The sequence below is a fragment of the Citrus sinensis genome, chromosome 7 (assembly GCF_022201045.2).
Source record: "Citrus sinensis cultivar Valencia sweet orange chromosome 7, DVS_A1.0, whole genome shotgun sequence".
Taxonomy (NCBI): Eukaryota; Viridiplantae; Streptophyta; class Magnoliopsida; order Sapindales; family Rutaceae; genus Citrus; species Citrus sinensis.
The window spans coordinates 133,788-255,683 of record NC_068562.1 but is presented as its reverse complement, the minus strand read 5'-3'; the positions used below and the strand labels follow the sequence as shown (position 1 = coordinate 255,683).

The 121,896-nt window shown below is 37.3% G+C and overlaps 10 protein-coding genes, 1 non-coding gene and 1 pseudogene across 33 annotated transcripts; 3 read left to right on the top strand and 9 right to left on the bottom strand.

Annotated features, from left to right (window-relative positions):
• Positions 1–3,124: 3,124 nt before the first annotated feature.
• LOC102610636 (uncharacterized) lies at positions 3,125–8,719 on the top strand (annotated as a pseudogene).
• A 319-nt stretch (positions 8,720–9,038) lies between these two features.
• Positions 9,039–12,507, bottom strand: LOC102615755 (AT-hook motif nuclear-localized protein 10-like). The gene is made up of 6 exons (XM_006467051.4): positions 12,338–12,507; positions 11,781–12,249; positions 11,196–11,248; positions 10,520–10,651; positions 9,789–9,950; positions 9,039–9,678 (listed from the first exon to the last, which is right to left on the bottom strand). Exons 2-6 carry the CDS (start codon positions 12,208–12,210, stop codon positions 9,442–9,444), a joined length of 1,014 nt encoding a protein of 337 aa, XP_006467114.1. The 5' UTR covers positions 12,211–12,249; positions 12,338–12,507; the 3' UTR covers positions 9,039–9,441.
• Positions 12,508–13,217: 710 nt separating this feature from the next.
• LOC102616057 (uncharacterized) lies at positions 13,218–19,973 on the bottom strand. 15 transcript variants are annotated; one of them, XM_006467053.4, is made up of 17 exons: positions 19,783–19,970; positions 19,502–19,599; positions 19,331–19,403; positions 19,072–19,174; positions 18,755–18,905; positions 18,266–18,404; positions 17,659–18,040; positions 17,298–17,481; positions 16,510–16,611; positions 16,061–16,390; positions 15,901–15,984; positions 15,642–15,800; positions 15,180–15,263; positions 14,747–14,884; positions 13,985–14,097; positions 13,573–13,724; positions 13,218–13,456 (listed from the first exon to the last, which is right to left on the bottom strand). In XM_006467053.4, the coding sequence occupies exons 3-17, from the start codon at positions 19,371–19,373 to the stop codon at positions 13,356–13,358; spliced, it is 2,265 nt and encodes a 754-aa protein (XP_006467116.1). In that variant the 5' UTR covers positions 19,374–19,403; positions 19,502–19,599; positions 19,783–19,970; the 3' UTR covers positions 13,218–13,355. The 15 variants fall into 15 exon arrangements, with proteins under 15 accessions (XP_006467116.1, XP_015381234.1, XP_024953857.1 ...); XM_015525748.3 differs by having other exon boundaries at positions 15,195–15,263; positions 19,506–19,599; XM_025098089.2 differs by having other exon boundaries at positions 19,502–19,586.
• Positions 19,974–20,996: 1,023 nt separating this feature from the next.
• LOC102618464 (uncharacterized) lies at positions 20,997–26,496 on the bottom strand. 2 transcript variants are annotated; one of them, XM_025092151.2, is made up of 7 exons: positions 25,788–26,496; positions 25,527–25,656; positions 25,335–25,415; positions 24,878–25,219; positions 24,086–24,231; positions 23,153–23,988; positions 20,997–22,553 (listed from the first exon to the last, which is right to left on the bottom strand). In XM_025092151.2, exons 1-7 carry the CDS (start codon positions 26,327–26,329, stop codon positions 21,070–21,072), a joined length of 3,561 nt encoding a protein of 1,186 aa, XP_024947919.1. In that variant the 5' UTR covers positions 26,330–26,496; the 3' UTR covers positions 20,997–21,069. The 2 variants fall into 2 exon arrangements, with proteins under 2 accessions (XP_024947919.1, XP_006467127.1); XM_006467064.4 differs by having other exon boundaries at positions 24,086–24,252; positions 25,788–26,495.
• Positions 26,497–26,779: 283 nt separating this feature from the next.
• Positions 26,780–30,410, bottom strand: LOC102618742 (uncharacterized). 2 transcript variants are annotated; one of them, XM_006467066.4, is made up of 8 exons: positions 29,546–30,410; positions 29,281–29,407; positions 28,700–28,805; positions 28,437–28,473; positions 28,096–28,333; positions 27,576–27,699; positions 27,405–27,490; positions 26,780–27,040 (listed from the first exon to the last, which is right to left on the bottom strand). In XM_006467066.4, the coding sequence occupies exons 1-6, from the start codon at positions 29,720–29,722 to the stop codon at positions 27,635–27,637; spliced, it is 750 nt and encodes a 249-aa protein (XP_006467129.1). In that variant the 5' UTR covers positions 29,723–30,410; the 3' UTR covers positions 26,780–27,040; positions 27,405–27,490; positions 27,576–27,634. The 2 variants fall into 2 exon arrangements, with proteins under 2 accessions (XP_006467129.1, XP_006467128.1); XM_006467065.4 differs by having other exon boundaries at positions 27,405–27,699; positions 29,546–30,406.
• A 2,536-nt stretch (positions 30,411–32,946) lies between these two features.
• Positions 32,947–35,578, bottom strand: LOC102619252 (thioredoxin reductase NTRB-like). Its single transcript, XM_006467067.3, has 2 exons — positions 34,393–35,578; positions 32,947–33,336 (listed from the first exon to the last, which is right to left on the bottom strand). Exons 1-2 carry the CDS (start codon positions 35,459–35,461, stop codon positions 33,257–33,259), a joined length of 1,149 nt encoding a protein of 382 aa, XP_006467130.1. The 5' UTR covers positions 35,462–35,578; the 3' UTR covers positions 32,947–33,256.
• An 8,693-nt stretch (positions 35,579–44,271) lies between these two features.
• On the bottom strand, positions 44,272–54,861 carry LOC102619547 (kinesin-like protein KIN-14E). Of its 2 annotated transcripts, XM_006467068.4 has the most exons (24): positions 54,623–54,861; positions 53,930–54,145; positions 53,581–53,653; positions 53,280–53,411; positions 52,963–53,201; positions 52,528–52,855; positions 51,964–52,063; positions 51,697–51,878; positions 51,454–51,569; positions 51,143–51,245; positions 49,850–50,002; positions 49,498–49,644; positions 49,193–49,393; positions 48,647–48,811; positions 48,457–48,561; positions 48,219–48,356; positions 47,934–48,128; positions 47,681–47,807; positions 47,357–47,559; positions 47,083–47,265; positions 46,720–46,815; positions 46,080–46,277; positions 45,569–45,840; positions 44,272–45,107 (listed from the first exon to the last, which is right to left on the bottom strand). In XM_006467068.4, exons 1-24 carry the CDS (start codon positions 54,844–54,846, stop codon positions 44,915–44,917), a joined length of 4,089 nt encoding a protein of 1,362 aa, XP_006467131.2. In that variant the 5' UTR covers positions 54,847–54,861; the 3' UTR covers positions 44,272–44,914. The 2 variants fall into 2 exon arrangements, with proteins under 2 accessions (XP_006467131.2, XP_015381330.1); XM_015525844.3 differs by lacking the exons at positions 53,930–54,145; positions 54,623–54,861 and having other exon boundaries at positions 53,544–53,653.
• Positions 54,862–60,073: 5,212 nt separating this feature from the next.
• On the top strand, positions 60,074–61,581 carry LOC102619834 (hypothetical protein). 5 transcript variants are annotated; one of them, XM_006467069.4, is made up of 2 exons: positions 60,074–60,241; positions 60,852–61,581. In XM_006467069.4, exon 2 carries the CDS (start codon positions 60,867–60,869, stop codon positions 61,323–61,325), a length of 459 nt encoding a protein of 152 aa, XP_006467132.1. In that variant the 5' UTR covers positions 60,074–60,241; positions 60,852–60,866; the 3' UTR covers positions 61,326–61,581. The 5 variants fall into 5 exon arrangements, with proteins under 5 accessions (XP_006467132.1, XP_006467135.1, XP_006467134.1 ...); XM_006467072.4 differs by having other exon boundaries at positions 60,076–60,241; positions 60,856–61,581; XM_006467071.4 differs by having other exon boundaries at positions 60,078–60,241; positions 60,861–61,581.
• Positions 61,582–61,942: 361 nt separating this feature from the next.
• LOC102620857 (subtilisin-like serine-protease S) lies at positions 61,943–66,460 on the bottom strand. The gene is made up of 11 exons (XM_006467074.4): positions 66,033–66,460; positions 65,851–65,945; positions 65,665–65,762; positions 65,406–65,564; positions 64,717–64,828; positions 64,089–64,617; positions 63,919–64,013; positions 63,587–63,829; positions 63,396–63,510; positions 62,948–63,134; positions 61,943–62,812 (listed from the first exon to the last, which is right to left on the bottom strand). Exons 1-11 carry the CDS (start codon positions 66,141–66,143, stop codon positions 62,250–62,252), a joined length of 2,307 nt encoding a protein of 768 aa, XP_006467137.1. The 5' UTR covers positions 66,144–66,460; the 3' UTR covers positions 61,943–62,249.
• A 7,336-nt stretch (positions 66,461–73,796) lies between these two features.
• Positions 73,797–73,900, bottom strand: LOC112496369 (small nucleolar RNA R71). The gene has a single exon (XR_003062908.1). It is a non-coding gene; the product is annotated as a small nucleolar RNA R71 (small nucleolar RNA).
• A 17,801-nt stretch (positions 73,901–91,701) lies between these two features.
• LOC102621323 (AT-rich interactive domain-containing protein 6) lies at positions 91,702–98,903 on the top strand. Of its 2 annotated transcripts, none has more exons than XM_015525558.3 (13): positions 91,702–91,936; positions 92,493–93,298; positions 93,400–93,439; positions 94,476–94,528; positions 94,821–94,866; positions 95,537–95,629; positions 96,213–96,320; positions 96,417–96,468; positions 96,552–96,627; positions 96,770–96,836; positions 96,922–96,972; positions 97,580–97,672; positions 98,604–98,903. In XM_015525558.3, exons 2-13 carry the CDS (start codon positions 92,496–92,498, stop codon positions 98,703–98,705), a joined length of 1,584 nt encoding a protein of 527 aa, XP_015381044.1. In that variant the 5' UTR covers positions 91,702–91,936; positions 92,493–92,495; the 3' UTR covers positions 98,706–98,903. The 2 variants fall into 2 exon arrangements, with proteins under 2 accessions (XP_015381044.1, XP_006467139.1); XM_006467076.4 differs by having other exon boundaries at positions 92,488–93,298.
• Positions 98,904–100,575: 1,672 nt separating this feature from the next.
• LOC102621607 (serine/threonine-protein phosphatase 7) lies at positions 100,576–103,784 on the bottom strand. The gene is made up of 6 exons (XM_006467077.3): positions 103,601–103,784; positions 102,700–103,237; positions 102,105–102,608; positions 101,815–101,961; positions 100,899–101,006; positions 100,576–100,820 (listed from the first exon to the last, which is right to left on the bottom strand). Exons 2-6 carry the CDS (start codon positions 103,210–103,212, stop codon positions 100,740–100,742), a joined length of 1,353 nt encoding a protein of 450 aa, XP_006467140.1. The 5' UTR covers positions 103,213–103,237; positions 103,601–103,784; the 3' UTR covers positions 100,576–100,739.
• Positions 103,785–121,896: the final 18,112 nt, after the last annotated feature.

Here is a 121,896-nt window from a genome sequence, read left to right as displayed (position 1 = left end):
TTTGGTTGGAATGTAAGTTACAACAAATGTAACTTAGCAGGACCCATTTCTCAAAGATATTATTAGAGATGGATTCTGTTAAATTTGGTATTGCTTTTGCGGCACAAGACGAGAGCGAGTGAGACGAGACAGAATTAATACCATATTCCATACTAGTCTATTATGTTCATCTTTCAGGTGTATGTGTTAATTATTAATAAAACCTAGTGGGAATATTTAATACTTATTAAATTTGTGTACATTAATTATTGCGGCTTATTATTGTCATTGAATTAATTGATTGGGTCTTCTTTTTTATTTTTATTTGTTTTAGATACCAAATTACTTATTTATATGTGTGGGTATGACGAGAACAATGACTTATCTATTTGTTGGATCGAAATAGCTAATCAGGCTTTGCCGTTTTAGTGTGCGCTGCCAATTGCCGAATGCATTAAAACAATATTTAATGCAATGAGAATCAATCTCTCATTTCTTCAATTTTTTGTTTTAACTTCATCAATTTTTATAATTTCTAAATTGCCCTCAATCAACTTTTGTCATTTTTACATTTTGGTCTCTATAAAATTTATGAAAATACTCAAAAGTTTTGTGTTATTTGCACATAGGTCCTTTAGTTTTTAATAATAATAATAATTATTATTTAATGTCATTATTATTATATTAATATTATTTAAAATATGTTATTTTTATTATTAGCATTAATTTCATTATTATTATTAAATTTTATTATTTATTATTTTAATTGTTATTATTACTGTCATTAATATCATTATTAAAATATACTTTGTTATTTAATTATTTCAATTATTGTTATAACAACAACAACAACAACAACAACATTATTTAAATAATACTAAATAATAGATAAAATAATAATGAAATTATTATTATTATTATATTAAATTTATTATTTTAAGTAATATTATCATTATTAAATTTTATTATTATTAAAATTATTAATTTTATTGTTTTAATTAATATTATTGTTATTATTATTAAGGACTCTTTTAGTAATTTGTAACAATTTAATTTATTTTGTTTTCGATTCCACGACAAAGTAATCATTAATGGCAATCCAACTCATTCTGATTTTGATTCCTACAGTTCAAGTAAATAATTTATTTTGATTTTCATTTTCCATGCCCATTCTTACCCATTTCGATTCTAGGTCATTTTGATTCCAATTTAGTAAATGCAACATAAAAATTTATCAGAAATTAGAAAGGATCGACACTCCACGTACGAACTGGGAAAAGGGTAATTCCTAGTTTTAAGTGATTTCTTCAATTCCTGGTACAAAATGCAAAAGTGATCTATGACAATCAAAATAAAGTGACCCGTAGTAGACTAGCAGGTGTTGGAAAAAACAAAAGATGAACTCGTTTATAAACGATAGCATGTTACACTAGATATGGGCTCATAGTACTGCTGATAAAAAATAATTTATGTGAATTAATTAAATAATGAATAGGGGGATACCTTTAATCATAGTTATTGAAGTTTTTTTTTATCCTCAACAATCAGTAGTACTTATTTTTTATCAGCAGTTTTTTTAATCCAATTAATCATGTTGCCCAATTTTTTTTTTTTTTTGTCTTTTAACTTATTCTTGACTTTGATATAGTTAGTGTTCCCTAATTAAAAGCTCACTGATATGATAAAGAGTAAGTTGAAAAAATATAAATTTCAATACACTAGAAGACAAAATATAATAAAATATTATAAAAAAATTATGATTGCATTAATTAGGAGTAGAATAATCTAATTAATTATTTATCCTATATCTTGTTATAAATTGGATTAGAGTTCACACACCCATCATTTCATCATCTAGTATGTCTATAGAGAGTGAATCAATAGTTTATGTCGTATGTATTGATTTCACATTTGTCTTTACTGTGAAGGAATATAAGGACTTTTGTTCATAATTCCATGCAAGTTTGCAATAAATTGTTCAATTGTTGCATCTTTCTTGAAACAAAATGCTATAACTTTTCAGTTTTCGTACTTATACAACCATCCTTCAAAGTCTCCAATACTTTATCAAAATGCATCTTAAGCACAATCGACTCCGTTAACCTGATGCAAAATAACAATACTTTATTAATAAAACTCCAAACAATAATAATATTATATTAATTAAACAATTAATTATCAATAAACTCAAGTGATATGGGTAACACCACCTATCGCACGGGTTACAAAAATAGTCCCTTAAATTACATGTGATTGTATGTTGGGCAACATGAACACCAATCACCCAACATACAACATATTGTCGCCAGGGCAACAGATCATTCTAATTTTGGGCAATTGTTTTGCCGCTAGGGCAATAGGTACTTGTCGCCTAAATTGTAGGTTTCATTTTCAACATCGTTTAAAAACTCATTTTCGTCGGATTTCATCGGAATTTTACTAATTTATAAATCTATGGACTCACATTAATCTTTAATGTATGCACGTTGTAATAAAATGAACAAAAGTATTCTTTTGAATGAAGTCCACCTAAAAAAATAAAAATAAAGAAATATTAACCTTAACCTCTTGTTACTCTTTATATTACTGCTTGATTTTTTCTTCAATACTTAGATAATATTCTAGTTTGATGAATGTGGGCTGAGTGATACTTGGATAAATAATTTTGTTTTATGAATATGAGATAGGTGAAATAAGGGCTATTTTGGTGGTGTGTGAAGATGGGGTCAGTTATTGTTTCGGGGTGGGGTTTTTTTGTCTATTTAGTTTAAGGCGTATTTTAGTTTAAGAGAGTTGTAAATGGTTGATATTATATGCAAAATTGAAGTATGGTCTTTATATATATTGAAAGCTGAAAAGTTGTCAAATAACTAAATTTTCCATGTTGTGTAGGCACATTTGCCATATATTTGTCTAAGACAAAATTGAATTGATTCAAAGTACTTGACATATGCTGTAAACATGTGCTGACAACTATTACGCTTCACAGCATTATTATTAATTTTAATATAAATACTTCCATCATGATTGCAATAATAAAGTTGATGTAAAATATTAAACTCGGAATAAGAAGTAATGGTTGGAAACTTTGAGTGGTTTAAAATAGATAACAGAGACTTATGTGCCCTAAGATGCAAATACGAGAAATGGAGTGATAGGTATAAAAGGGCACCCGCTCGAGGTGAGCAAAAATTCTTCTCCCGTTCCTAGCCGACGGGAAGAAGAAAGGTCCCTTGACATACAGAGCCTTAGGGGAAAGAAAGAAAAACGCCGCCGCCGTTGAATCCCTGTTGCCTTCTACAATTCGTGATAGGACTCGACTGAGACCCGCACATCCTCCGATAGAGTTAGCTCTACCTCTAGCTCTATCTCAGACTTGTGAAATATTTTATTTGTTTAATATCTGATTTTGCTTCGATTATATCATGGTGCTTACAGTATGCCGTGTTTTCTGCAGTTTCTTATCACTTAATAATCCTTTGTTTGTTTGCTACATGCTATTTCCTTTTCTTTTTTTTTTCTTTTTTTTGCTTTTCTCTGTTAAATAAATGAAGAAAATTGTTGAATTATCTAATATTTAACTTGATGATTAGGTTTTAGAATTTTAGATTCGTTTATGTTAAATGATTGCGTTATTCAATATCTCTTAGTGAGTTTAATGGTCAGATACATAATGTTGTAGACTACGTGGGGAACATGGGAAGGGAATTACCAAAAGATAGTGCCGAATCTCATGAGATGGAGGATGTTAATATTAGTGACTTAGAGTTAGTCTACCATGTAAGGGAAGCCCTCACATCTGTCCAATCAGTAAGTGTTTCCCCACCTTGCAAACTCAGATCAACTAATTATTATTATTTTATTTTATTTTTTTAGAGGAACAACTAATTAGTTACCTGTTCTAATCCTCATATAATACTCCATTGTTACCCAAAAAAAAATAAAAAATTCTTTGAATAGGGTGATAATGACAATTATAACCAACTAGTTGCGGTTATGCACCTTTCGGGATGTCTTGATCCTGACAATAGGGCTTTGCTCGAGGTAGGTTCTTCACTTAGTTTTGTGCATGTCGTTGTTATCAAATGACATTCATATATATTTTGTTTTAAGCTTTAGTTCCCTCTTTATATCAACTTGGCAGACAAGTTTGAAGGCCCTATCTGGAGCAGTTTCTTATATAGACATTTCTCACCACGAGTCTCTTCTTGTTTCTGTAAGTTGTTTTTATATGAATTTGTGTGTTTGTTTCTGCTTGTTATGTATTACCAGATTGTTATTATCATTTTCATGATCAAGTGTTTTTCAGATTTTTGGAATGAGCATGTGGAACTCTGACCCAGATATTATGGATGCAATGAAAGGCCTGATTATATCCTTGGTATGTCAGTTGAGACCCTATCAGAAATTAAATTCTTAAAACTGCTCTGGGAATCCTTTACAACTTTTTCATTCATTTCGTTCATAATATTTCAGGCTGCGTCTGATGGAAAATATGTAGATTCATGTTTAACTATGCTCGTCAGCAACTTCACACCGCCAAGTTATTTCCTAGATAAATTGAAAGAGCCTCATGGTATTGAAAGAAAGCACCAAGTTCTTTCCCGGGTGCATGCGGCTTTGAAAAGTATTTCTGACTTGGTGCCTCTTGCCCCGATGAGATTATTGCCCATAGTTTTGCAGAGAATGCCGACTGTTCATAATAAGCATGAGCGAGTAAGTCGAATATGAGCCCTTAAAGTTTGAAATTGGATTTTTCAAACAAATTGGGTTGCCTATTTGTTATTATTTGCTGATTTTGTTGTCTAAATTAGTCACAATGGATGCATGCATGTATATTTACTGTTGTATGTGTTCCTTGTCCCATTATGGTCTAATATCTTTAGGAATTTTGCCAACTTGAATATATATGATTATTATATCACGTCGGGATTATATATGACTATTATATTGATATTAATTGTACTAATCAATCTTTCAAATACCGGGGAAAATGTGAAATGTGGATTCTGAAATTAGATCTTTGTTACTGTGAGCCTAGCTAATATGTGATTCTGTTCTTGCCTCCTCAGTTTGCCTTGTAGACGCACCAAATGCAATTTGAGTTCTCTTTTGTGGGGTGTTCGTATAAGTTGCTCCACTCTTCCTCACAGAGTCCATCAATAAATTGGTAGTGTGCTCATATAACATGCTTTTTATACTTATGTTCTCCTACGGTCATTCCCACATTATTTATTGTGGTGAAATAGTTTATGTGCTACTTTCATACACATGATGGTGATGACTTTTGGATTTCTCTGTTTGTGAAAGAACTGCCATTTTGAATGTTATCCCTGAATCCGTTATTTATTTATTTTATTTGAATGCTGTCTGTAATAAGAAACTGTTGTCTACATGATTAAGTGTGACTTTTGAGATTTATGATTTATCCATCTATTTCTGTAGTTGAAGATGATTGTTGTTTACACGGAGAACATGCTAAAGCTGGAGAGTAGTACAATGGGAGAATTTGTTAGGAGCACAATGCTTATGGCAGTGGTGGATAGGCTAATAGATTTGGATGTAAGTCAATGGAACTGCCATGTAACGTGGTGCTCGAAAATAATTTGTGTTTGTATGAATAATCTTATGTGGTGACATTTCTTATAGATGGAGATTGGATGGGATGACATTTTACATGATGATTTTAGTAAAGGCATATTTGAGATGGAGTTAGAAGACGTGGAAGAGGCTGCTGATGATGCTGAGCAAGTTGGTGATGAGGTAGAATCGATAAATTTTCATGTTTGGTGAATCACCTGATTTTCATATCAACAACTATAACAGAAAACGTTAGAATCAGTGCCGAGTATGGAATTAGTTCAGTATATGCTGCTGAAATTTGTACAGAAATTATGAAAGTGGAAGTTCCTTTTGTGAAGAAAAGAAATAAAGCCATACAAAATGAACTGTAGAAAATTGGTGGATCTTTTTTTTTTTGATTTGTTTTTACTTGTGGGAAATAATGTAACCTGATAGCTTCCAAGTGGTTTTTTAAGTCGGAAGAGTTTAAGTGGAAACCTAATTGCTGAACTACTAGATAGCTTGATGGTGCTAACTTTTGAGCATCTTGAATCATGTGAAGGCACAGGCTGTTTGATTGAGGTATTTTCTAAATTCTTATTCCTTTTACTTGCTCTTTGGGTCCTCTTTCTGGCTTGTTTTAAAGAGATTAATTGTTGTGGTTAGGTATTTGAAATTCTTCTCCAGTCATTCCAGATAACTGTTCTAAACACGTACAAGTCAAAGTTCGCTCAGGTAATGCACAATTTTTCTTTATTTTTCATTGTTTTGGTGAACTTATAAAGACACTCAGACACACATCTCTATGTTTCCATGTGTGCATTCTTTCCTTAGTTTTTAGTTTTTTCTAATTAGTATTTTTTTAAATTGGTACAATCCACTGATATATCACAAGATGACGTCTTCTAGGATTGTAGATATATAATTTATAGTATAGCCTAGAAATCTATTGAGACTCGGAAATCTACTCCTACTACTACTGGGGAGATATATCTATCCTTGTTACACATTTTGTGGAAATGGGTTAAGCAGGGGCTCAGACTGATTGTTGAGGGCACAACGCCCAGTGGCATAGTTTTTCAGTTTCTTATTATTTCATTTGATGGATTTTTCTTCTTTTTTTTTGGGTTGGGGGGGGGGGGGGGGTGGGGGGTAATGAAATATGTGTTTTCCTTTGTTTACGAAGGTATTTATCATCTTTTGAATGCAGTTTGTGGTGTTTTATGCCTGTGCATTGGATCCCGAAAACTGTGGCCTCAGATTTGCCACAATGCTTGCGGATGTCTTTGTTAGTGGTCTCTATCCTCCACTCACAAGGTAATTTGGATTCTTATCTGAATGAGCAAAATCATTTTTGGCTGCTGGTTCTAGCTGGTGTGGGTTCGTGGATAGTTAACTGCAAACTAGGCTGCTTGATCCATCAAATTTTGTCTTTTAAGTTACATGCCACCATGTCAAAACATATTTTTTCTGATACTTCTAATTTGCTTTTACTGGGATGGTAGTGTATTCCTGACCTTAATAATGTTAAATGAATAAATGACTTTTCTACCAAATTATTTTGTTTATTCTCTATTTTATCGGAAGGCATGTTTATAGACAGCAATGATATCATTCTGCTTATGTTGGTCTATCGTGGACAAGTTTGTTTTGATCTATGGGAAAACTGTTGATTAGGTAAAATCAATTATTAAACTGGAGTATTGATGGTTAATTCTTCTCCACAGGCCATTATGTATGTGCTATGCTTTCGTATGAGATCAATAATGGATATACCAAGGCTCAAGTCTCGGCTTCTCCTCATGCCTCTAGAAACAGTTTTGAAACATGATTTGAACCCATTAAAGGTGAGCATCTTTTCTTTTGATACCTTCTTTAAAATTAATATGAAATATCAAGCTTGTTATGTCAACAAATTTTTATTCCCTACCATCTTAAATTACTATCTTCAAGACAATTTCTTTCTCCCAAGGACATTGTACATTGTTTTAGTCGTTTCATTATTTCCTTTTGTACATATTTTTAGTCTTTTCATTATTTCCTTTTGAATCGCTGCTTTAGCTGGGTGAATACGTCTTAATTTTCGTCTCATCCTGCGACCTAATGCTTCAGTTTTCTCTTGTAAACAGGTATGCCTACCGTCTGTGGTTTCAGAGTTTCTCCAACAGTCAAAAGCTGCTCATCTGTTCACCGTGTCTGAATCCTTTATTTTTAGTGATATGCTGGAGTCGGAACTTTCCAGGGATTTTGGTGGGTTGGAAAGGCTGGACATGTTCTTTCCGTTCGATCCTTGTTTGCTGAAGAAATCTGACAGGTTTGCAAATGCTACTCTGCTCTGAATTGTTTTTAGATGAACGTCAAACATTCTTAAAATTCACATTTTACATGAAAACAAGTATTCAATCTTCAGCTTTTACTATTAAGTTGAAATGAGGTAGAGGGATAATTACTAGTATGTTGGGCTGAACTTGTGAGTTTCCAGAAGTCTCACTTGAGCTAAAGATGACTAGTAAACTGATGCGTCTGTTTCTGAAGTTTCATACGGCCGAAGTTCATTTACTGGGCAATGGTTAAAACTGCTTATCATGGAGACAAAGAAGACAACAGCGATGAAGATGTTGATGAGGATAATGGAGATCATCTCATGGTTGATGGGATGGGAAGGAGTCCTGATGAGCAGATGAAGATGTTGATGAGGATAATGGAGATCATCTTATGGTTGATGGGATGGGAAGGAGTCCTGATGAGCAGGATCTTGATCTCGATGAGTTTGACTATGCATTAAATAAAATGTCCATCACACCTAAGAATTCCTTCAGTTGTCGGCTGGATGGTCAATCGCGACAACCCATGGAAATGCCCTCAAGAATTAGGCCCTCGACAAGTTTGGAATCTTTGTGATACAGAATCTATTTCCTCTTTGTACCAGCAGATTAGAGAGGGAGAGATTGCAGTGTTCCTGCAAACAGGGAAGATAACTCGTGCATTTTTGGCGGAGCGACCACAACTGAGGATAGACAGCAAATATTGAGTTTGTTGTTAAACGGCATAGTTCCGCTAATAGTGTTATGAGATAGTGTTGTATTGAAAGTTTCATGAACACTCTTGTAAAATTAAGTGTTGATAAAAACCGTGATCAACATCGTTTATCGTCGGGTCGGAAGACCCTTTGGCCGTTTGCTGTGTGTCAGATGATTGCACAAACGTAGTATAAAACCCTTTTGCAGTTTTGGAATGGAATTCACAACTGCAAAAGCAACCGAATCGATTAAGGGTGTTTTAAGAAGACGCGTCAGGCATGTAACTTCGGTACCAATTAAGAGTTTTTATGTAAAATTAATCAACACTGTTCTCTTCGAACTTGAATATTATTTGGAAATTGGAAAACTAACTGAAAAATGCAGTCATTCAGTAGACGCAAAACTAACTAAAAAATTCAGTAGATGCAAAGACGTGAAGTGAATTTAATCTGGAAGGATAAGTGTGTGCAATAATAATTAGAAACCGAAATACGAAATACACTAATGATGATGACTGAAAAATGTAGAAACAAACGTCAACGGGAAAAACATGTCTGAAGCAAGCACTCAAAATGAATTCCTAGCATCAATCCTAGAATAACCTAACCTAAGGTTCTAGACAAAACCTAGTATCTGATCTCTATTATATGTTGTAATAATCCAAGACCACTTTAAAGGATAGGAAAGGGCCTCAGATTCTACCTAGTTTCAGTTTCAATTTCAGTTTTAGTTTAAGACACACTGAAATGGTATCTTCTACTGTACTAGTAAGCAACTAGAGCTCTAACGAGTTGGAAGCAGAAATCATAAATTACATATGTAACCCACATCTGAATCTGATTCCAAATAAAAACTGATACTGAATCACACAACACCAACTCTATTTCCACATATTCGGTATGCTTGGTGGATTGTTGTTACTGCAGCCTCCTCCGGTGCTGTGGTTTAGAGGGCTTCCAGGTCCACCAGATGATTCACTTAAGTTTCCACGTGATGGTGGGCTTCCAACTGCTGATGCTCCCGGGATGAACTTTGGCATAGAAGAAGACAATGGTTCTGGTTGCATCCCTGATCTCGACTCCTTCCAGCCTTCAGCCAAAAAACTACCAATGATAACCTGTAATACAATGGTGTCATAAGACGCTACCACGTCAAAACTTCTTACTCTAGATGGGGATATAAGAACATCAGAGTTCTTAGGCAGTGGAACAAAGACCAAAAGAAAACCTGAACAGGAGAGGCTGCAGTTAGGAGCCCTGCCACACCACCACCCAGGACACGACCATCTGGCCCAGCTAATGACACACTCAAACCACCTGTTCTGCTTCGCTGACCACCACTCTCAGAGAGAAGAATTGAACCAGAAAGAGACAAGATCTCAAATCGGCCCTGCACAATCAGCTACAGTGAATTCAAGTGCTTCATATGATGCAAAAATAACATTTTCGATGAGTGAAATTTGTCTCACTTGTGTATTGACAATTTTCCACCAGCTTTCTGGACTCAAACTTAAGAATTGCCCAAGTTATAATCTAAAAGTCATTTATCACGATTATTTCTCCAGTTTCAATCAATCATTATTTTGCAGATTTGTAACAATTCATTCAAGGAAAATAGGAAAGTGCTGTCTAGAGCTCATCATGATACTGAAGAAATTTTTTTTTTAAATTATCCATATAGTTTGTTCTCCGTGAACTACAATGTCCAAATAAATGAAGTCATATTGGTTAATATAAAATCCTCCACATATTCACGATTAACAATATGGTTAATTTATCAAGATATGTCTTACAATGATGTGGCATTTTATCTATTTTATTCCTCTCCTTATTTTCCCTTCTCCAAATTGACAACCTCTGGACACAAGTCCTTACCCCACTCCTTCCCTACCTTGCCATTGGGCTAAAGTTCAAGGGACATCAACAAAAAACTTATAGCAATTATAGTTTTTAACAAACCTCATAAGTTACAGTTCCACCAGATGTCATAGCTTGACGAAGTGTTACATTGGATATAGCACCATTAGCTGACAATATGCAGACAGCTCGTGGGCCATTTTGAGAAAATGACATTATTTTCGCCAATACATCCTGAGAAGTAAAAGTCATATGAAATAAATATAATGTCCCTGGACAAACAAAAGGATGAAGAAAGACATTTAAATTGGGAGACACTAAAACTTCGAAAGAGAAGAATATAAGTGAAATGGCAACTAAATCATCATCAAGATTGACTAAGTATATATATGAACTAAACGAAGATAGTTATTCACCATCTGCAAGCCACCTTAATTATTCATTTTCTTTTTCAAAATAATTGTGGCAGGACATACATGCACCGTTACATTATTGACTAGGTGTTAAATTGAATCACCAACTGGTGAAACCATATAATAGTTTAAACCAGACAGCTAACTGCCTCAGGCATAAATAAGCATGTTCTGAAAGAAAATTTGCTCAACAACAGTCTGCCCCCACAAGCAAAGTATGTCATACATGAATTTCAATGTGAATCGTTCTAAGGCACAAGAATAATATCACTCGGAATTACAGATGACCCAAATCCAATCACATCCAAATCAAATCAATGTATATAGGAAATAACAAATAGGATAGTGAAAAATTAGAAGAATACCTCTCCTGCTTGCACTGTGATAACATGAGGTGTAAAACCAACCCCAGCTGATCCTGAGATGTAAGAAACAACAACAATAATAATAATGACACAATGAACAACAGAAACCCCACATTTGTGCCTGCGCACATTTTTATAAGACTGAGAATTAATAATCTAAAGAAAACAAAGTACCACTCCAGTAGTCAATTAATGGTAATAACTATTTATGTTGTGAGCTTCTACTTCCTCCTTGTTCCGGTAGAAGAGAGACAGATCAAAATATATAAAACAATTTTTTTAAAAAAAAACTGCAATTTAAAAATTCACAATTAAAAAAAAAAAAAAACCTTTTCTGGCAGTAAGAAGCATAAAATGGAGAAAAAAAGGGATGGAAGAAGCATAAAATGGAGAAAAAAAGGATGGAAATCAAAAGCAAATCAGCAATGGAGCAGTTAAAATAAACAAGAATAACTAACAAGGGCATATACGTCATTGACAGTGCAGTCCAATAAAAAATACATGAACAACATTTATTTAAATTAAAGAAACAGCATTAGTTAATTATATATTAAAAAAATATATAATAGTATAAATAGACAGTACCAAAAGCAGCAGTGTGTTTGCGTGTAGTAGAGCCGGGAGGCCTTCCTCTAGCTTTCTTGTACGAGTTCGACGAGGAAGAAACCGCTGCCACAGCCGCCGCAGATGGCGGGGGAGACGCTAAGTTAACACTCATGTTACTACCGTTACTGCCGTCAGGAGCATACTTCCTGGGCCGGCCACGCTTCCGCTTGGCAGGCTCCACGAGTCCACTGACACTAACACTGCTCACTTGATGTTGCTGATTTCCGCGTTCTTGTTGCTGGTGCTGGTGGTGAAATAAGGAGACATCTGGTTGGTAAGTATCTGCTGTCGGCGGCGGTGGCTGTGTCGGTGTCGGCATCACTGGCTTGTAAACAGCGGCGCCATCGGCGTTGAATGCTAACCGCATGTTCGACATGTTCATCTTCTCGGCTTCTTCCCTATCTGACATTTTTTTAATTTTTTATTTCCAGCTCACAAAACCCTACTTCTGCAGAATTAAAGAAAACAAAATACTCAAAAATTATAGAAACTACAATTTGAAAAATAAATAAATTGTTCGAAAAATTCGAACTTACCGGAATTACTATGTAAAGGAACTAGGGTTTGTCGATGAAGACGACGGCCGCTTCGAAAATAAGTTATTTTGCAGAGAATTTCGCTATTTTTTTAAAAAAAATTTGTCCTATTGATATTTGTTTTTTTTAATTTTTTTTTTCTTGCGCCCCGTAATTTCTTTATTTGAGAGACTTTATTAAAAAGCAGACCAATATTGGAAAATACTGTTGTTTCTCACACGCGCTCTTAGGCCACGCTCCTATTTTCTATTTCAATTCTAAAGATCTTATTCATGTAACTTTTACATTTAATTATGTCACTTGAACTCAAATTGAAATTAAAATATTAATATTTTTAGCAGTATTTAAAAAGAAAAATTCATGTAATTTACTTTTTTTTAACAGTATTTTAGAATGCCTTTAATTGATTTTTTAAGAATTGTTACTCGAAGAACGAAACTGCCAAAAATTGTATTTACAAACTTAAATGACATGAATATTCATATTGAAGAGTGAAAATAATATGTAAATTGAGTTGAAAGCTTATAATAGATTGATTGAAAAGTGAAATAAAATATTTTAATGATTGACAGAAACTCAGCAAATATCGTTAGTTAGGTCTATTTCTAAAAGAAATAGCTATTACATTTTTAATTAAGTTAATCATCGTCATTAATTTTTTTTTTTTTTCTGGTACTCTTTCTCTTAGGAAAATTAATAACTATGATTTAGTGTAAAGAACACTAATGAACAACTTAGAGGGTTCCAAATATCAAATTTCTTTAATTAGAGGCGTTAAAACCAAAGCTCAAACATGATAGAGAACTTTGCATTGGAATTTCAGAACGTTGATGATTCAAGAATTGCAAATTGGAAGCAAGTGAATCTTCGAATCCAGATATTTAATAACACATCATCAATCAAACATTATATTGCGACAAGGATTCTATTGTTAAGATGTACAAAACAGGTCAGCGCAGAATCGGTATCTGACAACAATAGAGAAGAGTGAACCTACTTAATACATACATCATTATCATTAAACCTTCTTACAGGCCCTAGGAAGTCCCCTTCTGATCCTCTTCAGTGGACTGGAATCCTCAGCCATTCGACTCAAACCAATACTGTCGCTGCTCATGTCTACAAGTTTAAAAAACAGGCGGTTATGTACAACCTTTGAAATTCCTTTTTTTTTTTGTCTAGCAGAAAACCCAGCAACATTCTAGCAAATGCAAGAGAACCATGAAGACTTATACCTTCCACTTTGATGGTGGCTATGCCTTCGAACGGAAGAGAATTCTCTCTGGAATCGTATCCGGTCCGCTTTGCAGAGACTGTAACCACTCCCGCATCAACCTTTTGCTCAGGAAGATCACACAGCCCCTCAAAAGGCTTCATATAACAGAACCTATCATGGTTGAAAATCAAACAATACCCCTGATGCATTTTAGAATCATAATATACATACTACCACATATATGGGAAAGTAGAAAAATATTTCGATTTCTAGTATTCAAGACACAGCATGCATTCGTTGAAATGATACTTTCACTAACTGGTTATTGATAAAATTTTGTTCATAAAACACATTGCATTAACCAAGAATGCTCAAGGAGGAGAAGACTGATATAACGCTCAATAAACTGAATATGATATAAGTGTGAATACCATTCAACTGGTAAGCTCTTGGTGTCGAAACCAGGATCCAACATTCTCCACTTCCTACACTTATTACACTGTACCCATTCTTGATCAGGTTTGTAAAGGGCACCATCCTTAACCTAGCGAGGAAAAGTAAGTATTTTATTAATTAAAGTTAAAAAAATGAACAAAAGAAAAAAATTTACTTGCCCTTCAGGACACATTTGTTAAACCAACAACAGGTAAATTATATTAGGAGTAAAGTTAAACGTAGTAATGACAGGAAGGGAAAAACCATGTACATGGTTTTTTTTTTCCTTTTCAATCAAAATAAGATTTCAGTATCCAAAAACCAATATCTGAAATGCTAAGTTGGTAAGAGATACTAACGATTGATTTCCCTTCTTTTATCTTGGTAAGTATTTAGCTAATTCATAATGTATTTGCTAGTGTTTTACATGCTCACATTTAAATGATGATACATGTTAGGCCAGAAACATAGCATTAAATCCCAGTCCAACAGAAGGGTTAGCTTCAATAATGAGGTCACAACTGCTAGGTAGGAGAGGTGATAGAATGACCGGTTAGGAAGTGATTATTTCTTTTAATAGGATTCCTCATCTTTTCTCAGGCAACTACTAACAGCAGTTGAAATGAACGCCCAGTCAGCTGCACAAAATATTTCGTTTTTGACCAAAAGAATTACATTCTGAAAGGAAAGCGTACAATGCAGAAACTGAAAATTGATAAAAACATACATGCCTAGTAATTAGTTAAAGAAGTACTTACCACATTCAGTGAATCAAATTTATTGTCCCAATATTCATCAGCTACTTTCCCTAGCCATTCCTCCAATCGAGCATATGGTTCACAATCCAGGAATCCCTGCTTGTTATTGTGAACCCATACAAGACCATTCCCTTCATCCTGTGCCAAGAAGTGGGAAAGGCTTTCAGAACTAAAAATGAAACTTAGAAGTTCCATAACACTTTTAGGAAATAAAGGACTGAAAGCAAAACCCATGGGCAAACAAGAGAAAGACACCAAAAGCAACCTAGTTCAGAAACTAATCAAAACATCATACTGTTGCTGCCTGGAACATATCGCTAGAAAGATAGGTCCAACTCTCTCACAGCCAGTAACATTTATAAGACCAAATTTTTACAATAAAATAACATAAGTAATAAAAACGAACAGATAAAAGTTTAGAGAGATTGCAAACCATTAGATCACTAACATCTATGACCCCAATCACACCTCGACCCGTATCTCCATTATGAATCATGCCACCAACTCTCTTGTAAGCCTAAAAAGGGTAACAAAAGAATGTTTAAGAACAAAGGCTAATGTTCATAAACAGAAATTCGATTCAAATAAAGATAAGATTTAAGATGGTTCATTTGCAATAAGGAACTCCTGCAGCAGTTGATTAATTATTTAATACTCAAGATTCGAAAACCAGACTTACTGTTTAAAAAAAATAAGAAATGAGAAAAAAAAACCGAACTAGTCAGCATGAATGGTTATTTCCAAACATATCGTATTCAGAACAAAATACATAAATGAACAACCACAATGTGACTAAAGAGGATTTACAAAAATAGGAAAAAACTTTGAAGTCAAATGGTATGAGGTGGTAGCAAACACTTTAGGGGTGATATCATATCACGAATTGAAAACTCACCTCAATTAAACGACCATGCCAATACAAGAAAATCCCACAATTCATCTGCTCCCACTCTAATTGACAGCGACCCAGAGTTAAATGGGCAGATTTTCCCATGATAGTACCAGTTTCTACACAAGTCTTATTAAGAGACTTAGCCAATGGTCGACTTCTAACCTGTTAAAGTTGAAAAGTTTGCAAAAGAAATTGATTAGGCAAGCAGATACTGCAGAATAATACCTAGCTACACAGAGAGATCTCGATGGCATGGCATTACCAAGGAACCTTGAACATATATCTTCATTCGTGGAACTAAGAAGATGACTTCTAGATAAGATCGAAGTGAATAGTCCAATGGCACCTTAGACCAAAGAAAAGAAAATATAAGCTACAAATTTTTTTTAAAAAAACTGTAAAATTAGTAAGAGGGTGTCAACCTTTTGACTAATCTGACCAGGACGAGATCTAATCCTCCTAGAACGGATGAGTATGTCACCTTGGTGAAAAGAGCTACCACCATTCAATCCATTATCCCACTCCAGACAATAATTCGAACCCCACTGATCTAAATTCCAAATATATATCTGAGTTCCAGTGCATTTATCCTGGAACAAACCAGCTTTTTCACCAATCAAATACTTGTTAAATGGTGAAAATTCTTTGATAGATTTCAAATTGTACTTTGCAGTAGCTTCAGATTGGACAACTGTATCAAGTTCCATAAACTGTCCTTTCCTGTAGTAGCTTACAATGGGAATCTCAAGATTCTGCAACAGCAAAAGCTTCAGTTAAGCTATTATAAAGCAGACAAGTTCATAGCCATAAACCAAGCAAAGAGAAATATATGAATGAAAACCAAGCAGATATCTGGTGATGATTTCCATACATCTTTCCCTTGATTTAAAGATTGCGAAAGAAAAGCTATTGATCTGGAATCAGCAGTCTGTGTAAGAACAAGAGCATCCTTGCCAAGCCTCATTGCTCCAGTCTAAAAAGGAAATATCCAGATAACCGTTAGGCATCATGCAAATATCCAAGTTATGTCAGAAGAGCCTGGTATTTATTTATGCATTTGAAAAGAAGAGGTCAAAAGATGGGCACAGAGGGTTGTTTTTCAATGAAGACTTTTGGTCCACATTTCATTAAGCAAGACCTCAAGGAAAGGTGAGAGCAACACTCCAAGTTTTTGACTAGACATATGAAGGAAATCAACTATAACTCATGAAAGCTAGTGTATTTTTTAACTTCTAATTCCATTCTGGCAAACTCAAATGCAAAAGGTAGTATATACCTGAATTTTCTCTCTCATCGTCCTATACTATTAACCAATATTAAATGAGGTAAACAAAAATGAATTCCATCTTTTATCTTGACACCCAATTATAGGCATTGAACCATGCATTAAAAGACTAACTAATTGTCAGAAACACTCAACAACAGGTAAAAGTACCAATCCCGTATTGGGTACTTTAACCAGTGGAAAGCCCTTGTCCATAGACTTTGCAACAATTAACAGAAAATAAAGCACTCCAAAGTCCATCCAATAAATGCAACAAACTGGGCCGAGGGGCCTCCACAAAGCTGAAACTGAAATACAAAGAATATCAGATGTTATGATGTAACATCGAGCAAAATTTGAATGGCAATCTGAGATGGAATATTAAGCAAGCGAACCTTAAATCCAACACCAAATCTTCCGATACGATTTGGATCATCAGCATCAGGTTGCTTGTGCCCAAAGTATGTCATTCTCACAACATCTTGATGAGTCATCCCGTGGCCGTCGTCAATAATTGACAGCATAGGAATATCTTTGCCAGCTTTCTTGAAGTAGATGCTCTCAATAGAAATCTCAAGTCTGCCAAAATAGATGGAAAGAAGCAGCCTATCTAATGAGGAAAAATAAAATAAAATAAAGCCATTATACATATAATTCAATCGAAAAAAAAAAAGGAAAAAGACCTAGGTGAATTTAGTATAAATAGAAAAACTTAACTAACAAATACGAGAGTAGACATGTGAGCAATTGACCTACTTAGTTGCTTTAGCATCCCTTGAATTATCAACAAGCTCAGCTATTGCACCAAAAATCCATCCAGAATGTGCCTGACCAAGAGTTTGAAGATAACTTGGGTCCGCTCTAACAAAGTTTTTTTCCAAGGGTCCAGCCTGTTTCACAGCACGGGGCTCAGGTCTACTACAAGTTTCAATTGTTGACTCAGAAGAGAGACGATCTCCAACCACAGGTGAGAACTTGAGAACAGGAGAGAAATTATCTTCACTAGTATCTGAAACTCTTGCCTGTATGCATGCATTTCCTCTGCTAACAGTCTCTTTGACGATGTTAACAGGTAAAGTTGGACTATCATTAATGTTAGCTTTTGTTGCAGTTGGTCGTACAACTTGGCATGACCGACCTGTATCCACAATTTTGAAACACATATCAGCATATTATGAGGTGGTATTGGCATAGCAATCACTAAGCAGGAAGCCAGGAAGTACATAAAAACACCTCCAAACTCAGAACATAGACTTATCTAGCAATCTAACAAATAATTTGATAACAACAACTGACCCTAAAAGCAACATAAAAAGACATGAGCTGCAATTCAAAATCAAATGTTAATAAAATAAACAGTCACCTGATTCACCATGTCCTCGACCATTAGAGGCATTCCGAGTTTTCTCCATCTTATATGCAACTCTAATATTGGTAAAATTTGAGGTTTGATCGGGAGGTAGTATGTAGAATTCCCAGAACTTAAATTTCGCAATCGCAACCTTTGCAATATACAATTTCATAACTCAAACAATATATATTCTCCATGGAACAAAGCAAAAAAAGATAAAGCATATGGATATCTGCTTCTATCAGTCACCAACAAGAAGAAAAACTTTGTTTTGAAGAGAAAAATCCTTCTGCTTCAAAATACTGCCAGTCAAAAAAGCTAAAAAAAGAAATTGTATTGGAAAATAAATAAATGGTAGTAACGCAGAAGAATGTAATGCAAAGAGTGCAGCAGCACAAGCTTAGACTTGAGAACTAAGAAGACAACTAGTATGCTGGAGAAATAGATAAAGGTTATAAGATCAGTACAACCAAAAGAAAAAAGGAAGCAATAGCACTTTACCATGTCCCGGCCTTGCAGATAAATCAAAAATCTCCTCCACTCATTGTGATCACGAGAGCACTCAGGCGCAGGGCTCAGGAAACAATGAGACATACCATCAAGGATTATTTTACTTGTTGGAACAATATCATTTACATTCCAGTGGTGCGGCCTGTCAATAATAAATAAGTCCAGTTCATAGATTCGTGTTATGTATATATCTAATCGCAATCAAAGGAAAAATAAAATAAAACAATATTACAATGGGGGAGGAAACATAAACAGACCAAGAAAAAGCACAGGTAAATAATATTTAGAAAAAGAAGAAGTAAGCATACAAATGTTCAGGAGGGTTTAGGCACCGTGTCCGGCATATCGGTTTCTTATCCTTGGTAAGCAAAATATAATACTCAGAGTCAGAAGCATCTGCATACCGTAATCCTAAAGTACAGTGTGATAATGATTATAGTCTATAGAAAAGAAACAAAATTGCGCATTAAATAATTCCTCTTAATTATATTGAGATCATAAGTTAAGCTTAAGCTTAAGCCCCAGACGCGATACTTAGAAAGTAGATAAGTAAGAAATGAAATTAACCTTGTGTTGGAATCTTGTTATCAACGTCTGCGTCTGACAACATTTCTAATCCTTCTTAGTTGTTCTTACTCCTCTGAAAAAAAAAAAAAAAAGATGATCAGGTAACCATTCAGCAAACAAAAGAGGAAAGAAGAGAAAGTGAAAAAAAAAATAACAAAACAAAGCAGAAACTTGCTGCCGAAGGCTGAAAGTTGGATTTGTTAGTTGAAAGAGCAGTGGAGCATTTTTAGACTGATCGCGCACCAAGTATAAAACCCTAAAAAAGCAACCTGAAAGCATAAATGATACGTCTCTCATGTAACGGGAAAGGAAGTACTCCCTCTCTCTTTCCAATAGAAACACAAAAGAATGAAAATGAGTTATGGAGTAGTACGCATGATGAGTAAGTAGTATTGAGTTTAACAGGATCCTCCTAATGTCTAAACAAATAGAGTAGAAGTAGAGAAGAGAACCGTTCACGTTCACTTTTCGCTTGGCAGGCAAGGAGGCGACCGGGACACGCGGCTGGAAGCCGGACACGCTGGACGGTCGGGTCTTCGTACTTCTCTCTCTCACAGTCACACACACTCGAGGCGCTCCTCTCTTTCTAAATTTTAATTTGACGGGGGACGGGAGTAGTGAAGACTGAAGACCTTTCCTCAAATCTACTTTTATAATACAATATTCTATTATTTATTTTTCTCTCTCTTTTGGAATCAAAGTTTCGAACTGAAGGAAGTCTGAAAGCTTTATTTATTTATTTATTTTTCCTTTTGTTTTGGATAAAAAGCGATTAAGTTCCATTTCTTCACTTCTATTTAATTTTAATACAATAAATAATAATAATAATAATAAGAAATTAGCCATTTTATGTTGAAGTAGAACTAAATATATAAATAAATAAATCACGAGAAATGGTTAGGATAGGAAGTGCGTTGATCGTTTGCTCATTTAAAAAGATCGGTCCACGTTAAAATTGTGATGGAATTGTATTGGTTTCCCAAAGACAAATATATCAGAATACAATGATTTTTTTTTTTTTAATTCTTCCACACAACAACAAACCCGCCCCCCCCCTCCCCCCGGGCGGGCTGGGCGATTGAAAGGAGAATAGGAATACATTGATTTGATTTCGGTGTCATCTCTACCTTTGCTTTGGTTTATTTCATGTATATTATAATTTACCGGGATAATTTAGATTAAATCTACTGAGGCACAACCTATAAACCTACCCTAAGAAATCTACTCCAGTCATCCACGTTGACAGCACTTTGTTTCCACCATTGTACTTTTACAACAAGATGATTTGTCTATTATTTGCTGATACAAATAACAAATCCATATAACCATAGTATAAATAATTCTCATTAAATTAACCTCATCCTGACAAACCAAACCAACCCAAAATCGACGAGAACCGAGATGCACTACCATTTCCTCAATTAAATGCAAGCAACTATACAATACAACCCAGATCCAGATCCAGATCCAACCTGAAATGGATCAGTGAGTGTGTCTATTTGGTTGGATAGCTTCAGTGTCAGACGACTCAGACCGATCTCAGACTTTCTGAATGAATGAATCTCCTCCCCAGTACATCGTTGCTTTAGTCACCAACATATCCCCTACCCCATACATTCACACCAGCCAGCAGCAATAAACCAGCCACACCAATTCAAAGCCGATATTAATAATAGCAAAAAGTAAATCATTAATAATTTTTTATTTTAAAAAAAATGTATATAATACAAGGACAGTATTTATTCACTTGCAATAGATTCCATCTCTCTCTTTCCAACATCCGCCGCCACCTTAAAATCAGGCTTCGAAGGAAAAACAAACACAGTAGATGCAGTATTAGATGCTTGAAACTCGGCTGAATACCTAACCGAGATCACAGTAACTTTGGGTAGCTGCAGCAAACCTGAACCAAGTGGCACAACTTTGTAACAGAGGATGTGCTTGGATTTTGGAAGAACAAACACTGTGTCATTGTGAACCCCAGACAACACAAAACTTTGTGCATCTGCCACACAGAACTTGACCTCTTGAAGCAACTTAGTCTGATTCCAAATTTTAATCGTGTATGTGAAGGGTTCTCCAAGGACAGCATAAGGAGGACATTCCAAGCTCACAACTAAAGGTGATAACTCCACTTCAACATCAGGTAGTTTATGTTTACTCACAACCCAAGCTTCTGTTTCGCAAGAACCAGAATGGTCATCAATCCCACAGTCCCTCCTCCATCTCAGACACACTGTTCCCAGCCCGAGCTTCGAAGATTCAACTTTGGGAACAATTGTGAATACCTTCTTGAACTCTTCACCTGGCATGAGAAGGGAAGGGCCTGAAAGATTTTCGCCTCCATGTTGCACAGAACATACCCTTTCACTGTCGCCATCCTCATTGTCAATAGCCACTGATTGTAACTGCAATGAGACCTCAGTGCAGTTCTTGGCAGAGACAATAAGCAGACTTGTTTCATTCAGGGGAAGTGATGCTAACTGCTCAGAATCAGAGACTGGCTTGATCCTTGAGAGCAACAATGGATCCCGGCGGAAAGGAAGCATAAAGCGATGGCCTACGGCAATGGCAGCCATTCCTTCAATTTGCAAGCTCTTGTGGACATGGACCTTCTGTGCGGTTGATTCATTGTTAAGTGGTGAATAACCCAAAGACACGAAAAGCATAACTGGTTTGGGTCTATGCCACTTGATTTCTAGCTTGCAGGACCATGACTCTCCACTTTTTAGGAATGGAATAGAAACCAATCCAAAAGATTGCTGAATTTTCTCAATTTCGCCGGGACCCAACTCTTCCTCTTCTGGCCCAACAATGCCAAGAAGTTCAACGTGATGACTTTCCATTGAGGATGCCTCAGTTTCCCTTGGACTGAACAAGCCACCTCCTTTTACGTCCACCAGATTGATCTTCAACTCACCAGAGTAGATGTCATGGCCTCTCGATGCCACAGTAACAGGTATCATGAAGCTCTCACCAACCAATGCAGGGCCAGAGGCACCTAAATCAACATCTACTTGTGGGTCAGGTTCTTCAACATGGGTAGCCTTTTGACCAGAGAATGCAAGAGCAGGATCCTTGGTTGGAAAAGTCTCCACACGGTCTTCAAATTTCCAAAGAGGTAAATCCTCCATTGAAGCAGGACTTTCAGCTCTGCAACAGATTGTGAAGTGTGGCCCCATTTTTGCAATTACAGAGATGCATTCAAGCTTTCCACTTTGTTCTGGATAAATTCAAAAGTTATCTTAGACAAAATAAAGTGATACATGATGGAAAAAAAAAAACAGAATTACTGCAGTACTACTAGCACTGGAAATTCCAGTGCATGCCAGGAATGACTCAACATTTGAATATCGAGCTTTGCCTTAACACCAGGATCTTAGGTCAACTTGGCAAATAGGTGTGCCAATTCAACGGTCAAATTTCTGGAAGAAGCAGGTTTAGGACTCGTGAATCCTGGTTAAAAGCATTTGCTTGCATGACATGAAAACGACCTGATAATAGAAAATATAAACCTGGCAGCCACCAACCCAAGATTCTAATTGCTATTATTTATTGCCAACTGAGTATCAGAGCTGGAGAACACATCATATCATGAAATTTTGATTTCGAGGGCTTATCAGACTTTTTGAGTGTAAACCCCAACAGAACTAGATCTGACTGGCATGAATCAGCTTATGCAATCAGTAAATTTAAGACTTGCCAGGTTAAACAATTTTTGTTGATATAAGGAACTCTGCGTGTGTCAAACTGTACCTAAAGAATTATTCCACAAAAAAATAAAATAAAACGAGACGGTGCAGAAACGAACACCTTACTTACCGGATTTAATTTCATACGTCAAGCGTAGCCATCTGTTAGTAATAAGTATCAAAGGTGTACTCTCTGCTCGATGAACCTGTAGACCATCATTCGTTGCGGCTAATAAAGGTCTCTGAGCATTTATGATGACAAAATTGCACTCAGATTGATTGAACTGGATTTCTAATTGATTGATCTCGACAGTAAGGGGTAATTGTGATAGAAGTGACACCGTAATCAAGGTGGATACACCGGGCTTGATTATTTGTTCATGAAAAGTGACTGAAGCAAGAATTACTAATCTAAGGGGACTAACAAGATCAACCTCAAGATGGAGAGGATTATCTCTACTTATTTTGATACAGTTATTGTCTTCAACTGACACCAGCCCTACTTCCCTGCTGACAAGCTCAAAAACTTCTTTGTGTATAATTTCTCTCTGTGAGAGAGTAGGGGGCCCAGCTGGACCACATTCTTTAAAACTAAAAGGCTGCGCATCTGTACCAGATGACACTGGCAAGGCAGCCATCTCCAACGAGCATTCTACAAAATCTCTAACTATGCCTTGTTTCCTTGAGCATTCTCTTAGGTAACCCAAGACCTCCCACAATAAGGTAACCCACCCCTCTTGCCTATATTGATTTGCAACACCATCAAAAAGTTGTTTCGCATTATTGAAATCACCCAAAGCAAAATACTCAACAGCCATCTGGAATCCACAAAAAGAGCCCATCCTTCGAGCTTTATGATTACCATATGATTCACAAGATTTTTTTAGCAGAGCAAGAATTTCATAGGTATCTTGAAACCTTTTCCCTTCTGCAATAACATAGCGGGTGTAATCTTCATCTGTAAGACTGCAAAATGAGATGAAAGTAAAAGGCATTGATTTGTAAATAAAAGAAATGATACAATTGACAGTAATGTTCAACACATTCAAATGTTATGACATACGGCAGCATAGTAACAGTATCCCCTTGCTCAAGTAATCGACCAAATTGACCAATATACACCGAAGGTGCTACAGAATCAGCACTGCTGTCAAGCTCAGACGCGGATTCTGACATCGACAAAGCAATTTCCAATGATGATCTTTTCTCCTTCAAGTAATGTGCAGCTAACTGTTTTAAGACTAATTGTTATGATTTAGCTCATTAACAAGTATAATTTGTTAAGGAAAAATATTACATGGACTTCTAAATGATAGTTCTGAATGGCACATGAAGTAGTATGCAGATAAAAAAAAGCACTTGGAGTATGATTATTCATACTATCAATATGGTAGGTCAAAAAAATCAAAGCATTCTACAAATCTAAACGTTCACTGATGCAGAGTAGTTCTGAAGATACTACACAAGGAGAGCTGCAGACAGCTAAGGAATATTTTAAATTTTACGTTTAAGCCATTAATATAACTTTTCGAGAATCTAGGAGGGCAGCATTGTGTATGATTCGATGTTGTTGAGCGAATATCACACATGTTATGGTATCAGTACATGGGATAGCAATTAATGAAATGGTCAATATATGAAAATTCAGGCTCATATTTTATTTTATTTCCTTCTATTGTAAGTACATTTAAATGTAATGTTGGCAAAAGTCATATTAGCACACACTCTAAATGGAAAGGGTGAGAGAACAATAAAACAGACTGCATGGTATATAGCATTTCAAGAGAAGGTGATTTTCAGGCTAAGTATAATACTAATAAATAAAATCTCCAACATGCGAGAAGGTAAAGAAGACCTGATAGTAATAAGATGGATGAAATTCCGACTCGGTCAAAGGTCTATCCGCAGTGGCTAAAACTAGGGATGAAATGCTTTGAGCTGGCACAGAGCTTGTATCCAGTAACTCAGCAAATACCAAAAATTGTCTGCTTAACCATTCCCAGTGAAGGAAAACAACTTCAGGTGCACCGACCAGCTTCTTGTACGAAGCATTGTGCTGATGGAACCATGTAATTGCTTCTTTGAGCTTTCCACCATGTAATAACACGGTTGATATTTTAAAATGCAATAACTCGGCGATAGTTTTAATCTCAACCAACCGTTGAATTGGCGGCAGCCTTGTTGATGTTCCAATCATCTGAAGGCAGAAATCAAGTATAAGCATAAGAAAATGACAATGACTAAGTAGGTTGAGTAACAAAATAACAGATAAAAGAGATAGCGAAAAGAGTACGTATATAAGAAGAAAATACCTCCCGCAGCATATGATAAGCATCCTCATAAAACCTCAAAGCTTCAACCCAATCTCTTCGAAATTCAGCGTATACAGCAACCTAGGAAATCAAAGTAATTGGATAAGAAATGTGTGATTGAAACACAATAACAGATGAGAAAAATGAAAAGAGGGGGAACTGTTGTCTAAACTTGCAAGTTATACTGCATACTTTAAAGCAATAGCGAATATTCAAGTCAATAGAATTGACATTGAGGGTCTTCTTTTCTACACGGGTTTTAATTCTTCTTCCTTCATCTCTGTAATAAGCAAGAGACAACTCCCCAAATATGCTCGCCAGCCTTGATTGAAACAAAGAAAGAAAGAAAGAAATGTCGATTGCTGAATCTCTCAATAAGATGTAAATGAAAGAAATCAATCAATCAACCGAACAAAAAAGAAAAGAAAAGAAAAGAAAATAGAAAAATGTAACCTGTTAAGAGAAATTTGAAGATCGGAAGCGGTGTTGGGATTAAAAGTAAGAATGTATTTGGAATCAAGTTCGGCGCGCTTACGAAGAGCAATAAAGCGCTCTTCATAAACGTCATTATGATCGCTAAGTGTATCGTTAACAACGACGACAACCAATTTGATATTCCTGGGCTTAATAGCGGCCTTAAGAAGATCGAGATCGGAGCAGACCTGAAGCCACTGAGCAGGATCTCCGTAGACCTGATCGGAACTAAAAAGAGCGGCCACAACGGAAGGGACTCTGGTGCGATGTTTCATTAGCCAATCGCGCTTGAGTATCCCGGCAGCGGGTGAAGAAGATGACGTGGCATCGGGTGGTTGCTTTGGTTTTTTGGATAAAAGGTGGAGGAGTTTAGACAAGTCGGGCAAGGCTAAAGTATTGGTAGGTGGCTGCTCAGAGAGCAAGTGTGTTGAGATCAAGCGGTGATGCTCATGCTCTGCCAATCCCACCACTGATATTAAACACACCGGCGGTGTCCGCCATTCTTCTGGGTACTCTTCCATTTCTTCTTCTTCTCAGTTCTGACTTTGTTTCAAAGCTTCAATCCGAGTCGATAATACAATCCCGGTTGGGCCAGGCTTTCTCTTTCTTTATGGACTCGACCCATATCAGACTCTATGCCCCTCTTCCTCTACTAACTGGCTACAAAGTACAAAGCTGTATGGCTGTGGTTAATGGATCGGTACGTATGTGCCTTTTCGTATGTTACGTCTTTCTTATCCTTTAAATTTTAAATTTACCATCAGTCAGTAGAAAGAAAGAAAGCAACGTCACAAATTCATTTCTGCTGCAACTTTTTATTCAAGTTCATGCAAATTCTGATCACTACCGTTCTGTTTGTGAATCAAAGAACATCGAGTGTATATCAGTTGCTTTCCCTCCGCCACACTCTTTTAAGCCTTTACTCAAAAATTCAAATATATATATATATATATAGTTTCGCACGATACCTGTGATGTGATTATCAGATAAAAATTATCCAAGAATATTAATGAATGGTTGATTAATGACAAGTTATTTACATGGCATCAATCACATCACATCAAAGATCAAAGGCTTTAAGACATTATTATTTACAAGTAAATCCACGTGACTGACATTCATGGCTGCAGCAAAACATCCTCGAATGAGCTCCTCCCAACCGCTCCAGTGACTTTGACAACAATGTATGTACAACTGTTTCTTCATTGTTAACCAAGACTAAAGATGATGACCTGCAATGTTTTAAAAACAAAGAAAGTTCATTCATAGCTCTATGATTGGAGGCGTGGTGTAACCAACAATTGGAATAAGACAGCATGCTGATGCAAATAACTATCTCTTATGTTCACAATTTCTTGTGAATGCCTTTCCAGTAAGTAGTAAATAAAAACTCTAACAAACACACACAAACAAATATCTAAAATTTAAACTCTTTTTTTTCCCTCGGTAAAGTCTCAGTTACAGATGAAGCGTCCATGGCTAATTGACTTTTTCCATTCTAACTAAATATATCATCAATCACACATAGCATTTAAACATGCAGAGCCTTTATTTCATGGAGAAATAAATACAAAACAGGACATTATAGAAACCTACCTCCAGAATCAGAAAGCAAAGCCAATAAATTGTGAGGATATAGTTGAAGCCTAAACTCATGTAACAGTGCGTTGCTCTTTGTCCAGCTGCAGTTCATGGGTTACCTAAATACTGAATATAAGATGTACAGAGAAATCACATAGACGAGGTAGGTAAAATGGCAGTTTCCACCTCAAGATGTGAATGTTCTAGTCTACCATTAGACCTTCCTTGTGGCCAGTTCAGTACTGCTAGCGATTGGAGGAGAAAGCAGGTGAGTTGTTATCTGAGCCTGTCCTAAAGTTGTCAGATACTCCTGTAAAAAGCAAGGAAATGATCTTAACACCTATTTTTACATAAGAAATTACATGGTTAGGCCTCATATTCCATAGCCTGGATTTCACTCATACAAATACAAACAACAAAGTCTAAAGCAAATAGCCATTGGAATATTGGATACAATGTGTACGTAATAAGATCTCAGCATAATAGCTATTTGTATAATTTGCTAGAAGATTTTTTCAGAAGAACAATATTGCTTTACCAACACATTGTCTTATGTGAAGTTGTATTGCTATGCTTTTACAGTATCATGTATGCATCACAGTATTGCCAATTTGATCTACAATAGCATCACAAATTGACATTTAGAGTCCATTACGCCCCAACTTCATAGACGAGCATGAAAGGCTTCTTAGGAAGAGATTATTACCTGCAGTATGTGGCGGTTGAATCATGGGAAATGCAGCTGAGGTCAATCCATTGTCATTAGGCCCACCATACGGCACAATATGATGACCCAGCATCCCATAGCCACGAACCACTGTGTTGTCATGACCGCCAGGAAAGTGATGACCCAGTTGTCCGTGTGAGTACATACCAGAGTTAACTGTTCCTGGGGCCCCATAAAGTGGAAGGTAATGCTGACCCACATAAGGATTGTAGAGACCCTGTAAAAGAACAATTAATCAAAGCAGATTAGCAGGCTAGTTGGCATAATTTTGTAGTCCTAGTAACCATGCACATCAATAGAACTATATTATGGATATTGACCTGCGGGTTGAAATATCCAGGTGCATATGCTGTATACCTGCATAAAAGAAATTGAATGAACGTCCAGAGAGCAAAAGGACAAAAGTTATTGTACTATAAGGACAAAAGTTTTGAAGCAGTTAGCACCTGGAAACATCAATAGAGTATTAAATTATATCAGTTGGCTCCTTTTGTACTTCAAAGCAGAATAACAATTTTATCTCAACAGACCCAGTGGGCTTAAAAGGCCATAGAAAAATGTTTGACTAGAACATCCAACTCACCAATAAGGATGCGGATGCATAAACGCAGATTGATAATTGTAAGAAACCGGTTGGTGGTGACCAGGACTTCCAAAGAGAGGGGCTGCAGATGATGGCCTTGGATGCCCTACAAAAGAGACATTGAAATTTTAGAAACAAGGAACACAGAACATAGAGGTTGACGGAGGCACAACACAAGAGCCATTCTTGATCTCTAAGACTAATTTGTGCCCCCCACAACGGCAATATGTATACAATATAGGGTTCACTCCCCTAACCATTGCAGCCACTTTGTAATTGTAATGTACACAGTATAGGACATTTTAAAGAACACCCAGAAGTGAAAATAATAATAATAATAATGAATAAAACCTGTATCCTTATAGGATTTGGATGCAGCCACTCTGAGCCAGCTTTACACAGATTCCTATCCATTTCTAAAACACTTGCAATATTCTATATTAAACACTGAGTTGTGATGAAGTAACCATACATCATGGACCACAGAAGAGCAATTACAAGTGAGCATTAGGGTTCTCGTACAGATTAATGAAAAAAAATTGAAAAGGGGAAAAAAATCTCAAGAAATGGAAGAAAGATACCAAAAGAGGGCAGATCTGGTCGAGTTCGGCCTAAATGAGCAAGATTACAATTAGCTTTACGCCCACCAATCATAGGACTTGGGTTGGCACAAGCTCTCAGAGCTGACCCCGGATCACGAAATGTCACCTAAAATTGGAAAAAGAAAGAATCACAGCAAAAAAAAAAAAAAACAAACTAATAGTGTTAGCATCATGCCATCAAAGTAATCGCAGCTAGCTTTGCATAAAAGTGTGACAAATCACAAATAAGAAAGAAGGTGCATACAAAACCGTAGCCTTTGGAACGGCCGGTGTTCTTGTGAGTGATAACGACGGCTTCAAGAATGTCCCCAAACTGCTCAAAGTAAGTGCGGAGAGTGTCGCTGTTGGTCTCCCACGCCAACCCTCCAACGAATAACTTCCGGTTTGCGCTGTCTGCTTCTGCTCCATACGCACCAGCCATCAAGATCAAGCCCACCAAAACAGTTAAAACTTAAAAGCGATTGCTTTCAGCTTCCTTCCTTTTTAACTTTTTAACTTATAATTGCTTCTTCTTCTTGTTAGCCTTTATTTATACACACATACAATATAATAATACAATACAATACAAGAAGAAGCGCTTTCATCTCACTTGGAATTTTGAAACTCAACAGCATATTAGTTTAACTTAACTGTTGGTGATAATAGTAGTTAACAAAATTAATTAATTATAAATTTTAACTTCAAAGTTAAAAGAAAGGAAGAAAAAACTACAAGTTTCGGAATTACCCTCCCCTCCCATCAAAAAGATTCTCTGCTTTTATCTATTTTTTATTATTAAGGAAAAAAGAAGAAGAAGTTAATTTGCTTCTTGTATTTAGTTATTATTGATAATAATCTCTCAATCATAAGGGACAAATTCTGCAGTCGGGTTGCAGGAGAAATGGACATACGCTGTGATTGTGTTGTGTGTGTGTGAATAGTTACAATCAATCAAAATGAATCGCGATGTAATAATGATAATAATAAAAAAGGGGAAAAAAAATTTAATAGTAAAAGATAAAGGATAGTTGAAGGTGTCCAAAATAAATAAGCTAATAGCTAAGCTTCCTGGCTGCCTCCTGTACTTTATCGCGAAAGAGACATTCAATTCGGAAAGAAGGACTAAACGAGTGTGTGGGCTGTCAGACATTTCCTTTGCCAACACTCAACAAACATCATTCTCACTTAGGCTTTTTCTTCCTCTCCTTTTCCGCATCCATACAACACACACACCTACTTCTTCTGTCATTTCTAATCTCTTCTCGTATTCAAATTGGGCCCAACATCAACTCAATCACTGCCGATTGGGCCTATATCTCAAACATAGCAACTGGTACACTGGGCTGGTTTGTATTCAATTTTGGTCCAACCATTTTTATTACATCATTATTCATTTGATTGAGATATGGCAACTTTCTTCTTTTTCGTATGGCTAGCAAGCTAATGCTGAATTCAAAAGTGGAAGTCGACTTATGATAATTTTGAGCCACTACCTTTCATTATTTGCTGGTTAAGCTCAAAATATGTTTCCCTTGAACTCCACCATAGACTTTAGCAAGATCCATAATGCTAATGCGCTGGTTATATGAAATGGGCTTGGCCCGTCCCATGTGTTGATGCTTACTTGGACCAGGAGGAGACGCCCCAAACTCCCAACCAATACAGTATTTGCATAACATTTGAATGGGAAAACTAATTCTTGACCTAAATCCCAAAAAAATGCGGCGGAATACAAACTAAGTTTGTTCAATTTTTAAACGTAATCATCACACAACTAATAGGATCATACAAATTAAAAACTGATTCGAGAACATTATATATATATATATATATATATATATATATATATATATATATATATATATATATATAGACACCTGGCTCGTGATGGTCATCGTCGGAATGATTATATATTCATATTTTCGTGTGAGGATGTGTAAACGAGACCACTCCCCCCCTACCCCCCCCATTGTCGTCAGTTTCATCATTGAACTTAGCCATGCAATCCAGGTAGGGATGCCCATGGGTACTACTCACTACGAATTTACTGTTACCAAACTCTGTATCCACAAAAAAATTAAATCATCAAACCTATTTATAATCTGCAACGGGTTTTATTTTTTTATTTAAAAAACAATTTGCCTGTTGCGAGTTTAGCAATTACTAAATCTACCTACAATCGACAGCGGATTTTTTTTTTTTAGGTTTTATCATTTAAAATTGTAAATATTAAAACAATGACTTTAATAATATATAAAAACTTAAATTATATAATTCAAACTATAAATTTATAATAACAGCCTAAAAATCCACATATAATACTCAATTCTAAATTTATCAATGTAGATAAGAAATTAAAATTCAACATTAAAACAATTCACAAGATATATTAATTTAATACAAAATATTTCTGTAGTAGGCAAGTTATCGTCACTAATATCAATGTGTTACTTCATCTTTTAATCAATATATAAGTATTATTATATAAGTATTATCAATAATATTAGTAAGTAAAAATTTTATACAACTATCGTGTACAATAAATTAAACAAATAAAAATCCAACTTTAGTAAGTAATAATTAATTTCAAGTCATTAAAGTAAAGTAAAATAATAATAATAATAATAAAGTTAAAACAAAATATTAGTAATATTAAACTTGAAAATTATAAAATGTCTACTAATTAAAGGCTTATTATATACATATTTGGAATTATACTTTAGACTAACAAATGAATGACACATGGACAATAATAAGGATGAAATTGATAAAATACATAAAAATATCATTTGGAATAATTCACTACATTGTTTAGGCTGGAAATTAATGGTCATGGTTGGATACTTTAAGATATTTATGAGAAAAGATAACCTAGTACAAAATGAATATCCTTATCATTTTTTCCTTAAATATGACACATACCTCTAAAAATATCCCCTTATTAGAGATGACATTCAGCCATAACTTTTATGCATTCTTCTTATTACTAGAATTTATAAATATTTTTTCACATTAGGACATGGCATCATCTCCTCTCCTCCTCTCCTCTCCTGTTGTCTCTCTCTCACACTCTCTTTTTCTTCATCTTTTAGATCATCGCCCACTTCTTCATTTTTAGAAGACCATTTATATTTTCCACATTTATCATCCATCCTCTTCACCATATTATCACTCTCCATATCTTTATTCACTATCTTCATCTTTATCTCTATCTATCTATCTAACTTATGTTATTCATCTTGTATAACGTGAAATCTTATGTAATCTCTTATTTATATAGTAGATTGATGATTAATTGCTCCCGTAAATGTAGGCCAAAGGCCAAACCATGTAAACTTTGTGTTTTCCTTTACAAACTATCTTTAAGAATTAAGACTTTAACCTATATATATTTATCATTAAAATTTTCTAACTTTTATGATTAAAATTAAAATCATAAATAATTAAAATAAAAAGAATGCAAGTTGATAGATACCGACATGGATATCCAGCGGAATTTTCTCAATATCAAATCTACCCACAAGCTACAGCAAGTTTTAGTTTGAAGTAGCAAATCATCTCATACGAGTAAGTTTTTATGAGAAGATTTGGGCGAGTCTGCCAGTAGTAGATGGCCCTCCAATATTATTAATGGTTGAAATCTTAACAATGTCATACCAGGCTTCATCTAGGAAATTTCTAATTGTTAAATATCAATAGATTTATGATGACAATAAGGTAAAGAATAATATATTCTTAAAAAATTCCAACCAACAATTACATTCTAAAATGCAGCACTAATACCAACTTAAAACAAATTCCTTATCCAATTAGTTTTTCCAACCAACTATTGGAAGCCAATAAATAAGTCACCAAGACAGTACTGATTCATCACTTGAATTGGTCGAGAAAAGGCCTTCTTCATTCAGAGGTAGATTTAGATCAAGTTTGCATGTAGACTATTCTGCTTTCATCATATCCCAGCCCTGCCATTATCCTACAGTGAAGATTCACTCTTATCCTCGTGAGATCCTATCTCTTGCAAGTAATGCTCAGCTTCCAAGGCTGCCATGCACCCTGCAAAAACAAAAGATTTCAAAGTCTTCAGAAAGCTTAACCAACACAAGGTACTCAATTGTAAAGATGATTTTCCATACTGACCACGATAAGTTTGCATTTAGTATGTTAACTCAGAGCACAATCTTAGATGGCATACAATACAATGACGGTAGATATGATGTGCTACACAGTGAGTCATCAACAACAATGACTTATATGCGCCATCAACTGAATAGAAATGAAGAGAAAACAAGTTTCAGTTCCACTTGTTTTATTTTAGGTAACCACCCATGTATTCTACCATCTAAAAATCCTACATAAGTTCTGAGTCCCATAGTATACCGCCACCAAAGTAATCATACTATGATTATTCATGAAGTGCAGATGATGTCAACTTTTATACATGACTGAAGATCGTCAAGTTCTGTCAAATTATTTATCCATTAGCAAAAAGTATCACCAACCTCTCTATAGGCCACGCAAAAAGTATGACCTCAATTAATGAATAGAGGTTGCCTTCAAGGCTCATGCTATACATGGAATCTCTAAGGTTAAAGATCATCAATCAAGCTAAAGCCCATCTCACCTCAGCCAGACTAATGAAGCGAGCAGAGCCTAGGCTAAGCAAAACAACCCATTTGATTGCATAATCAAAAGTTGTCGAACAAAACTGATACCTGGACCTGGACTTGCACAAATTTTAAACCTAATCTAGCCAGATGGAGGTTTGCTTGAGTTTAAGCTCAACCAGGACAAGTGAAATGATAAAGTATAACAAATAAATGAGTACCAAAAGATGGAGCCAAAATACAAATTTCATTGGATTAGTATTGTGTATGGCAATCCCGTTATACAATAAGGTGGTAGTCAAACTTAGGAGAATTTCTCAGCTTATATGCCAAAAAGAGTAGTATCTCAAAAATTATACAATTAGGTGATAGTCAAACTTGGGAGAATTTTGCAAGTTCCAAAGCCCAAAAGACTCTAGTGCACATAGTTTAGCTCAATAAATAATGAAGTGTTTAGAAATAGATATCAAAATTCATGAGGGCGTGAGTGTAAGAGAGAACTAACCAGTGCCGGCGGCGGTAACAGCCTGCCTGTACTTCTTATCCTGAACATCTCCAGCAGCAAAAACTCCAGGGACACTAGTGTGTGTAGTCCCAGGTTTGGTAATAATATAACCATCAGAATGCAGGTCCAACTGACCATCCACAAACTTAGTAGCAGGCTCGTGTCCAATGGCAAAGAACAAGCCAGACACCTTCAAATCAGAAACCTGTCCAGTCACCAAATTCTTCACCTTCAATCCTCCCAGAACCTTCTTATCCCCTTCTCCATAAGCCTCTATAACAACCGAATTCCAAATCACATCAATCTTAGGGTTCGTAAGTGCCCTGTTTTGCATAATCTTCGAAGCTCTAAAACTATCCCTCCTATGAATTATATAAACTTTTGATCCGTACTTTGTCAAAAAGTTGGCTTCTTCCATGGCTGAATCCCCGCCACCAATCACGGCCAAGGGTTTGTCCCGAAATATCGGAGCGGCTCCATCACACACTGCGCAGGCCGATATGCCACGGTTCCAGAACGCATCTGAACCGGGGAATTGCAACTTTTTGGCAACGGCGCCGGTGGCGACAATAACAGTATCAGCAAGAACGGATTTGGAATCTGTAAAAACTTTAAAAGGGCGGGATTTGAAGTCGACTTTGGAAACGGTCTCGGTAAAAATCTGGGTGCCGAAACGGAGAGACTGGTTGCGGCAGCGATCCATCAAGTCGCCCCCGAGAATGCCCTGGGGAAAACCGGGGAAATTCTCGACGTCGGAGGTGGTGGTGAGTTGGCCACCAGGCGCAATATCATTGGCCATCCAGCCCTCGAAGAGAATGGGTTTGAGCTCGGCTCGGGCGGCATAGATGGCGGCAGTGTGGGCGGCGGGGCCGCTGCCGATGATGCAGACTTTGGTCTTGAGGGTTTGTATTTCGTCCATGGCGTTGCTGATCTTGGGAGCGGTGGTTGCGGAAAAAGAAGCGGCCGCCGCGGCGGAGGAAGTAGTTACAATTCCAAAAAAGGTTCGTGCTTTGGTCAGCAGTGATCTCAGCTTAAGAGTAGTATTACCATTAGGGCTTCTATAACTCATGGTATTTATAAAATCAAGAAATTTATTTATTCCTTTTGCCCACACGGGCCACACCACACCACCAGCACACGTTTTATTTTTGGTTTTCGCTTTGACTCTGGGCGCCAAAACGCGCTCCCAACTTCAGGCGGTGGGAGAAAAGTGTCTGCTTTTCTAAATTTCTAGATGCTTTAATCAAATCAAAGCAAAGATTTGCCGCCACAACATCAATCACAATCAATCATCATGTGTATAACATGCTTAACGCCTAAAATTATAGGATTCCCCTTAGGTGCAACAGTGGCACCGTGCCACAGTTGAACCTAATCGTTGGATGCAGTTGGATGTCAGTGGATCCCACCAATCCAACTGCATCCAACGGCTAAGTGCAACTGTGGCACGGTGCCACTGTTGCACCATAGCCTGATCCAAAATTATAATGTTTCCCATATCTTTTGATATGCCATCCTTTTCTCCACCGGTTAGATTACTTCAAACATTCCCTTCCCTTCGATGTTTGCTCGGCGGCTATGCCTCTGTATGAGGAGATGAAAAAATGAGTTATGCTAAATCTTGATTGACGTAAAAATAAATAGATTATAATTAAAATCCATGATTTCAGCTTATTAGGACTTCTATTATAATCTATATCATGCTATTTTTGCTAAGAAAAAAATGTTTCTGTGCAACCAAGATTCATTTGCCCACTTATTCATTGTTCAATTTAAATGTGTAAATAGAATGCAAAGTACACAAGTAAGGATAAAGTATATTATTATTATTATTATTTTATTTTTTACTCCTTTTTTTTTAATTTGCTTTGCTTCCTTTGTGGGCATGCTTTGTTCCAATTCCAATACTTTACTTGCCTTACTTTTTATACATTTCATTTCTTGGTTGAATGTGACTGAGGAGCTAAAATATAAGAAAAACTAAATAAATTACATTGAATAAGTCGAACCGAATCAAACTCAAAATAAAAATAGTCCGAGCCCAATTGAATTTGGCCCACACCTAAATTTTATGTCAAAAGTACCATTTCGCTTCTATTTTTGTACCAGACATCGAAGGTAGCCGCTTATTGGTTTGTTGCTTCCAGCCTACAAAATCTTGTTGACGCCCACAATCACAAAGTCGGCAAAACCCCGTTCGATTTTGGGCCACATAGCCGTAATGCAGCAAGTTATTGGGTCAGTTTGGCCCAGACGGAAAAAGTCGATTACCATTAGCACTTTAGCAGTGTGAACCCCGGATAGCGATTCGCAGCAAAGTGGGCGACCGTTAATTCCATTATTCCAACCTAACCTAACCTCCCTTAATTAAATAATACAAAAGGAAAAAGAAAGAGGCAAACATCAGGCATTGAGGCGTAACTTGGCATGTTGGATTGAAGTCAAGAGATATTATCATGGCACTTGCTTCTAAAGTTACAAGCTTTACTTTTAACTTTCGATTTTCAAATAATTTTTCTTCTGATTGTTTGATTAGTCAAATAATGACAATGTGTTAGGTCGAAAATTCCTTACGTTAGAAATTAGAATCTTCAATTCCACCTACTCTGAACCTTCCCGAGATTGCCACCCTGCAGCTGCTTCATCACCGCCGTAGGTTTGTTTTTCTCTCTTTTATTTTATTTTTTATTTACTACCCAAGAAAAATTAAATTATGTTGACGATGCACATTATTCGTTTCTAAAGCAATAATACAAGGGGAAATGGCATTCCGAATTAAACTCAAGAAGGCCGCGCATATTAATATATGCTGCATTGTACAGAAAGACAACAAGCAGTACTCTCTAAATCTAAAAGCAAATGTGTCCTCAATCAAGTGAAGCAGACAAATTGAATAAATGTAATTAAAAAAAAAAAAAAAAAGGAACATTAATTATGACTGACTCTGCAAGCTAATTAATTTTTAGGACGAACCTAGCTAGCTCTATAATATATTATAGATATTTACATTAGTGGGCAAGCATATTACGCCGCAGCAGGTTTTTGGTCGACGGAAAGAGTAGAGGATCGTTTGATGAACTCCAAGCAATCAGCAATGGCTTCCGCATAGAAAGAATTAGAGCGGCCAAAGGATCTCATTGATCTACAGCCTACAGATGGTTGATGATATTCATGACCCTGGGAGCTCATACTATTAACATTCGGCACTAAATTTCTCTTGCTGCTGCTGTTATTTCTCTTGATGTTGACGAAGATGCCCTTCTCCTTCTTACTTAGTATTAGCGATTTCAAAGCTCGGCCATATGAAAATCTCCACCTGCTTAATAGCCTGAACAAATACACAAACCTTGCACGTAACCCTTGTACTGAAAATCTCTTTGTCTTTGAGACGTTGATCCGAAACCCTTTTCCTTTGCAGCAGGATGATGATGATCTCCTTCCATGACTATTAATTCTGTTGTAGTACCTCATCGTGATATGACTCATCTTTACATATGCATATGCTTGCAGCTTATAATCCAAAAAACACAGCTAGCACAACACTAGAATTGAATTAATAATTTCTTTAAATACTAAAGAAGCTTACCTTTCGTCCCTGATCACTCTTTGAGTTATGTATACAAATACATATACATAAAGTTGAAGGGCGACTTTTTCTCAGGAAACGGCTTGGAAACGGTGTTGCATGTTTGCAGCTGTCTTTAGAGTTTTTATATTTATATTGCGCGTGAATTTGCACCGAGGGTTTATCAGTGAATTATTTAATTTAATTCTGCGTGATTAATGTAATAGAAGACAAAGTTATGCAATAATTGTAATGGTAGGCCCAGTGGGGACAATGATAATAAATATTAAAAAGAAAATTGCAAGTGTTACTTTTCAAATTGGATGGCTATTTTTTGTTTTTTTTTTTAATGAGTGAATTAGATGATTAATTAAAGTGGTCTTGTTATATATATTATAATAAAGATTAAAGACCAATTGGGGTATCAATGAGTAATTGCTGTGTGGCATACTAAGTAGTAGATAAGCATATTTAATTAAGGAGCTAAAGTTTTTGACTAGCTACTTGTTTTTTTTTCTCTCTCTCTCTATTTTTTGTTGTAATTTTAAATAGGGTTTGTTGTTGATTGGTGGGTGTTATTCTGTACTCCATCATCAGAAAGATATAGTTGCTTAATTAGTATATATTATTTTTGCTGGAAAATATTTTAATTTTTTTATAACAATAAGAATATATAATCATAAATCATAGGACGAGAAATTAATCTTCGATGTTTTTGTCCCGGCCAGGCCACGTGATATTTGTGGTCATCAACTACGAACTAATAAGTTGTTACAAGTATTATTATTTAATTTATTATAGATGCAATTCTTGAATCGGGTTATCGGGAATTAATACCTGCCCAGCGCGTCTCCATTTTTCAGTGAACTATGTACAAATGCCTCGCGAATGCGGGATGCGACTTGGGTTAACTTCGGAGAATAATTAACATACAAGGGTGAATGGGGAACAGAAGTCAAATGTCAAAAGTCAGCGGCATTGTTGGTAATTAAACGCCGCACCGTTTGTTTGTGTGTTTCTATGACTTTCGCAACGGGAGCCACTAGCCACGCGGCAGCATGAGCTGAAAACACTTGGCAGTTGGCAGGTATCCCTTTGGTCGGTTGGTATTGGACTTGGGCTTCGGCTTGGCTTGGCTTGGCTTGACACTTGAATCTTGAGCTTCAACCAAAACTGTCTTGGTCTAGAGTCTTGTCTCAGCCCACTCCTCATATCAACTTAATTTACGTATCACGTATTCTGTTTCTCCTGTCTGCAAGCATTTGTTATTGGGGTCCGCTCAACGTAAGTTACGCTCAGCCCGTCCAATTTTATATAGTCCCCCTATACTCTATATTATTTATATTTTATTCATAAATATTATAAATTTTTTTAAATGTAAAATTTCGTTTAACCCCCTTATACTCAATTTTATTTTATTAAAACCATAGAGTATGAATTCGCCCCCATAATTTTAAATTCTCAAAATAACCTCCATTTAATTAAAAATATAATTATTGTTAAATGAATTATAATTATAATTATAATCATAAATATTTTTTAATAGATTATTGTTATTATTAATAACGATAATAAAAAATATTATAATTAATTAATCTATTAACAATAATTAATAATATTTTTATTAAATTGTTAGTAATAATAATAATAATTAATGATAATCAACATATTTATGATTATAATAAAATGGAATAAACACTGAGTCTATATTTATATAGGAGACTCTTTTATATTTCTATACATTTTAATTTCAAATACTTTTAGGATTTTTTTGTTACCTTCATAAATAATGATTTTGTAGGCATCTCATTATTAAACGGTCATTTTTAAGTGCTTTTTGCTAAGTTGTTACACATTCGAGGATGTAAACACATTTTTCTTGCTTCTATTTTTTAAATACAAAATTATTTTTATTGGGTCAAGCTTAAAATTCTGACAGAAATTATCATTCATTGGTCTCTTGAAACCCAATAATGAGTATTTAAAGTCGAAGGTAGCATTAGCAATATATTTACTATTAGTTAGATAATCATTAATTATTATTATTATTATTATTATTATTAACAATTTATAATGCTTTTTATTCTTGTTATTAATAATAACAATAATCTATTAAAAAATATTTATGAGTTGACTTATTGGTTGCAGATTAAAATGATGTGACATATGAATTTACCACATCCGTTAACATGCGTGGTAAGTTTCTTTATAACTTACAAGTAAATGTAGTGTTATTGTTTAATACTAAAAAAATCAGCGGATCTTATAATAGGATCCACTATTTTATCATGACAAAAATTAATAGATTATTTTATCATTTAATTAGCATGCTAAAGTAATTATAATGACATTGACACAAATTTTAGTTATTGCGATATTATTTTTACTCATAAAAAAATGTGACATTATTGTTAATAAAAGTTAGATCATACATAATAAAGACTTGGTATTAAAGTAAACTCGAAAATGTTTCTTTTCACTTAAAATTTTCATTTATTACCTATGTCGTATAGTTTAATGGTTATAAATACTTATTTAACCTCATTAGTTCTTTTTAAAATTTTGTTATTATTTGATTGTATTTTTAGTAAAAAAATTTAAACTTAAATAAGTTATTTTATTTTTAATAAAAAAAATTACTTAAATAAACTTAATTTGAAAATTTATACTTTTATTCACATAATATAAATTCATTGAAGCAAAACCATTTTTATCTAACAAGTTCTTCGATGCTTCTAGGATATTAATAGAAGATGCAAGGGGGGGTCAACTTGCCGAGTTAGAAGTTATCGAAAAAGAAGAACAAATTCTTAGAAAACATTATTTTAACACTGTTAAAGGTAGACCCAGCCGAAATTTCTGAAAGAGAGAGATAGTGAAAGAAACTTGGGAGCTGGCTCTATATAATTAAGAAGATAAGGGCACAAGTAAAGCAAAGCAAAGCAATTACTTATTTTTTGATTTCTTAATTTTCTTGTTTTTTGTCTGCAAACAAAAGAAAAGAAAAGAAATCAATTTTTTATTTTTATTTTTATTTTGATTGATTTTCTTCTTTGAAGTTGAAAAACGAATTTTGTTAGTGAAAACCCCGTTCTTATATTCGATGGAGAAGATTTTTCAAAGATTTTTCAAAGTCGAAACGGTGGATATGCTGGTTAAGGACGACTTTGAAGCGAGTGAAGTAGTCACTCTCAGAGAAATAGCTGCCGTGTCTTTCCTCCAATTACATATGTGCTTTAATTTTGACCCACTTCTTTTAATTTTTTTTCAGTAATTTTAGAATTATTAATTAATTTCCCAATAAATTAAAATGCAATGCATGGAATATTAATTTTTATATAAATAAAATAATTAATACGATTGCTTGCTGCTGATCAGAAAAGAAATTATGCTCGTACTGACCGCGTTTGTGTTGTTGGTTGGTATGCAGAATTCAAAGTCGTCTGATAAACTTGATATTACATCCTGCTATGACTTACTTCGATCAATTCATCTCAAGGAATCAATTTCCGGTGTTAATTTATTCTACATACAATATAATTTCACAGATTAGATTAATTAATAAATTAATTAATTAGATTTAACATGATGATGATGATGATGATGAGACTTGTTTGTTTGTTTATTTGATGATTATGCATTAGGAAGTGTAGGAGATGATATAGTTCTTGCTGCCAATTGTTGCCTAAACATTACTTAGAAGATTTGAAACAATCTTTCTCATTCCCTAGGTTTCTGGTAATTATATGTATACACACACGTTCAACATTCAATTAATTGAAGGTCCAAATGTATGCTTTTCAATCACTGAATAGGGAAGCAAATTACAATGAATTTATGTGACTGTCAATTTAATTAGAGATAGAAGACAATCTTAAGAAAAATTCTTACCAATATATGTTTATGCTTGGAGGATAATCATAATTAAAAAAAAAAAAATCCCCTAACATCACATTGCAAGAGCGCACTATCTTTTTCTCTCATTTTCGTACAACAATGCAATGCTTTTTGTAGATTTCTTTGTATTTTCTTATATGTTCTATGTATTTTTTTTTTTTTGTCTTTCACACCTATTTTATATACAATAAGAGTGCTTTGCTTTTAATCTTTGAGTTATAGATTTGTAATGATCGGCTTGTTTGGTTACACCAAATTGTCCCTATGATGCATTAAGAATCCAAGAAAACAAAACACCCCAAAGGAACTTGATAATCATAACTTGAGTTTGATCAGCCAATCAAACTTCAAATCCATGAACATTAGAATAAGAGTGCTAGAGATAGATTCTTATATATTTCCAGGTACTTTGCTTGGTTAGATCTAAAAAATAAAAGAAAAAAATTAGTAATGAGCATCAGTTCGGTTCGGATCGGTACTTAGTTCGACTTAAACATTTCTGTTTGGATTGATATTAATTTTGAAAAAACCGAATAATATAAGGACCAAACCGTTACTGAATTGAAAATTTTAGATTCGGCTTTGGTTCGATTTCTTAGTTTAAGACCTTATTTAAAAATTAAAAACAAGTTGCTCAAGTCGATTTGAATTTCATCATATTCTTTCCATGATTTTTGTTACTTTAGATCAAAAACAACAAAAATCAGATACTAAAGAAAATTATTAAATTATTAATTGAAAAATAAAATCTAAAAATAAAAATCAAATTTGTAAAAGTTGAAAGGTGGATGGTGAATTTTTGGAGCAGTAGCAAGCGGCACAGTTGCAGACATGACGACGGAGGCTTGGGCTGGTGGCTTTCGCGGATGAGGAATTATGGCTAGTGGATTAAGCTTTTGATATTGAGATTTGTAAGGGGCGGCTTTGATTTTGGAGAATAAGGTTTTATTTGTTACTGAGGTGCTTTAATTTTTAAGGTATAACTGCTGTAGAAAAAAAAAATATTTATGAAACAAAAATTAATAATATATAATGAATATAAATTTCAAATAATAATTTTGATAAAATTATTAAAAATATAATAAATTTGTTATTATACAAGTGAAAAATTAAATCAACGTAGCTTTTAAGCTATAACACCTAATGTTTACCAAACATTTTATTTTTATACATTTCAAAGTACAACTACCTAACCTCAATATCAAACAAACCTTAGGTTTGTAATATAAAAAAAGACTTGTGAGGATTTTGGTTTTGGTTTTGGGGGCTAGGATTGTTGATTTCATTTATGAGGTGTGAGGATTTGAATGGAGCTTTACAGTTAGTGGGAAGAAATGAGACATGAATGGCTTGCGGTTTGCATTTGAGGCTAGGGTTTGGACTTTGGATTTGTGTTAATAACGTGTATATATAAACACACACAGATTAATGTTATGGAGCATGCACATGTATAATAATAATAATAATGTGTTTTCACCAGTCAAATAATGTTACGTGGCATATCTTTAATTTAATTTTTTTTTTTTTGGTGTTTTAGTTCAGTTTTCGAACTTAAAGTTTTGAATAGAAAACCGAACCGAAATATTCGAACCAAACTATTCAATTTTTCCTAAGAAAACATACCAAACTGAACCGGTACTTTTTTAGTTCTGATTTAGTTCTGCTGGTCCCTAGAAAAATTGTAAATTCTTTTGCTGCCGATCATGATTTGGTCCCCAAAAAATATATATAGCGGGAAAAACAACTTTAGTCGCAAAAGATATGACATTTTGCGTCAATCTTATCTTTGTTCGCAGAAGTAAAATTGAAAATCGGGTTCAAATAACCTTAATTCTTCTAGTGAATTAAAAAGAAAAATGATCAAGAATTTGAGATTGTGTTGGACTGCTCGCCAAAAGCCATAGGCTCCGGACGAATGAAATATTTTTTATTTAAAAAAAAAAAATGACGTTACAACAAGCAAGAAAATGTAAATGGATGCTGAATTTGTAGTAATTTCAAGAATAGAACGGTCTCAAGAGAATTTGAAACAGTAGAAATTGAAAACTAGAGACTCAAGAAAAGCGCTTTAATTTCCAGAAAGGAAATCAAAGATATCATCGTTTGCAAATGCAGAAGTTCGATTCCTCTCCAATGAAATCACCCAAGAAAAATTAACACGACACAACAATTTCATGAGACCCGTACTTTTTATATCCTTCGGGATCATTAAAACAATCTATAAACAAGAACTTGTATTCACGTCACCCAGCAAATACTTCTGGGCACGAGCAACTTAAACCACCTAGTTAATGCCATATTACAGTGAAAAAACGAGGGATCCACATCTTCAGCCTTCGACTTACACATCACAAACCAATGAGGCTTTAAGTCTTTTTCATTAACCAAATGACCTGTATTAAGCTCAACAAATGATGTTAGCCAAAATAAAATTTGATATCTTAGAACTCCGAATCGTTCTTCTTGGTTCAAACTAAGGAGCCACGGAATCGTTCACCAACCAATTGTAAAACGATTTACAACAAGAAACTTGGGCTAAAAAGCAGAGTCAATAAAAAATAAGGAAGAAGAAAGCCCAACCAAAGAACTGAAGAACCGAGTTGATTTTGCGTTAATCAATCAACTGATTCTAATGAATTACAAGAAGGGGAAAAAAATAAAGAAGGAAAAAATAAACATGGCAACAAGTGGGAGACACTTAAGTTCAACTATGGGATAGAGGTTATTAGTTGCCACATGCTCCAACATGTTCGTCGAATCCTTCCATCAAAGTAGGGGAAAAAAAAAGAAGAAATGTTTGAGGCTATATGTTGGAGAAGATGAGGTTAATATCTTACATATATACGGATCATGCAAACTATACAACTGAGGTGCTAAGCCAGCAAAGCAAATCCAACCAGCAGAATCTTCAAGGGAATCATCAAAACCAGCCTACTTTAGCCGCCGCACATGCAGATATATAGCCAAACCCCTGTAGCCAACATGACATAAATTTCTATTCAACAATCTGCAAGATTATCATTGTTTAAAAGCCTATCATCAACTAACATGCTACAAACTCTACAATGAATGACGATTATCTGTCCTATCTTTCTGTAGACGTTCTTCTTGAATCTCTTCTAATTCTTCATAATCGCCTTTTTTGCCTGCTTGCTCCTTCCAATATGCAACTAATCTTTTCAAGCGAGCTACTTCTTTGGATGAAACATTTTTGTTTGGATCATTCACAATTGATCGAACTCTTGATGCATACCTATTGACATAGGAAAAGTACACAATGAGGTCAAAAAATAAGAAGCTTTAAGGTACTTGAACAGAAGCCAAATCAGTAGGAGAAAAATCATAAAAACTAAAATAAATTTATTACTTTGATAGATAGTACACGAAATAGCATTACCTCCTGAATGTGATATCAAAATGTATGGGATTCAGAGTCAACTTAAAATAGATTATACATAAACTACAAAGGGTCCATAAGATTAAGATATTAAGCAACTAAACAACAATGTTGAGGCATTATTTTGCCTTGCAGAACAATATTTCACACTCATCAGTCTCCTCAAGCACACTATAATAAATCGGAACTCTTTAAAACTAGTATAGATGCCAGTAGTATTGACCAAATCAGATGCATATGAACATTGTTATTGTGGCCACAATTTTTTTTAATAGAAAAAGAGCAACATAAACATATATGATAAAAGAAAAACATACGTTAGAGAATTGTACGACTCTTCCAAATTGGATTCAGCTGGAGATACATTTACAAACATAAGCGTCTTTGCATTTCCACCAAGTGAATCACTCATTAGCATCGTTAACTTGTGATTCCTGTAGGGAATATGTTGGCTGCCAGAAGATAAAGCACTAATAACATCTCCGAGGGCTGAAAGTGATTTATTGATGCTTTGAGCTTCCTTGAGTTGATTACCAGAAGAGCCTGATTTCTTCACCCTTTCAGAACCAGCAAGATCCACAAAACTTAACTGCAAATGAGGTGTTGAATCAGGCACATTTTAACAATAAAAAATTAATTCATCAGCTAAAAACAATTTCCCAAATCTACAGTATCATGTACTCAAATAAGTAGCACATACAAGCTTCTACCTATTTCATGCAAAATAACAAGTAGATGTAAGTGCACATACTTTTTTGGTGAATCTAAAGCATTTAGACATATCCATGATTTGATCAAATTACATAATGACATTAAAATCAATAATACCTTTCCTCTTGCAACTGATTGAGTTTGAAGGTTGGTACTCTCAATTACAATTGAAAGTATAAGATGAGATCTTGAACTTTCTTCATTCATCTGAGTCCCAGAAGTATGCCTTTGATCAGATCCTCTTTGAATAATGCTTTTAATTTCCTCAAATGTTGAAATCGGTACAACTGTGACATTTTCGACCAACACCATACCCTAAACATCATAAATGAACCAATAAATGAGGACTGCTAAGCAAAAATCATATCATTCAAATATATAGACTGAACCTAAAGTGAAATGTAGAAATGACAAGGAAGAAAAACAATTGTTTTTAAGTACAAAATTTTTAAGAGATTATTAACCTCTCAGATATTGACAATGCCCCAAAAAAAAAAAAAAAAAAAAAAAAAACAAAGACGAAATAGAAAAAAACAAGTATTGCTAAAATCTAATATGCGAAGAAATTTTTTAAAATATAACCAAAAAAAGGGAAAAAAATGATAAGAACAAATTCCACATGTGTTATCTTTGTTCTAATTTATCAAAGACTCAACTTTGTCAAAGGCTCAACTATTCCTCTCGTTCCAAATATACCAAAACCAACATAAATGATTTAGCATCTACACTACTACAACGTCAGGATTGAAATATTTACCTTTGAATCTTTCTTAATTTCCAATTTCAGACGTTTTTCATTCCTTGGTAATAGAAGGTCCACAAGTGTATCTTGATACAACTCCACCATATATGCCTGTAATATTTGATGAACGATTTAAAGTGCTAATTAAGATAAATAAATTTTTTACATGTACAAATACATAATGAGATTTATCAGTCTATAAAAAATGTTAGTCTAGCTATATAAACATCTAATTCAAGCCAAAATCAACTTTGTATATAATCATCTTATGATGGACAGGAGCATAGAATTTCCAAGAGTTAATAATTTCTCATAGTTTTTCCCAAAAATAATCTGGCAAGTTATCTATATTCACAGTATGATATCTAAACCAATTACCTTTAATGAAAATGAAAATTTATTGTTTTCCTTTTTCAAAATTCTAAAAAGTTCTGAGATAGCTCGGGGTGTAATTCCGGGATTGCACTCAGATCCATATATTGTAAATGTCTTTCCAGACCCAGTTTGTCCGTAAGCAAATATGCAAACATTGTAGCCATCAACAGCAGATTGCACCAGGTACTGCAATATCCATGGTAAATTGATTCAGAAATTCTAATCTATACACACATTACAAAATAAGTTATAAATTGTTAATTTCAATCAAACCTACCCGAGTATCCTCAAATACATCTTCTTGGGTGGCATAGCCATCAAAGACTCGATCATACATATGTTGCTTTACCTTATCATCTTTCCATGGATGTTCTACAGTGAACTCATCTAGACTTGTGAGCACATATCTTTCTTTTTCAGCATCCTCTTTCTCATTTAAAGGTCTTAAACGACAATAAACCCTTATCTTGCCTTTCATATCTGAAATTATAAAATGATGAGCTAGTGATTTCTCGGTGCAGGAAAATGAAATAATAATGCATCACTATCCATAAACAGCACAATATTTATAGCTTCCATTAGCACCATATATAATACCAACCTTCAATAGTGTTAAAATAACGTTTTCTTAAAATTTGCTCTTCTTTATAGAGTACTTCTAACTCAGAAAGTTGAGCCCCTTGCATCTTCAAAATGGCAGCAGTTTGTTCATTCTTTCTATCAATATCCTAGAAGCATGGAACAACTTGTTAGATGAGAATGATTTTACTTCGAAAAATATATATTATATGAAAAAAAGGCACATATATTGAACAAATCTCTTATGGTAAAAGTAAACACTGAAAAATGATTACCTCTTTCATTTCTCTCAACTCCTCTAATTCCTTCAAGTGACTCTCTAATCCGGCTAAATCCATGTTCCTAGATGCAAGAGTTGACTTAAGCGTAGCCAAATCTAGTGTGGCCTCTCCCAACTTTCTTTCAAGTTCAGACACTTGGAGCTTTAAAGCCTTACGTTCTTGCTCAAAACTTTTCTCAAGAATCTCCATCTGTATACAAACCATTGCCATCCAACCTATATCATTTTGAGGCATTACATATGCATTTTCAGAACCAAATTTAAGCATTAACAATATTACCTCTTCAGTTTTCTTCTCCAGTTTGGAAATCTTTTGCTCTAGTAATACTTTCTCATTTAAAAATTTCTTTACATTTTCTTTTTCTGCATGCAACTCCTCATTGCAAATTTTCAATTCACGTTGAAGCTCATGTAATGTCTGCATTATTTATGATTCACAGATCAAAATCAACTTATTGGTCACAATTCTAGCAACATCTGAATTGATAACATTAAAATTAGCATTTATAATACTCAACCTGGTTGTTTGTCAAAACCAAATTCTTTTCAGCATTGTTTTCAGATTCTTGATTTCCTAATTTAGCCATTTTTGCTTCCATGCTCCTTTTTTCCAACAATACAACCTGAAATACACATCAATAAAATCAAAAAGTTGAAAAAAAAAGGTTTAACAAAATGACTAACATCACAAAATTAACCCTGACTAACTTGAAGACTGGTATCTTTTTCATCGCATAAGGATTTAAGTCTATCATGATCGGCCATAACTTCTGCTAACTTCTGCTTCTCAAATCTCAAAGAATCTTTCAAGTCGTCCAGTTCTTCTTGCATTTTTGCCTCTTGTCTTTGCCTTTCGTGTAATTCTTCTAGTAACTAAATCAACATATTTAATTCATTAATCCAAGATATTAATTATGTGAGAAGTAGATAACATAAGGAGTTCATAAATAAGTGTCCAAGCAAGAAGAAACTAAAAATTTTAAGACTTCATGAATAATTCTTCAAGCCAGAAGAAACTAAACTTTTAAGACTTCATAAATAATTCTCCAAGCAACAAGAAAACTAAACTTTTAAGATCTGAACTTTTAAGAGATGAAAAACTAATCAATTATTTCAGATGCAACAATGATGAAAGTTTATGGTTCCCAAGATAACCAATTTCAACGGCCTAGGTTGGATGTAGCATTGCAATTCCAAATGATTAGCGCCTTAATTGGAAAATATCAAGTTTTGTAGAGTTCTTAATAAGCTTACTTGATCAGCATTTCTTTGAGATTCTTCAACAGTTTTGGACAAATCCTGTATGCGTTTTTCAAACAATTCAATGCTATGAGTTTTGACATTGTTCGAAAGGTCTCCATTCACTGAGCCAGTAGCAGCAGAACGTGCTTTTGAGTAGCGACGCAACATAACATCATTTATATGTGTCTGAAGGGCAACACAAATTTCTTCTCCCTACATAAAAATAGAGAAATGTAAGTCAGGTCACAAAATGGGAAAAGAATTTGAAAGGTCTAGAAACCCCAAGCCAAGTATGAAGCGTATGCAGTCGCCTGAACCTGCTTCGTCTCAAACTGAAAAATGTGAAGGACACCTGCAACTCTCATCTTGAAAAAGACAGCACTATTGCTACTACCAAACTGCATTATATCCCTTAACTCCGCAGAATGTAAATACTCTTTAGGAACTGGACGAAAAAAATGAACCTACAAACAAAAACAAACATATTAACATGCAAATACTTTTATTTTCCTTTGATAAGAAACAAAACTTGAGTTGTACTACAAACAGTAGGGTATTAAAAAGAGTGAAATTTAATATCTAAATACTTTATCTATAAGGGCAACAATTTCACAATGTGACCACTACATTATGGATTAAGGTGATATAAAATAAACTTTTAAGACTCACCCCTCGCTTGTTAATTCCCAAGACAATCCTTCCAGGCAAAAGTCCAATAGGATCATCAATCTTGCGAACACTAAAAAAAACCGAATTCCCATAAGGAAGTGTCCTCAATATCCGCAGAAATTGCTGTCTTGCATCATCTTTTGTCAAATGTTCCTACAAAGCAATAGAACGGTCAACGTGAGAAGAAAGTTTTCACTAAAGAATGGTTCAAAAAAGTAAAGCACTAAATCTTTCAGACGTCTGGCACATTCATAAAAGGTGGCTGGTAATGCACAGTCAAGTCAGTCAAAAAGGAGGATAACTTGAAATTGGACCACTTCACCTTCTGTCCATTAAGTTATTACTTTTTTTTTCTCTTCTTGAAGAACCAGAAAAGAATCATTTATCTTCGTCATTTAAACAATATTAAAAAATATATGAACACACATGATGAAGGGAATGATTTGTAAGCCAACGAATAATAATTTATTGGCTGGAAACAGATACCCTACACACGCATCTATATCAACCTTTGAAGCAAAGTCCACATCCAATTAATTTCCAACAATTAAAATTGACAGCAGAGAGCTGCAAAGATTTCAGGTTTAACTTATCGACATATTCCATCACCATTCAATCTCAATGGAAAAATATGTGTGCGTATTATATAAATCATAACAAAAGTTCTTCAAAATTTAGCTTTACTAAGAAAGTTAGAATTATGGGAAAAAAATGATAAGAGAAAAAACAAGACAAGAATTCAACAGTCTACATCCCATATAGACTGAGATCAAAGACCCAATCCAAATTCAAAGACATGATTTTATAAGTAGATTCGAAGGGCCAAGCTAAGGGAGCTTAACAGTGTCTTATATTCTCAAATTCAAAATATAAAAATAGTAACTAATAAATTAATGAAATATTTTCCTAATTGTAAAGAAATTTTTATGCCTAAAAAAGAAAATAACAAAAAGAAAAATATGAAGAAGCAAAAACAAATCATACAGACAGCTTCTCCACTAATTTGAATTAATTTGTAAGAAACTCTTTTTTTCCCCACTTTTCGTAGAAGTTTTACTGCTCAAAAAGAAAAAGAGTTGCAAGAAGGAAACATGAAAGCTATGAGAAAAGATACTTGGGCAAAACCCCAACAAACCTCATGGAAACTCTTGAGAATACAAAGTGGAGGATAATTTCATAAGAAACTATCATAATGAAATTAGAGCAAAATAGAAAAATAAGATTTAGGTACTAACTCTGTGGAGATTGGGGCATAATTCAATAGAAAACTACTTGGCAATATTTTGTTCTTACCATTGATCGGTAACGAGAAAGAATATCTAACTCCCATTCCCGCTTTGCTCTGGTAATTGCAACTTGTCTGGGTAGGAATCGCTCAAGAAGAGAAGTCCAATCGCTGAAAGGCATTAACCAGAAAATATAAAACATAGAAGGGAAGAACTACTAAATATTCAAAGTTTAATCACCAGTAAAATTATACTAATGTTTTAACTAACTACCATGATTTAAAAACAAAAACTCAAAGACTGCCATGCTTACTTGCAAAATTAGCAGCCAAATACAAGGGGAAAAATAAAATAAAATAAAATAACAGATCCACTAACTTGCATGACTCAGGACTGCCAACAAACCCAATCTCAACCAAGATTTGCAAAGCAGACAGCTGTGCAGCATCATCCCTGCCAACCGGGTAATTGCCTAACACATAGTCATGTTGCAACTGTGAAAAAAAAATCAGTATCACCAAACCCCGAAAATAAATTTAACCCATGATTCAGATGAGCATGACTTATCATTGTAGAACACAAGTTAAATTTGTCAATATTACTATAACCAATATTACATACTTGAACATATGATAACTGGACAAACATCGGTTCTGATATAGCCTCATCAGACTCCCGAAAAAGTTTCTTTTTAAATGTCAGTTTGCAGTGCAAAATTTCTCCTTTACTACGATCCTTGGCCGCTTTGAATTCCGCAAGCAGATCCCCAATATATTTGTTATCATCTAGCCCAATGTACTCCTCTATGTGACAATATAAAGCACATTAGTTGACAATTTCCATTTCTCATTTGGTAAAAAAAAACTCAAGATAAGTCAGAATAAAAACCATTGTCATGGTCAGATGCCTTGGAGCCAGTAACAACTTTACGACATTCAAACAGACTGAAGCTTGAGTGAGCTGACAGTTTAATTATCCCTGCTAGTTCCTGAATTGGGCACGAATTTAACTAGTATCAGCAATTTTTTCTGAAACAAAAACAAATCGGAATGGATAAAATATCCATCAACAGTCAAGATGCACTTTCTAAAGCAAAACTATAGAGCGCCTAAAAGAAAATGAATTGTCATTCTGGTTTAACTAACAAAGAGAAATACAAAAAAATGCAAAATGATCTATTAAATGACTTCCAGGACACAGCTAGCAAATCAACCAATAAAATGACAATCTAGGCATTTCATGCGTTGACAATTCAAGCACATGACAAGTCATGAAACCAAAAAAACCTGGCATGAAATGAGTTATCTAAATAAATAAACAATGAGACAGCCTTATTGAAGTTGAAGGATCAAAAAAAATAATTCAAATTACAGAAGAAGATTACATAATAAATCATTGATGTACTTCATAAAACAGAAAAAGTAGTAAATATAAATATCAAAGGGAGAGTACCTCAACAGCATCTGATACTGTTGTTGCCATATCATATGAAATTTCTTCAAATGTTTCATCCAGAAAAAATACTATAGTTGTAAGCTTTCTACCAGTTAGAAGAGCTTCAATCTCTTCACGACCTGGTATAGTATGCCTGGGACCCGCTTTAACAGAACGCTTCAAAGCATTTAAGGTATTTAATGCCAAGGTTTGAACCTCGGAATCAATGATAATGCCCTGAGCTACATTGTGAACATACTCAGTTAAATAACCACCCATGTCCTTGCTAGGCGGCATGGAAGATGCACATAAATACATAAGCTCCCATGCTTTAATTAGGCACTGCCTGTAATGTCAGAACCAATAAATTACCAAGAATCATATAGACCAAAATTGTAGCTCCAACTACTACAGACCCATATTATGAGAAGGAAAAATCACAATTATGCCCACCTATCAGGGTTATTCCTTGTTTGTTTTGATATCTGAGCAAAGAGTTCATCTCGCAGCTCTACACGCTTCAAAGTGTGCTTATATAGTTTCCCAACGAAATCGATCCTTTCATCCAAACTAGGCGGAGTTACTCGATCTGATGATTCAACTCCCATGTACTTCAGTATTATCTGAAACAATTTTGTTGCTCTGCTGACCAGGTCGCTATTGAGTTTAAGTAATGAAGTCGGTATAGGATCCTGTACAATGTAACCATGTGTTGGGCTGATTTAAAAAAAAAAAAAAAAAGGAAAAAGAAAATATAATCATGCCTTTACCTTTTGGAAACAAAGCATATCCTCAAAAGTGAATTTTTCTCGAACATAGGCACCTGTAGATTTTTTAGAGAAAAATCCACGCTTTCCAGCAGATTGAATTTGCTTCTGCATCATCCTTAAAAAACCTTCTACCTATATAGAATTAGAACATAGTGGAACATCAAATTTTCAATAACCATTGTCCTTAAAGCAAATTGTAGCTTAACAGTCATTTTTCTATATCTAACAAAGCAAAACTGAAGTGGAAAGTAGATTTTTCCTGACCAGCAACAGTATAACAGCTGTAGTAGTATTTTCCCACCTGGAATCGATCAATCAAGGGTATTGCAGTGGCAAGTTCTACAGGAACAGCCATTGAGAGTGTTGCTGGTGTACTGCAAGGAGAAAAAAATTAATATAGTGGTTAAGTCAACATACAAAGCCTACAGAAGTGAAAAGCAAATCATTCATAGTAATCCACTTAGTATAAACAAATGAATTTCTCACATAAGAGTTGATTAAATTAAATTCAGCAGCACATATTCAACTAAAATGCAAAATAAAGATGGCAAAGCTCCAAAGACACGTTATCAAGAAGATTGGCCAGATTGGCTCATGCTCAACTCAGATTTTAGACACTAGAGAAAAACTGATATGACACGAGGACTAACGGTGGAGCAAAGTTGGAGCCATCACTGTCGTATTCATCTGCATTTGAAGTAGCAGCAGAGTTGTGCAAAGGAGTTTCGTCATTTCCATGGCTAGAGCTAAAGGGAGATTGAGTCGTTCTCATACTTTGGGCCATTGTGGACAGCACATTAATTTTCATTTCATCATCAAAATTCAGAATGTCCCTCCTCTGAGCTCCTTGAATTATATCTTGATAGCTGAAAAAGATGAGTTAATCATAGGTCAGAGTCAGAGTGGAAGTTACAACAGAAGCACCAATATTGATAGGGAGAAAAACTTAAATTCACAGAGAACAAAATTAAAAATAATAATAAAACAAAAAGAAAAGGAATGGATAATCGAGGCCGCTGGCGCTGAAGAATTAGAATAGGACAAATCTGGACGATGAGGGATTAGAGATCCACACTCATTCTCGGAGAAAAAAGAAAAGTGCGAGCGGCAGCTAAAGAAATTTCAATTCCAAGGCATAAATAGCATAAAATGACGGAAACTCCTCATAGATCGACCCTCCAAATTGCAAAAGTGAACTCCAAATAGATGAATAAAAGATGCCCAACTTCACAACAAACCTTAGAAATAAAAATGAATCCGCGGATTTGTATTCTATCTCATTTTCTTAAAAAAAATTGTAAAATGCAGCACAAGGAAACAGCAAAATGTCTAATGTTATTTACCTTAACAATGAAAAACAAATACAGATGACAATCAGAGATTCAGAGATCCGAGTTCGTCCAAGAAGAGGAGAAAGGTGGAAGAGAAAGAGATGATTATTTCTGAGTAATATTAATACGGATGGCGAAAGGAGAGAAGCAGCACTACGGTCAGGTTTATGAGTCACGAGACTATTACTATAAAGTTGAAAAAGTTTTGGCTTCTTCCACACTCCTTTTAAATGCATTACAGTAATCCCCTGTTATGTTTTTAAAAAATGCTTCGCGGAAACAGTCTCATTTACCTGTCAACGCGACACTTACAAAATAATCCTCGTTCCTGGGAAGTAACTAGCCCCGTCCCGTCTTGCGTTGCACCTCATGGTCCACGCAAGTAGCAGGACGGCCGCTTTACATACAACCGACGTTTTTTATTTTTTATTTATTTTTTCCCTTCCTGACATCTCAAAGTAGGCCAATATTCCTCGGAACATTTTTCGTGTCCCAAAATTTTACATAATACATGGTAAATAAACAAGGTAAAAATACAAAAGCGTGCGAGGGCGTCAGCTTAGTAAGAAAAACTATAATAGCGACCAGTGATCATGCCAAATCGGAACTCGGAAGCAATCGGTCAATTGCCGGCCATGCCGGCTTGTGCTGTTGTGCGCGTCCTGTAGGAAAATCTGAAAATGGCATGGGCAGAAACGGAATCTGGATCACTTTATTTGATTTTATATTTATATTGGTTAAGGCATTAAGGACCGGACATAAAGGCCAACAGTAACTCGTAAGTAATCAAGACAGTCATGAGAAAGTTCCACTTGTGGACCTGGATTACCAACCGTGTAAAATATAGTCTCATCCGTCATAATATTTTTTTAGGGCATGTTTGGTTGCTGCATTATAACTTCTCATTGCATTAACTTTATACAAGTCTATATTTAATAAGTTAAAAGTTACAGAAATACTGCATAATTGACCAATTTAATGCGGCATTAGCTAAATCTGACTGTCTTTCCTTTTTTTTTTTTTCCTTTTCATTTCCAACTTTTCATTTGCTTTTACTTTAATTTTTTTATTATAATAATAATAATAAATATTATTTTTTAATTTAATATGATATTATATAATATTTTATTTTTAAATTATAATTTATTAATGAATTTACAATTTATTATAACTAATAATAAATATTTAAATATGAATAAATTTGAATAATATTAATTTAAAATTAATAATAATATAAAATATTAATACTGTTTAAATATATTAATATAATATAATATATTAATATAGTATAATATTTAATTTAAATTAATCACAAAAAAATCAATACAGTATAGTGTAGCACCAAACATTGTACAATATTGTTATAATATAGTGCTAATGTAATACAACATAATACAATATACCAGCATAAAAATAATACAATACAATGTACCAAATGCACTCTTAGTGAAATATTGTCGTTTCACGAAACGTGATTGAGTGCGAGTTCTGGTGGGGGAGCCCCGTTGTTCTGGGCAGTTTGTCAAATGTGTTATCACACTAAATTAGATCTTTTTATTTCGCTTCACTTGAAATACATTTTCCATTTGTAAATTTTTTATCAAGATCTTAGATATTTGACTGGATTATAATATAAAATATAAAAAATTTTAAAAATTCGTTCTTGTGAAAAAAAAAGGAATCACATACTAATATAAAGTACAAAAACTTCTAATATATATATGTATGTATGTATGTATGTATGTATGCATGTATGTATGCATGTATGTATGTATGTATGTATGTATGTGTGTGTGTATTGTTTTATATAATGTTTTTGTTTAGGATGTACACTAAAAAAATTTGTTAATTGAGTTGAGTAAAATTTAAAACATTTGTTTATTTTTTAATTATTCACTTTTCTTTCCCGTTGTCTTTTTGTATTTTAATTATATTTTTATTTTCTCACTCATTTTTTAACATTTGCTTTGATTTAGAATATGCAATTTTAGATTAGACTACTACTATCCCCTTCTTGGAGCTAATTTTTTTTTATACCCATGATATTTCATACTCATTTCAAACTTCAAATGATTTAATTTTTAATTTACTACTAATATAATAAAGTCCTAGGTAAGCCTTTAATTTGAAAGACTTAAATGTTGATACCTAATTTTTTTCCGCCTGGGGTCAAACCAAGTTCAATAGATGGAAGTATGCTTGCACACACAGTGACAAACAAAAAGTAGTGAAATGGAGCTAGAAAAGGGTTTTCCGGCGATCCCACTCCGATACTTAAGTCCGTACCTGAAGAATTCGAGTTGAATCATAACAATTGAAGTTTTAATGAACTTACCTCTCTTTGAGAGAGTAATAGAGTATTTACAGCAGACCATATTTTTGGTGAGTAAGTCGCCTTATTTTGGTGAATGTGAGGAGTTATTGATTTGTGATAAACTCTATCAATTGTGGGAATGAAGTGATGCATGGCAATTATGGTTTCACTTCTTTTATTTTAGGAGGTTGTGAAATGGCGGAGCATCTAGCTTAATCCAACCTTTAGAGTGTTAGGAGAAGAGAGTGGAGCATGTTTATAAGAGTGCGGGTCGTGCCCTTAATTTCGTGCACTTGGTGGTTTGGTAGTCAACTTATTTATCTATTTTTATTGTGTTTCGATGATTCTTTTCTATTGATAAGTGTTATCTTGACATTCTCATTCTATTGGCTTAGTGTCTTTGACCAAGCTAAGGCCTTGATTGATAGTTCCTTATTTCCCACCTTGAGGGATTCTCAATTCCCACTTAGTAATCTTTGCTCCTACCTTTGAGGGATCCAATTTCCCCCCTTGGAGATCCTCACCCCTTCGAGGTGGTGCAAGTGATTAATTTTTATATCACCACAAACCCTCAGTTCATGATAAGAGTTTTTGAAATTAAAAAATCTATTGTCATAAACTAAGTAAGTAATTAATATGTATCACACTTTCTAAGCGTTAGCTTTTTGGTCCAACACCTATGTTCTCATGAGAAAATCCTTTTAACTTGCCAGTTTCATTTTTTATGATTCTTCTTCTACACTTTTCACGTCTACGAGAAGATGTTAACATGAATATGTTAATAATATTGATTTTTATGATAACAAATTTTATATGGTTTTGACAAAAATATTGGAGCTATTTCTTAATAAACGAAAGCCCTTATAATCATTGCCTTATTTCTTCATAAAAGATGGATTTTCAAATTAGAAAGAGATTCTCTACAAAAACTAGTTTAAAATTGCAATTCTGGTTATGAAAAACGGAAAACACAAAAGATGGGAAGGTTACTGGAAATTAACGGTAAACCGTTTTCTTTTAAACGGTTAACCGATTAGCACCAGAGAGCAACATATTGCCTAAGCTCTAGCCGTTTATGAATAACGGAAAACACCAAAGATGGGAAGGCTACTAGAACCTAACGGTGAACTGTTTATTTTAAACGGTTAACCGATAACGTCCAGAATCACTGATTAACCAAAACTGATAAGGCTAAATTGTTTTGCAGATTACTGAAGCCAAACAGCGAACCGTTTAGTTTAAACGGTCAACCGATAATATCCAGAGAAGCCACTTCTTGCAATCCCTTAACCGCTTAATGAAAACGGATAACTGATGTTCATTTTGCAGGTTACTGGAGACAAACGGCGATCCGTTTATTTCAAACGGTTAACCGATAATATCCAGAGAAGCCACTTCACGCAAGTCCTTAACCGTTTGGTGTAAACAGATAACCAATGTTTATCTTGTAGGTCTCTGGAAGTTAACGGCGAAAGGTTAAGCCTAAACGGCTAACCGTTTATTTGAAATTTGGCCCAACGGTAACTTTGACCAGCCTAAACGGTTAACCGTTAATGGTTAACGGCGAACCGTTTTCTGTCCGACAGTTTGTAACGGCTAGATTTTCAGCTCCAAATATAAATAAGCTCATTCAAATTCAAAGGAGGCTGATCACAACACGACCATTTTGAGCTAATATTCGAGAATACAATCTTCATAGAGCTTAGAACACATTCTTGCTTCTTCTATTCACATATTAAGCATCATTGTGTAATCTTATATATTGTGAGAGGCAAAACAGTTTGTAATCTTTTACTTTGAGTGATTGTAAGTGTTGAGATACACTTGGGTTAAGAGATTGGGGATAATCTCTTGTTATAAAGGTCCATTGACACCTTGGAAGTCAAGTGTAAGCATTTGAAGCCTTGGAGGCTTGCTTAATGGAATCCTCAAGCCCGGAAAGCTTGGAGGCGTGGACGTAGACGAGGTTGGCCGAACCACGTAAAAATCTCGGTGTTTGAATCCCTCTTCCCTTATCTTTTTATATTGTGATATTCTTAATTGTTATTGCTTTGAATTTGATTTATAATTGCATTAAGATTTTCTTTAATAAATTGAATAATTTTTTAGAATCCCAATTCACCCTCCCTCTTGGGTTGCATACTTGTATTTCAGAAGAGACATTTCTTTTCTCTCAAACTTGAATAGCTTTTAGGAGACTCTAAAGCATTAAGGAGCCTGTTCCAGCATTTCAATATAGTTTTTTTTTAAAGTTATAGTGTTTCGAAGAAATTACATGTCGTCACTTCTCAACAAGATAAATACTTTGATGGCGAGAGTAGAAGTTTCGTTGTTTAAAGATGAGTGATAAGGTATGATAAAGTCAGGTTGCATTTGGTATAGTCTCAGGTAGCGTGTCTTTACTCTGGTTGATTAGTTTTTTTTAGATGTTGTATCGTTATTAAGTAAGATAATACCATATTGTCTTCCGAGCAACTCTCATGCTCAAAGCTTATGGTTAAGCTAAGGTAAATAGTTCAATATGCAGACTTATTTTTTTTTAGTATATATACAATTGGGTAAGTTGCCTATTACTTTTTTTAATGAAATAACAAATTTTTAAATGCTTTGCATTATTATAAACTTTAATTTACTTTTATTTTTATTAAAAAAAAATCAACCTACCCCATTTTTAATCTCTTTTTTTTTTAATCTTATAAAAAAAATTTAAAATCATCAAAGGAATAATCTGAAATTTACCCTTATTTTTGTTATAAAATTACTATCACAAAAGAATCGGTTTCTCGGTCCAATATATAAATTGCTTCCTGCAAGCTGCAATCCAACAAAGACTTCGGTCCCTTTATCTTTTATGAGCATTTCTCTACTGATAATCAATTAATTATCAAAGTGGACAAAGTAACAATTTGATGGCGGCACATGAAGGCCAAAATTGTAAATTTGTAACATTCAAAACATTATTATATGTTTATATCCCACTATCCTACGTCCTAGATTCTGATAATCATGCGAGTAAAACAAAGGAGATTGTGTTTTCGGACAAGACAAGAGGGGGTTAATTGAGGAATACCGAATACGATACTGCTGTTGAGATGCCTATTATGGGCCGAATCCAAAACCAATTATCGGACTCTCCGGTCCAATAAGGATTCAGCTTCAGCTTCTACTTTCTAGTCAATGAGCTTGGATTGGGATGAATTATAAATCAATCATCTATTAATAAATTAATGAATTAATTAGTAACAGTCTTTACCGCACCAGATTTCCAGCAGTCGATTTGATGAGAAAAGTCCGTCTTGTTGGTTGAGATTAAGAAGGTAAACGTTCCTCCGATTCCTCTTGGGCTTCGAATGATATTTGGGTTTTTTCATTTTCATAATTTAAAGATTTTATATTCAGTTAAATTACAAATCAAGTCTGGAAATTTATAGGGTTCTTTCTTCTTCTGTTATTTCGTTTTGGATTTGACAATCTCACTTGAATTTTGTTTTACGCGACATGAGAAGTTCTGTTCTGTCGTAGATCAAGCAACCAGATTGATTGCTCATGCCTAGCTCTCAAACATTTACCTTACATTTTGAAGCTGCATGTAATTTCACTTTACTTTCCTCTGTAACAACATTCTCATCTGGATGTCCTACCTAATTCCCCCATTCTTGTCTTCTTTTTTTTTCATTTTATTTTAAATTTCGAGTCTTTTATGTATTAGTCTAAACCTTCGGGTGATTTGTCTCCGTCACTAGTAAATTTTTCCATTTAGTGGAGTCTGAAATTGGTAACATAGTGTATACAAATATCTTTTCTTTCTTTTTTTACTTTCAAACATATCTCAATTGCTGTAATGCTTAATGCCTTTTGGTCTTTCTTTTGCTTTTCTATTTCAGTGTTTCGGCTTATTATGTTTTTGAAATTATTTTGCAATATTAGCTAGTGTAGTGAGCTATGCAACATCCGAGGGAGCCATCATCTGACGAAATTTCAAATCCAAAGCAACGTAAGAAGAAAATGTCATCCCAAAGAGGTGCCTCTCTTCAGTTACAAGGAAATGAAATTAAAGAGATTCAAAATGTTCTGGGGGCTTTCCCATTAGGAATGGGGCAGAAGGTTTCCAAAAGGAATTTGAAGAATGAAGTCTCTGCATTATTCCAACAACCAGATAGATCAAACTCAGATTCATTGCAAGACTCAACGACATCCGATAATGAGTACCGGGCACTGAGAAGGAAATATTTGCTGCTGGAAGAAGAAAGCTTTGCATTAGGGAAGGAGTTGAGAGAGGTAGAAGATGAAGTCAAGACTCTAGAAGATGAGAAGCTTACCCTCTTGGACCAGCTTGTTGTGTTAGAAGGTCTGGTTGATCCTTCAGATATGCAGTTCCAGGAGGGGCCTCAATATGCTTAATTTCCACACACCCATCATTACAGGTTTTTGTGATTGTACACCGTTATCTAATATTTTTGGATGCCCCTGCACTTTGATCAATAGAAGGAAAGTTATTGTTTCATTCGAGATGTGTTTTCTTGTTGCTAGTGACTACCAAATACTTTGAAATATTTGGAAATGGAAAATCTGTAACTAAAAGCAGACTAACTTCTGACGTCATGTTATATGCTGTCTGAATTCTGATAAGTATGCTTGTGACATTGAGATGCTAAAATCTCACCTGTGTTTGGTACTGTTCATATTGTAGATCCCATGTTCAGATTACTCTTATAAGAAAATCATAGAAGCAAATTGTAAACATGAAATTGAGTTCTATTGAAAGAGCAGAAGTTTTCTGGTTTCTCTGACCTTCTCAATTTGTACTTGGTGGTTAAATGGCCTATCAACTATATCATAAACGAACGTGCCCTACTAAGAGAACTCTTCAAGCACTTGCAAACAAAGGAGCAGAAAGATTGGATAGATGATAAGTCGGGCATTTCATACGCGAATCTATCAATATTTGATGCTTGGTATCTTGGAGATGGTCATGCAAGGCATCAAAGTTGCATGTTTTGCTATTGTAGAAACGCAAAAGCATAAAATTGACATTGATTGATGCACACGGAAAGTGAGTAAAAATAACAAACAAAATAATAAAAAAACAAAAAACAAAAAAAAAGGAACAAAAGTAATTCCTTGAATTCATATAATGTCATCCTTTGTTACCAGATGATCTGTAAATTTTGTCACTTGCCATGCTATCTCCAGGCCTCAAGTACTTTTGATAAACATGGATATTCTTTTAACTTTCTATTACTCTGCATCCACATAGGTCATAGGTGCATATATCTATCTGTAAGTATCTCGAAGTTTTAATTTAATATGAACATATACAGCTTCTTATCTCATTAACCCCATGTCAGAAGGTGCAACCTGGACAACAAGAGGGCTGGTTACCCTTAATTTTCCATTCTTCCATGACAAGTACCCGAATCCATAGCCCTTTGGTGGAGAAGTTAACTTGAAATGCACAGTAAAGTTGATCTTTTGCCCATAGCTGTTGAAGATTAATCGCTCCGGAGCAACAGTAACGGTAACTCCAACAGGTGAAGATACTACAGCTTTGTAAATACTTCTTGGTTTCCCAACGTTTGTGACAGATCTAGTCACTGAAAAATTGCCTTTAAGATTGGGCACTGTTATAGATGGATAATTCAGGTCGTAAGGTGCTGGCAGTTTCTGACTACATTTACTATTGTCTCTTGTGACCAGATGGAGTGACTTCTCATCATAACCAATCGAGCATAGAAAAACTGTATAATCTATTGGCTGTGCATCGTAGATGAGACCTGGGCTAAGGACTTTTCGTGGATTTAAAAAACCTGATCCATAATCAAAAGCATTACCCCTTCTTCCTTCGGGATCCACTGTGATTGGTTTATGGTTCTTGTCAAGGGCAGTAGCTGCAATTTTCATTTGAAATGAAACACTCAATTGTAACTTGTAAGGTTCTAGAAATATAGTTAAGATCTAATGACAAAACAATCCATCATACCAATTAGTTGATGGCCTAGAATGGCTTGGAACTTGAAACATACCAGTTGTCATTATTGCTGATTTAATAGCTGACGGAGACCATGACGGATGAACAGCTTTAATTAAGGTTGCAATCCCCGTCACATGAGGGCAAGCCATGGAAGTTCCAGAAAGAATGTTGAATTGCATTTTTCCAACAGCTGGCGACCAGGCTGCAATAATGTTCAGACCAGGAGCCGTAACATCAGGCTGCAAAGATCAAAAGCTGAATAATGAGAAGGAAGAAACATTAAAATTGTGAAGACAGTAAGCTCAACAAGGTAAATCAAATCTCTTCTTGGATGATATTGAAGAATCTTACTCTTAATACTGAAACAAGCTTAAAATCATACATTCATCTTTGTCCATTGGAAAAATCAGACATACAACTACAGTCAAATTGAGGGGAAAAGCAGACATCTGCGTTTTTACTGTTTTCTGTATTTCCTGATGCTACGTAGAATAATTTACCTTTAGAATCTCTGGGTTCAAGGCATTGGGACCTTTAGAAGAAAATGCTGCAACACGGGGTGCCGGTTCAGATCCCAATACTGTCTTTGCAGGGAAAATCTTAGATATGGCTTTGCTGAAAAAAAAAAAAAAACGTATATCAGAAAAATAAGCTTGAACTCTATAACACTCGAGTCAAGAATGGAATAAACCTTGTATGACTAATGTAAGATAAAATCTTGTTCCCCGTCTTCTTTCCAACAACAGCTGAAGGGATCACAAAGGGAATAGCTACATCCTTGCCTGGCTCATCTACAAGAATCATCCCAACTCCACCAGCTTCTTTCACTACCATGCTTTTTCTCAGCTTTGACTCAGTTGAACTCTCAGCATGTCGACAAACCAGAACTTTCCCTCTGGCCTTGGTACTGTTCAAGGAACTCTCCAAACAGTAACTACAGACAAGTGGCATAGTAAAAATAACTAAAGATTCTTGTAGGCATGGCCACCTGAAACACTGACTTCCAAATACCTGCTGCTTCACCTGGATTGGTAAGGCGTAAAGTATCCTGCATAGGCTTCAGAGGCAGAGATAATCCTTGCAGATGCATTCATTTTGCAGAGACTTAAGCTTTCTCCCTGTTTGATGAATAAGAACCAATAAGGCAATGTAACATAAAGAATTATTTAATGCACAGAAGACAACAACATTACCGTGAAATTAGCACCATCCCCAAGTACAATCTCAGAGGTAAAATCCCGGTCTGTTGAACTAGCTGCAATTGTGAACATCCATGGGGCAAGATTTGTCACAGAACCTTCATTTCCTTCATTTCCAGCTGAAGCAACTACCAAAATCCCACGGCTAGTAGCATGGAATGACCCAATAGAGATAGCATCACTGAAATAATCTCCCTGTGGAGCCTCAGGACCCAAAGACAATGATAAGATGTGAACCCCATCTCTAATTGCATCATCAAAGGCTGCAAGTAAGTCAACATCATAGCAACCTGAATCCCAACATGTCTTATACACAGCAATCCTGGCCATAGGTGCACCTCCCCTAGCCCCTCCGCCTGCTAATCCCCTATAATTCATGTTTGCCACATAGCGACCAGCAGCAGTTGATGCCGTGTGGGAACCATGACCAGAACTGTCCCTTGGAGATCTAAACGACACTGTCTCTACTATATCTTCTTCAGCTTCATAGCCACTCATGTAGTATCGTGCTCCAATCACTTTCCTATGCCACAATAATTGAATATTTCAATAACACTGAGCATCGACCTACCAATAACACTTCATGCAGTAAATGACAATACAAGGAACAGCTATGGTAAACCTGTTGCAGGATGAGGCATTGAATGCTTCTCCTGACTCACACTGCCCCTTCCATTTGGCTGGCGCTGGAGGCATGCCAATGTCACTGAAACTTGGGGATTCAGGCCAAATTCCTGCATCATTGGTGAACAAAAGTAAATCCAACATTTATATTTCATTCAATTATTATTATTATTATTATTATTTTTTAATTTATTAAACAGCCTCCGTGAGCTGAAGCCAAAATGTAGAAAAGCATTTGCAAATCAAATAGTTGCATGTATGTTACTGTATTTGTGCGAACAAGAAGTTCTTATACTATTATCAGTTAGTAATTGAGTATCAGCAAAACAAGGGATGCAAAAAGCCAAAGATATTAATGAGTAAGTGCATACCAGGATAAACAAACACTGCAAATGAAAATGACTTGTGAACTGTAGCATAAATCAAGAAAAAAGGCTAAGCATTAACTCAATCCTCATTGAAGTGGATTTAGATATTTCGTCTGCCCATTGGTTTCAAGATGAAATGTTTATGTATAAATGACGCGGGGATTTATTTCTATGAACAGAAGTATAAAACAAAATGCATTTCTCTTTCCATAAGTAATAAAGAAGGGAAGTTTATGTACTTTAAAACATTTACTAAGAAGGCGACAATACTAAAGTAGCACAATACAAAAACAATATTGGTTAGAGGTCGGTTACTGACCAGTATCAATGAAGCCCACAATAATATTGACTTGATTCTTGGTAGAGAATCCAGGTATCTCCATAGATTCTTCACCCATAAGACCCATGAAATCCCACGAGTGAGTAGTGTGTAGCCTTCTCTTCATATTTGGAAATACAGAAACTACTCCTGGCATCTCTGTCATTTTGAAAATTGAGATGTCAGATTCAGAGATGAAATGCAATCGAAAGAAACTTTATTTCAGTAATGTTTGGATTTGGAATGGCACCAAACTTACGGGCAATTTGAGAAGCTTGTTGGTCTGTCAACTTGGCGGCAAAGCCTCTGAATCCATGCTTGTAACTATAAACGTGAGATGCCTGTGCTTGCTCCATGCTGTTGTGAATAATTCACTAACCCAATCAGAAAAACAAGAAAGAAAAAATAAACATAGAAAAATGAATCAATGCCGTATTAGAAAGACCTTCCAGCGTGAACCACGGCAAGCATTTGGTGGTGTTGTCTCCAAACGTCAAGTGGGTCCTCTCCTGTAGTGGTTCCCATGTACACGACATAAACCTGTGTCAAGTAAGAGTTAAAAGACACCGAAAAGCCAAAATCCAGAAAATTGGTAACAGAGCAGAAAGAGCTAAATCAAAAAGGCACCTTGGCAGAAAAACAGATGTTGTTTTCTGCAAGAAAAACACCAACCAACAAATAAAAGATGTAGCAATAACTCCTATGAATATCATAACCTCCCAGTGCCAATGAAGACATTTTTCCAAGGAAGAAAGAGACAGAGCCAGCGAGGGAGAGCAATGTTTAAGCCTTAAGGTATGGTATGGTGTCTACTTTCTATTCTAGTTGGGAATTGTGATTTTTGTTCTTTTGGGTATATTTGATAATAATTAATAATAATAATAATAATAATAATGAAAGAGTGCACTCCACTGCAACCGCTAATGCGTAGTGCGGATGAAAGAGAAAGAGGGACACGTTACTTTTGCTTTTGATTCTTGAAGCAACAAACAATGAAGTGCTGAGCCCTGAGAGCGTCCTTATTAAGTAATAATACCTGCAATTCCGGAGGAAGCCGTTAAAACTAAGTTGAAGCAACAAATGGGAAATGCCGAAATGGGGAAATCTCTTCTCCAACTGTTTTTTAAAAAAGGTCAGGCTATCTTTACTCTTTCCATCAACATCAAACACAATTAGGATTAATTATTGCACTCACGAGGGCACAGATGCTAATGGTAAATGAAAATTGATAAAGGGACAAAATCACAACAAAAATATATATTTTTTAATTTTTGAAATATATATATATATATATTAATTCTTAAATTTGACTAACAGATAAATTTTTTTTATCTTTATTTTATTATGATTTTATTCATCATAAATTGACAAGGAAATCAAGTTTTCACCGTGACCTTATTTCCACGTGTGTGAAGTGGGCAAATGTTGATAGCAATGTCATACCATATATTATACTTATATGACAACCACTTTCACATATGATAGCACCTAGTTACATTTTACTTTTCTTGTGTGATTTCCTAACCATGAAAATGCACATGACATGAGCATGTTAATTTTAAGTAACTTGATGATAAATAAATAATTATTATTAAATATCATTTTAATTTCTTATATTTATTATTAAATTAATTACTCAATATTTATGTCAAAATTTAAAATAAAAAAATTAAATTAAAATAATATATAACCCACACACACGCACACACGCGCGCGCAGACACACACACGATTTCTTTCTTCTTGAAGGATTACACGAACAGAAAGCGGGGGGACAATTACGTATAGTACTCGACGTTCTCCGTGAATTGCGTGAAAAACCTTAAAGCATATGCCTGCTATTGCCATTCGGTCATATTAAAAGTGGGACTTAAACAACACAAAATTAAGATATGTCCAATGTAAAATTGGAAATACATGTGTGAGAAGATATTTATAGATTTGATTAAAGTAATAAAATAAAATAATAGAATTTCACTGACGACATGGAAATTCCCGGGAATCTTATTCATAGAATGGCGGTATGAATCATAATGAGCCCACTCCACATTCAACCCCCCACTATTATATGTCTATTATATTTGTCGCGTGATGAATGATTATATTGGATACTTTATAAAGTGGGTTAGTTGACTACCACCTGCCTTGCCCATACTATCGTGTGATGTTGATTATTCTTAGGAATTTTGATTACCATGATGATGGCCATTATACTCGACATCGATATGCCTAAATGATAGCCTCATCTCATTTATTACTAATCAACGCAAACTTCTAATTACTGAGTTCATTGCTCCCCATATTAGTTATTCTCAGAAGCCAATTAATTGATTAATCATCCTTCGTATTGATCGTCAGAATGGACTACTAGAGCAATTCGTCACAATCAACTTACATTATGCATATTTTATCAGCATTTGCTGTTGGTTTTGACTTTAGTATTTTTAAATCGGGCCCTTCATTTGATCGAGGTGATTTAAGATGCATCCATTCATAAAAACCTCTTCATCATCGATGGTAAATAAATGTTTATGCTAAGAGTTTAGACTATTAATTGGTATCCCTATAAAAATTTCTTAAATTTCAAAAACTTCGAGGAATCTAGTGGGAAATATTGAAAATTAAAGCAACATCTAATAATAAGTATTCATTCACTATTAAATCTTTTAAAATCAATGAATCAAGATTTATATCAAAATTTTAAATTAAAATATGTAATCACTTTTTATTTATATAAGTATAGTTAGTAATTTTCGGTTTCTTCTCCCTAAGGTTTGGTGTCGTTCCACTTTGATAGAATGTATAATTGTATCTCCACTCTCATCCTTGCTGTTTGTATGCCCATCCTTGGACCCTTTGTTGACCGATGAAATGACTAGATTGCCCTTGACTTAATTAAAATCACATGTGACAACTTCTATTTTAGTGTAATGCTAGTTAACGACTTAGTTGAATTAGTGCAAAAATAAATAAATAAATAAAAATAAATTTTGACTGCTATTGGCGATATTATTGTAGTTGGCTAGTGGCTATGTAATCAGCCATTGTCGAGCTCAACAAACAACAAAGCTTTTGCTTCTCATAATAAGCTACAAACTAAAGCTTTCATCTTCCTTCAGCAGTATCAAATTATCTACAAACTCTTTTATCAATTATTCAAATCTCACCACTTTCCATTCATTATTCAAAGTTGAAACACTTTTACATGTCAATAGATTCCCAAAGTTCAAATACGGTTAATTTAATGAGCCTTGTGCAATATATCCCTAAATCTATTGCTTTGTACGTTAGAGGGAATAGTTCTTTCTCAGTAATATGCATCTATAAACCTAAATCGAAAATTGCAAACGACAATTTCTAATCCTATGGTCCAATATAACTTGCTATGAAATATAAAGGCAAGCAAAGAGCACTAGAAAGAGCTAATAGAAACACTTATTTCTTTCAAAGTACACCATATTTAGCAACAAAATCACCTTGTGATTGGTTTGGGCTCTACTACTGCTCAATAAACACACTTGTTGCCAAATCTCCTATTAAATTCATTATCTACTATATTTCTAGGCTTGGGTTAATTGTCCTTCATTTATAAAAAAAATAAAATTAGTGTATGACTTATAGTAAATAAATAATTCTTAAAGATAATGTAAACACAAACATATGTAAATTAAAACAACCATGTTTGTAGTTATCAAGCACTGTCATACTACACTAAATGCTACAATAGACACTTACTAAATTAGTATCAATAGTAGTGCAAATCACCTTTATACACTCAATTTAACAACATTTTGTAGAAATTTAATGCAAAGGGACTCTATCTAACATAATTGATTCAATTTATAGCAAAAAAGCAAGTTGTTGGCAATCATCAAGCCACTGCAATAGGATCCATCACAAAATTTCTATCTTTTTTTTTTTCACATTATGGAATAATTAATTCATCATATCTATGTAAGACAATATCAAGTCCTATCATGCAACTTTTTTGTTGACACTTTTTATTGATGAAACTCAAATTGATATGCAACTGAAATAAGGCATTTATACGAACTTGAAAGCCTAAACTCATTGACCCAACACAAAATACCAAACAACCATCTTCATCTTTTTTCAACCAATGTATGTCAAATATCATAACATTATCCACAAAATGATTCAAACATTTTGTTTTAACATAATACTAACTATAAGCATCAATTTATTTTCAACATGCATTTGGATTATTCTATTAACCACAACTAACATTAATCGATGACCAAAATAAAAAGCATTAGGCATCAATTTTGAAGACTCATTTTCACATTTTTCTCAACTCATCAATTTTTAATTAATATTCAAAAGAGATTTTAAAAGATTAAAGAGGTGCTGAGGATCCAATTCTTTGGCTAATGAAGGCATTTTTTCTTACTAGAGGCGTATATGATTGGTAAGATATATTGTGGGCTGAATAGGTTGGTTTATTCTTGATTTTTCACTCCTCTAAATTTTTTCACTAAATCCCAATTTTCAATTAATACCACTTATTTTTAAAATTACCCTTATTAAAAGGGAAAATATTCACTGATATCTTAAATTTTATTAACAACACCAAAATTATTTTCTTTTGTAGTCTTCCACCTAAAATTTAAAGAATGTATCATTAATTCATTATTCTATGGCCATCTTAACTTAGTTTCAAATTTGATGATGTATAAGCATAAATTTGTAACTTAATGTTATTGTTTTTTATTTTTTTAAAACAAAATTTTTATTGTTTTACGCTTTTTTACTTTACCAAACCCTAGCCTCCTCCATCCTTAATATGATCTCTTGACTCTTTTGCAAACATCCTTCATCATTAATCTCTCTCAATTTCGCTAACCCTAGCCAGCTTATCCCCATACTCTTGCTTAGAAGCAAGCAGCCAAAGGTTGCTCCTTGCTTGACCGTGCCCGACATAAGGAGATTTTTGTTCAAACTTTCTTTCATCTCTTCCTCTCTTTACTCTTAGGCCATATTTGGTTGTGGGAAAAGAGGAGAGAGGAGAGGAGAGGAAAAGAGAGGAAGAGAAAGGAAAGGAGAAGAAAAGGGTGAGGAGTTTAATTTTCTTTGATCGGTTTAAGATAAAATTAGCAAAGAAAATGAATTTTATAATTTTTTATCTAGACAAATTTACCGTTGTATTAGATTTTTAATATTTATTATTAAATTAATTTATAAACTACAAATATGTCTAATTATTTTAAAGTTAGCCTCAAGATTAATATTTCATTCTCAATGTCCTAACTACATAAATAGTGCTTTTATTAAAAGTGCTTTTGCTTATCATTTTCAAAAGTGCTTTTACCAATTATTATCAAGTGCTTTTATCAAATGTATTTCTTTTTAGATAAGAAACATTAATAATATTTAAAAAATAGCCCATAATATTACTACAAAAATATTAAATTTCAAATGCTCAAATGAAATAATAAAAAATACTTAGTCAAATTTCAAAATATGATCGTAACATCTTCAAATTTCAAAGACATTCTAAAATATGAAAAAGTAAAAACATAATAAAAAATACTTGGTCAAATTTCAAGTGTTCAAATATCAAGTGCTCAAATGAGTTAAGTTAGATATTAATAAACAATAACATCTAAGCATGCATTATTGACACCCTCCAAAATCCTCTTAAAGTCTTTTTTTTTGAAAAATAAAAATTAAATCAACTAAAATACTCACTAAACTCATTTACTTAATAAACATAATATTAAAATTTAAAACTTTTATTTTATAAACCCACATTAATACCTAAAATACCCTAATTAAACTAAAGTATTGTAATTACTCTTATTTTTCATCACATTTTTGTCATTTTCTCAGTCTCTCCTTCTTACTCAAATCTTTTAATTTTCTTTCTAAAGTTCTTTCTTTCCCTAATATTTCATGCGTGAGGCAAAACCTTTAAAATTTAAGAAATAAACTAATGATAAAATCACATTTTCAGTGTATACAATTCTTGCACGGGCTTTTTAGGAAAACTTCAATGAAGAGAGAGAATTCACTATTCAATATTATAAAGAAGTTTATGTTACTTAGAAGTATTATAGTCCAGGATTTAAGACTTTGTTAAAATTTGAGAAAACTATTAAACCATATGGCTTAATAGTATAATAGTATTATACCAATAAACCATATGGCTTAACAACTTTTTCCAAACTTTAATAAAGTCCAAGATCTTAGTCCAGATTAGTGTTGAGTGTTAGAAAATGTATATTTATAAAGGAGAAAATCATCATTTTACATTTCAAGTCTTACTAACAATCCTTACTTTTATGTATTTAAGGTTCTTGTAATTTAATTATGTGTGTTTTATTTTAATTGAGTATTTTGTGTATTTTAGGGGTATCATGGTCATTTCACAATAAACGAGAGATCAGACGGCAAAACAGACATCACTTTTGAACTCAGGACGGTCGAAAACTTTAGGAGGAGCATAAAAGAAAAAATGGCACTATTCACATGTACGATACTATTCACGTGTACGGTACTGTCTACGTTACTGTTCACGACACTGCTCACATAGACGGATGATGACGTGGCATTGACCGATGATGTGGCATTGACTGATGAGGTGTCACGATCCTGTTGGGCTAAAATTCTTATGTACTGTTGATGGTGACGTGGCAGCATATCAGTGGACCAAAAATCTCGCGTACGGTACATGCATCACACATGATTATTTTCAACAAAACCGCGTTACTGTTCAACCCGGGTTAAACCGTGTTACTGTTCATCCGCGTGGTCAAACCACGTACTGTTGACTGATGACATGGCGCAATCCTGAGCGTCCAAACTATTTTTAATCCGATGGCCATGATTTACTCCATGTATCTATAAAAAGGGGGCCTCTCCCCCCTAATTTGATAGCTCTGAATCCATTTTTGGACTCCATTTTCTGCAATTCCTTCTCCATATTGTATTTTCTACGTATTTTAATAAATTCCCATTTTACCCCTAGTTCAATTATGAGTGACTAATTTTCTTTCAAGCTTGGGTTGGAGGTAAAGTCTCAACATGTGTCATGGGCTTAATTTGGTAAATTTATTTTCTCTTCCCCTCTAGTTTTTGTGGATGTTTTGACTTCTCGTTGACAAATAATAATAATCTTGTCTAGATACCGCCTTGGTTACACCGGCTCTCTAGTTTAAGGTTATTATTATTTCACACGATAAGCCCTTAGCACCATATTGATTAGAGCGTGGTTCATGAGGTGTTGATTCCCCCCTCATGATTTAATTGTCATTAATAAGGAATATTTAGCCCATGGTGCATGTTGATACAGATCCAGATACCCAAGTACGTCATTTCAATAGAATTCTCTTTAAATTATTCTCGCCATTTCAATTCTAATTTTAGGATAATCCAAATCATTTTCACCACAAATCCAACCACCCATTTAGAAAATTAATTCTACATATAATTAAAATCCACCTTCTCGTGGGATCGACACTCGTCTCCATTAATCTATTCTACAATAGATTCGTGCACTTGCGAGTTCAATAAAATTTGCACAACAAGTTTTTGGCGCCGTTACCGGGGAGGTAAGTAATTTTAATTCATAGAATTAATTTTTGTGAATAATTTTTTTTTAATTATTTTCTTGTAATTTTTTCTTTATTAAAAAAAAGTGAATCTACATTTAAATGTTAGTATTTCTTTTCTTTTTCTCTTCTTTAAAATTCTGTAATTTAATTTTCAATTTATTTTTCTTTATAATTTTTTTTTGTTTATCTTATTCATTTATTTTTAGTTAATTTATTTCACGATTTGTTTTGTGTATTTTTATAGAAAGGTTTTAATAGCGCAATAAGGTTAGTATCATAATTTCTCATTTTTCTTTATTTTTATTCGTTTTGTTCCCATCTATTTTTGTTCTTTGCATGCACGATCGTAGGTCATTATTACTTAATCTTGAACCTATAGACCTTGAACTAAAAAAAATACTTCGCACACACAAGCACACTAAAAATAAATTTGGAATGGATTTACAAGCACCACAAGAGAGGCCATTTAAGGATTATTTCAGTCCTTTAGTTAATTTGAGCACATCATGCATAAGATACCCAAATGTAGCTGCTAGGAGTTTTGAACTAAAACCTAGTGTGCTAAATTGTCTCCCAACATTCTATGGCCTAAAAAATGAGGACCCATATAATCATTTGAATGATTTTCATGCCATTTGTCAAACTTTTAAATATGAAAAATTTCAGACGATGATGTTAAACTCAGGTTATTCCCATTTTCTTTAAAGGATAGAGCTCGTTCATGGTTAAATACTTTACCTGCTAATAACATTTCATCATGGGAACAAATGGTAACGAAATTTTTGAATAAATATTTCCCAGTGCATAAAACCATTGCTATTCGCAGGGAAATTTCAGAGTTTACATAGAGAGAAGACGAACAGTTTTTCGAAACATGGGAGCGATTCAATGGGCTACTCTTGAAATGTCCACATCATGGGTACGAGAAATGGCACCAATGCCAATACTTTTTGGAGGAATTACTACAAAATGTACAAGAATGACTAATGGCAATAAGTGTGGCTAATGGCAATAAGTGGAGAAGAGCTAATGTCAAAAAGTGCATCAGAGATTTGAGAATTCTTCCAGCGACAAGCGGATAATTCCCAACAACGGAGTCGATCATTCAGGAATATTAGAAGAATTAAGGGAGTAAATGAGGTTCAAATTGGCGAGTCAACTTCGGGAATCAAAGAAGTCAAGGAGATGGTTGAAGGTCTCGCTCGACAAATAGCACCGTTATCGACTGCTAAATCAACAGAGCCACATGACCATGACTCATACTCAGATCAAGCCAATGCCATATGTGTAATGAGAAAACCATCGAATTACAACCCATACTCCAACACATATAACCCCGGATGGAGAGACCACCCAATTTTTCATGGTCTCAAGGATTCCAACAGAACGGATCAGCAGCTCCAGCTCCACCAATTCCACAAAATCCTCAAGCCTCTCAACCCCCATTTAGACCATACAATCAGAACCAGAACTACTCTCAACCCAGACCATGTGAGGATTCATTCCAGAATCTCAAGAATCTTACTTACTGCACGATTGAGCAACAGAACCGCACCATTGATGGACTACGAAATGAGTTGAGAGCATGCTTCAACTCACAAGCTCAATCAGTTTCAAGCCTCGAGAAGATGGTGTGACAACTTGCTTCTTCAGTTCAGACCTTGGCAATGACTGTTGAGAAAGGCAAGTTTCCAAGTCAACCAGTGCCTAATCCTAAAGGAGTACATGAAGCAAGTACCAGTTCACCACAACAGCATGGAGAGGTCAAAACAGTCATGACCTTGCAAAAAGGAAAAGAAGTCGACAACAAAGTGGAGATGCCGGTGACAAAAGAAAATCAAATTGTACCTGTGAATGTTGAGGACTCATCACCGGAGGAGAAAGAAGAAACCAACCCACGAGAATACGTTCCCAAAGCTCCATTTCCTCAGAGGTTAGCTAAAGGAAAAAAAGGAAAATCCACAGGTGAGATTCTTGAAATCTTCAAACAGGTAAGTGTTAACATCCTTTTACTTGATGCTATTAAACAAGTTCCATCTTATGCCAAGTTTTTAAAGACCTTTGTACTAAAAAAAGAAACATTCATGTTCAAAAGAAGACATTTTTAACAGAAAACGTTAGTTCTATACTCCAACATAAAATTCCTCTAAAATGCAAAGACCTAGGCTCCTCCACTATCTCATGTAGCATAGGGAACCACACAATTGAGAATGCTTTGTTGGATTTAGGAGCTAGTGTAAATCTGTTACCTTACTCAGTATTTTTGAAACTTGGATTTGGAGAATTACACCCAACTCCAGTGGTGTTACAGCTTGCAGATCGGTCCACGAAAATACCTCGTGGTATTGTGGATGACGTGCTTATCCAGGTAGACAAGTTTTATTTTCCTGTTGATTTCATTGTAATTGACACTCAACCAATACAAGATTCGAGGAAGCACATCCCCATAATTCTAGGCCGACCTTCTTAGCAACTGCAGATGCTCACATTCAATGCAGGACTGAAAATATGCAGTTGTCCTTCGGCAACATGACTATGGAGCTAAACATTTTCAACATTGCCAAACAACCTCACAGTGCAGATGATGGAATTGTTGATGTTGATTTAATTGAAGCATTAGTTGGTGATACTTTTGTTTCAAACCTTAGTGATGATCATTTACAAACATGTTTAACTCACTTTGGTTTTGATTTTGATATTGACAGATCGGTCGATGAGGTCAATGCCCTACTTGACTCAGCACCATCCATGGACATTAATAAATGGAAGTCAAGAGTTGAACAACTAGCACCATCAGAGAAGAAACTCATCCCATCATCAGAATCACCACCAAAACTCGAGCTCAAACCATTGCCCAACACTCTAGAATATGCATTTTTGGGAGAAGAAAGTACTCTGCTGGTAATCATCTCATCATCCCTAAATGACGAACAAAAAGGTAAGTTGTTGGATGTTTTAAAAGAGCACAAAGGAGCATTATGATGGACCATAGCAGACATTAAAGGTATAAACCCAGTAGACTGCATGCATTACATTCACCTTGATGAAAATGCTAAATCTACTAGGGAAATGCAACGTCGGTTAAATCTTAATATGAAAGAAATTGTTAGAACATAAGTCCTTAAGCTATTAGACGCATGTATCATTTACCCAATTTCTGATAGTTCATGGGTCAGTCATGTACAAGTTGTCCCCAAAACGTTAGGAGTCACAGTAGTTACGAATGCTGATAATGAATTGATACCCACTAGAGTGACTACAGGATGACGTGTATGCATTGATTATAAAAAATTGAATTCTGTCACACGTAAAGACCATTTTCCTTTACCATTTATTGATCAAATGCTTGATAGATTAGTAGGCCATGAATTTTATTGCTTTCTAGATGGCTACTCAGGATATAATCAGATTCTCATAGCACCAAAAGATCAAGAGAAAACCACGTTCACTTGCCCTTTGGCACATTTGCATATAGGAGAATGCCATTTGGATTATGTAATGCACCTGCTACATTTCAACGATGCATGTTAAGCATTTTTTCTGATATGGTTGAACGATTCCTTGAAGCATTTATGGATGATTTTTCTGTCTTTGGTGACTAATTTGATCAATGTTTACATCATCTAACACTAGTTCTGCAGAGATGTATCGAGAAGAACTTGGTCTTAAATTGGGAGAAGTGCCATTTTATGGTAAAACAAGGTATTGTTCTCGGTCACATTATTTCGAGTAAAGGTATTGAGGTTGACAAAGCCAAGGTGGATCTCATTTCTAATCTTCCTCAACCCAAAACAGTAAGAGAAGTAAGATCTTTCCTTGGGCATGCTGGTTTCTATAGACGTTTTATTAAAGATTTTATCAAAGTTTCTAGACCCTTATGCAATTTACTTGCTAATGATGTACCTTTTATCTTTGATGATTTATGTCTTGTGGCATTTGAAAAACTAAAGCAGTTGTTGACATCATCACCCATCATTCAGCCCCCAAATTGGAGCTTACCATTTGAGCTCATGTGTGATGCATCTAATTATGCAGTAGGAGTAGTATTAGGACAAAGAGTTGACCGAATTCCCTACGTTATTTACTATGCTAGTATGACATTGAATGATGCACAGTTGAACTATTCAACTACTGAAAAAGAAATGCTAGCAGTAGTATTTGCATTAGAGAGATTTCGATCTTATCTCATTGGTTGTAAAATAATTATATTCACAGATCATGCTGCTCTTAAATATCTTCTCACAAAGAAAGATGCAAAAGCTAGACTAATTCGTTGGGTGTTACTTTTGCAGGAATTTGACTTGGAATTCAAAGATAAGAAAGGGACAGAAAATGTTATGGTGGACCACCTCTCTTGTCTCCATTTTGACACAATTACAGAGCCATTAATATTGAATGAGTCATTTCCAGATGAACAATTAATGAGTGTGGAAGTATTACCTTGGTATGCTGATACAGTTAATTATCTTGTTACAGGTAAACTTCCAGAGCATTGGACCAAGTAAGATAAGGCTAAATTCTTTGCAGAGATAAAGAATTTCTTTTGGGATGACCCTTATTTGTTCAAGTATTGTGTATATCAAATTGTTAGACGATGTGTCCCAGAAAATAAAATTCAGAATATCCTTTCATTCTGCCATGAACAAGCTTGTGGAGGCTATTTTAGTGCTAAGAAAACAGCGACTAAAGTTTTACAATGTGGTTTCTATTGGCCAACTATATTTCGAGACGCTTACACTTTCTGTTCTTCATGTGATAGGTTTCAACGAATGGGGAGTATTACGCAAAGGAACATGATGCCACTAAATCCAATTTTAGTAGTTGAGATTTTTGATGTATGAGGTATTGACTTCATGGGACCCTTTTCCCCTTCTTTTGGCCATCAATACATATTGGTTGCTGTTGACTATGTATCGAAATGAGCAGAAGCAATTCCATGCAGAACCAATGATCGCAAGGTGGTGATAAGATTTTTGAAAAGCAATATTGTCTCACGCTTTGGATTCCCTTTAGCAATAATCAGTGATGGTGGTGCCCACTTTTGTAACAAAGCATTCAAATCTCTTTTGACAAAGTATTCAATCACACACAAAGTGGCGACCCCATATCATCAGCAAACCAGTGGCCATATTGAGATCTCCAATCGAGAAATAAAACACATATTAGAAAAGACGGTGAGGCCAGACATAAAAGATTGGTCATTAAGACTTGATGATGCATTATGGGCATATAGAACGCCTTTCAAGACCCCGATTGGGATGTCACCCTACAGGTTAGTGTATGGAAAAGCTTGCCACCTACCTGTGGAACTCGAGCATCGTGCGTATTGGGCCATCAAGAAATTCAACTTTGATATGCAGCAAGCCAGCTCAGAAAGAAGATTACAACTGGCAGAACTTGAAGAAATTCGCAATGACGCATACGAAAATGCCAAGATTTACAAGTAACGAATGAAAGTCTTCCATGACAAGCAAATTATGAGAAAATCTTTCACTCCAGGTTAGAAAGTGCTTTTATTCAATTCTCGCTTGCACCTATTCCCAGGTAAGTTACGCTCTCGTTGGTCTGGCCCATTTATTGTACATATTGTTTTTCCACATGGGGCAATTGAAATTAAGGACCCAAAGAACGGTGTCACGTTTAAAGTTAATTGTCAAAGATTAAAGCCATATCTAGAGTACTAACCACATGAAGAAGACACTGAAATAAATTTGAGTGACCCACCAGATTTGAATTGATTTTTTTTTCTTTTCTTTTCGGTGATTTGATATTTTTTTTCTTTTTCTTTCTTTATATTATTCTTTTGCTAATTGAAATTATTTTTGCATAAGTGTGTTTGTTTAACTATTAAGTTTTCTCTTATCATTTTTAATCATGAGTACCATACTTAGACCGTTTCTCCTGAACATTCTTAAACCACTTCAACGTGTCAAAACTCATCTCATAAGGCAGATTCAATTTTGTAAAACACATCGTATTTGGGCTCTGCAACCACCAGAGTTAGTAGCCTATGTTGAGGGTTTAGAAAGCCAACTCAGAGACATTGAGAGAAGTGTTTACGACATCCAGTTGGAGCTTGAGGTAAATTCAATAAGAGGACGATTTTAATTTTCTTTGTGTATTTTAATTTGTTTTTCTGTTTGTGTGCTTTAGTTTGTTACCCCGGTGAAGTGGCGGATAACGGTACTCCGTGACAATCAAGTCGGTTACTTCAGTTTCCCATAATAACTGATATTCTGAGGCGAAGGTATGGACAGAAACGAGATTCTAGCGAAGGTTCACAAGCGATTCCCTTCACTTCCTCAGAATGCCCTCCTTACAATCTATAAAGCCCGGTCCGAACGCATGCGATTACTCATGAGGAATAACATACCTGCTGACATCCGTTGGTTCATCGAGGCTAAAGTACGATCAGCAGGTGAGTTATCTCCAAAATTTATTGCATACATGCCTGGTTGTGGTAAAGAAAATTATGCAAGAAAACGACGAGCTCGAAGAATTTCTGTTGCTTGTCATAAGTGTGCCAGAATGAGATGCGATAAAAAACCATGTTCTTTAGGAATATTGTCTGATAATAAGGAAGATACGATTCAATTAATTAGGGATGACTTGAATAAGGAGTCATTGGATGATATCCTTTTGTCTCTTGAAACACATCCCAGCGGATATGTGCAAGGAGCGATTCTCTAGTTATGCCCATTATTCCAGGAAGAGCATGCACGATATAGTCTCGGGAATCTGACTATAAACGACCCTGTTTGTCAGTTTATAAGAAAACTGGATAGGAAGCCTATCCTCGACCCATAGAGGGCGTTCAAGCCGTTACTGGACGTAAAACCAGAGGAAGATGTGAGCCACAGTTGCAACTACCTGTAAATATCCTTTCACTTTACTGTTATTTTATTTCACTATTGTTTTATTGTGTGCATTATTGTCTTTAATAATTTTATTACTGTTTGCTTTTTCCTTTTTATTGTTTGCTTTTTCCTTTTTACTGTTTTCTTTTTGACTCGCGAGCCACGTGCTTTACGCGTTATTTGACTCTAACATGTTACCTCATACACAATTGTGATCCACTGTTACAAGACTCTTAAATATGATTTTTTTTTTGTTAAGCACTCACAAATTATTTTTTTGAGAAGTATCACAATGGCAGCTACTCCAAATAGACAATTCAAGAACATTTGTGTGCTTTCTGGATTTACCTATGACAAACATAAAGAGTTCGTTGAGGCAGCCATCGATCTTGGTCGAAGTATAGCAGAGAGAAAATTACACTTGGTGTATGGAGGAGGTAACTGAGGGTTATCAAAAATGGTCTCAAAAGCAGGTTTTATCAGACGAAGTCAAGTGTTAGGCATCATCCCAAGAGTCTTAAAACCATTGGGCAGTTCGTCTGACTTATCAACTGGAGAAGAGTTAGTCGTCTCAGGTATGCAAGAAAGAATAACTGAAATGCTGATGCTTTTATTTTCCTTCCAGGAGATCTTACAACACTAGAGGCACTTATCACATTAGCATCTTGGGCCCATCTGCATATCCACCAGAAACCCATCGGTTTGTTAAATGTCAATAACTTTTATGATGGCTTTATCGCATTTCTTAACCATGCAATAAAAAACTATTTCATTCCCTTTAATGCGAAAAAACTCTTTATTTGTGCTCACACTGATAATGAGCTACTTGATATGTTACAAGCTTATAGACCGGAGCCAGACCCCTGGACCTTTGTGTTGGACCATCCAAATAATGATGGTAACAGTAGCCGCAGTAAAAAGTTCAAATTTAGATTTAACTCTCCGCTTGTAAATATTTTTTTTCTGTGTTGCACCACCTAGGTGATGTTTTCTAAACTCTGCTTCTTTCCTTTCAAACATTGAGGACAATGTTTCGTTCTGGTTGGGGGGAGAGAATAGTCGACAATTGTGGAATTTTGGTTAAGTTTTTACTAATTTTTTGTTGCTAACTTTTTGTATTGAAGATGGCTGAATATGGAGTGTAGTGACTCTAGAAACGCATCTTCATCGTTTAAAAAAAAATTAAAAAACTAAAAAAAAATTCAGACATTTTCTTTTTCTTTATTATGTTTTGATGTTTATTTTTCTTCTTTTTAATTTCTCCTCTATAAATATACATTTTCCAACTTGTGAGTCGAAGATGGCTGAATATGAAGTGTAGTGCCTCTAGAAAGGCATCTTCTTAAAAAAAAAAAAACCATTTTCGTTTTCTATCATTTTACGTGTAACTTTTCTAATTAGTTTTTATGCATCATTTTCACATTTCTGCATGTATATTTTCCTTTCATGTTTAGAATAGGTTGGGGGGTAGAATGTTGTTTAAAAAAAAATTGTGTTATTTGTTTTAACATTGGATGACATGATTAATTTCAAATTTTAGTATTTGTATTATCTTTGGTCTTAAGTGATATTACGCTATGTTTGCTACTTTACATGTTGATGTCGGAGACAAATATGAGTTACTTGAAGGAATGAACATGTCATAAATAAGTGCCAAGTGAGTTTTTGAGCCTATCATTTTTCTTGGAGAGTAACCCTTTGCCCATTCTTTATACAGCTTAACAGTTTATTATTTTATATACGATCTCTAGATTTCTTTTGAGTTAACCCTAAAAAAAAAATTGTAAAATAAAAAAAAGAAGAAAAAGAAAAAAAAAGTGTGTTGCTACATTAGGAGGCCCATCTAACTAGTAGATATGGATGATTATTTAGAGCCCTAAAAGACGATGGAAATGCCATCTTTGATCCGTTTGAGCCTTTCTAACCATCCATTTTATTAAATATCCATAGTTAACCCTTTTGAGCCTTTAAAAAAAAAAAGAAACAAAAACCTTTTCTTTGTCAACTTATCATCTTGACCCACTCCGATTTGGAGTATTACCGAATGTCTTATAAGTTCCATCACCTATTTATATTTGAGAAAATGTAAATAATTATTTTGTTCAGTGAAGTTATGCCAAATAAAAGCAAAAAACAAAAAAAAATAAAACAAAAGTTGTTGTTTCAAAAGAATAAAAATAACAATAATAGGTGAAATCCACCTTGCAACTTCAAAAAAAAAAAAAATTTCTGCATTTTTCTCAAACATACACTTTATTTTCCCTATTTCCCTTCTTTGTTAGCCATATACCTAGCTTACGTTACGTCCTAATAAAAGTCCTTCTTGATTTTAAGGAATTATAATTTGAAGTATAAGCTAGTTATGTGGGCTAAAAAGATGTAGTGGTGTATAATAAAAGTAAATAAATAAATAAAAAGAAAAGATAAATAAATTGGGTTGACTAGCATTTTTATTTGACTTGAGATCGTATTATTTCTAAGCTGAAGGCATATTTATTTCATCTTGGTGAGAGCATGTGATATCACTTCTTTATTATTTTCTCTCTCAATTACCATTCATTGGAGTGACTATTTTTATTGGTTTTAATTTATTTGTGAGAGTGTCACTACTTCCAGTGAGATTTTGGGGTTTGACATGTCATTCTTGAAAGTAGTTATAACAAAGTCTACTGGGCTGATTCATGCGGATGGTTGATGTGGGTGTGATGTTGCTTTAGACTGGAGATAATGCTTATACTTTTATTTGATTGCTATCATTAATCTGATTGAATAAATACGAGTGTTTCTATTAAAAAAAATTATTCTGAATTTGAATTTTGTTTTCGCTTTATTTGTTAGGGACTAGCAATAAGCTGGTTGGGAGTAGGGTTGGCAATTTAAGGGCCTGGGCCGGGCTTTGCCAAGCCCAGGACCAGGCCCATATAATATTTAAAAAGTCCAGGCCCTCTTAAAGCCCATCCAAAATGGGCGGGCTTTGGGCGGGCCGGGCTTTGACGGGCCTGGGCCGGGCCTTGACGGGCCTGGGCCGGGCCTTGACGGGCCTGGGCCGGGCTTGGGCTTTTACGAATTTTCAAAAAAAATTTAAATAAAACTATAAATGTTCAAAACATAATTATCCAATACATAATACTACAATAGGCTAAAAACTTAAACATAATTCTCTAATACATGATTAGCCAACACAAAATAAAAAAAAATACTAACATCACAAGTACCATACACAACATACAAATCAAGTAATCAACCACTAATATAAAAAAAAAACTAATCCAATATTTGCGGGCCATCTTCGTCCTCATCCTTCAATTCCTCGCCAGTAAAAATTTCTTCTTCAGGAACTCCACTTAATAAAAAAAAGTGTTAAAATAAATAATAAAGCAAAATAATTAGTAATTAATTTTGTAAAAGAATGTTTTTATACCTCTACTGCTAGTAGCCCATAACCAATGCTGAGAGCACATTATAGCTTCCAACGTGTCTGGATGTAGTCTACTTCGATGTGGACTCAATGTTCTACCCCCCGTACTAAAAGCCGACTCCGAGGCAACAGTTGTCACAGGTATGACTAGCAAATCCTTGGCCATCTCCGCCAAAATAGGATATTTACCTTTGTTCATCTTCCACCATTGTAAAACATCAAAATCCGGAGTTCTTTTGACTAAAGGATCCTCCAAATACATATCTAAGTCGGACTTCGAACTAATAGGTTGACTATTTTGGGTTGCATATGCATCAAAATCACCCATATCATCTATATTATCAAAATCAATATGAGATTGGTTGGAAGGAACAACAAGTGCGGTAGAAGACTCACCAACAACACCGTATCTCGTAGTTGCGGATTTGGCCTCATAATAATTCATCATTTCATTACAAAGCTCCCGCACTCTCTTAAGTTGATTTTCAAGGCCGACTACATAAATCTTCGGATAATAATAATTAATCAACATCATCTTGTATCTCGGATCAAGAATAACAGCCATGACCAATACCCCACTAATCTCATCCCAATACTTCAAAAATTTCCCAATCATGTTATCCGCCATATTCTTAACTGCAGGAACATCAGATGTTTGCCAACCCTTCAATGCAATCCTCATTTTACAAACCAATGGAAAAAATAGATTAGCAGTGGGGTATGTTGTACCCGAAAACATCTCAGTCAACTTTGAAAAAGGCCTCAAATAATCTAGCATTTGCTTAGCCAACTCCCATTCCTCACTACTTGGCAAACACTTGTATTGTGGCTCAAGTGTTTGCAGTCGAGAAAAAACACTTTTGTACTTCACTGCAAGTTCAAGCATCGCAAAAGTCGAATTCCATCTAGTTGGACAATCAAGCCCCAACTTTTTCACATCTATTTGTATTTGACGACATGCCACCTCAAACTTTTCCACCCGTTTTGGCGATGAACTCCAGTAAGACACACTGTCTCTAACACGTGTAATACCACTCTCAATCACCGACAACCCATCCTTCACAATTAAATTCAAAATATGAGCCGCACACCTCATATGAAAAAAATTACCGCTCAATATCATTGACTCCGTGGACAACAATCCCTTCAATCTTGCAACCATCGCATCATTAGTTGAACAATTATCCAAAGTAACTGTGGATAACTTTCTATCTAGATTCCAATCCATCAAACACTTCACCAAAATTTGGGAAATACAATCAGCTGTATGTGGGGCTTGCACATATATAAATCTGTTCATTAAAAAAAAAAAAAAATTATGCCATGTTACAAAAAAATTAAATAAAAAATTTTAATATTTAATAAAGTAAAAATACCTTAGAATTCGACTTTGCAAATGCCAAGAGTTGTCAATGAAATGTCCTGTAACAACCATATAACCTTTCTTTTGATTACAAGCCGTCCACATGTCTGTAGTAATTGCCACCCTACTATTATTAACCTCCAACAAATTCATTGCCTTCCCCTTTTCAACATTATATATCTTAAAGATCTCACTCTTTAAAGTGTTTCTAGACATATGCTTCGCCAATGGATTACAATAATCAACAAATTCTCTAAATGACTCATACTCCACAAATCTAAGAGGAAGCTCATGTTTAACAACAACAGTTGTAAGTTTTTGACGTGCAACCAATGGGTCAAATTTCTGAATTCCAAGCTCACCACTTTCGGTTTTCACCAAGTGTTGCTTATTTTCAAAAACTTCTTCAATTGTCGGTTGATTAAAACCATGAATTTGTCTAGTATGTCTATTCAAATGACTGGTTCCCGATCCACAAGAAAGAACCGTTCCACAATGATTGCATTTTGCCTTTGCTACACTACCAACATTTAGTTTTGTGAAATGGTCCCAACAATTTGAAACAACCCTCTGTTTTCTTTTTTTATCACTCTGCATTTCTTCTTGAACATTTTCCGACTCCACAGATGGATTTGAAGGCAAATTAGAAGATTCAGAAACATTTTCCATTATAAACCTATACAAAAATTAAAGGAGATAAAATATTAAATTAATAAATTAATTAAGCTAAGTGTAAATGCAGTAAACGCATACTGCATTTACAAGCACAGCACTACAGCAGTGACAGGACAATAAATTTACAATGTCCAGAACTCCAGAAATCACCAAACGATTTGTAATTGACAATAAATTTACAATGTCCAGAACAATAAATTGACAATAAATTTGTAATCTTGTAATGATTCGTAATTGTGAATTAAATTATCACCAGAAATCACCAAATGATTGTTTAAAAAAAAAAACAAAATCAAGCATGTAAAGATATGTGTTGATCCGAAATTCTGAATCATTCCATTTCAGTAACTTAAAACTTTGACAAAACAAAAATAAAAAAAGAGTGAAAAATTATAACACCACCATTTCCAATAAATTAGGTAATATATTCAATACAGCCTCCAGTCTCCACAATCCCACAACCTAAATTTTGTTTCCCCGAAAACTAGTGCACATGTTATTGCTTCGCTAAACATATCTGATTTAAGCACAAATCAAAGTTTAACCACATTGAACAACTTCTTTCATACATAGCAAGATCTGAAGAAGTAAAAATTTGAAATAAGAACACAAAAACCTTAAGAGCTTTCTGTAAAAATTAGATAATCGCGCGGCTGTGCTGGTGGGTGGGAGGCGCTGCTGGACTCGCGGAAGAAGTTGTTGCTGCCTTGCTGGGTGGCTGGACGGTGGGTGGCTGGGCGGTGGCTGATGCTGCTGCTGCTGGACGGTGGGTCGCTGATGGCTGATGCTGGCTGGACGCTGCTGGAATCTGGAGATGCTCGCTGCTGCTGGCTGCCGGCGGCGAGAACAGTGAGACGTCGGCACGATGACGGTGTGACAGTGAGTGAGAACTGAGAGGTGAGTGAGAACTGAGAAGTGAGGGAGGGAAATGAGGGATTTACCGATTTAGGGATTTTGTCAATATTATAAATTGTTTTGCTATTACACTTACAGAATACAGACTCACGGTTTTTAATTGTTTTGTTTTAATTTTTTTATTTATTTCAATTTTATGATATATTAATATATCATAGTATTAATGTATTATTATTATACAGTTTTTATTTTTTTAAAAAATATATATATATTATTTATTATAAAGCCCGGGCTTAAGCCCGGGCTTTTCATTCAGGCCCTTGACTGAGCCCATATGTTATGGGCTTTGTCAATTATGAGCCCTTATCCCTAATTTCAAGCCGCGGGCCGGGCTTTAAGCCCGCGGGCCTGGGCCGGCCCGGTGCGGGCCTGGGCCGGCCCGGGCTTTTCTGCCAACCCTAGTTGGGAGGTGTGTTGAGTGTTAGAAAATGTATATTTATAAAGGAGAAAATCATAATTTTACATTTCAAGTCTTACTAACAATCCTTACTTTTATGTATTTAAGGTTCTTGTAATTTAATTATGTGTGTTTTATTTTAATTAAGTATTTTGTGTATTTTAGGGGCATCATGTTCATTTCACAATAAACAAGAGATCAGACGGCAAAACGGACATCACTTTTGAACTCAAGACGGTCAAAAACTTTAGGAGGAGCATAAAAGGAAAAATGACACTATTCACATGTACGGCACTATTCACGACACTGTTCACATAGACGGACGATGACGTAGTATTGACCGATGATGTGGCATTGACTGATGAGGTGTCACGATCCTGTTGGGCTAAAATTCTTATGTACTGTTGATGGTGACGTGGCAGCATATCAGTGGACCAAAAATCTCGCGTACGGTATATGCATCACACAGGATTATTTTCAACCAAACCGCATTACTGTTCAACCCGGGTCAAACCGTGTTACTGTTCATCCGCGTGGTCAAACCGCGTACTGTTGACTGATGACATGGCGCAATCCTGAGCGTCCAAACTATTTTTAATTCGATAACTATGATTTACTCCATGTATCTATAAAAAGGGGGCCTCTCCCCCCTAATTTGATAGCTCTGAATCCATTTTTGGACTCCATTTTCTATAATTCCTTCTCCATATTGTATTTTCTACGTATTTTAATAAATTCTCATTTTGCCCCTAGTTCAATTATGAGTGGCTAATGTTGTGCAAATTTTAATGTACTCGCAAGCGCACGAATCTATTGTAGTATAGACTAATGGTGATGAGTGTCGATCCCACAAGGAGGTGGATTTTAATTGTGAAGAATTAAATTTGTAAGTGGGTGATTGGATTTGTGGTGGAAATGATTTGGGATATGCTAAAACTTAAATTAAAATGGCGAGAATAAATTCTAAAATTGGAATTGAAATGGCGAGAATAAATTGACGAGAATTAGATTGAAATGACGTACTTGGGTATCTGGATACGTATCAACATGCATCATGGGCTAAATAATCCGTATTAATGCCAATTAAATCATGAGGGGGGAATCCACACCTCATGAACCACGCTCTAATCAATATGGTGCTAAGGGCTTATCGTGCCAAATAATAATAACCTTATACTAGAGAGCCGGTGTAACCAAGGCGGTATCTAGACAAGACTATTATTATTTGTCGACGAGAAGTCAAAACATCCACAAAAATTAGAGGGGAAGAGAAAATAAATTTACCAAATTAAGCCCATGACACATGTTGAGACTTCACCTTCAACCCAAGCTTGAAAGAAAATTAGCCACTCATAGTTGAACTAGGGGCAAAATGGGAATTTATTAAAATACGAAGAAAATACAAGATGGAGAAGGAATTACAGAAAATGGATCCCAAAAATGGATTAAGAGATATCAAATTAGGGGGGAGAGGCCCCCTTTTTATAGATACATGGAGTAAATCATGGCCATCGGATTAAAAACAGTTTGGACGCTCAGGATTGCGCCACGTCATCAGTCAACAGTCCACGGTTTGACCACGCGGATGAACAGTAACACGGTTTGACCCGACTTTGAACAGTAACGCGGTTTGACCCGGATGAACAGTAACGCGGTTTGGTTGAAAATAATCCTGTGTGATGCATGCACCGTACGCGAGATTTTTCGTCCACTGATATGCTGCCACGTCACCATCAACAGTACATAAGAATTTTAGTCCAACAGGATCGTGACACCTCATCAGTCAATGCCACATCATCGGTCAATGCGAATAGTGTCGTGAACAGTAACGTATACAGTACCGTACACGTGAATAGTGCCATTTTTCCTTTTATGCTCCTCCTAAGGTTTTTGACCGTCCTGAGTTCAAAAGTGATGTCCGTTTTGCCGTCTGATTTCTCCTTTATTGTGAAATGACTATAATGCCCCTAAAATACATAAAATACTTAATTAAAATAAAACACATGTAATTAAATCACAAGAAGGTTAAATACATAAAAGTAAGGGTTGTTAGTAAGACTTGAAATGTAAAATGACGATTTTCTCCTTTATAAATATGCATTTTCTAACACTCAACAGCGAATTTTCTTTCAAGCTTGAGTTGAAGGTGAAGTCTTAACATGTGTCATGGGCTTAATTTGGTAAATTTATTTTCTCTTCCCCTCTAGTTTTTGTGGATGTTTTGACTTCTCATTGACAAATAATAATAATCTTGTCTAGATACCGCCTTGGTTACATCGGCTATCTAGTATAAGGTTATTATTATTTGGCACGATAAGCCCTTAGCACTATATTGATTAGAGCGTGATTCATGAGGTGTGGATTCCCCTCTCATGATTTAATTGGCATTAATAAGGAATATTGAGCCCATGGTGCATGTTGATATGGATCAAGATACCCAAGTACGTCATTTCAATAGAATTCTCTTTAAATTATTCTCGCCATTTCAATTCCAATTTTAGGATAATTCAAATCATTTTCACCACAAATCCAACCACCCATTTAGAAAATTAATTGTACATATAATTAAAATCCACCTCCTCGTGGGATCGACACTCGTCTCCATTAATCTATTCTACAATAGATTCGTGCACTTGCGAGTTCAATAAAATTTGCACAACAATTAGCATATATAATTAACCCCGCAAAGCTCTCTGGAGCTATCTTCAAGTTCATTAGAGCTTTACACTGAGCTCTCTTGACCTCTCCACATCAATTCCCTAAATTAACCCCACAAAGCTCTCCATATTATTTTTAACTTAGAACACCTTAGTTCATTTCCCAAATCATTGCAGATGGTCTCTTAGATCACCTTAGCTATGCCTCTTGCCTCAAACATCAGAAAAATAAGCCTAAACCCCAATCTTGACTAGCCCATTCTCCCCTAAAAATAATAAATTTATTTGTTTTAATCGGATTTGACCTAGATTCGGTGATAACCACCACTATACGATTCGAATCGGATCCTAGCCAAAATTTGGTTAAAACAATATATATAGTCCAAAATTGTTGACGTTATTAAAATATGACAAAACTATTAAAGGAAATACAATTTGCGCAACAAAACCATTATAATAAGTAGAAAATAAGTATAAATATAAAGAATACATAAGATTTTATGTGGTTCAGCCCTTTGACCTACAGCCACGGAAGTAGCTCATCTCCAATCCACTATATATGTGAAGTATTACATAATTTGCTTTACAATATTAGTAAAACCTTATTAAAGGTTGGTGATAATGAATAATAACATGAGGGAGACGTGGGTCTTATGGAGATTACAGAGTTTTCTAAAACAAGAGTAAGAGAAAAATTTCTTTAAGAAATGAGATGACCAAAATATTTCATGGAGGTGTAAAAATGGAGGAAGAAGAAGATGACGCAGCCCCTCAAGAAATCAAATATGAAAAAGATTCCCCTTGTCTTGTGTTTTGTGCTGAATTTATAGGATTAATGCCCTAAGGGCATTTTTTTTTATTTTTTGTCAAATAAAGATTTTTTTATTGGTGTTGCCTTCCTCAAGTGGGGATGTTATTGTCTTTTTCTTTTATTCACTTGATAGTGACTAAATGAGTTTAGTGATTAAGTAATTCCTCTATCCTTTATGTGGTCCTTGCTCTTTGCTACATGACGGCAGTTGGTGTAGTGGTCCTGCTATTTTTCAGGAGAGCAACAAAGGACAACTGATGTGATCCACTCTTATTGATTTGCTTAAAGAGTTTTTATTTTTATTGGCTGTGGCTCCTTATTCTTAGCAAAAAAAAAAGATATTTTATTCTTTCTCATGATAGCGTGCATTATTCACGTGCTGTCTCTAATCAACAAAATTTGAGTTCTGATAATACCCTTTGATACTAGGCATATTTACAAAAGCTATCTTTTCCTCAGGGAGTTTATCTCTTGATCTTTGAGAGTTATACTGCCATTCAGTCAAACAAGTAAACTTCAGTTCGCTGACTTTCTTTGCCACAAGTTATTAAGTCATTAGCCCATGTCAGCATTAAGTTTTTTAATTCTCAAATCAATTCATAATAAAAATAATTAAAAAAAACAACTTGTTCAATCAAATAACACCAATTTTGTATAATCAAAGTTTAATTATGAGATGATCCTTTAAAAAAAAGTATATTGATAAAGTTAAGAATAAACTTGATATAATATTTATAAATTAAAAAGTAAAGTAATGCATTACCACTAAGATTAGTATGAGTGCTTCAGTAATGATTTTTGTACGATTAGATAAGTTTGGATGGAATGGAAAATAGGAAGAAGAAGAGGTTTTGGGGTGAAGAATGTGCATGAAGAAAAAATAAATTAAAATAATAATTATCTAAACTTTTCTGAGTTTATTTTTAAATTGACTAAGTAAAACTTTGGGTTTATGTAAAGTATGTAAGAATATATGTGAAATTGTATTAAATATAAAACTGATTTTTAAAATTAAATTCTAAAAAGCTATTCCTTGGATTTTTACAGTGCCCTAGTAAATACGTTGTTGGCATGAAAAATTCTTACTGTTAGTTAAATCAAGCCTCTGCAATATCAGAATAACATTAACTATGAAAAAAAATTATTAAACATTAAAATTAACTTTTAACTTTTTGAAATTACTTTTGAGCATCCCAACAATAATCCTAAATGCATAGATGATGTATAATTCAATCGAACATTAACTAGATATCCTGCTGGCACTTAAAGAAAAGTTTTAATTTTAACCCATATATAATTTATTTATTTATTACTTAATATAAAACCATAATGTTTCGTAATACCATGAACATAATGTTAATTTTTGTCTTTTAAATTACTAAATAAAAATATGCGAAATACATTTAAAAAAAAAAAAAACCGAACTCGATGAAAATTGTGATTGCTGGAGGCCCGGAGCTGATCCTTCATTCGGTCACTCCTGCAGGCTAGGGCATAGCATAGGCTTAAATGAGTTGGGCTGTTTTTTGTTTTGTTACATACAGGCCCAAGGGAGGAACCATCGTCATTTCTGCTTTATTTTATGTAGTAATAAAACACGTGTTCAATACGGAAGCTGTCCTCCTGGCTTTTGTGCCTGTACCGTCCCGTCATCAAGAATGAATTAGAGAATCCTCTTAAATCTTAATTATTAAAAAAAAGAAGACGGGAAAAGGAAAAACATAAATAAAAAGAAGCAGAGTGCTGCGGAAAGGAGAAGGGGTGATATTATATCGATATCGTTAAGAAATAAGTTAGGGTTTATCTTTTATCGGAAGGAATCAGATCATCGACAAAGACAAAATAATCTCAATCCTCGCTTTCAGGCAAAATTTCTCTTTTTCTTTCTCAATTTCCATTGTTCTTTCCAGTAATGTTATTCATCATTCTTGATGTCTTGCGCACTCTTCTCTCTCTTTCTCTCTCTTAACGTTTATACGTTTCTTATAATATTAACTTTTAATATGCATTCTTTTTCTTCTGCTTCTAGCCATTGGCCAAACTTGGGATTATTTATGGAATATTATTAAGTAAATTTTTGGACAGCTTGTGTAATTTTATTTGTTAATTATTAACTTTATAATAATTATTGCGTAATCACTATTTTTCTATATGTGAGCAACGGTAGAGCTACAGGCTCCTGTGCAAATTAATATAATGTGATTTGTTTTCATTATTTACAAAATTTATTGATACAAAATAATGATAAGAGTTATAAATTTTTGTACAAACTTATTTCATATAAGTTGATGTGACATGATTAAATTGGTTGGATTAAATATGTTTTGGCCCACATGATATTTCTTTTAATATCCCTCCTAAACCCAAACCCGCCATATGTTCTGGATGTTAACTTTTGTTCTGCTTCTTGGTATAGAATAGAAAATGAGTGGTAATTCAGCTGAGCTTACGAAGAATGAAGCACCGGGAGAAGACCTGCCTGGTTCCTCCAAGAGCACTGAACAAGATGCACCACCAGCGGAGGCTTTACCCGCTGTCAATGTGAATCCTCTAGATACTAACACTGTTTCAGATGTTAAAAACCTTGAATCACATTCGACTCCTCTTCAAGAACCACCTTCAATTTCTTTAGATGTTCTTGGAGATACAAGTTCAGCTGATCCTGATATTCAACCATCTGCATATGCTAGTGTCAAAGCTAAAACGCTTGAAGTTCCTAATACTATAGAAGACACCACTGCTGAGACTGATACCATTCTTTCCTCAAACTCTGAACTCCCTGAATCTTCCAAGGTGGAAGCCCCTGACAATTCCCCTGTAGAATCCAAGGCTGGACATGCTGCAGCTTCAAAGGCAGAAGCCTCCACAGCTGAACCCCATGCAGATTCTATAGCTGAACTCCCTGCAGAGTCCGAGGCCAAACCTTCTTTCAAAGTACAAGCCGCTACTCCTAACCGTAATGCAGCTCCTTCTGACACAGAGCTTAAGAATGTAAATGACACAGAAATCAAAGATAAGGTTAACAAATCGGAGTTACCTACACTACCAATGAATGAGAAGTCCAACTCAGCACAGTTATTTCTTTTGGATGGAAATGATGAGGGCAGTGAATCTGGAACGGAAGAGGAGCAATCATCATTCATGGAGGAACTTGAAAACTTCTTTAGAGATAGGAGCATGGAATTTAAGCCTCCTAAGTTCTATGGAGAGGGATTGAATTGTCTCAAGTAAGGTTCTAGTTTTTACTTGATTACATTATAGTATTTTTGTCTCTCTTGAATACTTTCTGTTTAGTCTGGTCTAATTTAAAAACTCTACTGGAATGAAGGTTGTGGAGAGCTGTAACTAGGTTGGGTGGGTATGAAAAGGTATGCTATAGTTACTCTATAATTACATAAACTTTTATAGTTATCACTTCATCTTTCATTTAATTGCTATAGTTACTCTATAATTACATAAACTTTTATAGTTATCACTTCATCTTTCATTTAATTGCTATTTGTTCTTTTCTAATTTGGAGTGATGGCTATTTTTTTCTAATTTTGCAAATATGTATTAGAAAAGAAAATTCTACAAGATGTCAAAGAGTACAAAACAGTATTCAGAATTACGTAAGAAAACAGATGAGAATATCCTCCAGCATTGGGGGAATTGTGGGGGTAGAGGTGTTTTTTTTTTAAACAAAAAATTATATCTAATTTGAATCATTATTAATGCAGGAATCATAATTATTTGTAGCAGATGTAACGTTAAGAATTGTTCAATTACTTTCTTAAAGCTTACATTTTAAATTTATCTGAGTTAGTTCCTTGGATTGTTAGTAGGATTAAGTGCAGGGGACCATGTAAACCTATGCTTTAAATGAAATAACAGTTTCTATGTTTCAACATGCATAGGGCACTTTCCAAAATTTAAACTCATAAAATTATGTTACGTGAAGAAATAGGAAACATAATAATGATTGTAGGATATCATGCGAATTTATAAGTCAGGTCTATATGAAAATTAATAATGAATGGTGATACTCTTTGGAATGAGTTTGCATATTTCCCTGAAAATATTTATGTATTGGCGGTGCATTATGTTGAATATCTGGCCATAAATCACACAAAAGATGGTTCGTTAATTGGGTACATTAGGATTATTTTGTTTGTATTAATCACTGAATTCTCCTTACGTAGATCAATTTTTAGGTTAACAAATGACTAGGAGATGAATTCCATTTTGCAACAGTGTTGTTTTCTACATGTTTCCTATAGACTGTATAGTTTTTGCCAGTATTTGTAATATTATGACTTGACCATTATTGTAGTATTATTGAAATTGAATTTGTGTGTTTGTTCCAACAAACTTTCTTTGGTGACTTCATATAGAAATCGATAACTGACCTCTGGGTATGAGTAGGTGACCTCATGCAAGTTGTGGCGGCAAGTGGGAGAGTCCTTCAAACCACCAAAGTAAGGAGCAGGATATGATGTTTTAAAATCTTATTATTTGTTTTTCATACTCACACTTGCAATATAGATAAATGAAAAATAACTTTTTTTTTTAAATAATACAAATAACTTTTTCTAAAGCTTCAAGACATTTGCTTTCAAACATTGATAAATTGGAGAGTCTATAAGCTCAACTCATATTTTACTCTTTAATTCCATCAATGGTCTGGGGCATGCATCCTCTCTTTACCATTGCAGTCAGGATCATGTAATAATAATGTTGACTTTCCCTCCTTTTCAATTTTTTGTGCAGGACATGTACAACGGTTTCATGGACATTTCGAGGTTTCTATGAGAAGGTGATCTTAAGTCATGCTTTATTATTAATATCATACTGTTATTTTGTATCATGCCCAAATATATGTATAAAAGCTCTTAGTTTTGCGTTTAACTACATTGTATATGCTACACATCTTCTTGTACATCGTGGGCCCATAAACAAGTGCATTTCTTCAAATCTATTTAAGTAAACCCTGAATCTTTTGGAGTTCTACTATATTTGGTTTACATCATAGGAGTTAGTTCATCTTTAGTATTCATCAATTTCGCTTTATGGTTTTTCACTTTTTTTCAAATACTGGGCTCATTTTGTAGTTTATTTAGAATGGTTTTAGAGCTTTCTGGCTTGGCAGATGCTTTCACTCTGTGCTCGGAGCTTGAGTCAGGTTATCTGGGCTCTTATGGCTTGGCATGATTCCTGCTCTTATATTGATGCAAGAGAGGATATGTGAAGTAGTAGATATCTAAAGTATATTTCTTCTAAGTTAATGACATACCATTTGTGCTTATTGAAGTTGCACAATCAGAATGACCTAGCAAACAACCAGACCAACTTTCCTCCAAAACTTTTGAATATTTTCTGTCTGAACAAACATCCTCTGAACAAACATGGTTGGCCTAAACTCTTTTCTTTTTTTATAAATGTTTTTGTTACTTCCATATGCTCAGTTTGCTTATGTCTTTCTTTAGGCACTTCTCGATTATGAGAGGCATAAGACATCTGGTGGTGAGCTTAGTTTACCTGTTGCTTCTCAATCACAACCTATGAATATTGACAATCAGGTAAACGTCAACTAAATTTATTATCAATTATGTGAGTTCCTTCTTTTGCTTTTAGATGGCGTGATTTAAAACATTCCACCTTGTGGAAAGAGTTACAGTTTATTAAGATAAATCCATTGGAAATGTTGTTTTCTAGTTTTGGTGGGTGAATGTGGCCAATCTGAAATATAGCTGTTTTAAATTAAATTCATCTGTTATAGTTGTAAAAGTTATGGTCATGAATGAGTCTACAATTGTAATTGTTATGGAAATGAGTCAGTAGTTGGATTGTATTTGTGTCTAACTCGTTCTAGTTCAGAACTGTCGTACTTTTGGTCAGATTACCATTTGATTACTTTCGGAAGAATGGCAACCAAGTGTGATTTCTGGCCCGTTGATGCTGCTATTACTCCAAAATTATTCACCAGGAAACGCACTTGTCTAAATCATTCAATCTTGAAAATCACATATAAACATATGAAAACAGTTTTAATGCTTTAGCTTTTCCAAATTTCATTTTGTTACAAACTTTAGGATTACAGTAGATTTTTGCCGCTGATACTATTTTATTTATATTATTTTCATGCATGCTTGTGTTAATTAGGCTTCAGGATCAGGCAGAGCAAGGAGGGATGCTGCTGCACGTGCCATGCAGGGTTGGCACTCACAGCATGTTCTTGGTAGTGATGAAATTAGTGACCCTATAATCAAGGTTCGTTGATTTTGAATTCTTAAGAGTTTTTCTCTCTATTTTGTCACGTGCACTCTTTTTGTGTTTCTAGCATATGCAATTAATCTGAATATGTAGGATAAGAACCATCTGTCCCTGCAAAAGTGTGAAAAGCAGCTTAAAAGTCGAGGTATGCATCACAACATGATTTCATCCTTGTACTCAATATAGTTAACTGTGCTGTATCATTTAGCATCTTGCCTATTCGACCAGGTTTAATTAAACGTAAGAAGCCGTCATACATGGAACTTGCTGTTAAAGCTGCACGTACTAAAACGTCTAAATCACAGTTAAGATCCTGCGCCATTATTTATGGAGTTTGCCTATAAACTTTGACTATTTCAGAAGTAAAAAATGATTCCTCGATAAGGTTTTGTGAAATTGGGTGAATTTATTGGCTGTTTTTTCCGATCTCTTCTTGTGGATGCTAGATTGGATGTAGCAGTAGTTGACCTTGGACCCCCAGCTGATTGGGTGAAGATCAACGTACAGAGAACTGTAAGTTCAATTTTGTGCTTTTTGTTAATAGAATTGGAAAGACCACTTTTATTTTTTTGTTACTGAAGTAAATTTAATTTTGCAGAAAGATTGTTTTGAGGTCTATGCGTTGGTGCCAGGACTTCTCCGAGAGGAGGTATGCTTGTGTACTCAGCAATGGCATTTGTATATACTCTAATGTTCCTTCTCTATCATAATTAGCACATTAGGCCCATGGAGATTTTGTTTAAAAGCAGTTTCTCAATTATGACCATGCACAAAGTGCCTATATTTTTTTCAAGCCATAGTTTGCTGGTTATAAGGTGTGTCTCAAGGTTAGGTTGGTGACTGCTAGTTGCTGGAATAACTGGTGTTTTAGGTGATGGCTTACCATTTGCTTTACTTGCTAGCTATTTTGTTGTGGGAAATTATTTGCCCATTTTATAAATGATACACGAGCAGGGAAGTAGAACTTCTGGAGAGATCTCAACGGGAATTAACCAAGGATCAGCCAGAGGACAGCTGATCTGCTTGATTAGTTGTTGAACATGAGATCCATTGAATTCAATTTGAGACAGAACATCTATTTAGAAAGTATGAGATATATGAAAGAGAGTGCATATTGAGAAATATATCAGCTATCCATGGAAATGAAGATGTTAGCTACAGTTTGGTGTCAGTCCGCTTTGATATTTAATTTTGTAGGTACCATGTACGTAGATTTCTCTCTAGTAACATATTTGGTAACTTGTTTGGCAATGTAGGTGCGTGTTCAGTCAGATCCGGCTGGACGTCTTGTTATAAGTGGAGAACCTGAGCATCCTGATAACCCTTGGGGTGTAACACCCTTCAAAAAGGTGCACATCTTTTTCCTAAGGACAATGATAAAACACTCTTTTGTTTCTATAAGTATAAAGACATGGACGGATAGGTTATGCATAGAATGTTAGGGGGAATGATTATTGAATATGATTATTGCATTTTTTAACTGCTGTGCCTTATGTCTCTCTTGTGGGTCATTAAATCTGATTATTGCTTTTGCAGCCGAATTCTATCTTTTATATCATGTAATCATTGTTAAGCATGAGTGAATGCTGTTTTATTACTGGGGAAAATGTGGACTATATGCTCAATAAAAACAAAGGGACTTTTAGTTGACTCAGATTATCTTTATGAAGGATTATTCCCGCATTTGACGTCTTAATAAGCTTTAGATAATGATTTCAGTTAAATAAAATTGGATTAGAAATACTCAGTGAATTGCCTGCATAGCTGTTGCAAATAATCTACATCAACTTAATTCTATTTTTGTAGAGAAACAGCATGTTTCTTTTTATTGATTGATAATTTCCATTAATGTCTTATTAATTTAGCTGATGATCATCGTGACTACAAACATGCTGAGTCTTTCCCAAGCTAGAACCTTCTCCTACCATTATTACTGCAGTGCCTTCTAACCTTCTGTTTAACCATTTCTTACCTAACCACCTTTATCTTCATACAATCATACCTAGCTCTGTCCTGTTGCTTGGCACTCACAAAGTTACCACACAGCAAGTCCATGGCCTCCCCTTTTTGTACTGCCTTCTTAACTTGCTTCAACCACATCTAACTGCAGCTATAGAATTATCAACCTCTCTCTGCTATTGACAAATGTTTTATGAAGCTAAAACTTGAATGTTTGAATGACTTAAAATGCAAAAAATCTTATGTAATTTTTTTATTTCCCGGTGAATTTTGTCTCCACATTTTGTGTACTGTAATTTATTTTTTATTGTTTGGTACCAGGTTGTGAGCTTACCTGCAAGAATTGATCCTCATCTGACATCTGCTGTGGTCACATTGCATGGCCAGTTGTTTGTCCGTGTCCCATTTGAACAAACTGACTAGGTGGTTTCCTGGGATGTTTATTATAGGCCCCAAGATTGGGAAGGCCATAAAGCTATTTAACAGATTTGGAACCCTCTTCTGAATCTGACTTTGGCTAGCACTGCGATGCAATTGCATGTCTATATTTTCAATTTTAACCCATTGTGTATCTGATTTATACCAAAACTAATTTCTGTCTGAAATGATTATTTTCTAACCTGTTAATTCTCGCTACCACCTCTCTCTTTCTCTCTCACACACGCATGCAAATTTAGTGAAGTTATTCGTTTATCAATAAATATTTATTAATTTAAAAAAAGATCGTGCTTTCTCAAATCAACAATTTTTTTCTATTACGGCTATTATTCAATAGTAGTATAAGTTAGTCACGAAATTTGTAGTATATAATTCTTTATTCAGTTTTGTAGTGAGGTGTGGGTGTGAGTGTGGGTCTGGCTGTATGTGGGTGCGCGCGTGTATGCATGTTGTGTGCGCATTATTGTAGGACAAGTCCGAACGACAGTGGCCCAAGTTTATGTAGTTTCATATAAATAAGGAGGTAATGCTCTTAACGAGCTCCCAAGTCCCTCTTATTGGAGTGCCATTGGTAAGGCAAAAGCTACGTTGCGCAAAAATATATGACCGATTTGTGCTCGAGCAGACCAAACTCACAACGGTGAGTTTGGGGGTAATAGCTTCACTGCTCAACTGTTTGACTCCGTTGGCCAATCTAATGTAATCCAAAATCCTTTTATTTACCGGCTTATCGCTAGTGTAACTGCAGCATACCGAAAATCGAAAAATGAAAAAAGCTTAAAGCATTGGAACTGTGTTCATATGTTATATAATTATCATGTATCTGTTCTTCATATGTTATATGTGATTATTATGTGTGATAAGGGTCTTCCTAGATAACATTAATTTTGTTTTAGTTTAGGAATTCGTAATGTGATGAGTATTTTGCATAATATACTGTGCAATGCTTAAACAACCTTTACTCAAAAGTTGTTAAGTAAAATTTGTATTTTTCAATTAGTTAAGTTAAAATGCTTACGGAAGAACTAGAAAAAGAAGAGAGCAATCGAACTAAAGAGAGTTCAATTATTTACAAGAGTGTGTGTGTAAGAGAAGTTGACAACTTGATGCTTGGTATTTGATACTTGGCATTGCTTAATTTGAATTGCTTGAATAAAATGTCAAGTAACCAAGCCTATAGGGAGGGCCTGGCTTTTCTAATCTAGAGAATTTTCATGGTTTAGAGAAATCTCATTTTTAGTAAGACCTAGAATATTTTAGACCGATTGCTATCTACAATATGCTAGAGACTTCTATATACGAAATTGTTAAAGAACTCACATTTTATCACTCTCTAGAGTACGAAATTGTTAAAGAACTCACATTTTATCACTCTCTAGAGTATTCTTAAAAATAAAACCTTCAAAAATCAAGCCAAACTGTTACATCTTGAGCTTGTCTGGTTAATCTCTTCGACTTAAAATTTGTGCTGGCCGTAACGGTAATCAATGGGTACATAATGATCAGTTCAATCTCTTTCGTTATTATTATTATTTTTAAAAAAAAACTCTTAACGCAGCAAAAATCAATGCTATTCACCGAAGTCTGCTGCTATCTTCAGCTAAAAGTGGACAAATTGACAAACGTTTGTCCTCCACTCGAATGTTGATATCCCCACTAAAAGTCAAGAAACTGCAACCATGACCCAACAGATACTCTCCGGTTCGCACAGTAATTTCATGGTCAATTTACCCCCTTTAGGAATCCAATTAAAGAAATATAATAAGAGTTATCAGCAGGAAAAACACTAGTTTTGCATTTACCCCCTGTAGCAAATATCAAATTTCACAAATTACCCTTTGTAGTAAATATCATATTTCACAAACATGTCTTTTTATATCAAGAGTTATGAGACAAACAATGCGTTTATTCAGATAAAACTTTAAATGCAGGTTTCATACAAAAAGAGCAGCTTTCAAGAGAAACCAAATAAAAATAATCTTTTGAAGTGATATGTACAACTTGAATGTTTCATAATCTTCATGTGCTAGGCCCCATTGATGCCAACTCCAACTCCTCATCGGAGTCTATCGCATTCTTGAAGTCATAAAAGGGATTGACCTGCATGAAAGCTTTCATTGTATTAGTCCATTAACACACCCCAACTTTTCCAAATGTATAGACGAGTAAACATCTCACATCTGGTCTTGGAGTGACTGCTTCAAAAACATTAAAGTCTGGAATGTCAAATTTAGGAGGTTTTAATACAATATAAGCCCCCTTGTTCCTGAACCTTTCTTCTGTTGCCTGCATGACAGACAAAAAGAATTGTTAAGCAAACTACAGACAAGACAGGTAAGCAACTCAAAAGATGCATAGTAGCCGATACCCTAATTTATCATAATTGCTCTAAATTTCTCCACACTTCCAGTTCATGCTTGCTAATAAGCAATTTAAGAAACTTGTGACTCCCTTTTGCCCTATAGCATCAGTATTTTTTATAGAGGACATCCATAACACACAAGCACAGATCTAGCACTCATGAATCACCATTATTCAAATCATCCATTATTTATTAATACATTCGATTTGAAGGAAGTGAAAAAAAAAAAAAGGCAGAAATGCCTGACAGAAAGAAAGGTGACTTATCTCATCTGCAATCGAACATTACTTAAATTAAATGTGTCACTTGGTTCAACATTTCAAGCAACATCATTTGTAGCTAAATAAAGCCATCAAATTAGCAAGACATATATCAGGTTCTTAAAATGCATTAAACATGAACATTGAATCATTTAAACATCTCAAATATGTACTTTAAGTTGTTTTAAGAAGGAAGCAAGGCTTTCAGATTTTGGTACAACAAGACAATAGAGAACAATGGCTTCAGAGCAAAGAAAGAACGCCAGACAGTGACCACTTATGGAGCACCAGAGAAGAAGAAGAAGAAACCCAAAAAAAAAAAAACACTACTCAAAATGCCAAAGTTAGTGATGATAGAGGATGTGACAAAGCATAATTTAACTATTTGTTTTGTTTTTTTTTTTTTAAAGTATAAGAACATGAAGCAGAAATCTTGGCAACAAAGAAACTAAAAATAAGACCATGTACAGACCTGAAACTGTGGGTAGTCTGGAGCACTAAACAGAGTGATACACATCCCTGATTCTACGTCATGATCTATTGTATAGCCATTATCCATTCCTGCTAAATCAGGTCTTTTTTGTCTTGCATCTGGCCCTTCATGTGATCTAATAATTAACTAATAAACAAAAATAACAATTATAATGTTAGAACTACGAGGTTGCCACTGCCACTTTAAACTTCAGTAAGTTTTAACACTACTTACAGAGATAAATATGAATCCATTGGTTTAAAAGATAAAATGTAGGATCATGATATCACCTTTAGACTAAACTTTTTTAAGAACTCCTCAGTGCTATCAGGACCCCATAACAGACCGATGCCTCTTTCAGTATTTTCAGAAAGACCAAGTTTCATTGATGGATCTGACCAGAGAAGATCACCCGGAATCAAGTTTGAACTGAGCTGCGGGTTCCATGGAGGATCAAGAACTGACCTTCGAGCTTTAGCTAACTCGTGGAACGAACCAAGAGATAAAGGGTTGGTTTCTGGGTTAAAAACTACCTTATTTTTTTTCTTTCCTTTAGGTTTCTTTGATGGAGCATGAGAAACACTTCGAAAAAGTCCTCCATGAGCCGTAAAAACATGCTTACCTATTAGCGAGGCCAAAGGAAGCCCTTCAAAGCAGCCTAAACATTTACGATAAGCATGCTTACCCTTGTCACCATACTTTGCCATAACTTCCTTCTCAAAGCCATAAACAGACGTACAATACTTAGATTCATGATTCCCGCGAAGCAGATATACTCTGTGTGGCAAAAAGACCTAAAAGAATTTAAATAGGAATTTAAAATTGATTTCATTTAGCATCTCCTATAAATAAGAGAAGAAAATAGGAAAGAAATAAAAGCATTACTTTCCATGCTAGTAAAAGCAAGAAGGTTTCAAGACCCCAGGCTCCTCTATCAACGTAATCTCCATTAAAGACAAAGAAGCAGTTTTTAGAAGGAAATCCAGCATCTCTCAAGAGAAAAAGAACGTCGTGCAACTGCCCATGCACGTCTCCAACCACTACAACTCTTGAATCCTGGTCAAAGTCATCAATTACGACACAATTGGGCTCTTTATGAAGGATCTTGGAAGCAGTCAACACCAAAGTGTCAAATACATCAACAGGAAACACAGAAGGAAACTCGGAGGGTGGAAGATTTCTGGAAGACCAGTCGAAAGTCAACGTAAGATCTTGGATCCATTCAACTGTGAGCATCCCATCTTCAGGATATGAGATTGGGATCTGAACCGGTGCTGATGATAGAGGTTTATTTCCTTTAGAGTACTCAGTAGAGGCAATGGTGGATGAAATGGTGGGGTTGGATTCATCTGATGGAAGAGAAGAAACGGTGGTGTCCGACTCCTTTTTATTTGGCATTTTATTTTTATTTTCCCCTTAGTTTCTACAACATAAATACAACCAAATAAAAACACAAATCAATCTACAGAATTTGAGTTTACTTTACTTACATGTCTAAGACTTAAAGAAATCTACAAGCAGTAACCAAAAAAGAGTGACCAGAAATTGACAAGAAATCTGCCAGCAGCATGAATATAAATAGGGAGGACAGGAGCTAATAAATACTTGGATGGAAGGCTAAACTTGACCAATTTGGATTACTGAATTCTCGATTAATTTTTACAATTAATAAAAAAAATATAAATTTTATTACTCAATTGCTGAATCAAAATCAAAGGGCCTAGCTGAAAAGGACAATTACTATTACGATCCTATAATCAACTGAAATCAGACCCAAAAAACTAACCTTTACTGGTATTTCCCAGACGCCGCCGACGTACGATGGCTGTTGATGGCGGCCGTCGTCTGCTGGGCCTGGCTTTCAGTCTCTCTCTCTCTCTCTCTCTCTCACTTAAAACAACAAGAAGTGTTTTTGCTGGGGCTTGTTTCCAGCAGAAGACCGCCGCTATTAAGGGGCTTTGCTGTTTGAGACAAAGGTGCGTTGCTGTTTGAACTACTGACTTTGTTTCGGCTTGGGGCACTCCTGCCGGCCCAAAGTAGGAATGGCAAAAGTTCGGGTCAGGCTCGGGTTTGGCCAAACGCGAGTCCGACCGATCAAAAAAATTTGAAGCCCAAACTTAAATAGATCCGAACGTTTTATAGTTAGGGTCAAGTCAAGTCTGACCTGAATCGGGCCAACATCGATCGGGCCCAACCCGACCCTACTGAAATAGTTTCATATTATTTTAATGTTAAATTATTTTTAATATTTTGTTTTATATTCATGTTATTTTAATGTTTTCTTCTATACATGCACCTTAATTAACAAGACAAAAACAAAATATATAATACAATTGATCACAAAATAATTCTCAAAACAACCAATTAATAGAAATAAATTTTTAAATTCAATTCCAAAATCAAACTTTAAAAACGCACAATGTGATTAAATTAAAAAAACACAATTCAAATCCACAACCATTCAACCCCACACACAAATTAATTCTAAAATCCAACATGAAAAACACATAATGTAATTAAATTAAAAACTCACAATGTAATTCGAATAGGGTCGGGTTGGCTTAAGCCTAACCCTGACCCGAAATTTGTTCGGGCCTAAAAATTTTAGCCCGACCTTGACTCGAGAACCGAAAATTGGGGTCAAAACTCTAAAAATTAGGGTAGGATCAATCAGGCAAAAAAAAAGGTCGGGTCAAATTGCCAAGCCTAGGCCAAAGAATGTTCCAAGGTCTTTTGAAAAAAAATCTAACTTCTCCCTTCAGTCCGAAAGGTCAAAGGGTATAATACACTGATTTCGACCTTTCCTCGTGGGCCTCCTTGGGACTGTCTTGGAATTTTGATCCAGACTTTTGCATGTGTCTTCTCACGGACGACGCGATGCCATCAGAAAGAACATAGTCATTTTAGAGTCTCGGAGTAGTTTTGACAGATTTTTTTTTCCAAAATTCCATGACAAATAAGTTTTCTCGGCTTAATTTTAGAATAAATTCCTAAAAAACTATCAAAACCTCCTGGCGGCGATGGGCACTGTTCGGGGATTCTCTCACCGGCCCAAGGAATCTCTTAGGGGAGAAAAACTAGGTTGCTTTTGAAGATAAACCCAATTTCTCCCCTTGGACTCAAAGGCTAAAGACCATAGCACACTGATTTTGGCCTTTCCTTTAGGGCTTCCTTGGGGCTGCCTTGAAACTTGGACCTAGCCTTTTTACACGTCCCTTCCCACGGGTGATGCGATGCCACTGGAAAAAATAGGAGTCCTTTTGGATCTCCGGAGTGGTTTTGGTGGAATTTTTTTCAAAATTCCATGAAAAATTGGTTTTTTCGACCTAATTTTGGAATAAATTCTCAAAAAACTATTAGAACCTCTCGATGGCAATGGGGCACTGCTTGAAGGCACTCTTGTCACCCCAAGGAATGTCCTAGGGGATAAAAGCTGGGTGTTTTTGGAGAGAAACCCAACTTCTCCCCTCGGGCCCCAAGGCCAAAGGTTATAGCACACCGGTTTTGACCTTTCCTCACGAGCCTCCTCGGGTTGCCTAGGAACTTTGACCCAGCCTTTGGCATGCGACTTCCCATAGGCGACGCGATGCCACTAGCAAAAACATGAGTTCTTTTGTAGCCCCAGAGTAGTATTGGCGGCATTTTTTTTTCCAAAATTACATGAAAAATTGGTTTTCTCAGCCTAATTTTAGAATCAATTCCCAAAAAACTATCAGGGTCTCCTCACAGCGGTGGTGCCCGCTTGGGGGCACTCCTGCTGCCTCAAGGAATGTCCCAGAGGAGAAAAACTGGGTTACTTTTGGATAGAAACCCAACTTCTCCCCTCAGGTCGAAAGGTTAAAGGCTATATCACACATATTTTGATCCTTCCTCATAGGCCTCTCTGGGATGCCTTGGAACTTTGACCCGGCTTTATTGACGTGCCTTCCCATGAGCGAAGTGATGGCACTAAAAAAATGGGAGTCTTTTTGGAGCCCTGAAGTAGTTTTGGTGGATTTGTTTTTTCAAAATTCCATGAAAAATCAATTTTTTAGGCTTAATTTTGGAATAAATTCCCAAAAAACTATTAGAGCCTTTTGGTGGCGGTGAGGCACCGCTTGCGGGCACTCTTACTGCCTCAATGAATTTCCCAGGGTAGAAAAATCGAGTTGTTTTTGGAGAGAAACTCAACTTCTCCCCTCGGGCCTTAGGGCCTAAGGCTATAGCACATCAATTTTGCCCTTTCCTCATGGGCCCCTTTAGGGTGGCCTTGGAACATTGACCCACCCATTTGCACGCGCCTTCCCACGGGCGATGCGATGCCATCAGAAAACAATGAGAGTCCTTTTGGAGCCCTAGAGTAGTTTTGGCAGAATATTTTGCAAAATTCCATGAAAAACTAATTTTTTCGGTCTAATTTTAGAATACTTTCCCAAAAATCTATCAGAGTCTCCCGGCGGCAGTAGGGCACTGCTAGGAGGCATTCCCGCCGTCCCAAGAAATGTCTCAGGGGAGAAAAATCAGGTTGCTTTTGGAGAGAAACACGACTTCTCCCCTCGAGCCCTAAGTACAAAGGCCACAACACATCAGTTTTGGCCTTTCCTCATAGGCATCCTTGGAACTTTGACCTGACGTTTTGCATGCGCTTTTCCACGGGCAACGCGATGCCACAAAATGAAATAAGAGTTCTTTTTGAGCCTTGGAGTAGTTTTGGCGGAATTGTTTTCAAAATTCCATGAAAAATCAATTTTTTTTTGGCGTAATTTTGGAATAAATTCCTAAAAATCTATTAGAGCTTCCGGCAGCGGTAGGTCACCACTCGGGGACACTCCCGCCGGCCTAAGGAATGTCCTAGGGGAGAAAAAACGAGTTGCTTTTAGAGAGAAACCCAACTTCTCCTATGGGGCCCAAAGGTCAAAGGCTATAACATATCGGTTTTGCCCTTTCCTCAGGGGCCTCCTTGGGGCAGCCTTGGAACTTTTTGACCTTTTGCACATGCATTCCCATGAGCGACGCAAGGGTCTTAGAAAAATCAGAAGTCCTTTTGGAGTGGCGGAGTAGTTTTGGTGGAATGTTTTCAAAATTTCTATGAGAAACTGTTTTTTTAAGCCTAATTTTAGAATAAATTCCTAAAAAACTATCCGGATCTCCCAACGGTGGTGGGGTACCACTTGGGGGCACTCCAACTACCCCAAGAAATATTTTAGTGGAGAAAAAACCGGCTTGCTTTTCGAGGGAAACCCAACTTCTCCCCTTGGGCTCCAAGGCCAAAGGCTACAACACACTGACTCTAGCCTTTCCTCATGGGCCTGTATGGGGTTTCCTTGGAACTTGACCTTGCCTTTTATGCGCGCCTTCCAATGATTGACGCGATGCTAGCGAATAAACGGGAGTGCTTTTGAAGCCCTAGAGTAGTTTTGGCGATACTGTTTCAAAATTTCACGACAAACTATTTTTTTTTTGGCCTAATTTTGGAATAAATTCTCAAAAAATAATTAGAGCGGCCCCTGTGGCGGTAGGGTACCACTTGGAAGCACTCCCACCAACCTAAGGGATGTCCTAGGAGAGAAAAATCGAGTTGTTTTTGGAGAAAAACTCAACTTCTCCGCTCGGGCACAAATGTTAAAAGTTATAGTACACCGGTTTTGGCATTTCCTCGTGGGCCTCCCTAGGGCTTCCTTGGAACTTTGACCTGGCTTTTAGCACGCGCTTTTCCACGGGTGACGCGTCCACCGGATAAAAAAAGGAGCGGAATTTTTTTCCAAAAATTTGATGAACAACTAGTTTTCTCGGCCTAATTTCGGAATAAATCTTAAAAAAACTATCAAAGCCTCTTAGCGATGATGGGGCATCACTTGGGAGCACTCTCGCTGGCCTAAGAAATGTCCCAGAGGAGAGAAATCCAACTTCTTCCTTTTGGCCCAAAGGTCAAAGACTAAAGCACACCGATTTTGGTCTTTCCTCATGGGCCTCCTTAGTGATGCTATGGAACTTTTACCCAACCTTTTGCAAGCTTCCCAAGGGCCACGTGATGCCACTGGAAAAAAAGAGTCCTTTTGAAGCTCTAGAGTAGTTTTAGCGGAATTGTTTCTGAAATTCCATGAAAAACTTGCTTTTTCAAACTAATTTTGGAATAAATCCCAAAAACCTATCCGGGTTTCCCGGCAAATGTGGGGCACTGCTCCGGGCACCCCTATCGGCCTAAGGAATGTCCAGGGGAAAAAACCAGTTTGCTACAGCCTTTGGCCTTAGGGCCTGAGGGATGGAGTTGGGTTTCTCTCTAAAAATAATCATATTCTTCTCCTCTGGACATCCCCTAGGCCATCGGGGTCGTTTTGCCGGTTTGGGCCCCGCGGGGGCGATTCATGCCCCGGGGGGGGGGGGGGCCCGCGGGGTGGGATCGGCACACGGCGGACGGGTTCGGTTGGGTTCGGGCGGGTGTACCCCGCGGTCCCCCCCGGGGCATGAACCGCCCCCCGGGGGGCCCAAACCGGCAAGACTGTCAAAACGGCCCCGATCTTGCCCATTTTTCGGCGTTCAAACCGCCGCACGGCTACCCCCCATCCCGATGCCCCCGCCCGGCTGGTCTCGTGGGACGGAACGGGACCATAATCGGAGGCCCCAATCATGAGTTACGGCCGAAACCGACAAAATCGGCAAAACCGGCCTCGATCTTACCCATTTTTCGGCATTCAAACCACCACACAGTTACCCCCATCCAGATGCTCCCGCCCGGCTGGTCTCGTGGGATGAAACGGAACCGCAATCGGAGGCCCCGATCATGAGTTATGGCTGAAACTGGCAAAACGACCCGTTTTTTTGCGGCCCCTGAGGCTGTGTGCTATAGCCCCCACCTCGGACCGTATCCACCTGAACCTAACCAAACGCGTCTGGCGTGTGCCGATGCCACCTCGCAGTCCCTCCCGGGGCATGAACCGCCACCTGGGGGGCCCAAACCGGCAAAACCGACAAAACGGCCCGGATCTTGCCCATTTTTCGGTGTTCAAACCGCCGTAGGTTCACCCCCCATCCCGATACCCCCGCTTGGCTGGTCCCGTGGGACGAAACGGAATAGCAATCGGAGGCCCCGATCATGAGTTACGACCGAAACCGGCAAAACTGGCAAAAACGGCCCCGATCTTACCCATTTTTCGGCGTTCAAACCACCGCGTGGTTACCCCCCCATCCTGATGCCCCCGCCTGGCTGGTCCCGTCGGACAAAACGGACCCGCAATCGGAGGCCCCGATCATGAGTTACGGCCGAAACCGGCAAAACCGGCAAAAACGACCTCGATCTTACCCATTTTTCAGCGTTCAAACAGCCGCACGGCTATTCATCCATCCCGTTGTCCTCGCCCGACTGGTCCTGTTAGACGAAACAGAACCGCAATCGGAGGCCTCGATCATGAGTTTCGGCCGAAACCGGCAAAAACGGCCTCGATCTTACCCATTTTTTGGCGTTCACATCACCGCGCGGCTACCCGATGCCCCCGCCCGACTGGCCCCGTCGGATGAAATGGAACCACAATCAGAGGCGCCGATCATAAGTCACGGCCGAAACCGGCAAAAACGGCCCTGATCTTACCCATTTTTTGGCGTTCAAAACGCTGGGCGGCTTTTCCCCCATCCCAATGCCCCCGCCCAGCTGGTCCCATCGGATGAAACGGCACCGCAATCGGAGGCCTCGATCATGAGTTACGGCCGAAACTGGCAATACTGGCAAAAACGGCCCCAATGTAACCCATTTTTCGGCGTTCAAACTGCCACGCGGCTACCACCCCATCGCGATGCCCCCGCCTGGCTGGTCCCATCGGATAAAACAGAACCACAATCGGCGGCCCCGATCATGAGTTACGGCCGAAACCGGCAAAACCGGTAAAAACGGCCCCGATCTTACCCATTTTCGGCATTTAAACCGCCGCACGGTTGCCCCCCATCCCGATGCCCCCGCCCGGCTGGTCCCGTCGGATGAAACAGAACCGTAATCGGAGGCCCCGATCATGAGTTACGACCGAAACCGGCAAAAACAGCCCCGATCTTACCCGTTTTTTGGCGTTTAAACCGTCGCACGGCTACCCCCCCATCCCGATGCCCCCGCCTGGCTGGTCCCGTCGGATGAAACAGAACCGCAATTGGAGGCCCCGATCATGAATTACGGAAGAAACCGACAAAACCGACAAAACCGACAAAATGGCCCATTTTACATTACGGCCCCCGAGGCCTTGTTGTATAGCCCCCGCCCCGGACCATACCTTCCCGAACCCGACCGAACGCATCCGCCGTGTGCCAATCCCGCCCGCGGTCTCCACCGGGGCATGAACCGCCCCCCGGGGGGCCCAAACTGGTAAAATCAGCAAAAACGGACCCGATCTTACCCATTTTTAAGAATTCAAATCACCGTACGACTAACCCCCATCCCAATGTCCCTGCCTGCCTGGTCCCGTCGGACGAAACGGAACCACAATCGGAGGCCCCGATCATGAGTTACGGCCGAAACTGGCAAAACCAGCAAAATGGCCCAGTTTACATTGCGGCCCCTGAGGCCGTGTGCTATAGCCACCACCCCAGACTGTACCCTCCCGAACCTGACCGAACGCGTCCGCCGTGTGCCGATCCCACCCCGCGGTCCCCCCCGGGGAATGAACTGCCCCCCGAGGGGCCCAAACCGGCCATTTTAGGCAAAATGGCCCCGATCTTACCCATTTTTCGGCGTTCAAACCATTGCTCGGCTACCCACCCATCTCGATGCCCATGCCTGCCTGGTCCCGTCGGACGAAATGGAACCGCAATCGGAGGCCCTAATCATGAGTTACGACTGAAACCGGCAAAAATGGCCCTGATCTTTCCCATTTTTCGGCATCCAAACCGCCGTGCGGCTACCCCGCTTCCTGATGCCCCCACCCGGTTGGTCCTGTTGGATGAAACAGAAATGCAATCGGAGGCCCTGATCATGAGTTACGGCTGAAACCGGCAAAACCAGTAAAACCGGCAAAATGGCCAATTTTAATTTACGGCCCCGAGGCCATGTACTATAGCCCTCGCCCAAGACGACACCCACCCGAACTCGACCAAATCGTCTGCCGTGTGCCAATCCCACCCCGCGGTCCCCCCCTCGGCATGAACCGCCCTCCGGGGGGCCTAAACTGGCAAAATCAGAAAAAAAGCCCCGATCTTACCCATTTTTCAGCGTTCAAACTGCTGGGCGGCTACACCCCCATCCTGATGCCCCCATCCGCCTGGTCCCGTAGGACGAAATGGAACCACAATCAGACGCCCCGATCATGAGTTACGGCCGAAACCGTCAAAACTGACAAAAACAGCCCCGATCTTACCCATTTTTCAGCATACAAACCGCCGCGTGGCTACCCCCCCATCCCGATACCCCCGTCCGGCTGGTACCGTCGGACGAAATGGAACCGCAATCGGAGGCCCCGATTATGAGGGACGGCCGAAACCGACAAAACTGGCCCATTTTACTTTGCGGCCACCGAGGCCGTGTGCTACAGCCCCCGCCTAACCCCGCCCCGGACCGCACCTGCCCGAACCCGACCAAAATCGTCCTTTGTGTACCGATCCCACCCCGCGGTCCCCCCCGGGGCATGAAACTCCCCCCGGGGGCCCCAAACTGCAAAACCGGCAAAAACAGCCTCGATCTTACCCATTTTTCGGCATTCAAACCGCCGGGCGGCTACCCCCACATCCCGATGCCACCACCTGGTTGGTCCCGTCGGACGAAATGGAATCGCAATCCGAGGCGCCGATCATGAGTTACGGCCGACACCGGCAGAACCGGCAAAAACGGCCCAATTTACATTGCAGCCCCCGAGGCCGTGTACTATAGCCCCCGCCCCGCCCCGGACCGCACCCGACTGAACCCGACCAAATCGTCCCCCGTGTGCCGATCCCGCCCTGCAATCCCCCCCGGGGGGCCGAAACCGCAAAATCGGCAAAAACGGCCTCGATCTTACCCATCCTGATGCCTCCACCCGGCCGGTCCCGTTGGACTAAACAGAACCACAATCGGAGGCCCCGATCATGAGTTACGGCCGAAACCGGCAAAACACGCAAAAACGGCCCATTTTACTTTGCGGCCCCTGAGGCCGTGTGCTATAGCCCCCGCCCTGCCCCGGACCGCACCTGCCCGAACCTGACCGAAATCGTCCCCTGTGTGCTATAGCCCCCTGGGGAATGTGCCGCCCCTCGGGGGGGGGGGCCAAACCTCAAAACCGGCAAAATCGGCCCCGATCTTACCCATTTTTCGGCGTTCAAACCGCCGGGCGGCTACCCCCCATCCCGATGCCCCCGACCGGCTGGTCCCGTCGGACGAACCAGAACCGCAATCGGAGGCCGCGATCATGAGTTACGGACGAATCCGGCAAAACCGGCCATTTTACTTTGCGGCCACCGAGGCCGAGCGCTATAGCCCCCACCCCTCCCCGGACCGCACCCGCTTGAACCTGGCTGAAATCATCCCCAGTGTGCCGATCCCACCCCGTGGTCCCCCCCGGGGCAGGGACCGCCGCCTGGGGGGCTCGAACCGCAAAACCGGCAAAAACGGCCCCGATCTTACCCATTTTTCGGCGTTCAAACTGCCAGGCGGCTAACCCCCCCATCCCGATGTCCCCGCCCGGCTGGTCCCGTCGGACGAAACGGAACCGCAATCGGAGGCCGCGATCATGAGTTACGGATGAAACCGGCAAAACCGGCCATTTTACTTTGCGGCCCCTGAGGCCATGTGCTATAGCCCCCGCCCCTCCCCGGATCGCACCCGCCTGAACCCGGGCGAAATCGTCCCCCGTGTGCCGATCCCGCCCCGCGGTCCCCCCCGGTGGGCCCGAACCACAAAACCAGCAAAAACGGCCCCGATCTTACCCATTTTTCGGCATGCAAATTGCCGGGCGGCTACCCCCCCATTCCGATGCCCCTGCCCGGCTGGTCCCGTCGGACGAAACAGAACCGCAATTGGAGGAACCGATCATGAGTTACGGCCGAAACCGGCCATTTTACTTTGCGGCCCCCGAGGCCGTGTGCTATAGTCCCCGCCCATCCCCGGATCACACCTGCCCGAACCCGGCCGAAATCATCCCTCGTGTGTCGATCCCGCCCCGCGGTATCCCCCGGGGGGCCCGAACCGTAAAACCGACAAAAACAGCCCTGATCTTACCCATTTTTCAGCGTTCAAACCGCTGGGCGGGTACCACCCCATCCCGATGCCCCCAACCGGCTGGTCCCGTCGGAAGAAACGGAACCGCAATTGGAGGCCGCGATCAAGAGTTACAGACTAAACCGTCAAAACCGGCCATTTTAATTTGCAGCCCCCGAGGCCGTGTGCTATAGCCCCTGCCCCTCCCTGGATCGTACCTGCCCGAACCCGGCCGAAATCATCCCCCGTGTGCTGATCCCGCCCCGCGGTCCCCCCCCGGGGGTGCCCGAACCGCAAAACCGACAAAAACGGCCCCGATCTTACCCTTTTTTCGGTGTTCAAACCGCCGGGCGGCTACTCCCCCATCCCGATGCCCCCGCCCGGCTAGTCCCGTCGGACGAAACGGAACCGCAATTGGAGGCCGCGATCATGAGTTACGGACGAAACCGGCAAAACCGACCATTTTACTTTGTGGCCACCGAGGCCGTGTGGTATAGCCCCCGCCCCTCCCCGGACCGCTGCCACCCGAACCCGGCCGAAATCGTTCCCCGTGTGCTAATCCTGCCCCGTGGTCCCCCCCCGGGCATTGACCGCCCCCCGGGGGGCCAAAACCGCAAAACTGGCAAAAATGGACCTGATCTTACCCATTTTTCAGAATTCAAACCGCCGGACGGCTACCCCCCCATCCCGATGCCCCCGCCTGGCTAGTCTCGTCGGATGAAATGGAACCGGAATCGGAGGCCCCGATCATGAGTTACAGCCGAAACCGGCAAAACCTGCAATAACGGCCCATTTTGCTTTGCGGCCCCCGAGGCCGTGTGTAACGCCACAAATTCCCATAACATATTAAATTATGGAAATTGGGTTTTCATTGAGAATTATGGGTGGCCTATAACCCTTATTTAGAAAGGGGTACTAATTTAATATAGGTTATTTATGAGATCATTTTGGAAAATGGTTATTTTTCCTTATTGAATATGGTTTCTTAAGATCCCCTATAAATACATACTTTTCCCCCTTCCATAACCCTAAGTTCACAACGTTTATTCTTCTTCTCTGCTGCTCTTTACGCTCTTACCCAAATCTTAGGATTCAAACCTTTGTTTAGGAGAGAATCAAAGCGACGGGTAAGTTATTCTCCATGTTCTCAACAGATTTCTAATCACTCTATCTAACTAGGGTTTATATTGGCACGATTCTAATGGTTGTAGATCATGATGCATGGTTTAGAATATATTTAGACTTTGCTTAGGGTTTTGATTTAGTATGAGTTTAGTTAATCAATCCTTGACGTATTAAGCACAGGATAATTCTGGACAGCATGAGGATCTCGAATTTTAAAGCTATATTTTCTGAACGAATTTTCTTATAAAATTTATATTTCTGGAAACTAGACATGTAGGGCTTCATGATTAAATTTTATTTCATTAAATTCAACTTCGTTTTCAATTTTATACGTATTTTGGAAATAGAAACCACTGCACTGGAAATCCACGATTCCAGTATTGTGATCAGATTCACAAGACTATTTGTACCACCAAATGAACTCAAAAAATTCTGAAAGTTTATATGTATGTTAATATATGTGTCTAGGATTCCCAGTTTTAATTTCATAATTTTCTGATTAGTATTTTATTTTATAAAAATCACGGAACCCGTTCTGTTTGGTTTAGATTATGTGAAAACAGTTTCGAATTTGCTGAGAAGTAAATAGTTTTTAAAATGTTTTTGATATCGGATTCTCTTGTAAATTTTACATGGGGTACTCATGGATGTCCAGAATGGTTCCATAGGATTTTATATCATTCTGAGACTTGGATTAAGAGTTAAAATTCCGAGAATCAGACCTGTACGGGTATGAATTAGAAAATCAGATTCTTAGAATAAGTTATTGATTGTCATATCTTGTATTTGTTTAAGGTTTTGAAGGTGTTTGAGGCTCTTAAAAGCTTAGAGGTGTGTTAATCCAAGTTCATTTGTCGAGGTAAGTAACTTTATTCCTAGTATACTGGATATGTATAAGTATTTTGATATTATTATTATAAGTATAAATGTTTTTATATTAATTGATTTTGATAACAAAATTAGTGTTATGTAAATGTTTTAAAGCTAAATTCTCTTTAACAAAGTATTTTATAAATGCTTTTGAATATGTAAGTTATTTTTATGACATGACAACCTTTTATGATGTTATCTTTAAAATGTTATGCAAGCCTATATTATTAATATGAACTTTTATGAAACTGATACGAATGTTTTGTACCTATGTTTGATTTCAATTATTGATGATTGTATGAGATTCTTAATGCTTTGGCTTATTGTCCATAGTTAGTCTGATTCTGATTCTGATCGTAATATACGATATATCCGTCTGGACCAGTACTGGGTTTCTGTTCTGAATGTGCACACGATATTCTGATTCTGTTTCTGGCCGGGTCACCGGGACTATAGGTGACACTATGTGACATGAGCTAACCTGTTTGTTTTCTGTATACGTATTACATGATTTGCTTCGTAAGTAAATATGCTTTTGAATATTCTGAATTATTAAGAATTTATCTTATGTTATTGTGATATATCGTTTTATGAAAATTATGGATTATGATATATGCGCTTTAAACAAAAGAAGGCTTGCAATATTTTTGGTATCGATAGGCCTAGTGTGTTAGGAATGATTTTACTTACCGAGTTGACGGCTCACTCCTCGTCATTACTTTTTTGCAGATTAAGTTTCTTTTGAGAGGTGCACTTAGCTTTGGAGTTAGTGATTTCCAGTTTCCGTTTGCTATTGAATAAGAGGAGGAATAGACTTGTGTTTCTATTTAGTTACTTTTATTATGAACGTGTAATTTGGAGTTTGAGACTTTTGTTATTATTTTTATATGTCCTCGAGAGAGATTATTTAGTATTTGACGTTTGGATTTATGGATTTATTTGAATAAGAATTGGAGGAATTTCAGTTTGAAACTTATGAGTAAAGATTAATGATTTGTGAGTAACCTCCTTCTTCACGTGCTCCGCACGTGTTAGATTTGGGGTGTTACAATTGTGGTATCAGAGCAACTAGGTTAGGATTCTGTAGACTTTCTTTTACGGTTTAATTAGATTGTCTAATTAAATCGATTACATTTGTTTTGTAGACATGAAGAAGGACAATATGGGTATGAAAAGTGTCAAGAATAAGGGATGGACAGAAATTGATAGGACCGAACAATTTATCTTAGGAGGAGTTCTTGTCAAAGATCTTAGGAGACTTCATAAGCAGCGAATGGATGATAGACTAAGACGGACTATAGAGGTCTACATCGATACTCCTCCAGGACCTGGAGCTTCAAGAAAGAAGCTCAATGAGGCTATACGTGGACTACGTGTTTATGGCAAGAGAGCTAACAAGAATAAGCTTGTAATACGTCGCCTATTTTGGACAGGACCTCGATTTAAGCCTTACTATAGCAAATGATGGGTATCTCCAGGTCTAAATAAACTACCTTATAGAACTCCTAAGGAAATCGAGACAGATGGAGTCACGACTAAGGAAAGGAAAGTAAAGATAGATCCTTTTCCTATCCGGTTGAGTACACCTATGAACTTTGTGGCTGTAGGACATGAAACTCTGTAGACTTTATTGAGGTTAATAGAGTGATTAAATATTTTAAGGCAAGGAGTAATCATTTATGACTAGTAATTCTATTTTGGTCTTTTTGACTTTCTATGTTGCTTGCGACTTTGTAATAACTCTTGTTATATGATCTTTGGTATTAACGTAGAATCAAATATTTATTGCTCTTGTTTACAATATCAAATTTTCTTAGTTATACTACTTATTCAGTACTCTGCGCGCTTGCACGACCTTTAGCTATGAATTATTTACCCTTTTTAATTATTTATTTATTCTCCGTGTTATAGTCAAGAGATGTCACGTAGGGGAGGTGCTAGGCATGCCTCTAGCTCGAGAGATGTTTTAGGTATCGCTGACAACGCTGACCCAACCTTGCACGAGATGGCTAACGAAGGAAATCCTATGATGCGCGCAATGCTTAGATTGATGGAACAACAAAGTAAGTTAATTCAAGATATGGCTAGAGGCAGAGTTGGGGCACAAGAGAATGTGCCAGTTGAAAGGCAAGGTGGCGTAAGAGATCATGGGGCTATGGTGAACTTAGAACAATTTAAGAAATTGGGACCACCTACCTTTCAGGGGACTGCCGATCCCATGGTTGCAGAGGCATGGCTAAAACAGATGGAGAAGATATTTGTGGCTATGGGTTGTAATGATGATCAAAGGCTAATATTAGTCTCATTTGTCCTTCAGGGTGAGGCAGACCACTGGTGGGATGCCAAATCTCGTCTCATAAGGGCTGGCTTGCAAGATGCACCCATTACTTGGGAGTTATGCTTTTGAATATTCTGAATTATTAAGAATTTATCTTATGTGACATGAGCTAACCTGTTTGTTTTCTGTATACGTATTACACTATGTGACATGAGCTAACCTGTTTGTTTTCTGTATACGTATTACATGATTTGCTTCGTAAGTAAATATGCTTTTGAATATTCTGAATTATTAAGAATTTATCTTATGTTATTGTGATATATCGTTTTATGAAAATTATGGATTATGATATATGCGCTTTAAACAAAAGAAGGCTTGCAATATTTTTGGTATCGATAGGCCTAGTGTGTTAGGAATGGTTTTACTTACCGAGTTGACGGCTCACCCCTCGTCATTACTTTTTTGCAGATTAAGTTTCTTTTGAGAGGTGCACTTGGCTTTGGAGTTAGTGATTTCCAGTTTCCGTTTGCTATTGAATAAGAGGAGGAATAGACTTGTGTTTCTATTTAGTTACTTTTATTATGAACGTGTAATTTGGAGTTTGAGACTTTTGTTATTATTTTTATATGTCCTCGAGAGAGATTATTTAGTATTTGACGTTTGGATTTATGAATTTATTTGAATAAGAATTGGAGGAATTTCAGTTTGAAACTTATGAGTAAAGATTAATGATTTGTGAGTAACCTCCTTCTTCACGTGCTCCGCACGTGTTAGATTTGGGGTGTTACACCGTGTGCTATAGCCCCCGCCCCTCCCCGGATCGCACCGGCCCGAATCCGGCCGAAATCGTCCCCCGTGTGCCGATCCCGCCCCGCGGTCCCCCCCGAGGGGCCCGAACAGCAAAACCGACAAAAACGGCCCCGATCTAACCCATTTTTCGGCGTGCAAACCGCTGGGCGGCTACCCACCCATTCCGATGCCCCCGCCCGGCTGGTCCCATCGGATAAAACGGAACCGCAATCGAAGGACCCGATCATGAGTTATGGTTGAAACTGGCAAAACCGGCCATTTTACTTTGCGGCCCCCGAGGCCGTGTGCTATAGCCCCCGCCCCTCCCCGGACCGCACTCGCCCGAACCCGGCCGAAATCGTCCCCCGTGAGCTGATCCCGCCCTGTGGCCCTCCCCGGGGCATGGACTGCCCCCTGGGGGTCCGAACCGTAAAATCGGCAAAAACGGCCCCGATCTTACGCATTGTTCGGCGTTCAAACCGCCAGGCGGCTACCCCCCCATTCCGATGCACTCGCTCAGCTGGTCCCGTCGGACGAAACCGAATGGCAATCGGAGGTCGCGATCATGAGTTTCGGACAAAACCATCAAAACCGGCCATTTTACTTTGCGGCCCCCAAGGCCGTGTGCTATAGCCCCCGCCCATCCCCGGATCGCACCGGCCCGAACCCGGCCGAAATCATCCCCCATGGGTCGATCCCGCCCCGCGGTCCCCCTGGGGGGCCCGAACCGCAAAACCGACAAAAACAGCCCCGAACTTACCCATTTTTCGGCATTCAAACCGCCGGGCGGCTACCCCCCATCCCGATGCCCCCGCCCGGCTGGTCCCGTCGGACGAACCAGAACAACAATCGGAGGCCGCGATCATGAGTTACGGACGAAACCGGCAAAACCGGCCATTTTACTTTGCGGCCACCGAGGCCGAGCGCTATAGCCCCCGCCCCTCCCCGGACCGCACCGCTTGAACCCGGCCGAAATCATCCCCAGTGTGCCGATCCCACCACGCGGTCCCCCCCGGGGCAGGGACCGTCGCCTGGGGGGCCCGAACCGCAAAACCGGCAAAAACGGCCCCGATCTTACCCATTTTTCGGCGTTCAAACCGCCAGGCGATTACCCCCCCATCCTGATGCCCCCGCCTCGCTGGTCCCGTCGGACGTAACGGAACCGTAATCGGATGCCCCGATCATGAGTTACGGCCGAAACCGGCAAAATTTGCAAAAACGGCCCACTTTGCTTTGCGGCCCCCGTGGCCGTGTGCTATAGCCCCCGCCCCACCCCAAATAGTACCCGCCCGAACCCAGCCGAAATCGTCCCCCGTGTGTCGATCATGGACCGCCCCCCGGGGGGCCCGAACCGCAAAACCGGCAAAACCGGCAAAACCGGCCCTGATCTTACCCATTTTTCGGCGTTCAAACAGCCAGGCGGCTACCCCCCCATCGCGATGCCCCCACCCGGCTGGTCCCATCGGACGAAGCGGAACCGCAATCGGAGGCCCCGATCATGAGTTACGGCGTAACCGGTAAAACATGCCATTTTACTTTGCTGCCCCCGAGGCCGTGTGCTATAGCTCCCGCCCCTCCCCGGACCGCACTCGCCTGAACCTGGCTGAAATCGTACCCCGTGCGCCGATCCCGACCCGCGGTCCCCCCCGGGGGGCCCGAACGGTAAAACTAGAAAAAACGGCCCCGATCTTACCCATTTTTCGGCATTCAAGCCGCGGGGCGGCTACCCCCCATCCCGATGCCCCCGCCCGGCTGGTCCCGTCGGATGAAACGGAATCGCAATCGGAGGCCCCGATCATTAGTTACGGCCGAAACCGGCAAAACCTGAAAAAACGGCCCATATTACTTTGCGGCCCCCGAGGCCGTGTGCAATAGCCCCCGCCACTCCCCGGACCGCACCCACCCGAACCCGACCGAAATCATCCCCCGTGTGCCAATCCAGCCCCACGGTCCCCCCCGGGGCATGGACAGCCCCCCGGGGGGCCTGAACCGCAAAACCGGCAAAAACGACATCGATCTTAACCATTTTCGGCGTTCAAACCGCCAGGCGGCTACCCTTCCATCCCGATGCCCCCGCCCGGTTGGTCCCGTCGGACAAAACGAAACCGCAATCGGAGGCCCCGATCATGAGTTACGGACGACACCGGCAAAACCGGCCATTTTACTTTGCGGCCCCCGAGGCCGTGTGATATAGCGCACGGCCTCGGGGGCCGCAAAGAAGGGACCGTTACTCATGACCCGGGCCTCCGATTCCGTTTCCATCAGGTCCCACGGGACCAGGGGTCTGGGGGCATCGGGATGGGGGGTTAGCCGCGCGGCGGTTTGAACGCCGAAAAATGTGCATGGTCGGGGCGGTTTGGCTGGTTTCGGCAACCCGGGGGGCGGTTTATGTCCCGTGGGGGGGCCGCGGGAGGGATCGTGTGGCGGCGGACGCGTTCGGTGGGGTTCGGGCGGGTGCGGCCGGCTGGGGGGTGGCCTGGGGGGCTATCGCGCACGGCCTAGGGGGCCGCAAAGAAGGGGCCGTAACTCTTGATCCGGGCCTTCGATTCCGTTTCCGTCCGGTCCAACGGGACCAGGGTTCCGGGGGCATCGGGATGGGAGGGTAGCCGCGTGGCGGTTTGAACGCCGAAAAATGGGTATGTTCGGGGTGCGCTCAGTAGGTTTTGACGGTTTTGGCCGTATCTCATGATCCGGGCTTCCGATTCCGTTTCTGTCAGGTCCCACGGGACCAGGGGTCCGGGGGCATCGGGATTGGGGGGTAGCCGCGGCAGTTTGAACGCCGAAAAATGGGTTTTGCCGGTTTAGCCGGTTTCGGCCCCCCGGAGGGCGGTTCATGCCCCGGGGGGGACTGCGGGGCGGAATCGGAGGTGGCGGACACGTTTGGTGGGGTTCGGGAGGGTGCGGCCGGCTGGGGGGTAGCCCGGGTGGCTATAGCGCACGGCCTCAGGGGCCGCAAAGAAGGGGCCGTAACTCATGATCCAGGCCTCCAATTCCGTTTCCGTCGGGTCCCAAGGGACCACGGTTCTGGGGGCATCGGGATGGGAAGGTAGCCGCACGGCAGTTTGAACGCCGAAAAAGAGGCTTGTTCGGGGTGCGCTCACTAGATTTTGACGGTTTTGGCCGTATCTCATGATTTGTGCCTCCGATTCCGTTTCCGTCGGGTCCCACGGGGCCAGGATTCCGGGGGCATCGGGATGGGGGGTAGCAGCGCAGCGGTTTGAACACCTAAAAATGGGCATGTTCGGGGTGCGCTCAGTAGGTTTGACGATTTTGGCCGTATCTCATGATCCGGGCATCCGATTCCGTGTCCGTCAAGTCCCACGGGACCAGGGTTCGGGGGCATCGGGATGGGGGGTAGCCGCACGGCGGTTTGAACGCCGAAAAATGGGCATGTTCGGGGTGTGCTCAGTAGGTTTGACGGTTTTGGCCGTATCTCATGATCCGGGCATCCGATTCCGTTTCCGTCAGGTCCCACGAGACCAGGGGTCCGGGGGCATCGGGATGGGGGGTTAACCGCGCGGCGTTTTGAACGCCGAAAAATGGGCATGATCGGGGCAGTTTTGCCGGTTTGGCCGGTTTCGGGTCCCCGGGGGCGGTTAATGCCCTGGGAGGGACCGAGGGGCGGGTTCGGGAGGCGACGGACGCGTTCGGCGGGATTCAGGCGGGTGCGGCCGGCTGGGGGTGGCCCGGGTGGCTATAGCGTACGGCGTCGGGGGCCCCAAAGAATAGGCCGTAACTCATGATCCGGGCCTCCGATTCCGTTTCCGTCGGGTCCCACGGGACCAGGGTTCCGGGGGCATCGGGATGGGGGGGTAGCGGCGCGGCGGTTTGAATGCCGAAAAATGGGCATGTTCGGGGTGCGCTCAGTAGGTTTTGACGGTTGTGGCCGTATCTCATG

Excerpts from the sequence above, each read along its gene's own strand:
- LOC102619547 (XM_006467068.4), bottom strand. The coding sequence starts at position 54,846 with ATGCATTTAAAAGGAGTGTGGAAGAAGCCAAAACTTTTTCAACTTTAT. Across the intron at positions 53,654-53,929 it reads GGCTCCAACTTTGCTCCACC|TACACCAGCAACACTCTCAA; the intron begins GTTAGTCCTCGT and ends TTCTCCTTGCAG. Across the intron at positions 48,129-48,218 it reads TGGAGAAGAAAACTGAAGAG|ATGGAGATTCTTGAGAAAAG; the intron begins GTAATATTGTTA and ends GTTTGTATACAG.
- LOC102618464 (XM_006467064.4), bottom strand. The coding sequence starts at position 26,329 with ATGGAAGAGTACCCAGAAGAATGGCGGACACCGCCGGTGTGTTTAATA. Across the intron at positions 24,253-24,877 it reads ATCCATCTTATTACTATCAG|TTAGCTGCACATTACTTGAA; the intron begins GTCTTCTTTACC and ends GTCTTAAAACAG. Across the intron at positions 22,554-23,152 it reads GACGTATGAAATTAAATCCG|AACAAAGTGGAAAGCTTGAA; the intron begins GTAAGTAAGGTG and ends GAATTTATCCAG.
- LOC102619252 (XM_006467067.3), bottom strand. The coding sequence starts at position 35,461 with ATGAGTTATAGAAGCCCTAATGGTAATACTACTCTTAAGCTGAGATCA. Across the intron at positions 33,337-34,392 it reads TGTTACCGCCGCCGGCACTG|GGTGCATGGCAGCCTTGGAA; the intron begins GTTAGTTCTCTC and ends TTGTTTTTGCAG.
- LOC102615755 (XM_006467051.4), bottom strand. The coding sequence starts at position 12,210 with ATGTCAGATAGGGAAGAAGCCGAGAAGATGAACATGTCGAACATGCGG. Across the intron at positions 11,249-11,780 it reads CAAACACACTGCTGCTTTTG|GATCAGCTGGGGTTGGTTTT; the intron begins GTACTGTCTATT and ends CTTACATCTCAG. Across the intron at positions 10,652-11,195 it reads TCACAGTGCAAGCAGGAGAG|GATGTATTGGCGAAAATAAT; the intron begins GTATTCTTCTAA and ends TTTACTTCTCAG.
- LOC102620857 (XM_006467074.4), bottom strand. The coding sequence starts at position 66,143 with ATGTCTTCATTGGCACTGGGAGGTTATGATATTCATAGGAGTTATTGC. Across the intron at positions 65,946-66,032 it reads ACATCTGTTTTTCTGCCAAG|GTTTATGTCGTGTACATGGG; the intron begins GTGCCTTTTTGA and ends TACTTGACACAG. Across the intron at positions 65,763-65,850 it reads GCCGTGGTTCACGCTGGAAG|CATGGAGCAAGCACAGGCAT; the intron begins GTCTTTCTAATA and ends TATTCACAACAG.
- LOC102618742 (XM_006467066.4), bottom strand. The coding sequence starts at position 29,722 with ATGGCTGGTGCGTATGGAGCAGAAGCAGACAGCGCAAACCGGAAGTTA. Across the intron at positions 29,408-29,545 it reads GTTCCAAAGGCTACGGTTTT|GTGACATTTCGTGATCCGGG; the intron begins GTATGCACCTTC and ends TTCCAATTTTAG. Across the intron at positions 27,700-28,095 it reads TCAACCGCCACATACTGCAG|GAGTATCTGACAACTTTAGG; the intron begins GTAATAATCTCT and ends TGCTTTTTACAG.
- LOC102621607 (XM_006467077.3), bottom strand. The coding sequence starts at position 103,212 with ATGCCAAATAAAAAGGAGTCGGACACCACCGTTTCTTCTCTTCCATCA. Across the intron at positions 101,962-102,104 it reads TAAAAAAGTTTAGTCTAAAG|TTAATTATTAGATCACATGA; the intron begins GTGATATCATGA and ends TTTGTTTATTAG. Across the intron at positions 100,821-100,898 it reads CAGTCACTCCAAGACCAGAT|GTCAATCCCTTTTATGACTT; the intron begins GTGAGATGTTTA and ends GCTTTCATGCAG.
- LOC102621323 (XM_015525558.3), top strand. The coding sequence starts at position 92,496 with ATGAGTGGTAATTCAGCTGAGCTTACGAAGAATGAAGCACCGGGAGAA. Across the intron at positions 93,299-93,399 it reads GAGGGATTGAATTGTCTCAA|GTTGTGGAGAGCTGTAACTA; the intron begins GTAAGGTTCTAG and ends ACTGGAATGAAG. Across the intron at positions 94,529-94,820 it reads GAGTCCTTCAAACCACCAAA|GACATGTACAACGGTTTCAT; the intron begins GTAAGGAGCAGG and ends TTTTTTGTGCAG.
- LOC102619834 (XM_006467069.4), top strand. The coding sequence starts at position 60,867 with ATGCAACATCCGAGGGAGCCATCATCTGACGAAATTTCAAATCCAAAG.
- LOC102616057 (XM_006467053.4), bottom strand. The coding sequence starts at position 19,373 with ATGTTGTCAGACGCAGACGTTGATAACAAGATTCCAACACAAG. Across the intron at positions 18,405-18,754 it reads ATCTGCAAGGCCGGGACATG|GTTGCGATTGCGAAATTTAA; the intron begins GTAAAGTGCTAT and ends TATATTGCAAAG. Across the intron at positions 13,457-13,572 it reads AGCCACCATCAAAGTGGAAG|ACATGAGCAGCGACAGTATT; the intron begins GTATAAGTCTTC and ends TTAAACTTGTAG.